Below are 134,494 nucleotides of genomic sequence, written 5' to 3'. Positions count from 1 at the left end.
CTCTATAGCTGGTGTGTGTGTGTCTTCCTTTAAATTTTAGTTGATGCTGCCGCCGTTTCATACTAAAGGCAGGTATCCCAGGGTACAACAAAGTAATTTTCTTCTGAACAGTGTCAGTGGTCGAGACGTCCCCAGGGTCATTTGGAAATCATTGCAGAGATGCCTCTTTAATCATCATCAATGACCTTCATCAGAAATCTTGCTGTCAGTTGAGGTGTGATGTGTGTGTGTGAGAATGGGTGGGAGGTGGGGGTGAAAATAGGAGCGTAAGGTTGTAGAAACCCCAGAGGGCACATGCACATATTTCTCTTATTTGTGCTTTATGTGCATCTGTGCCTTTTTTGGTGATTTATTACTGCTGATTATTGTACTTCATGCTATTTGCCACAATGCAAAATGTTTGGAGTTGGTGGTAAATTGATGTGATTTTGCTGATAGACTTAAAGTTGACCTTTGTAAAAAAAAAAAAAAAAAAAAGAGATACATTAGACTTTTGTTTAATTTAACTTTTATTTGACCATGTAAGCTATTAAGAACATGTTCGTATTAACAATATTGACCCTTACATTTTTGTTGAAATCCATATAAAAGATATATTATTTATAATCTCAGTTGTTCTTTTCTTATGTACAATAGTCGTTCTGGTGTATAAGTCGCCCTTTCTGAGGAAAAGTGTGATGTTTCTGAACAACTCCAGCGCAATGCTACATTCACACCAAATGCAATTCACGCATCAAATAATGCCATGATGCAAAGGAGAAAAATCTATCAGATTCTCCTCTGTGTTTGTTTTTGGACAGCACTTTTTTCTCGATTGTTGCCTGTAGCAAATACTGATACACACACCTACACACCCTCTAGGGGTTGTCAGTGAGAAACTACCACTAAACGGCACTCGGTTAACGGTTTTTTAAAATAACAAATATATGAGCCTATTTGTGATTTGAAAAATCACTTATAAGTCGCACTCCTGGCCAAAATTTGCACAAAAAAATGTGACTTATACACCAAAAAAGATGTTAATGTCTTTTTATCCATGTAGCAAAACTTATCATTTATGAGTTGTCACATTTGCTTGAAACCCACTAAGTAGTCAAAATGCGATTTATTTTTCTCTAACATCACTATTCATGCGCATGTATGGTCAAGGTGCATATGAACTGATAACGCTGTTCCCCTCTGTGTGGTAGCTCCTCTCCACACCCATGAAAGAGTTACAGCAGGTCTGACCTGCACCAATAACCAGCTGGTAAATAGCCATATCCATTCTGCCATAAGAGGACTGGGAGATGTCAAGTGGCTGGCAAAGACATGCATTTTTCACACGTGCAGACACACATACAGAACTAATGGTGGCAGCCTGGCAGGTCTTTGCGCAACACAAATGATAACTCCATACACACAAACACACACAAACTCTCCCTCTCCTTCACACAAAGGCAGCCGGGGGGACACATTTGTCATTTGGCCAGATGTTTTTTCAAGGTCCTTTATTCCAGGCAGTCAATCACATAAGCAGCAATGTTCCAAACGTGAAGTCCCTTTGTGTAATGTTGGTACCATACATGTGTTCCATCATGTGTGGGTGCATCCGTGCGTGTGTGCGAGGAAGGTCATTCAAGGAGGTATAGAATTACCATTACGCCCAAAACACAGGGAGGTAATACATTTACGAGTGTATCAGTACTTTACACACTGTATTCTCAGCCCCTGAATGCTAATCCAAAAGGGTCTGTCTCTTTGATGTGAACTGATCGGAGCTCTGTCAGGAATTGAAGAGAGGTTTGTAACTGCTCTGCACTACTGCTTCAGAAAACATGCATCAACATGTTATGGCTTGTGTTGTAGCATGATGCTGTCACATGGGAACAGTCTTTGAAACATATGAAGGATTAGGCGTTTGAGCTTCTCAGAAATGTGTTTTTAGTGTGAAGTTGCTGGTTCATTAGCTTTTCTCTGCTGTTGAAAAGTCAGGAAACAATTTGGACGATGCTCAGCTTCAGGAGTTAGCTAAAAAAAATCCTTTTAACACTGAAGCTTTAGCTCCAGTATTGACATTCTTTTGACTAGCGTAACTCTAAAACTGTTTATCCAATGAATGTAATTTTAGAGGAAGTGAAGAACAGCAGCCTTCCGCTGATATGCAAGTGTCGCTGATACGCAACACTTTACAGTTGTGAAGTGTTTATGCAATTGACATTAATTCAGTTGATTCTGTCCGAAGAAAAGCGTCTTTCTGCTACATAATTGTGCAAAGTCGCTTGTCTCAACATCCGAATCCACTGATGCACATTGATCGCATCAACAGTTATAGAGTTACAGTAGGTCAAAAAGTGTGACATAGATGGTTAATCAACTGGACTGCCTTATGTCCAATATTAGCTTAATTTGATATTAGGATGATGTTCCATTCCCTATTTAATCTAACGTTTAACAAACTGCACTGTTTCTTAAAGAAAAGATACTTTCTATTTGTTTTGGGGGGACCAATCTGTATTCAAGCACTGTTTTATTTAGGAAAAACCTAATTTAGAGAAATAAAAAAATAAAAAAATGTATTAAAAACAAATAGCACATGGGTGGGTCTAAATGTAACAAATACATTTTAAATCCTTATATTTTTGCTTTATTTTGCCTTTTAAAAATTGCATATTTTGTACATTTGCATGTTTTAAAATCTTGAAAGTGCTTATTGAAAGGAAACCTGTCTGTGTTGCCTGAATACCCATGATCCCAGGTTCTGTACATATTTAAAGTAATGCAGCTGAAAGCGTCTGCAACCAAATTTTTGCTTAAACTTTGCATCTTTTCAGGACTTAGTTCAGGACTTTTGAACTAATTTATTTCTATTAAAGCTCTGGGATTATGCTATAAGGAAAAAGTCCATTTGTTTGCTATTCTTAAATTTAGCTGCCCTTTTTCCCCATTTTCATAAGAAAATGCTATTTATGTATGTTTTATACTTAAAGGACAACAATAAAAAAGGGACCCACTTCTAAATATTTACCTTTCATGTGCATACATGAATCTGCAAACATGTATTAAAAAACCTTAAGAAAATTATCTTTTTTAAATTGCCAAGAGTAAATTAACTTTGGGGCCTAAACATTTCCATTCTGAGGCTTTAAACAAATATATGATGAAACAATTTTAAAAAGTAAAAGAACAAATAGAGACGTAAAAGTGAACAGGAATGAGCAGTTTTCATGACAAGCCTTGCATAGCACACATAGGAGTACATTTGGGAGTTGTTTGCCCCCTTTGCCTTTCCACAATGTAGAGGTGCTGCCTGCCCACTGAGCTGTCTCGTCTGATAATTATTTTTACATTTCTCGCTGTGAGCTGAAAGGAAATTATCCTTTACAGCAAGCATGCTGTACATTTCCATAACCAGGCTTCTCTTGCATGGATGGGTTTGTGAATGCACTGAGCTGAAGTAATACTGTATGTACATGTCATGATATAGACATGATTTGTAACACCACTACATTCCCTTTATTTCTTAACATAGTTAGTTCATGGATAGAAAACATCATATAATCTTACTGGTTTGATAATACGGTTTGATAAGTCTACATTGCTATTATTGTAAATATACTGTGAAAAGTAATCATAACTTTTACATGTGTAGATGATCATTATGGACAGTTAACAACATATGAAATACAATACAGAAAACATTGAATTGAAATATTTATATTTAAAGACCCACCGTAATGAAAATTGTGTTTTTGATATTTTTAGCATGTTTTTGTGGCATTTTTCTTACAATGGAGTGTATATTAAGAAAATTAAGCTCAAAATTGAATTTTTAAGTATTTCATTATTCAAATTATAGTAAAATTAGGAATAGACAAACAAAATGCATTTTAAAAAAGCCCCCTGCTCCATTCTACTTAAACGCATCCACATGTAGATGACTAGATCCCTCATTTTTCTTGTCTGAGAAAGTACTTTACCCCTTATTACTGTATGTTATATGTAGCCGCTGACTATATAGGAGAACTGGACTGAGTGAGTGTGCCGTCATCCATAGAAAATGGCTTACTTCTAGTTCCAGCACAATGAGGTCATTTCAGTCACCATATTTTCGCAATATGGACTCCCCCATGTTGGAACCAGACGTCATCAGTAAGCAGTGATCTGTCCGAAATCTGTCACTCCAATTTTTTGAGCTGGCATCTAGATCACACAACTGTAAGGATAGATAGCTCTAATATTGCATACGATTTTTGTTGCACCGGTAATTTTAGATTGGGGGTGAGAGAGGCTGTAAGCTAGCTGGAGACAGTGTTAAACAGTTAGCACTTAGTTATGGGTGAGGGGAAAGGGGGTCGGGGTTACTCCCAACGGTCCTGCCCGTTCAAAAAAACAACACAGGTTTCTTTACATTTTTTTTTTAATTTGGCTAATAACTGCATAATCATAATTAAAAGACCACAGAGAACAATTTAAAAAATAGATCAAAATATGATCACAGTTGGTTTTAAAAAAATAACTTCCTTAACCCTTGTGCTATCTTATGACCCCACCCTTGCATTGATGTGTTATTCCTACCATGACAAAGGTGGATAAATGGTAAATGGCGTATACTTATATAGCGCCTTTCTTCCTACAAGGACAAAGCACTTTACAGTCACAGACCCATTCACCCAGTCACACACACATTCACTCACACATTCACACACTGGTGGCGGCTCCGCTGCGAAACACAGGCACCCGCCCACCCCCAGAGGCAAGGTGGGGTTCAGCGTCTTGCCCAAGGACACTTCGACTCATGGGCGTGCAAGGCGGGAATCGAACCTGCAATATTACAATCATGGGTCGACCGCACTACCGCTGCACCACGGCCGCCCAAATATAAATTTTAAAGGTGGAAAGATTTCATGTAATCCATGCACACCAGTGAGGTTCACAAATCATTGAAGGAAGATGGTTCAGCGCACTGTCTAGTGGGTCTAGATGACCCAACTCCCAATGTTAAAGTTCCTAGGATAGCACAAGGGTTACATGTGTAAAAAAGTTCCACTCATAAAGGCAAAATTGTGAAACAAAGCAAAAAAAAATTGGTCTTTTAGAGCTCCAACCGCTAGATATTCCATTAATCACACTGTTGGTGTTCAAATAATGCACTATTTAAAGTTAAACCAGGTAATCCCTTTGAATGGTGGTCTGATATGAGAGCAAATATGATAAACGAATGACTTTCATTTCGGCTTTGATGACTTAAATTGCATTTCATTTGGCGGAACATGATCCGGTTTATGCCCTTTTTATGTTCATTTGAAGCATTTATCTGGGATTCAGTCAAATGGAAATCTAATCAGCAGATACCTATTGTTTCTAGTAAAATGTTTGAAAGTGATTCTGTTCTTGGTGGAGACCGTTAATCTAAGGCATCTAAGTAACACTACTCTTTACACATTAATAAAAATCAACAACTTAAGGAGCCTTCCCACATTTTTCACACATTCACACATTTTTTTACTCCCTGAAAGTGCCTGGTTTTAATCAGATATATAAGCCAGAGTTTATGGCTGTGAGAACAGCAGTACAACCCATCTGTCTTAATATTCCCCTGCTCAGCATAGACATGGTAATGACTGCAATGCATCACTCGAATATTGCATATCAATGAAAAGCACGCATGCATGGGTGTGTGTCTCGCATTTCAGTTAGTCTCAGCTTTTCTCCCTCAGTCAGCTGCCCTGTAAATCCCTGCAAATGTGTCAGTTTGATGTAAACCGTGTCTACTTTTTTACATGTGTCCAAAGAGCTTCACCTCCACAGTGCTTTGCTGTTGGTCATTGTGTGTGTGTGAGGTCTCTGAAAGCTTATTCAACTAAGTCCACCAACCTCATGAGTGTTTTTCCACATGCTACAAATTTTGCACCAGTTCAAGTACTGCATATTGCATTTTTGCAAACGTAGTACCAGTAGTTGCGTGCTGTTTAGAACACAATACACTCAGCGAACAATTCTCAGCACTCCAATTGGCCGAGGGCTGATTGTGCTCCTGGCCTTTAAAAAATGTAAATTTGTTTGTCAGCTAAAACAGAACTGAATTTCTTTATAACTTGAATGTTGAAGTCAACAAATTCATAGATGTTTGTTTATGTGTTTGTACCTGTGTGTGTAACACCATTTTGCACCATGAAGACCTTTTAAAAGGGGCACAAAATTCACTTCTTTGTTTTTTTTATAAATTTGTACGAAGTATTTTAGCAACAACATATACAAAATGTTATTTAAATGTACAGAAATATACATTTTACAGGCCCACATATTTATTTGTCGAGTATGAAAACATGTTTGCACGTTGACAAAATCTCTTCACTTTCAAAATCCCATTATCTCTCTGCATATTAGTGGGGACTAAATAAATTGATCTGAAAGTACTTTACCTCTCATTACTGTATGTTATATGTAGTCGCTGACTGTATATGAGAACTGGACTGAGTGAGTGTTACGTCCCCCATAGAAAATGGCTTACTTCTAGTTCCAGCACAATGAAGTAATTTCAGTCACCATTTTTTCACAATGGTAAACAATGATTGGTCCGAAATTTATCTCTCAAATTTTTTAAATGTTAAATCTGGGGGCCAGCAGGCACCACATAATTTTATAGAGGCATCTGTTTGGCCAGTTCATAACCTAAATTACTGGCACTACAGGAAAGAAATATCACAAAAATAGAATTAGCAAGAACATGTTAACAAAGATATCAGAGCAAGAAAGTTTATTCTGGCAAATAGAAGGACTGAGTAATAGTTTTTTTATTATCAATAGAAGTCCAGGGGATTTTAGTTTCTTGGAGCCAGCGCTATAATTTCAATAGCAAAATAAAACCAACAAAAGTAGTTGAATAATTTAATAAAACTATATTCTGGCTCATGATTTTTTTATTAACTAAACAAAGGAATAGCAGAGTTCTAATAAACAAGTCACAAATTACATTCAGAATCGTTTGATTCCTTTTTTTTTTCCTTGTCAAAACTTTGTCAAATATGGGTTTTTAATGAGGTCAAAGGTCCCTTCGACATTTGAGTTTCTATTTTTTCCATGTTGTTATGAGGACAACAAGTAAAGTGATCATCCTTTTTCATCAAGGCTAACAGAGTTTCTTCACAATAAGGGGGGTATTTAAGTTGGTAGGGGGGTAAACCTCATTCAAACCATTAAAACATTTGGATAATCCTCAAATAACATTTGGATAATCCTCTACAAGTTTCCAACTCCAGTGATCTATGAGCTACATTGAAACACAGACTGTTACTGAGGTAACACTTTTCACTATCACACATCTCACTATTTAGGGATAAATAGTGAGATGTGTGCTTTTTTTAATGGGTTCGAGAAAAGCTGACAATTTAAGGTACGGATCAATTAGGCTGTATGTGAGCATAAATCAGAGTAAATTCCTCAGAATGACCTTCAATCCTTCATTGCTCCCTAAAGTGTGTGATAACTCATTATTAGGTCATGTTATGAAAATAGCTATTGATTTTCTCCCACAAGAGACATAGCTGCAAACAGCCATGACAAGGTACAAAATATGAGTTATAATCAATGATTATAATGATTGTAATCCACGATTGAGGATAAAACACCAACTACTGTACTTTAAAACCATTGTGATTTAGTGCATGTTGGTCCCCAACCCCCAGACCACAGACCGGTCGGTGCCTACAATTTTTCACCATTTGATTTGTAATCGTATTCAGAGGGAAGTTCTATTTTGGAAAACTACTTGATTCTCCTCACTACATCTGACTAATTCTTGCAGCATTTTAAGTTGCTTGATCACAAGTTGAAAACCCATCCGTTAATATGTTTGACCACTATATTGTTATTAAAAACCCCAAGCCATCAAAGTTAAAACAATTATATTTGGAAAGTTTTATTTTAGCAGAAAGGCCTTGGACTTCAAGACTAAAATAAATCTGCATATAACAGACACAAATTAGGAGTCTTTACTCCAAATGTGATTTACTGTGACACTCGTTGCCACAGACCATAATAATAAAGCATAATATTCAGTAACCACCTGTCTAATGATATGAGAATGCTGCTAATAAAGTTTCACAAACTGTGAATTCATGTCTATGATTATACTGTATTTAGACAATTCTAGTTTTAGTGATGTTTTCTTTTTATCCTTAAAAGTCAGATGAGGCTGAACTTGGTTTCTAATTTTTTATCTTCCATTGAAATTTATGGGTTAATGGAAACTCTATACCACATTTTAATGGTTCCAATACAAAAGCAAGTGTATAAATAACGCTGCAGATATTTTACAGAGGACGTAGATAATTGATATCCTCAAAAGTTAAGGCAAACTGAAAGCTAAAACAAATTAAAAGCCCACTTCACATAAACCGAATAGGCCAGTTTGTGAGATATTGTCTGACATTGAACCAGCCCGTGGCATGAAAAAGGTTTGGGGATCTCAGAAATAAAATACCCCACTTGTAGTATTCATGACCTTTTCTGTATTGTGCCCTACTTAAAAAATAACAGTTTGATTTCTCTAAAAATGTCAAGATTTTCAGGGAATTTTCCAAAAACTTTTCAAAACTTACACTTTGAAGCTTTATTTCATTTTAATTTTTTACTTTTATGTAGCCTAAGGTATTTAAAAAAATTATTTCTCCATAGCTTGATTTCATTTAGAACCACAGCTGTTCTTGTCTAACAGTGTCTATTGCTTTTATGTTGCATTCTGGAATGCACATGCATCTTTGCATGAATCAGCATGTTTATGTTAACCCGTTAAGCTTCATTTTAGACCATCTGATAGCATGCTGTAATTCATTTAGGTCCCCCAAGGCCTGCAAATGAAACAAAGTCCATACGAGGACAGACAACTGTGCACATGCACACACACAGACGCAAATATACACAAATGGCGTATACTTATATAGCGCCTTTCTTCCTACAAGGACAAAGTGCTTTACAGTCACAGACCCATTCACCCAGTCACATACACACATTCACTCACACATTCACACACTGTATGTCTCTGATAGCTTCTATTATCTAGGTCTTCCTCCTGGCTCCACATCAAACATGGATGAGCTCCAACCATACAAAGCTCCATTTTCCTTTGATTTATACAAGGAATAAAAATCTTAAAGGTGAATAGTCCAAACTATGCATATTTTATTAACTCACTGACACCAAAGGCAAGACGGGACAAATTCTAACAAGAGGCACAACTTAAAATAGATCATGATAGGACCAAACGGAGGCGCTTCCTTGCCAAACTTCCTGATTGCACTTACCAAAAACACCCAGTAAATCAATTCTGCAAAGATATGGCACAGCACATGGCTGGATGAAAAACTCTTCCAACAATTTTACAAGAAATTCTTGACTTGATTATTTTTCGTTTACAATGGTTTTGCTTCTCTGCATGTTTAACCAGGAAAAAAAGAATTCCAGGTTTTCAATATGACCCCTTTTAAGTGTTTTTTGCCACATCAGAGATGGAGAGAGCAAAAACAGCTTTTAGATCAATAGTCCAGCCCTCTGGGGCCTGTTTGTATTATTTCTAGTGAAATGACAGCCGAGATTACATCAGCACTCTTCCTAACAAAGGCTTATCGAAGTGTCCCCATGGTCTTTTCAGCTGTGGGAGTGAGGACTGTGATCGGAGTGGAGGCTTATCTCTGGAAAATGTTTTGTGCATCATAAAGTTGTCTAAAAGACGCCGTTATAAAGAATTGGAAAATTTGAGTTTGAGGAAAACATTTAATTAAGGGTGAAAGAAGCAATACATAAAAATAATAATAAATAAATATATGACTGAGATCTCTAAAGATCCACTCCAAAGAAAACCGTGTTTTTGATGTTTTTAACTATGGTTCAGACCTCACCACAGCACTGAAACCGCACAAGTTAGAGTCTCTAATGACTCGCTGTTGGTCTTAGAAAAGGGACTACTCTCTATTCTGGTCCTGTTAGACATCAGTGTGGCCTTTGACACTATCGATCACAGCATTTTATTCCAAAGATTAGAGCATGACATACGGATCAGAGGATCTGCTCTCCAGTGGTTTGAATCCTATTTGTCCGATAGGCACCAGTTTGTTAATGTAAATGGACAGTCCTCTCATTGGACCCGAGTTAGCTGTGGAGTCCCACAAGACTCAGTTTTAGGACCCATCCTGTTTATGATTTACATGCTGCCCATAATCAGGAAACACAGCATTAATTTTCCCTGTTATGTGATGATAGGCAGTTGCATTTATCCATTATACCTGACCAGAATGACCATTTAGAGAAGCTTAATGCCTGCATCAGAGACATCAAGACCTGGATGACAATTAATTACCTCCTCCTTAACCCAGAAAAACTGAGGCATTATACTAGGTCCTAAATGCCTGAGAGATGCTCTGTCTGATCAGACAGCCTCCTTGGATAGCGTGAATATAGCGTCCAATTCCACAGTTCGAAACCTAGGGGTTTTACTTGACCAGGATTTATCATTTATGGCTCACATAACACAGGCGTGTAAAACTGCATTTTTTCACCTATGCAACATATCATATCAGAAATATATTATATAAAAGTCATAATAGTAGTCTTAGGGGCTGTCATCTGGATTTAGTTTTTAAAGTTAGAAGACGTTTCACCTCTTATCCAAAAGGCTTTGTCAATTCTGAATCAGCTGGTAAAAGAGCTGGTATATATATAGATAATGTGCTCATGGGGGAAGAGTCAGACCTGAAACTCGATGGTGTTGTTAACTTAGCCTACATGGTTTCGGGTCATTAAGAGTCCTTTGTCAACAGCTGGGGGTTGGGGAGCCATTGACTCCCCCCCAAACTGGTCATCTCTTTCAGCTGTTAACAACCCAGGTGGAACTGATTTGTTAACTAAGTCCAGATGACAGCCCCTAAAACTACTACTATGATGGAATCAACCTGGATGAATGAGAGTCTTTATTGACATTATCTAAAAGTAATGCTGAAAAACTCATCCATGCGTTTGTTACATCTAAGCTGGATTACTGTAACTCTTTGCTAGCAGCATGCTCTAAAAGTTCTTTAAAATGTCTTCAGCTTGTTTAGAATGCAGCAGCTAGCCTGTTAGCAAGAAGTAGCAGAAGAAACACATCACTCCTGTGTTAGTTTCACTTCACTGGCTCCCAGTTTAATCTAGAATCCAGTTCATAATCCTCATGCTAACCTATAGGGGTGTCAAACTCCAGGCCTCGAGGGCCGACCTCCTGCTGGTTTTTCAGAAATCCTGCCTCATTTGCTGCTGATTATCTGGATCAGGTGTTTAGCCAAAAAGGAGCTTCAATGGCAGGTTGGTTAGAAAACATGCAGGACACCGGCCCTTGAGGCCTGGAGCTCGACTTGAATAGTATGACCCCATTTTAAATTAAAAACCTCATGGTGCCTTACCAACCAAACAGAAAACTTCGCTCACAAAATGCAGGACTGCTTGTGGTTGCTAGAATTTGTAAAAGTACAGTTGGAGGTAGAGCCTTTAGCCACCAAGCCCCTGTTTTTATGGAGCCACCATGAATATAAACCACCAGATGGGTCAAATGCAGTGAACAAATTTCACACACTCAGATGTGTGACAGATAATAGAACTTAAACTTTATCATTGCCTGTCCATCCTGGGAGAGGATCTTTCCTTCATGTGGACATCCCTGGGGTTTCTTCTTTTTTTCCCTAAAATCTGTTTTTTGTTTTCTTTACCGAGAAGGAGGGTCTAAGGGAAGGGATGCCCAGTTTAGCTTACCTTAGTCTGTTTAGTTTAGCAATCAGTTATTGCATTTTATAACAGAGTTTATGTTTTGTACAATTAGTGAAGCCCATTGAAACAACTGTGTTGTATTTCTTCATTGAAATTCTTCTGAATCATGGGCAGACTAAAAAGCACATAAGCTCCCTGCTCAGCTTCAGTCTGATTCATCCACTTGTAGACGACTAGATCCATGTACGTCTTTGTTTTCCTTGTCTGAGCTGGCATCTGGCTCAAAACTGGATAGCTGAATAGCTCCAATTTTGCTTGCCATTTTTGTTGCACCAGTAAAGTTAGGTTGGGGTTGTAAGGGGCTGTAAACTAGTAGGAGAAAGTGTAAGCAAAGGGATAATAGGGAATGGGGTATGGCTTACTCTGTGGTGTGGAGTCAGCCACAGAGGTGAATTTCAAATGAACTACTGCCTTTCTGCCAAAATTATGTCTCAGAAAATGGCACAGGTTTTTTTTTTTTTTTTTTTGCTAGAAATGGCATAATCACAAGTAAAAGACCACTGGGAACACTTTTACAATAGTTTAAAAGATGATGCGGGTGGGACTTCAAGTGAAATTGTGTGCACAAGTTAGGATTTCACCTTCGAAATTGCATGTTTAAAATACTAAGAAATGTGTAAATTGACCCACTTCCTGAATGGATGTAATATTTCTTATATGCAGTTTTGTAACACCAATATCAAAAAAAGATTTTGAAATATATCCTGTAACAAGTACAGCTTAGTTGTACATGTCCACCTGTGCTGCCCCCCATTCACCATTTATTTTTGTTCATACATTGCTCAATACGTAACCTTACTCCTATTCCGTATTCAGTTCCTGCTCTCATACTTCCTTCCTGTCTCCTCTTGTTCCCATTCCCGTTTTTTATTCCTCCATCAGCCATCCTGTCTGAATAATGCAGAGGACACAGTGACACGTCTATTGTCCCCCCATCAATGTTAATGTTGTGTTTTTGTCAGAATTATTGGACCACAATCTCCTATCAGAGCTAATCACTGTCACACAGATAGGGACTAACTCGATTTATCACAGAGAACAAAGACCTGTCCATTTGGTGAACAAAGGAGCACATGGAGCAAAAAGCCGCGTTGTTCGTGGTGTTCATTTTAAGTCAAACAATGAACTTTGGGAAGGTTGTAAGGAAACCAATAACTGATCTATGCTTGATAAAGAAAATCCTTGCAGTTATATATATTTTTTTCTGGTTGAGTTCATTGGAATGAATAAATCTCAATAATGATCAAGTTTATGAAAGAAAAAAGTGAGGTCTCCAAAATATGATTCAGAAGTGCAGTTGCTAAAATATTTTTTTATAGTTTTAAAGTGGAAAAAACTACATAGAATAATCCCGAATAATCTATCTATCGATCTGTTCAGTTTAAAAATAGAATATTCAACACTTCGTGTCATACTGGTGACCTGTTTAGAGTTACAGTATATCCTGCCTTTGGCCAACAATAAGTGGAATAGGCCCAGCAACCCTGTGGCCACCGAAAGGGATTTAGCAGGTTCTGAAGATGGATGGATGGATGGATGGATGGAGCATTCTGTGACTCTCTTCTATTTATCGTTTCTATACATACTGTATGTTCCTATTGGTAAAAAAGAGAAAATAGCATAGTTATGGTTTATATAGAAGTTTTACTCAGTGACGTCTATGTTAATTATAAGGGAGTTAATTCAACAGAAAAAAACTAATGACCAAAAAGTAAAGGCCAGATGTTTTAACAGATTTATTTGTAAAATGTTATATTAATTTCACGAGATTCCTATTCTTCAGACCAGAGTTTCAGTTTTCAGAAGAAGTAGTACGCTGCTTGGTCTGTTTGGTGGGTAACCTTGTAGGCATTCATAACTTATTTTGTAACGCAGCAACCTGACATTTTAGAATTCTGTTTCTAAGGAAAAACGATTTTGCCATCCCGAATTTTATCAACTTTGATTTGTGATAAATAAATTACCAATGAATTTACGAGGACAAAACATTTAAAGCGTTAAAAATGACTGATATACATATATGTCCCTGATAATTAAACCTTTGGTACACGATAGCCATTTACCAGGGGTTAGTGCTAAAAATAAACTAAGCTAAACATCTTAATTATGATGTTTGACATGACATATTTTTTCAAAAAGTGCTTAAAAAAATACTTTGGAGAAATATTTATTTTCAGAGCATTCTACTCCTTCCACATTCTCATTTTGTTTCTTTTTCACCAACCTTTGTAGCTGCTTTGAACATGCAGATGAAAGAATGGAGGAGAAGTGCTTTTTCAATTTTTTTTGAAAAAATTATTAATTTGTCAATCTTCAAACAAATGATCCCTGAGGAATTTAGTATAGATGTTGAGAGCTGCTCGTTGTAGGGCTGTAAAAGATTTGGTGGAAAAAGCCAACTGATACTAAAAGTTTGTTGATGGCGGATGTGGGAGCTTCAGATGTCTGCTCTTAGAGAGCTGAGCCCTCGGAGCTTTGGCATTGCTGCGTGAGTGAGTGCTTGAGTGAATCAATAGTAGATGAGAGCAGACTGGTTTATGTTGCCTATTTAATTATCCTCCATTAAACAAACATGATTGCACCGTGAAATCTCTGAAACTGGAGTCTTTCTGGGAAACACTCATACAAGGAGGAGGTGATTTGCTGAATTGCAACCAAAAAATTAGATTTTTTTGTGTTCACAAAGAATATTTAGCACAGTTCTTTGACATTTAAACAAAAGACAGAATGTGTAAACATTCTGATGCCAGTCAAATATGAATTATTGGATTTCTTTAAAGTAAATCTACAGATATTTCCTGTTTTACTGTTGTGGAAATTAGAACCGGTGATGCTGCTGACCTCACTTGATCTCTTTGTTACAACCTCAGGGAGAATCAGACGATGTTTACAGCCTCCGTCTGACACTGCATAATTGATGAGGACTGTCTGCCTGGAATATAAATAGTTGACAAGAGGATTTCATCCACACCAAATCAAAATCTATAGAACATTTTGGGATGTGAGAACAGAAGCTTTGACAACTACCAGGCCTTGTGAGTGCTTGGGTATTCTGGTCATTATTACATGAAAGCATGCAGTGCTCAGAGAATGTAGCCTACTATTAAAAAAAAAAAAAAAAAAAGTAAGTACTACGAGAATACTTAAATCCAAGTGCAGGAAGATAAACATAATTAAAACTTTCAGACAGAACACAGAAAAGTAATAATGTGAGAGAGACACAAACCTTTTTTTAATCATCTCTACTAGAGCAGCTACTTTAACAGTTTCAGAAAATGTTTATATATATATATATATATATATATATATATATATATATATATATATATATATATATATATATATATATTAAAGCTCCCGGGCCTCTGGTAGAGGACCCGAGCTTGGAGGAGAAACCACCCGCGGAGGGTGAGAGGGGCGTTTTTTTAAATTTATTATTATTCTTTTATTATTACAGTCAAGTGTGTCTTGATCTTTGTTCTTTATTTAAGGTCCATTTACTTTTTTTAATCTGCTTTTCTTTACAAAGACTTGCACAAAAAATTGAGAATTTTTTTTTTTTGAGATTTCAATCAATCAATCAATCAAAACTTTATTTGTAAAGCACTTTAACATCCACTATAGATTCAAAGTGCTGCACGTAGGATAAAATACAATTACAAGTAGAGATGATAAAATATAACAGTAACAGTAAAATAAACATTAATAAAAACACTAATAGAGCTGGCCTAATTGTCATCTACTCTGGTGTTAAAAGCCAATAAAAAAAAAGAGTTTTTAGGACAGATTTAAAATCATATAAGGACCTGGCAGACCTCACAGACAAAGGGAGAGAATTCCAGAGTTTAGGGGCAGCCACCGAAATGATTCTGTCACCCTTAGTCAAAAGTCGAGTTGTGGGAACCACCAGGAGCATCTGATCTGCAGATCGCAAGGCTCTACGAGGGTGATGGTGCTCCAGGAGCTCAGTGAGATAAACAGGTGCTAAACCATATTAACACTTAAAAGTGTAAAAGTGTAGAGAGCCAAGTATTGGGGTGATGTGATCACGCCGTCTGGTCCCTGTTAGTACATGGGCAGCTGAATTTTGGACCAGCTGAAGATGGCGTCGGAGGGACTGCTCCATTCCGGAATAAAGGGAATTACAGTAGTCCAGTCTTTAAAAAATGAAGGCATGAACAACCCTTTCCTGGGTATCATGTGGAAGATATGGCTTCACTGTTCTGATTAATTGGAGATGAAAAAAACAAGACTGGACTACTGCACTAACTTGTCTATCAAATTTAAAACTACTGTGTAAAATAACACCAAGATATCTGCTAGATGACAGGTTAGAGTTCAATGATCTTCTGTCAGAAGATCAGTTTTCCCAAGTACTTCGGTTTTCTTTTCATTTAAGCAGAGGAAGTTAGAGTTCATCCAAGTTTTAACATCCTCTAAACCCTTCTGTAGGTTCTTTACACACTGGGCCCCACCAAATTTCAATGGTAGATAAATCTGGATATCATCTGCATAACAGTGATAGGCCACATTATACTGATCAAAATTGGCGCAGAGTGGAAGCAGATATAACGAAAATAAAATAGGGCCTAAAATTGAGCCTTGAGGCACCCCATGTCTGAGTGGGGCCTTTGTGGACGAGAACTGACCAAGTTGGACAGAAAAACCCCTTTCAGATAAGTAAGACTCAAACCATTTAAGTGTTGTGCCTCTCACGCCAACAGACTGCTCAAATTAAGAAAGTAAAACATCATGGTCCAATGTGTCAAACGCTGCAGTGAGATCAAGAAAGATTAAAACGGCAGAAGCTCCAGAATCAACATTTAAAAGCAAATCGTTACATACTCTTAGTAGAGCTGTTTCCGTACTGTGACATGATCTAAAACCAGAATAAATAATTCATTTTTTGGGTTACAGTTTAAAATCAGCATAACATAAAATTATGGGAATCAGTCTGGACATCTTTAGTGACCCTCAAACTCTTACTGTTACTAAATAGGTTAATTTTATAAGCATCCTATTAAAAAACCTTGATTGCATGTTTGGTGTAAAAATAATATATTTTAGGAATTCATTATGATTTTAATTCAAATCGCAATGAAGTGGGAGCCAAGAAGTAAAATACGGATACGTGGAAAACCTAAGGTGTTGGGCTTTGCTCATTTCTCTGTGTGTTGCCCTCAGACCAGACACAGCTGCAAGTTCAATTCTTACATTTTAAAGGGTTCCGGTTTGTTGACAAGTCCGACCCCCAAACGGTTAGCAATAGCAGCAGGGTCTTCTTTCCTGGTTCAATTTATGCCCAAGGGAACACATTTTGCCGCAATTACACACACAGTTAAACAATATGTGGTGTTGCAGCTGGTGTAAAAAGGCTGTTTGGAAGCTGTAGCCTGAAAAAAGAAAAAGAAAAAAAACACACACAAGCTGCTGTGTCTGACAGACAGCTGTGAGAAGTGCATGCTTGTGTCTGATTGGTGTCTCTTGTCCATTCTCTCTGTCTATTTTTTCCTCTGGCATGATTACATAACGAAGGATCTACTGTAAATGTGTTCAACTGGGAGTCTATGTGTCATCTGACACACTGCATATGTCTGACCCAGATATCATCGGTCTCTCATGGCTTCATTAGGGCATATCGAAAAGTTCAGAGACTTTAACCTTCCCATGATGACCCTTCTTCCTTCCGGCTACTGCCTTGTTTGTTAGTGGAAAGGTTGTTATCATTTTATCACCCTTTTTATTCCATTACTTTCTTTGCTTCATTTGCTTGTAACTTTTATCGCCCCTCAAAGACTTTTTATTCCTTGAATTACAGGAGTCTATTGATTTATTGTTGAAAAATCCCACTCGAATAACCCTGTTCAAATGTGTTTTTCCGTCGTGCAGCCTCTCTCTGCCAACACAAACATTTTATTCAGAATGAATATCATAGTAAAAACCTCATGTAAGTTTGATAAATTGCTAATATTGACAGGGAGCTACCCAAGTAATAATAAATGAAGACTGTACGCACAGTGGAGTTAAACAAGGAGATGTTCTTTCACCAACTCTTTTTGCTATGTCAACGATTTAGCACAGAAAATTGAGAAAACTAGCTTGGGTATTGATATTAATAATTGGAACTTGAGCATATTACTTTAAGCTGATGATATTGTTTTGATAGCTGATGAGGAAATAAAATTACAAGGAATGTTAAATACAATGAATGACTGGTGTAACAAATGGAGACTCACTATCAATGGTGATAAAACACAAATAGTTCATTTTAGAAAGCCTTTTGTACCTCAAAGTAATTTTCTGTTTTATTTTGGTAAAACTGCTCTTATGTATACTGATACTAATAAATATCTTGGTTTTGTTTTTCATAAAAATATGATGTTCTCAGGAGGAAAACAGCTGTTATCTGATTCTGCTGGGAGGGCACTTGGCGCAGTGATAAATAAGATGAAGGTCTGTCCTGAGTTGAGTTTTGACATGTTTGGTAAATTGTACGATGCCATGGTGGGGTCTGTCTTATTTTATTCTGCAGGAGTCTGGGGTTATGAAGACGCTCCTGAGTGTGATAAGGTTCAAAACAGGGCAATGAGTTACTTTCTGGGAGTACACAGGTTCACCACTAAAGCAGTCATAGAGGGGGACATGGGGTGGGAACCTTGTGTGATCAAACAAAGAGCAGAAGTTCTCAGATTATGTAACCGGTTGGTGACTTCACCTGCAGAGAGATTTGCACGTAAAATATTTGATTGGGATAGAGCTCATATTTATCCCTGGTGTAAAGACGTGTTGAACATTCTGTCCTCTGTGAACCTACAATCATTATTTTTTAATTGTTTGAAATGTAAGATAGATAATGTTAAGGAAACTTTAGTTGGTTATCATGAAAAAGAATGGAAAATGAAACTGCTTCAAAAACCAAAATTACGAACTTATTTGCAAATTAAGGACACATTTTCTGCTGAGATATATATTACGTATAACTTAAAAAGAGGACAAAGATCCTTATGTGCTCAACTTAGAGCAGGGGCGCTTCCCCTACAGGTGAAAGTAGGGCGCTTTAAAGGCATTCCTGAGGAGGAAAGACTGTGAGGTCTGTGAGCTGCAAGTGGTGGAGGATGAACTTCATTTTTTGTTTTATTGTCCTTTGTACGAAAAACAGAGACTTTGTATGTATGAGGTCATAGAAAAGAAATGTCCTCATTTGTTTTGGTTTTCTGAAGATAAAATCTTACGTTGGCTTTTTGAAAATGAAATTTTTTGTTTGGCAAATTTTGTGTCGAGGGCATGGACAATAAGAATGGACGCTTTGTATTCTGTTAGACTCTGATTAGGGGGGTTATTGGATTTTTGTGATGGGCATGTATCTTTATATATTATGTATTTTGTCTTTCAGTGTCATATAAGCTGGGCACATTAGTGCATCACACTTAAATAAATAAATAAATAAATAAAAGCCTAGGATAGCACAAGGGTTAAAATGTCCTTGTTTGAGCAAATTTTACAAATTTAGCTGTTTGCTTTTAGATATCATTTATGATATAAAAACACTTTCAAAGATTAACCCAATTATGTAAGGTAAAACTCGACACAAAGTTTCGAGAAAAAACTCGCCTTGTTGAGATAAAAGTCGAAATAAAGTTTCGAGATTAAAGTCGCAATGTTGCGCGCGAGAGAAAAAAACTCGTAAATTTACGAGATTATTGTGGAAGTGAGCGTCATGCAGAGCAGCAGGTGAACGCCGTGCAGCAGCAGAGCAGACCGACTAAACGTAGTTGAACAGGTGAGCTGAATGTTTATTGATAATGTTCCAAATGTCTGGAGGCTCATTTGATTGATTTACGATTCATTAAAGTTTTATTTATTGATGGTTGGTTTGCAGGATCTCTGCAGCCCGATGAAGGCATCGGGTGTCCCTGCAGCTGTCCACTTTAATCCTTTCTTCCTCCACCAAAGACAAGATCTCTACGTTTGTGTGATGCTTCCGTCTGAGGAGGAGCACTTTTCGCCCTTTTCGACGTTGTAATACTAATATAACAGACTATTTTCATTCATCTTTGTTTTTTAATGATCAGACGGGTCGCTTCATCTGCAGGAGGGGGCGTATGTAACAATGTTTACTTCCGCATTGGTGATCGGATGACAGATTCATGACGTAATGTGACAGATGAACTTCAGGTTATGTGAATGAAAGGAGAATAAAGGCTCCAGCGGTCCTCTGCACCCAAACGTGTCTCTGAGCTCCTTATTTTACATATGAAACTCCGCTTTACTGACACCGAACCCCGGAAAGACTGCTACACGGAAAATAATCTGATTTTGAGTCGCCAAAAGACTCAGAATCTCTGTTTTAAACCTATAATCCGGAAATAAAGCTTCACAAAAGGCTCCACATATTTCATCTTCAAGCTAGGCTCCGATAAACAGACAACTTCGGGGTTTTCTCCTTGTTAATCTATGACTTTTTCCCGTAAATTTGCGAGTTTTTATCTCCAAATAAAATTAATTTTTTTTTGGTGGCCATACAACTCTGTCGTAAACTCTTAAATACAAAGCCACTAGCTCACTAACATTAGCCATAACACTGAATACCCCTGAAAGACTCAGCTTCACTGCTCTCGCGCCACAATGCGACTTTAATCTCGAAACTTTATTTCGACTTTTATCTCGACACGACGAGTTTTTTCTCGAAACTTTGTGTCGAGTTTTTTCTCGTCATGACGAGATTAAAGTCGACATTACGACTTTAATCTCGTCATGTTGGCCAGAATTTTTTTTCCTCACCGTGGCCCTAAAACTCCGTCGTACCTCGTTAATTATTACACAAAAACATGAAAAACTACAAATGCTATCAAAGTCTGGGATATTTCTATTTAACTTTATACTTAAAATACTTTGGTTTTAGAGCATAATGTGGTATGCTATAGACATTTTTTACCCTCACTTCAATGTTGGCGTTTGTCAAAAAGTCTTTTTTGTTGTTGTTGAGAAAAGCAGCCTTAATAGGTAATGTTTATCCCGTCTGTTCTAATATAGTCCTGAGGGGGCCCACCACCTCTCCTCAGAATTTATGTTATGTTTAATATCTAAAATATTCTTCGAATTTTCTGTCTTTCCAAAAAAAAAAAACAACTTATTATTATCATCATAAAACATGTATTGCAAAACTCAAAGTTTTTTGCTGTTATGGATTGAGGCTAGGTTTCTTCAACATTTAACATCAAAAGAGCCATTTGATCCAGTTTCTTACTGACCAAAACTCAGCAAGAGCCCCAAAATGCCACTTAACCTTTAAGAAAAATACACTAAATTTAAGCTTGTGTGGCCATTAAACTATTCATTTCTAAAATGAAGTTTTTAAAAATTTACAATTGAAATAGTAGAGTGTTGTACTTTTCTATGAATAATACCTTTAGCTTCTTTACTTTTTACAGCAGCCAACGAGTTCCTTACAAAATAAGATCATCCTGCTGCAGTAGATTGACTTGAAACAAAATGCAGGGAAACCATGTCAAACATGACATTTTCTATTCTTCTTTCACTTTCGGCTTCTCCCAACAGGGGAAGCCACAGCGAAACAACCCTCCCACAAGGATGAGACGCACAGTTAACTTGGCAATGTTTTTTTACACCGGATGCCCTTCCTGACACAACCCTCTCAATCCAACCGGGCTTGGGACTGGCACAGCAGCAGAGAAGGGAATAGGGAGCAGTCCGGATTCGAACCCTGGTTTCACGGAAGGAAGCTGCCGCAAACCAGCACGAGCTAAACCGGCCCCCTCAGACATGATATTTTCTATCATTACGACTATAATAGACACTTCTTCACATCACATCAGCACCCCAGTGAAACCGTATAAAAAACTCAGGCAACTACTGGTTCACCCAAAAGATAAGATTGAACAAAATAAAAAATGCAATGTCATTTATGAAATCCCATGTCACACCTGCAATAAAACATACATCGGAGAAACAGGACGCTCCTTCATCACAAGAAAAACAGAACATCAAAAAGAATGCGAAAAGGAAACAAACAAAATACTAACAAGAGCCAGACGACAACAGGCAGTTCAAGAAAACATGAAATCAGCCATAACGGATCACTGCAAACAAGAAAACCATATCATGGACTGGGAAAAGGCCAAAGTCCTCCGCACCGAAGACAACAGACACCGCAGATGGATCATGGAGGCGGTGGAGATCAGAAAACGAGCCCACACTTCCATGAACCGGGATGAGGGGGCTTTCCTGCTCTCTCACACCTGGAGCAACATCCTCCAGAGAAAGACGGACATCAAGGGGCGGAGTCACTTGTCAAAGTTTGACAGGTGACTCCGCCTCAGTCACAAATCAGCTGTTTTTAAAGACGTCACACGCCACCATCTGATGACGACCCTGACGAAGGCGGAAGGCATTCCGCCGAAACATGTCGGTAGGTTTTACACAAAACAAACCCAGTGTCTGATAAAAAAAAAAAAAAATAATAATAATAATAATTTAACTGCTTAATAAAATAGACACTGTTATGCAGCATAGATTAGAATGTGTACTTACAGTAGCTAATTTATAATTTAGGAAAAACATATAACACTGACTTACGGTAACTTAAAAAACTGAAGATTTTTTTTTTGCATTCAGTCAATAAAAATAAATTGTTTAGCATAACTTATCCCTGTGGTGCCCTGCTATCAAACACCAAAAACAAATGGCATAAATTATAAAGCTTCAGTTTAAAAGACCAAATTAAAGTTTTTGACGTTTGCAATGAGGAAAACATGTTAAACTATTAACTATGACATAAGTGGCTCTTATTCTCAGTGGTAGCATTTTTTTCTTCAAAGCCAAAGAGCCACAATTGAAGGGTAAAAGCGTGAGGCTCCGGAGCCTCCGGTTAAAGACCCCTGAACCGAGCGGACAGATGTTCGGACCAACAGGTCAACAGTAAGCCCCTGTTTGTCTCTGACGCTATGAATGATTAGACTTCTAAATTGTGTGTAGGTCTTCATTGTGTGGGTACAAGCATGTGTGGTTATTCTGATTTTTGTTGCCGTTTAGAGTTATTTTAGTTGCAAGTTTTTGTTGTTTAAAACATAAAAATTAGGCCTAAAATGCTGTTAAAATGATAAAGTATTTTTTGGAGTCGTGGATGTTCTTACAGCCAGCACCTCCATTGCAGTGTTTCCCTTCTCTTTGACATGCACAACCCTTCATCGACATTTATTTTTTGGTCCTGCCTCATCACCTTTCTTTCTCCCTGCCTGCTCTCTCCTCCTTCATTTTCTCATCTTTCCACCCCCTGCTGCCCCCCACCTCCCCCTTTCCTCTCCTCCCCGCATGTCTGTCTGTTGGAAACTGGAACAACGTCTTAATCGAGGCTTTGAGACGTGACGAGAATTTTCAAGCAACCCCAGCTCTGCAGCAGAGACACGAAATACACACTCCCCCACTTAAAACACACTCACATGCAGTGCGCCGCAGCCAATTATCAACCTGCAACTCGCCGCCAGAGAGGAATAACTGCATGTTGATGAGCTGGCGGCTCCGCTTGTGAGCACGCGTGTGTTTGTGATGATGGTGGCAGTCAGAAGCGCTTACATGGATTGAAGGATATCTGCTTTTATGTCTTCAAAGGGAAGAGGGGGATTATGGTGCATTAAAAACATCTCCACGAGGGACAAGCTAAGACAAGACCGAGGAAGTGCCCGAAACTCTTCCCGTGCACGCACGTTTGATGCAGTTTCTGCACTTGCAAGGGTGCTTGTGCTTATTTCTGCACACAAGCAGCAGCATTAAGAGAACAATGCAGATGATTTACTTGGAGCTGAGCCTTGCTTTTCTCCTCCTCATCCTCCTCCTCATCCTTCCTCTATTTCTGTTACCTTTCATTCTTTTCCTCCTCCTCCTCACTTATCCTGCCTCCAGTTTGAGGAGTTCATCCAAAGGTGAATGCCTGACGAAAAAGTATATTTTCCCCCCTCAGAAAACTCATATTCTCTTTATGTGTCAAAAATATTGACATCAGCCTTGACACAATATCCCCGAGCAGCAAAGCGCTGTGTTTGCCAGGTTTCATCATCCCTGCGTATGTTCTTCAGAGATAGAAAATGTTGAAACTGAGGCAGGTTTTTTTTATCCCTGGGCTTCTTTCAGCACAGTCTTCCAAAAGACGCTACATTATGAGCTAAGAAAGTATAAATGTCATTTCCACTAAAGGACTATGGAGAAAAAAAAGTATTTGAGTGTTTGGTATTTGAAAAAATACCAAACATCCCAATAAATGTAAGAATTGTCTTTTTTTAATAGCTGAGCTGGTGTCTTTAGACAGAAAATATATTTTTGTTCAAGTTAAAAGGACGTGTTAGTGAAGTTATCATGTAACACAGCAAAACCCGATGAAAAAGCAGATCCAAAATGAAAAAGCAATGAAGGAAACACGACATTATAAATATAATTGTTATCTCCTAAAGGCAACAGACAGCTGGTGGAAAAATGTTGGAAAATTGAAATGCTGAGGGTACTTTGATCTTTAATGTGGAAGGCAACGCTGCCATCTAACGGCCATAGTTACTTATTACAGCAACAGTGATATAAAACAAATCCACCCACCATAAAGAAAGACTAAATGCCTTCTAAATACTTTTAACGTGGTTCCTAGATGCTTTCTTTTGCGTGTCCATCCTTTTTATTTAATTTAGGAAGATATTGGAGTGCCATACAAAGATATCTTATCTCAGTGTCTTTCCATCTGTTTTGATTTCCCAAAGTAAAAACCTAATAAATATGAAGACATTGTGAAAACAATGTATTAATCTACTGTGTTCTTATGATGAAAACTTAGATAACTGATACAAATGAATTTAAAAACACTTTTTTGAAATGAAAAATTGATCAGACGCAATGTGTTGTGGTCTTTATTCAGCAATCTAGTGAGCATCAATGCCCACTAGTTTTTGCAAAGACTTCTGGGAAATTTCTAAGGCCAAACTGGTTGCAGCTGATAGAATGGCACCAGTAAATCAAAATAACCACTTGTTACAACTGAGGTCTGCAGAAGAGCATATCTGAACGTCCAACCTTGAGGCAGATGGGCCACAGCAGGAGAAGACCACAGCACTTAGCTAAGAACAGGAAACTAAAACTAAAATTCTCAGATGCTCATCAAAACAGGACGATAGAAGGAAAAATGTTGTCCGGACTGATGCAACATTGGTAGGGTCAAAATTTGGAATCAACAACATAAAAGCATGGATCCATCCTGCATTGTATAAAGAGTTAAAGCTGCTGGTGGTGGTATAAAGGTGAGGGTAATATTTTCTTGGCAGACTTTAGGCCCATTAGTACCAAATGAGCATGGTTACAAAAACTTAAACTGAGTTTTTTTGCTGACCATGTCTATCTCTTTATGACCCTAGTGTACCCATCTTATGATGTTTCTATATTTGTTGTTCATTAGGAAATTTCCAGATGCTTACAATTTGATAAAAAAAATCAGTCAAATGAAACTCCACAGACAGCAGTCATTGATATTTGAACAATTTATTTTCTCAACTTTGATCATCCAAAAAAATATGAGTAAATATCTAAATCAACTGATTGGTTATGATTGCTCAATTACATATGTCTCTGACATTTTCATGAACATGTTTGTTACAAACAGTCAGAACTAAATAATACATTTAAAAATGAAGACATGTTTAACATCAAAATGAGCTAAATTAGCTTAAATACCATTAATAAGAAATGATCAGATATGCACATGTAGAGTTTAAGTCCAGGTTCTCCTGTTTGTTCTATGATGTATTGGGAGTCTGCACTTTGCTATCTTGTTTCTGTGAACTCTCTCTGCTGTGGTTCCTCCTCCGAGCTCCTCTTGATGGTCAGTTCTCTGTCAGCCTCCTCTTTGGCGGCCTGGATGTGGAGCTTTCCGTCTGGAGACAGGCAGCAGGTGACGGCTTCAGGGTTCAGGCCTTCAGGCAGATCCAACTCTTGTCTGAACTCCTGGAGTCTGTAAGAGTAGGAGCCTTTCCCGTCCTCCTGTTTCTTCTCTGTCTTCCCGCTGACTCTCAGCTTTCTGCCCACCTGCCTGACAGACAGCTCCTCTGGAGAAAAGCCTTGAGTGTCCAGGGTCAGGCCAAAGTTCTGTCCATCTTTGTCCAGCTGGAAGCTCACTGGTTGCAGGGTCACACTGCTCTGGAAAGGCTCCGTCTCCTCCAGGATCTTGTCTTGAAATTTGTCCATCAGCTCCAGACTGCTGCGCAGCTCCTGCAGGTTCCTCTGCAACAGATCCCGCTGGTAGAACAGAGGTCTGACCTCTGGCCACAGACTGCGTACAGGTGAGAAGAAGAACATGGATGGACTGAGATCAGAGTGAAGACCTCGAGAGCACAGCATTTTCAGAGTTTCAAGTCTTGAGTCTTTTTGTTGGCAGATGAAAGCTGGTTGAATTGTCTTTTCTCTTCTGTGTATCTTTCTGTCTCAGCAGTGACTCTGTCCCAGCTTTATACTCTGACAGGAGGAGAGGCGGAGAATTCAGGAAGTTTCTGGTCTGTTATCATATTTGTCCACTAGATGGTGGTACTTGACCAGGTTCCTTAGCATCCCTTCCTATCTACCTGCTAAAAAAAAAGACTGTGTAAATCTTAACCAATAATGAAGACATCATAGCATAAACAAAGCTTTGAAAGATCCAGAAAAATGTTTCTTCAACAAAAAACAAAATGTTTTATTGGAAAACTCTTGAGTTATTTACTCTAAGGAGGTGAAAATTGTTTTCATATTTTTCTGTTTCATTTAATGGACAACATGCTACTTTGGGTACGCCTATTATATATCTGTTCTTTGCAAATAAAAGATGTTTTGTGTTATAAAAATTTCTTCTGATCAAGAAAAGTTTGAAAGATATATTTTTAAAAGCGCACGTTGAAATGGCATTGTTTCAATTACAACTAAAGACTCGTCTTACATTTTTAAGTCTCTTCAATGCTTTTTACATTTGTCCACTGATAAATTCATGCAACATACTAGTTATTTGTGCCAGGTCATTTCTTTTGGACTTTACCTTTCTCATAAATGTCGAATTTATACTCAACGGACATCATTTACCATCATGGAAATTGTACAATATTCTCGTTGCAAAAGTGTTAATGCTTATTTTTCATAAATGTAGTAGATAGATTATTTATTTTCTTTTAAAATAATCAGGATAATATCTCAAAGAAATTAAACAATTATATAATGATGAAAAAATTATCCTACGAACTTGAAAACAATTCAAATTAATCAAAGAAAAAACTGTCAGTATCCATCAAGAAACAGTTCCAGTTGGATCTGGAAGATTCTCGTTGTTGCTACAAATGTCCACACGTTGGTGCTGTTTCAACATTGATGAATGTTAGCTGTTGTATGTCTAGCTTTATCTTTTTAGACTTGCAAAAAGAATTTTGCTCATCTCCAAAATGTACAGGAAAACATTACAAATAGTTTAATCCATTTTTTTAATGTTTTTTTTTTTTGGTATAATTTTAATACATTTATTTACATAGGTATGGCTGTGTTTGTCAAAATCCAGTCCTACATTCTTTATTGTCAAATCATTATCACAGCTGCTTCGTTAAACAAGTTTTTGTTTTTATTCACACTTTAATAATTAATAATGATTTTTTTAAAAGAACATAATTTAATCGCATATAAAAGATTTTCTTAATGTATTCATTGCCCCTTAACTTTATTAAAATTTATACTTTAACAAATTCAAAGATTCGTCTCAGTTGTTTGATTGAGTCAGTTGTCAACTTTTAATATAAATAAAGTTACTGGATAACACTTTAAATAAACAAAATGCAATGCCAAACTACATCTTTGTTTATCAGGTTTTGGCAAAACTTTTTTCTTTTCTTTTGTTTTTAGTCCTTTTATTTTAGAAATTTTGTAACTTTTGTGGAATCTTTTTTTTGTGCTTTTTCTTGTTTGTTTGATTGGTGATTTTCAAATAAATTTGTTTGGATTAATAAATAATGAAACATTCAAATAAAGACTCAACAAATGCAGTCATTTCAACATGAAACATTTATTTTGTTCCTCTTTCATCAAACAAAGATATAACAAAATAAAAAAGTCCCTTTACTACATTCATGTCATCTTGTTGCATTTAATCGTTTATTCACAGTCAGAACTAGCTAATACGTTTAAAAATGAAGACGTGTTTAAAATCAAAATGAGCTAAATTAGCTTAAATACCATTAATAAGAAATGATCAGATATGCACATGTAGAGTTTAAGTCCAGGTTCTCCTGTTTGTTCTATGATGTATTGGGAGTCTGCACTTTGCTATCTTGTTTCTGTGAACTCTCTCTCTGCTGTGGTTCCTCCTCCGAGCTCCTCTTGATGGTCAGTTCTCTGTCAGCCTCCTCTTTGGCGGCCTGGATGTGGAGCTTTCCGTCTGGAGACAGGCAGCAGGTGACGGCTTCAGGGTTCAGGCCTTCAGGCAGATCCAACTCTTGTCTGAACTCCTGGAGTCTGTAAGAGTAGGAGCCTTTCCCGTCCTCCTGTTTCTTCTCTGTCTTCCCGCTGACTCTCAGCTTTCTGCCCACCTGCCTGACAGACAGCTCCTCTGGAGAAAAGCCTCGAGTGTCCAGGGTCAGGCCAAAGTTCTGTCCATCTTTGTCCAGCTGGAAGCTCACTGGTTGCAGGGTCACACTGCTCTGGAAAGGCTCCGTCTCCTCCAAGATCTTGTCTTGAAATTTTTCCATCAGCTCCAGACTGCTGCGCAGCTCCTGCAGGTTCCTCTGCAACAGATCCCGCTGGTAGAACAGAGGTCTGACCTCTGGCCACAGACTGCGTACAGGTGAGAAGAAGAACATGGATGGACTGAGATCAGAGTGAAGACCTCGAGAGCACAGCATTTTCAGAGTTTCAAGTCTTGAGTCTTTTTGTTGGCAGATGAAAGCTGGTTGAATTGTCTTTTCTCTTCTGTGTATCTTTCTGTCTCAGCAGTGACTCTGTCCCAGCTTTATACTCTGACAGGAGGAGAGGCGGAGAATTCAGGAAGTTTCTGGTCTGTTATCACATTTGTCCACTAGATGGTGGTACTTGACCAGGTTCCTTAGCATCCCTTCCTATCTATCTGCTAAAAAAAAAGTCTGTGTGTAAATCTTAACCACTAATGAAGACATCATAGCATAAACAAAGCTTTGAAAGATCCAGAAAAATGTTTCTTCAACAAAAAACAAAATGTTTTATTGAGAACTCTTGAGTTATTTACTCTAAGGAGGTGAAAATTGTTTTCATATTTTTCTGTTTCATTTAATGGACAACATGCTACTTTGGGTTCACCTATTTTATATCTGTTCTTTGCAAATAAAAGATGTTTTGTGTTATAAAAATTTCTTCTGATCAAGAAAAGGTTGAAAGATATATTTTTAAAAGCGCACGTTGAAATGGCATTGTTTCAATTACAACTAAGGACTCGTCTTACATTTTTAAGTCTCTTCAATGTTTTTTACATTTGTCCACTGATAAATTCATGCAACATACTAGTTATTTGTGCCAGGTCATTTCTTTTGGACTTTACCTTTCTCATAAATGTCGAATTTATACTCAACGGACATCATTTACCATCATGGAAATTGTACAATATTCTCGTTGCAAAAGTGTTAATGCTTATTTTTCATAAATGTAGTAGATAGATTATTCATTTTCTTTTAAAATAATCAGGATAATATCTCAAAGAAATTAAACAATTATATAATGATGAAAAAATTATCCTACGAACTTGAAAACAATTCAAATTAATCAAAGAAAAAACTGTCAGTATCCATCAAGAAACAGTTCCAGTTGGATCTGGAAGATTCTCGTTGTTGCTACAAATGTCCACACGTTGGTGCTGTTTCAACATTGATGAATGTTAGCTGTTGTATGTCTAGCTTTATCTTTTTAGACTTGCAAAAAGAATTTTGCTCATCTCCAAAATGTACAGGAAAACATTACAAATAGTTTAATCCATTTTTTTAATGTTTTTTTTTTTTTGGTATAATTTTAATACATTTATTTACATAGGTATGGCTGTGTTTGTCAAAATCCAGTCCTACATTCTTTATTGTCAAATCATTATCACAGCTGCTTCGTTAAACAAGTTTTTGTTTTTATTCACACTTTAATAATTAATAATGATTTTTTTAAAAGAACATAATTTAATCGCATATAAAAGATTTTCTTAATGTATTCATTGCCCCTTAACTTTATTAAAATTTATACTTTAACAAATTCAAAGATTCGTCTCAGTTGTTTGATTGAGTCAGTTGTCAACTTTTAATATAAATAAAGTTACTGGATAACACTTTAAATAAACAAAATGCAATGCCAAACTACATCTTTGTTTATCAGGTTTTGGCAAAACTTTTTTCTTTTCTTTTGTTTTTAGTCCTTTTATTTTAGAAATTTTGTAACTTTTGTGGAATCTTTTTTTTGTGCTTTTTCTTGTTTGTTTGATTGGTGATTTTCAGATAAATTTGTTTGGATTAATAAATAATGAAACATTCAAATAAAGACTCAACAAATGCAGTCATTTCAACATGAAACATTTATTTATTCCTCTTTCATCAAACAAAGATATAACAAAATAAAAAAGTCCCTTTACTACATTCATGTCATCTTGTTGCATTTAATCGTTTATTCACAGTCAGAACTAGCTAATACGTTTAAAAATGAAGACGTGTTTAAAATCAAAATGAGCTAAATTAGCTTAAATACCATTAATAAGAAATGATCAGATATGCACATGTAGAGTTTAAGTCCAGGTTCTCCTGTTTGTTCTATGATGTATTGGGAGTCTGCACTTTGCTATCTTGTTTCTGTGAACTCTCTCTCTGCTGTGGTTCCTCCTCCGAGCTCCTCTTGATGGTCAGTTCTCTGTCAGCCTCCTCTTTGGCGGCCTGGATGTGGAGCTTTCCGTCTGGAGACAGGCAGCAGGTGACGGCTTCAGGGTTCAGGCCTTCAGGCAGATCCAACTCTTGTCTGAACTCCTGGAGTCTGTAAGAGTAGGAGCCTTTCCCGTCCTCCTGTTTCTTCTCTGTCTTCCCGCTGACTCTCAGCTTTCTGCCCACCTGCCTGACAGACAGCTCCTCTGGAGAAAAGCCTCGAGTGTCCAGGGTCAGGCCAAAGTTCTGTCCATCTTTGTCCAGCTGGAAGCTCACTGGTTGCAGGGTCACACTGCTCTGGAAAGGCTCCGTCTCCTCCAAGATCTTGTCTTGAAATTTTTCCATCAGCTCCAGACTGCTGCGCAGCTCCTGCAGGTTCCTCTGCAACAGATCCCGCTGGTAGAACAGAGGTCTGACCTCTGGCCACAGACTGCGTACAGGTGAGAAGAAGAACATGGATGGACTGAGATCAGAGTGAAGACCTCGAGAGCACAGCATTTTTCAGAGTTTCAAGTCTTGAGTCTTTTTGTTGGCAGATGAAAGCTGGTTGAATTGTCTTTTCTCTTCTGTGTATCTTTCTGTCTCAGCAGTGACTCTGTCCCAGCTTTATACTCTGACAGGAGGAGAGGCGGAGAATTCAGGAAGTTTCTGGTCTGTTATCACATTTGTCCACTAGATGGTGGTACTTGACCAGGTTCCTTAGCATCCCTTCCTATCTATCTGCTAAAAAAAAAGTCTGTGTGTAAATCTTAACCACTAATGAAGACATCATAGCATAAACAAAGCTTTGAAAGATCCAGAAAAATGTTTCTTCAACAAAAAACAAAATGTTTTATTGAGAACTCTTGAGTTATTTACTCTAAGGAGGTGAAAATTGTTTTCATATTTTTCTGTTTCATTTAATGGACAACATGCTACTTTGGGTTCACCTATTTTATATCTGTTCTTTGCAAATAAAAGATGTTTTGTGTTATAAAAATTTCTTCTGATCAAGAAAAGGTTGAAAGATATATTTTTAAAAGCGCACGTTGAAATGGCATTGTTTCAATTACAACTAAGGACTCGTCTTACATTTTTAAGTCTCTTCAATGTTTTTTACATTTGTCCACTGATAAATTCATGCAACATACTAGTTATTTGTGCCAGGTCATTTCTTTTGGACTTTACCTTTCTCATAAATGTCGAATTTATACTCAACGGACATCATTTACCATCATGGAAATTGTACAATATTCTCGTTGCAAAAGTGTTAATGCTTATTTTTCATAAATGTAGTAGATAGATTATTCATTTTCTTTTAAAATAATCAGGATAATATCTCAAAGAAATTAAACAATTATATAATGATGAAAAAATTATCCTACGAACTTGAAAACAATTCAAATTAATCAAAGAAAAAACTGTCAGTATCCATCAAGAAACAGTTCCAGTTGGATCTGGAAGATTCTCGTTGTTGCTACAAATGTCCACACGTTGGTGCTGTTTCAACATTGATGAATGTTAGCTGTTGTATGTCTAGCTTTATCTTTTTAGACTTGCAAAAAGAATTTTGCTCATCTCCAAAATGTACAGGAAAACATTACAAATAGTTTAATCCATTTTTTTAATGTTTTTTTTTTTTTTGGTATAATTTTAATACATTTATTTACATAGGTATGGCTGTGTTTGTCAAAATCCAGTCCTACATTCTTTATTGTCAAATCATTATCACAGCTGCTTCGTTAAACAAGTTTTTGTTTTTATTCACACTTTAATAATTAATAATGATTTTTTTAAAAGAACATAATTTAATCGCATATAAAAGATTTTCTTAATGTATTCATTGCCCCTTAACTTTATTAAAATTTATACTTTAACAAATTCAAAGATTCGTCTCAGTTGTTTGATTGAGTCAGTTGTCAACTTTTAATATAAATAAAGTTACTGGATAACACTTTAAATAAACAAAATGCAATGCCAAACTACATCTTTGTTTATCAGGTTTTGGCAAAACTTTTTTCTTTTCTTTTGTTTTTAGTCCTTTTATTTTAGAAATTTTGTAACTTTTGTGGAATCTTTTTTTTGTGCTTTTTCTTGTTTGTTTGATTGGTGATTTTCAGATAAATTTGTTTGGATTAATAAATAATGAAACATTCAAATAAAGACTCAACAAATGCAGTCATTTCAACATGAAACATTTATTTATTCCTCTTTCATCAAACAAAGATATAACAAAATAAAAAAGTCCCTTTACTACATTCATGTCATCTTGTTGCATTTAATCGTTTATTCACAGTCAGAACTAGCTAATACGTTTAAAAATGAAGACGTGTTTAAAATCAAAATGAGCTAAATTAGCTTAAATACCATTAATAAGAAATGATCAGATATGCACATGTAGAGTTTAAGTCCAGGTTCTCCTGTTTGTTCTATGATGTATTGGGAGTCTGCACTTTGCTATCTTGTTTCTGTGAACTCTCTCTCTGCTGTGGTTCCTCCTCCGAGCTCCTCTTGATGGTCAGTTCTCTGTCAGCCTCCTCTTTGGCGGCCTGGATGTGGAGCTTTCCGTCTGGAGACAGGCAGCAGGTGACGGCTTCAGGGTTCAGGCCTTCAGGCAGATCCAACTCTTGTCTGAACTCCTGGAGTCTGTAAGAGTAGGAGCCTTTCCCGTCCTCCTGTTTCTTCTCTGTCTTCCCGCTGACTCTCAGCTTTCTGCCCACCTGCCTGACAGACAGCTCCTCTGGAGAAAAGCCTCGAGTGTCCAGGGTCAGGCCAAAGTTCTGTCCATCTTTGTCCAGCTGGAAGCTCACTGGTTGCAGGGTCACACTGCTCTGGAAAGGCTCCGTCTCCTCCAAGATCTTGTCTTGAAATTTTTCCATCAGCTCCAGACTGCTGCGCAGCTCCTGCAGGTTCCTCTGCAACAGATCCCGCTGGTAGAACAGAGGTCTGACCTCTGGCCACAGACTGCGTACAGGTGAGAAGAAGAACATGGATGGACTGAGATCAGAGTGAAGACCTCGAGAGCACAGCATTTTTCAGAGTTTCAAGTCTTGAGTCTTTTTGTTGGCAGATGAAAGCTGGTTGAATTGTCTTTTCTCTTCTGTGTATCTTTCTGTCTCAGCAGTGACTCTGTCCCAGCTTTATACTCTGACAGGAGGAGAGGCGGAGAATTCAGGAAGTTTCTGGTCTGTTATCACATTTGTCCACTAGATGGTGGTACTTGACCAGGTTCCTTAGCATCCCTTCCTATCTATCTGCTAAAAAAAAAGTCTGTGTGTAAATCTTAACCACTAATGAAGACATCATAGCATAAACAAAGCTTTGAAAGATCCAGAAAAATGTTTCTTCAACAAAAAACAAAATGTTTTATTGAGAACTCTTGAGTTATTTACTCTAAGGAGGTGAAAATTGTTTTCATATTTTTCTGTTTCATTTAATGGACAACATGCTACTTTGGGTTCACCTATTTTATATCTGTTCTTTGCAAATAAAAGATGTTTTGTGTTATAAAAATTTCTTCTGATCAAGAAAAGGTTGAAAGATATATTTTTAAAAGCGCACGTTGAAATGGCATTGTTTCAATTACAACTAAGGACTCGTCTTACATTTTTAAGTCTCTTCAATGTTTTTTACATTTGTCCACTGATAAATTCATGCAACATACTAGTTTTTTGTGCCAGGTCATTTCTTTTGGACTTTACCTTTCTCATAAATGTCGAATTTATACTCAACGGACATCATTTACCATCATGGAAATTGTACAATATTCTCGTTGCAAAAGTGTTAATGCTTATTTTTCATAAATGTAGTAGATAGATTATTCATTTTCTTTTAAAATAATCAGGATAATATCTCAAAGAAATTAAACAATTATATAATGATGAAAAAATTATCCTACGAACTTGAAAACAATTCAAATTAATCAAAGAAAAAACTGTCAGTATCCATCAAGAAACAGTTCCAGTTGGATCTGGAAGATTCTCGTTGTTGCTACAAATGTCCACACGTTGGTGCTGTTTCAACATTGATGAATGTTAGCTGTTGTATGTCTAGCTTTATCTTTTTAGACTTGCAAAAAGAATTTTGCTCATCTCCAAAATGTACAGGAAAACATTACAAATAGTTTAATCCATTTTTTTAATGTTTTTTTTTTGGTATAATTTTAATACATTTATTTACATAGGTATGGCTGTGTTTGTCAAAATCCAGTCCTACATTCTTTATTGTCAAATCATTATCACAGCTGCTTCGTTAAACAAGTTTTTGTTTTTATTCACACTTTAATAATTAATAATGATTTTTTTAAAAGAACATAATTTAATCGCATATAAAAGATTTTCTTAATGTATTCATTGCCCCTTAACTTTATTAAAATTTATACTTTAACAAATTCAAAGATTCGTCTCAGTTGTTTGAGTCAGTTGTCAACTTTTAATATAAATAAAGTTACTGGATAACACTTTAAATAAACAAAATGCAATGCCAAACTACATCTTTGTTTATCAGGTTTTGGCAAAACTTTTTTCTTTTCTTTTGTTTTTAGTCCTTTTATTTTAGAAATTTTGTAACTTTTGTGGAATCTTTTTTTTGTGCTTTTTCTTGTTTGTTTGATTGGTGATTTTCAAATAAATTTGTTTGGATTAATAAATAATGAAACATTCAAATAAAGACTCAACAAATGCAGTCATTTCAACATGAAACATTTATTTTGTTCCTCTTTCATCAAACAAAGATATAACAAAATAAAAAAGTCCCTTTACTACATTCATGTCATCTTGTTGCATTTAATCGTTTATTCACAGTCAGAACTAGCTAATACGTTTAAAAATGAAGACGTGTTTAAAATCAAAATGAGCTAAATTAGCTTAAATACCATTAATAAGAAATGATCAGATATGCACATGTAGAGTTTAAGTCCAGGTTCTCCTGTTTGTTCTATGATGTATTGGGAGTCTGCACTTTGCTATCTTGTTTCTGTGAACTCTCTCTCTGCTGTGGTTCCTCCTCCGAGCTCCTCTTGATGGTCAGTTCTCTGTCAGCCTCCTCTTTGGCGGCCTGGATGTGGAGCTTTCCGTCTGGAGACAGGCAGCAGGTGACGGCTTCAGGGTTCAGGCCTTCAGGCAGATCCAACTCTTGTCTGAACTCCTGGAGTCTGTAAGAGTAGGAGCCTTTCCCGTCCTCCTGTTTCTTCTCTGTCTTCCCGCTGACTCTCAGCTTTCTGCCCACCTGCCTGACAGACAGCTCCTCTGGAGAAAAGCCTCGAGTGTCCAGGGTCAGGCCAAAGTTCTGTCCATCTTTGTCCAGCTGGAAGCTCACTGGTTGCAGGGTCACACTGCTCTGGAAAGGCTCCGTCTCCTCCAGGATCTTGTCTTGAAATTTGTCCATCAGCTCCAGACTGCTGCGCAGCTCCTGCAGGTTCCTCTGCAACAGATCCCGCTGGTAGAACAGAGGTCTGACCTCTGGCCACAGACTGCGTACAGGTGAGAAGAAGAACATGGATGGACTGAGATCAGAGTGAAGACCTCGAGAGCACAGCATTTTCAGAGTTTCAAGTCTTGAGTCTTTTTGTTGGCAGATGAAAGCTGGTTGAATTGTCTTTTCTCTTCTGTGTATCTTTCTGTCTCAGCAGTGACTCTGTCCCAGCTTTATACTCTGACAGGAGGAGAGGCGGAGAATTCAGGAAGTTTCTGGTCTGTTATCATATTTGTCCACTAGATGGTGGTACTTGACCAGGTTCCTTAGCATCCCTTCCTATCTACCTGCTAAAAAAAAAGACTGTGTAAATCTTAACCAATAATGAAGACATCATAGCATAAACAAAGCTTTGAAAGATCCAGAAAAATGTTTCTTCAACAAAAAACAAAATGTTTTATTGGAAAACTCTTGAGTCATTTACTCTAAGGAGGTGAAAATTGTTTTCATATTTTTCTGTTTCATTTAATGGACAACATGCTACTTTGGGTACGCCTATTATATATCTGTTCTTTGCAAATAAAAGATGTTTTGTGTTATAAAAATTTCTTCTGATCAAAAAAAAAGTTTGAAAGATATATTTTTAAAAGCGCACGTTGAAATGGCATTGTTTCAATTACAACTAAAGACTCGTCTTACATTTTTAAGTCTCTTCAATGCTTTTTACATTTGTCCACTGATAAATTCATGCAACATACTAGTTATTTGTGCCAGGTCATTTCTTTTGGACTTTACCTTTCTCATAAATGTCGAATTTATACTCAACGGACATCATTTACCATCATGGAAATTGTACAATATTCTCGTTGCAAAAGTGTTAATGCTTATTTTTCATAAATGTAGTAGATAGATTATTTATTTTCTTTTAAAATAATCAGGATAATATCTCAAAGAAATTAAACAATTATATAATGATGAAAAAATTATCCTACGAACTTGAAAACAATTCAAATTAATCAAAGAAAAAACTGTCAGTATCCATCAAGAAACAGTTCCAGTTGGATCTGGAAGATTCTCGTTGTTGCTACAAATGTCCACACGTTGGTGCTGTTTCAACATTGATGAATGTTAGCTGTTGTATGTCTAGCTTTATCTTTTTAGACTTGCAAAAAGAATTTTGCTCATCTCCAAAATGTACAGGAAAACATTACAAATAGTTTAATCCATTTTTTTAATGTTTTTTTTTTTTGGTATAATTTTAATACATTTATTTACATAGGTATGGCTGTGTTTGTCAAAATCCAGTCCTACATTCTTTATTGTCAAATCATTATCACAGCTGCTTCGTTAAACAAGTTTTTGTTTTTATTCACACTTTAATAATTAATAATGATTTTTTTAAAAGAACATAATTTAATCGCATATAAAAGATTTTCTTAATGTATTCATTGCCCCTTAACTTTATTAAAATTTATACTTTAACAAGTTCAAAGATTCGTCTCAGTTGTTTGAGTCAGTTGTCAACTTTTAATATAAATAAAGTTACTGGATAACACTTTAAATAAACAAAATGCAATGCCAAACTACATCTTTGTTTATCAGGTTTTGGCAAAACTTTTTTCTTTTCTTTTGTTTTTAGTCCTTTTATTTTAGAAATTTTGTAACTTTTGTGGAATCTTTTTTTTGTGCTTTTTCTTGTTTGTTTGATTGGTGATTTTCAGATAAATTTGTTTGGATTAATAAATAATGAAACATTCAAATAATGACTCAACAAATGCAGTCATTTCAACATGAAACATTTATTTATTCCTCTTTCATCAAACAAAGATATAACAAAATAAAAAAGTCCCTTTACTACATTCATGTCATCTTGTTGCATTTAATCGTTTATTCACAGTCAGAACTAGCTAATACGTTTAAAAATGAAGACGTGTTTAAAATCAAAATGAGCTAAATTAGCTTAAATACCATTAATAAGAAATGATCAGATATGCACATGTAGAGTTTAAGTCCAGGTTCTCCTGTTTGTTCTATGATGTATTGGGAGTCTGCACTTTGCTATCTTGTTTCTGTGAACTCTCTCTCTGCTGTGGTTCCTCCTCCGAGCTCCTCTTGATGGTCAGTTCTCTGTCAGCCTCCTCTTTGGCGGCCTGGATGTGGAGCTTTCCGTCTGGAGACAGGCAGCAGGTGACGGCTTCAGGGTTCAGGCCTTCAGGCAGATCCAACTCTTGTCTGAACTCCTGGAGTCTGTAAGAGTAGGAGCCTTTCCCGTCCTCCTGTTTCTTCTCTGTCTTCCCGCTGACTCTCAGCTTTCTGCCCACCTGCCTGACAGACAGCTCCTCTGGAGAAAAGCCTCGAGTGTCCAGGGTCAGGCCAAAGTTCTGTCCATCTTTGTCCAGCTGGAAGCTCACTGGTTGCAGGGTCACACTGCTCTGGAAAGGCTCCGTCTCCTCCAGGATCTTGTCTTGAAATTTGTCCATCAGCTCCAGACTGCTGCGCAGCTCCTGCAGGTTCCTCTGCAACAGATCCCGCTGGTAGAACAGAGGTCTGACCTCTGGCCACAGACTGCGTACAGGTGAGAAGAAGAACATGGATGGACTGAGATCAGAGTGAAGTCCTCGAGAGCACAGCATTTTCAGAGTTTCAAGTCTTGAGTCTTTTTGTTGGCAGATGAAAGCTGGTTGAATTGTCTTTTCTCTTCTGTGTATCTTTCTGTCTCAGCAGTGACTCTGTCCCAGCTTTATACTCTGACAGGAGGAGAGGCGGAGAATTCAGGAAGTTTCTGGTCTGTTATCACATTTGTCCACTAGATGGTGGTACTTGACCAGGTTCCTTAGCATCCCTTCCTATCTTCCTGCTAAAAAAAGACTGTATGTAAATCTTTACCAATAATGAACACATCATAGCATAAACAAAGCTATGAAAGATCCAGAAAAATGTTTCTTCAACAAAAAACAAAATGTTTTATTGAGAACTCTTGAGTTATTTACTCTAAGGAGGTGAAAATTGTTTTCATATTTTGTTTCATTTAATGGACAACATGCTACTTTGGGTTCACCTATTTTATATCTGTTCTTTGCAAATAAAAGATGTTTTGTGTTATAAAAGTTTCTTCTGATCAAGAAAAGTTTGAAAGATATATTTTTAAAAGCACACGTTGAAATAGCATTGTTTCAATTACAACTAAAGACTCGTCTTACATTTTTAAGTCTCTTCAATGCTTTTTACATTTGTCCACTGATAAATTCATGCAACATACTAGTTATTTGTGCCAGGTCATTTCTTTTGGACTTTACCTTTCTCATAAATGTCGAATTTATACTCAACGGACATCATTTACCATCATGGAAATTGTACAATATTCTCGTTGCAAAAGTGTTAATGCTTATTTTTCATAAATGTAGTAGATAGATTATTCATTTTCTTTTAAAATAATCAGGATAATATCTCAAAGAAATTAAACAATTATATAATGATGAAAAAATTATCCTACGAACTTGAAAACAATTCAAATTAATCAAAGAAAAAACTGTCAGTATCCATCAAGAAACAGTTCCAGTTGGATCTGGAAGATTCTCGTTGTTGCTACAAATGTCCACACGTTGGTGCTGTTTCAACATTGATGAATGTTAGCTGTTGTATGTCTAGCTTTATCTTTTTAGACTTGCAAAAAGAATTTTGCTCATCTCCAAAATGTACAGGAAAACATTACAAATAGTTTAATCCATTTTTTTAATGTTATTTTTTTTGGTATAATTTTAATACATTTATTTACATAGGTATGGCTGTGTTTGTCAAAATCCAGTCCTACATTCTTTATTGTCAAATCATTATCACAGCTGCTTCGTTAAACAAGTTTTTGTTTTTATTCACACTTTAATAATTAATAATGATTTTTTTAAAAGAACATAATTTAATCGCATATAAAAGATTTTCTTAATGTATTCATTGCCCCTTAACTTTATTAAAATTTATACTTTAACAAATTCAAAGATTCGTCTCAGTTGTTTGATTGAGTCAGTTGTCAACTTTTAATATAAATAAAGTTACTGGATAACACTTTAAATAAACAAAATGCAATGCCAAACTACATCTTTGTTTATCAGGTTTTGGCAAAACTTTTTTCTTTTCTTTTGTTTTTAGTCCTTTTATTTTAGAAATTTTGTAACTTTTGTGGAATCTTTTTTTTGTGCTTTTTCTTGTTTGTTTGATTGGTGATTTTCAGATAAATTTGTTTGGATTAATAAATAATGAAACATTCAAATAAAGACTCAACAAATGCAGTCATTTCAACATGAAACATTTATTTATTCCTCTTTCATCAAACAAAGATATAACAAAATAAAAAAGTCCCTTTACTACATTCATGTCATCTTGTTGCATTTAATCGTTTATTCACAGTCAGAACTAGCTAATACGTTTAAAAATGAAGACGTGTTTAAAATCAAAATGAGCTAAATTAGCTTAAATACCATTAATAAGAAATGATCAGATATGCACATGTAGAGTTTAAATCCAGGTTCTCCTGTTTGTTCTATGATGTATTGGGAGTCTGCACTTTGCTATCTTGTTTCTGTGAACTCTCTCTCTGCTGTGGTTCCTCCTCCGAGCTCCTCTTGATGGTCAGTTCTCTGTCAGCCTCCTCTTTGGCGGCCTGGATGTGGAGCTTTCCGTCTGGAGACAGGCAGCAGGTGACGGCTTCAGGGTTCAGGCCTTCAGGCAGATCCAACTCTTGTCTGAACTCCTGGAGTCTGTAAGAGTAGGAGCCTTTCCCGTCCTCCTGTTTCTTCTCTGTCTTCCCGCTGACTCTCAGCTTTCTGCCCACCTGCCTGACAGACAGCTCCTCTGGAGAAAAGCCTCGAGTGTCCAGGGTCAGGCCAAAGTTCTGTCCATCTTTGTCCAGCTGGAAGCTCACTGGTTGCAGGGTCACACTGCTCTGGAAAGGCTCCGTCTCCTCCAGGATCTTGTCTTGAAATTTGTCCATCAGCTCCAGACTGCTGCGCAGCTCCTGCAGGTTCCTCTGCAAAAGATCCCGCTGGTAGAACAGAGGTCTGACCTCTGGCCACAGACTGCGTACAGGTGAGAAGAAGAACATGGATGGACTGAGATCAGAGTGAAGACCTCGAGAGCACAGCATTTTCAGAGTTTCAAGTCTTGAGTCTTTTTGTTGGCAGATGAAAGCTGGTTGAATTGTCTTTTCTCTTCTGTGTATCTTTCTGTCTCAGCAGTGACTCTGTCCCAGCTTTATACTCTGACAGGAGGAGAGGCGGAGAATTCAGGAAGTTTCTGGTCTGTTATCACATTTGTCCACTAGATGGTGGTACTTGACCAGGTTCCTTAGCATCCCTTCCTATCTTCCTGCTAAAAAAAGACTGTATGTAAATCTTAACCACTAATGAAGACATCATAGCATAAACAAAGCTATGAAAGATCCAGAAAAATGTTTCTTCAACAAAAAACAAAATGTTTTATTGAGAACTCTTGAGTTATTTACTCTAAGGAGGTGAAAATTGTTTTCATATTTTTTTGTTTCATTTAATGGACAACATGCTACTTTGGGTTCACCTATTTTATATCTGTTCTTTGCAAATAAAAGATGTTTTGTGTTATAAAAGTTTCTTCTGATCAAGAAAAGTTTGAAAGATATATTTTTAAAAGCACACGTTGAAATAGCATTGTTTCAATTACAACTAAAGACTCGTCTTACATTTTTAAGTCTCTTCAATGCTTTTTACATTTGTCCACTGATAAATTCATGCAACATACTAGTTATTTGTGCCAGGTCATTTCTTTTGGACTTTACCTTTCTCATAAATGTCGAATTTATACTCAACGGACATCATTTACCATCATGGAAATTGTACAATATTCTCGTTGCAAAAGTGTTAATGCTTATTTTTCATAAATGTAGTAGATAGATTATTCATTTTCTTTTAAAATAATCAGGATAATATCTCAAAGAAATTAAACAATTATATAATGATGAAAAAATTATCCTACGAACTTGAAAACAATTCAAATTAATCAAAGAAAAAACTGTCAGTATCCATCAAGAAACAGTTCCAGTTGGATCTGGAAGATTCTCGTTGTTGCTACAAATGTCCACACGTTGGTGCTGTTTCAACATTGATGAATGTTAGCTGTTGTATGTCTAGCTTTATCTTTTTAGACTTGCAAAAAGAATTTTGCTCATCTCCAAAATGTACACGAAAACATTACAAATAGTTTAATCCATTTTTTTAATGTTATTTTTTTTGGTATAATTTTAATACATTTATTTACATAGGTATGGCTGTGTTTGTCAAAATCCAGTCCTACATTCTTTATTGTCAAATCATTATCACAGCTGCTTCGTTAAACAAGTTTTTGTTTTTATTCACACTTTAATAATTAATAATGATTTTTTTAAAAGAACATAATTTAATCGCATATAAAAGATTTTCTTAATGTATTCATTGCCCCTTAACTTTATTAAAATTTATACTTTAACAAATTCAAAGATTCGTCTCAGTTGTTTGATTGAGTCAGTTGTCAACTTTTAATATAAATAAAGTTACTGGATAACACTTTAAATAAACAAAATGCAATGCCAAACTACATCTTTGTTTATCAGGTTTTGGCAAAACTTTTTTCTTTTCTTTTGTTTTTAGTCCTTTTATTTTAGAAATTTTGTAACTTTTGTGGAATCTTTTTTTTGTGCTTTTTCTTGTTTGTTTGATTGGTGATTTTCAGATAAATTTGTTTGGATTAATAAATAATGAAACATTCAAATAAAGACTCAACAAATGCAGTCATTTCAACATGAAACATTTATTTATTCCTCTTTCATCAAACAAAGATATAACAAAATAAAAAAGTCCCTTTACTACATTCATGTCATCTTGTTGCATTTAATCGTTTATTCACAGTCAGAACTAGCTAATACGTTTAAAAATGAAGACGTGTTTAAAATCAAAATGAGCTAAATTAGCTTAAATACCATTAATAAGAAATGATCAGATATGCACATGTAGAGTTTAAGTCCAGGTTCTCCTGTTTGTTCTATGATGTATTGGGAGTCTGCACTTTGCTATCTTGTTTCTGTGAACTCTCTCTCTGCTGTGGTTCCTCCTCCGAGCTCCTCTTGATGGTCAGTTCTCTGTCAGCCTCCTCTTTGGCGGCCTGGATGTGGAGCTTTCCGTCTGGAGACAGGCAGCAGGTGACGGCTTCAGGGTTCAGGCCTTCAGGCAGATCCAACTCTTGTCTGAACTCCTGGAGTCTGTAAGAGTAGGAGCCTTTCCCGTCCTCCTGTTTCTTCTCTGTCTTCCCGCTGACTCTCAGCTTTCTGCCCACCTGCCTGACAGACAGCTCCTCTGGAGAAAAGCCTCGAGTGTCCAGGGTCAGGCCAAAGTTCTGTCCATCTTTGTCCAGCTGGAAGCTCACTGGTTGCAGGGTCACACTGCTCTGGAAAGGCTCCGTCTCCTCCAGGATCTTGTCTTGAAATTTGTCCATCAGCTCCAGACTGCTGCGCAGCTCCTGCAGGTTCCTCTGCAAAAGATCCCGCTGGTAGAACAGAGGTCTGACCTCTGGCCACAGACTGCGTACAGGTGAGAAGAAGAACATGGATGGACTGAGATCAGAGTGAAGACCTCGAGAGCACAGCATTTTCAGAGTTTCAAGTCTTGAGTCTTTTTGTTGGCAGATGAAAGCTGGTTGAATTGTCTTTTCTCTTCTGTGTATCTTTCTGTCTCAGCAGTGACTCTGTCCCAGCTTTATACTCTGACAGGAGGAGAGGCGGAGAATTCAGGAAGTTTCTGGTCTGTTATCACATTTGTCCACTAGATGGTGGTACTTGACCAGGTTCCTTAGCATCCCTTCCTATCTTCCTGCTAAAAAAAGACTGTATGTAAATCTTAACCACTAATGAAGACATCATAGCATAAACAAAGCTATGAAAGATCCAGAAAAATGTTTCTTCAACAAAAAACAAAATGTTTTATTGAGAACTCTTGAGTTATTTACTCTAAGGAGGTGAAAATTGTTTTCATATTTTTCTGTTTCATTTAATGGACAACATGCTACTTTGGGTTCACCTATTTTATATCTGTTCTTTGCAAATAAAAGATGTTTTGTGTTATAAAAGTTTCTTCTGATCAAGAAAAGTTTGAAAGATATATTTTTAAAAGCACACGTTGAAATAGCATTGTTTCAATTACAACTAAAGACTCGTCTTACATTTTTAAGTCTCTTCAATGCTTTTTACATTTGTCCACTGATAAATTCATGCAACATACTAGTTATTTGTGCCAGGTCATTTCTTTTGGACTTTACCTTTCTCATAAATGTCGAATTTATACTCAACGGACATCATTTACCATCATGGAAATTGTACAATATTCTCGTTGCAAAAGTGTTAATGCTTATTTTTCATAAATGTAGTAGATAGATTATTCATTTTCTTTTAAAATAATCAGGATAATATCTCAAAGAAATTAAACAATTATATAATGATGAAAAAATTATCCTACGAACTTGAAAACAATTCAAATTAATCAAAGAAAAAACTGTCAGTATCCATCAAGAAACAGTTCCAGTTGGATCTGGAAGATTCTCGTTGTTGCTACAAATGTCCACACGTTGGTGCTGTTTCAACATTGATGAATGTTAGCTGTTGTATGTCTAGCTTTATCTTTTTAGACTTGCAAAAAGAATTTTGCTCATCTCCAAAATGTACACGAAAACATTACAAATAGTTTAATCCATTTTTTTAATGTTATTTTTTTTGGTATAATTTTAATACATTTATTTACATAGGTATGGCTGTGTTTGTCAAAATCCAGTCCTACATTCTTTATTGTCAAATCATTATCACAGCTGCTTCGTTAAACAAGTTTTTGTTTTTATTCACACTTTAATAATTAATAATGATTTTTTTAAAAGAACATAATTTAATCGCATATAAAAGATTTTCTTAATGTATTCATTGCCCCTTAACTTTATTAAAATTTATATAAATTTGTTTTTAGTCCTTTTATTTTAGAAATTTATTCCTCTAATATACGCTTCTATTATGACTACTTTATTCTTCTTTCATCAAACAAAGAAATATAACAAAATTAAAGCGAATGAACGATCTCGTACTCTGAGGACCTCAGGGACCGGCCTCCTGTTGATTCCCAGCGTAAGAATTAAACAAGGGGAATCAGCGTTTCAATATTTTGCAGCTAAAATCTGGAACAGCCTCCCTGAAGTCGTAAGACAAGCCTCTTCTGTGTTCATGTTCAAATCTAGACTTAAAACATTTCTGTTCAGCCTTGCAAATGACTATAAGGTCCTATCTGCACTTTTCTTTCCTTTCCTTCCTTCATTTTTAAATCAATTTTCAAATTTTTTCTTTTCTTTTAAAGTAAATTTTACGTTGATTATTTCTATGATGTATTGTGATTTTAATGCATTTTTCTGTTTTGTGAAGCACCTTGAATTACTTTGTGTACGAATTGTGCTATACAAATAAACTTGCCTTGCCTTGCCAATGGTTTTCCATGTCATTCATGGGCATATTTAATTTTTGTTTATGTGCATGAAAACAATTTTGCTTTTAAAAAGTCTTATAAACAAAGAAGTTTTTAAACTAATATTAAAATTATAAAAATAAATCTTAATGCAAAACCGATTCATTTGCTCAAGGTATAAGAAAAATAACTAAATTTTGAAAAACCTATGAATGTTTTTTTGCACATATTAGAAAATGTCATTGAAACTTACATTATGATTGAGGAACGTATACACTTTAAACAAACACACTTCCCACACGCAAAATCTTTGTTCATTTTTTTTATTTTTTATTTTTTTAAACATTTCCTTTTATAAATCTATCCTTTATTTTTTGTTTTTTTCATTTTAAATTTCCAAATTTAATAAAATAGAAAAATAATACAGAGATATTCATCAAGGCTTCAAAGAAATAAATCATTTAAAATTGCAACATATAGTATCAAAATGTTTTAGTACAAACAAACATAAGAAAATACACATCTTTTTTTTCTTATTTACATTTTGTTGCATTCAACCTTTCTTTATTAGCTATAAGTATCGCTTTTTTCTCTCATTTTTTTCTCATTTTATAGTTAAGCTAAAATCTTTGTTAAGCCATAGTTGTATCTTTTTTTGTGCATATTTATTGATTACCAATAATTAAAAAAAATTAAGAAAAAAAATGGACAGAACCTTGTTGCATAATTAGTTGAACATTCCTGTGGTTTTCATTTCAGGAACTGCAATAAATTGGATAATTTATAATTTTCTTTTTTTTAATTCTTTTATTTATTTAAGCTAATTTTAGGGATAATTTCCTTCAGGGACACAAAGTATTGCTTATAAACACAACAATGTTTTTTTTTTAACAAGCTTAGTTTTTTTTTTTTTTCATCAGTTCAAAAAGATATTAACTGTTAAAACAAATCCAGGCCACATAAGGACATTGTTTGTCATTTCAACACAGAGCTGCATGGATGAACTGTTATGGATTTGATTCTGTTACATCTGTTGGTTACAGAACCTCTTAATTTTGAGAAATATAATCAGACAAAGAAGAGACGTAGTTTTTATATTGAATGGATTACATTACAATCCATGTTTCTCAGTCTAAGTAAATCGCTCTGTTGCTTTTTTAGACTTATTTATTTAATCGATACAGGGACAGCGCATTATAATAAACATTACTGTCAAAATGCCAGAGTTAGCAAAAGGGCTATTTTTGATCTGCATTCCCTAGGTAGATGTTAAAATCACCCTAAAAGATCAAAATAAAATTACACATTACATTACGTACATATACTAAACCATACATTCAGTAAAATTAGCAGTTAACCATAAGTAAATTGGCGATAAAAACAAGCCAAAATCAGACAAATGTATGAACAAATACACACATACAAGACAAGATGGTAGCGGGGATCAGTGAGTGGAGATTTACTCCGTGCTGACAGCTCTGATTGTCAGTGAGCCATTTCTTTAACTGTGCTACGATCAATAACAGACTAAAGAGCTCTTCTTGTGATCTGAGCGTTGAGATTGGCAGCATGAGAAAATTTCTTCCAGATTTCAAACCTTTATTTATAGGCTACTTTTTGAACAACAAATTGTAGCACAAAGTGTCCAACACGATTTGTGAAAATATGAAATAAGATGAAAGCAAACCACCTTTAAAAAAAAAGACAATGTATAGGGACCCCCCCCCCCCCAAAGAAAAGCATCCTAGTTCTTTACAGGTGGATAAACCCTTTAACAAGAACAGACAACCTTACTGTTGAACACAGCTTTGATCAAGGATAGGCAATGAGAGATAGAATACATTAAGTAAATAAAATATAGAAATACTAATGCACAAGAAAACAATTATTGCCAAATAAAAAAAATGATAAAAATAATATAAGAATAAAACAATAACTTATTGTAATTTAGAAGATGTAATAATAAAAGAAGAATATAAAAGGTTCAAAATTAGCCGGATAAATAGCTAAACACAAGTTAAAAGCTCATTTGAAAAGGCGAGCCATAAGCCTGTTTTTAAACTACTTCTTCCTCTTCTCGTCTGGTCTGGACGGTTTGGGACGAGCTCCACTGGATCCTCAGGCCAAACACTGGACGTTATATCTCTTTTTATGCTGTTTGGCCGTTTCATAGTCATTAGGTGTTGCACTGAAAAGATGTCTCCATGCTTTGAGTTGAGTCTCGGAACAACAGAAAGACTTGCTAGTGAACCTTAAGGTCCATGGTCTCCAAAAGAAATCCAGAATGAGCAAATCAACTTTTAAAAACACAGAAACAACATGAAATGTAAAGTAATCCTTAATTCTACCAAGTAATATTCTTTAAAAATATTTATTTACCTGTAACAACATTCGTATTTCTAAGGTAAAAATACAGCTTTTTCCTATAAATTTCAATACAGATGAAACGATAAAACACAGCAGGATTGTGTCAGGAAGGGCATCTGGCAGAAAACTCTGCCAAAACACCTATGCAAATCAGAGAAAAAGGATTTGCTTTGGCAATCCCTAGCCAAAAGGTGAACATTTTATTGCTTTCATAAAAAAAAATCCTTAATCTTTAATTGTCCTATTAGTATTACAGTATTTTATAAGGTTTTGAATGTGCTCATGGAGAGTGGTAGATAGGAGTGGGTGCGCCTTAAGGGGAACGTAGATATGTCTTGCAGTTCTCTTGAGGCCTGTCCGGCCACCTTAAGGGATGTCGTGAAAAAAACGGAATGTACCATTGTTGTGCGTTTGATAAGTGTATTGTGAAGTATTTATAGGGATAACGTAAGTTGCTCACATTTGTGCTGTATGGTGTTGCTTTTGTCCAGAAGTGTCAAACTCTAGGCCTTAAGGGCCAGCCTCCTGCTGGTTTTCCAGAACTCATGTGTTATCTGCTGCTGATTACCTGAATCAGGTGTGTTTAGCAAATTAGAAGCTTCAATGGCAGATTGTTTGGAAAACATGTAGGACGCCAGCTCTCAAGGCCTGGATCTTAACACTACTTCTTAGTCATTGGTAAGATGCAAGTACTGGGTCCTCACTGATCATGGGCAAATGCCGCACTGACAGGGAGTACAGGTGATACGTCAGTGTCTAAAGGATGCCCATATGTCCATACAAACTACACTCTGATTGTCTAATGTCCTCATTTGTAACAGTCAAGCTGCACCGAAAGGTGCCCACGCTCAAGTGATCTCTATGACCTGACAACCGAGGCATGGCTGTGGAAAAAAATGTGCATGAACATTTTCCCTCTACAACCTCACAAAGCAGTCTACAACCTTGATATTTTGTACAGGTTTGCCCATTTGTGCCCACAGCCTGTATCCACCTAAGGGCAGCTGTGACTAAGGCTTTAATGAAAAAAGAAACACAATAGAAAACACGTGCTCAACTGTGAGACACCTATGAACCATAGAAAATAAAGCATTCATGAACACATTATCTTACATATTTATACTTCAAACTGCTTTTTTAGTTTCAGTCAAAGAAGCTGTGGAGTCATAAAGCTGCAGTAAGCTTTGGTTGTTTTAGTGTTTTGACTCTTTGGAATATTCTAAATAAAACTGAAAACTATAAGTCCTTCCTAACTAAATAGATTGACAGCACAAAAAATTACCGGTAGATCCTTGTAAAATGCAGAAAAAAAATGTAAAAAGTTTTTGTACTGTAGTGTTTGACTGTGGCCCTTTAAATAGTCTTATCATTTAAGAATATTATTATCATTTTGTAAGTGTTACATCTGACAAAAAAGTGGTATAAAATGTATTATTTACAATGATTAAGCACATTTTGCAAGTTTTCTCTTCGTTCACTATGTTTGACAGTCATGTCTGTTGCTTATTTGAATTCAATGCAGGAAAAAAAGGCCTTGAACTACTTTAGTACATAAAAGACACTGTAATTTTTTTAAATGTAAGTATTGATTTGTTTATTGTTGCAATCCTGCTATTTTAAAATGAAAAGAATATGTGTTTTCCTTTTGAGATTAAAGAGTTAGGTACTATGTTTTAATTAACAATGTAAAAGTGTAACTTGTGCTGGTTGCTCAAAGCAATCGGAAAAGGAATTTTATAAAATGTCGGTGCCTCTTTTCTGTTTCATAATAAATGTACTATTGAGGTAGATTCTTGTCCTCAGAGAAAAAAGATCCTCCAGAGGGTAGGTGCCCTCATCAGTGCATTGTTTGCTTACCATAAGCAGATATATATAAATATTTTTTCAAATTAGTCTGGTGGTTGCATTAATCTGGTACTAAACTCACTGAATCCAATTTGTTTGGCAAATGAGCTTCAGCACTGACCAGCCAGATTTTGAAGCTGCTTCCATAGTGTCAACATCTCTTTTGGACTGCGTCTGTGAACTAGCAGAAGAGATCTGTATGCACAGGGATTGCCCCTGTCTGTTGCTGGGAGATCAAATGTTAAAAAACCTGGGTGATGGCTCGGCAAAAGCCCAAGTCTCTGAAGGCACATGCCAAGATAAACATCATCAATTGGGAAAAGGCGCACCCTTTTAGACACTTCTTTCAGGCGTAATGCAAGTGAGCTGGAATACACCACCCCTCCTCCACCAGCATAGGGCGGGTACACGCCCTTGTAGAAATTTTCTGGTATGTAGTATTTTGCAGACGGCTCACGAATTGGCATTGCATTATAGATGACATCTCCAAGGAACAAATCCATCTCAGTGTCATTGGTCCTCCACAGTCGGTGCTCTTCTTTCTTTTTGTGCAGGTAGTCCAGCAGGGCATCTGTTCGAACAAAGACATCATCATCCCCTTTAAAAATAAAAGTTGCTGTCGGGCAGTACTGCTGAATCCATTGCCAAAGCAGCAAGTCTTTTAGGGTCAAGTTATAGAAAGCGTCTCTGAAATCCCACTGCAGAATATCACCATACTTTTGGTTCTCGAGGTCTAGGAGGTTCTTCAGGTCAGGGTGAGGACCCATACTTGAATCCTGTCTTCCAAGCAAAAAAACTGTCTGAACTAGTTCCCCTTTCCTATTTGTTTCCCCAAAAACAAGACCACTGCGTCCCCATGTTTCACGGATTGCCTGTCTGTTTTCAAAGTTTCCAACTTGGGATTTGATGGCCATGAGAAGCATGGGAGAATCCACTCCGTAGATTTCAGCACCTCTCCTACAGATACCAGGCTGATTGATGAGCATGGGGTACTCCCTGCAGTGCATTGACCTGATAAATGCCCTCATTTGTTCTGGTAAGCTGTTTAAGTCATGTTTAAGAGGGACTGAACATGCATCTGACATACAGTCAGAGCATCCATCTTCAGTTTCCATTAAAAGCTGAGCATTTGGCTTCCACATTGACCCAGTTGTGTTTTTTCTCAAAATCGGATTGTGCTGACGATCCCAAACATGCTGCAACTGGTTCCATACTGCGCCATCCTCCAAACGTAGGTTCCAGAAAGGGCTCAGTGGATGGGAGGCCAAAGATGAGGAATTAGGAGAGAAGCCTGGGGCAATATAGTGAATTATAATTTTTGGAGGAGCGTAGGACATAGTGATGAATATAGACACCATAATGTAAATCAGAAGGTGACCGGTCATCATACAAGGCAGGAGACACAGGCACAGTAGTCTACTGTTACATTTGCAGCATCTTCCCATTGCTAGCAGTATTATGTTGGATATTTATCTGAAAAAAAAACAACAACAACAAACTTTTGTTATCTCTTTGCATAATCATCCCAGGAAATAATGATGTTCTTTTCTCTGTATACAATGATAGAAGCATATGTTTCATAAAGACCAGGCAACCCCTTGGTGTTTCTGTTTCCTTGGAGATGGTCCAGTGGGGGCCATTATCAGGTCCTTTCTACACACTCATATTATTGCCATGTACACCTGCATAGCTGTTGGTAATATCAGAGCCCCTGTAGACATACTATGGAACATTTAATACAAATTAAAGTGGATTACCTATGATAACTTATCTGTAAATAATCTTTTTGTTTGTTTGTTTGTTTGTTTTTAACATTTTTGTAATATTGCGAACAACTGACTGACAAATGATTTTAACTTTCCATAATCTTTTAACAGCAAAACTATATTTATAGATATTTTTTCTATATCAGAGTCACTCATTCATACTCATCAAGCTTTTAGCAGTATAAGGCTTAAAATATACTTACAAGGTACTTGTCTTTACTAAGGACGCCGACTGCAATGGAAGGGATGAAAGCGATTCTATCCTGTGGTGTTTACTCCTTACTTTTCTTTTCTTTTACTCCAGGTGTTTGCAGGTAAGGCAGAGACAGGTCTGCGGTGCATTATTCATGTCAACATCAGCCCACCTCCGTTTCTGCTCAGAAATGCTGTCATCACAGGTGAGGCAGCCTTGCTCGCACGGAGCATGCGCGTTTTGACTGCAAGAAAAATATACCTAGGAGTGGCGCTTACTCTACGCGCAAAATAATTTTCAACTACCTTATTCGGGGCAACTTTTTGGTATACATTCACGTGCTGTGGTAACATATTTGGATAGCATAACTTAATAGTAATATAAATATATTTATTTAATTCATTATCAACAACATTTTTTTTATTATTTCATACCACATAGCGTTTACGAATGATAGTTTGAGGTCTTATGAGTTCAAACCAAATACATAAACATTGCACAAATTCCTTCGTAGCTCCTACTCAATGGTAGCTCCCAAAGAGTGACAGACATTGCCATAGACCAATGAAATGAAAATACAACCAATAGCAAAAGAGAATAGGCGGGACCTAGTGGAGTCGCTCAAGGGTTATGTTTTGTATAAAGCAATACAAGGTTGGTTGAGCTATGAATGAGGAGCCATCATCCCGGCGGCTCGAATGTGGAAAATACTGTTAAAAGTCTAACTACAGACGTTTAAAATGAGCAACCAAAGGTTTTGGACAGGTACCTAGGTCTCCGTTCATCAGCTCCGTATCTTTTTGTTGGGTAAGTGTGTTTCTAACATTGAAATCTTTTATGTTTGAGCGACAGAAGAAGCAACAGACTACTGTTTATTTGTCTGTGGCACTAAGTAGCAAGCTTGCTAACAGATTTTGTTTTTTAGTGGATATTTGGGTCGCTAATGGTGGTAAAGTCATGGGGCGTTCGGTCGTTTAAGAGCAACATTAGTATAAATGCGGTAAAAATTATGTTTTTCCTCCGTGACTTTTGAGTCTCAATACGCTGTTTGTTTTGAATCCTTCTTTTTTTAGCGTTAGCCTATTCTTCAAAACGCGAATGTGCATGCTCGTTAAAAAACAAGTCACCCCCCAAAACAGTTGTTATACTATGGCAGTGCTAATGTTTAATGCTCTAAACTATTGTTGAGTTGAAATAGCAATTCTCCTTATTTTTATTTTATTTTTATTTTTTTACATTTTTCAGTCGTGTTTCCCCACTTGTTTTACTCCTTTCCAACGATGACCTATTGGTTTAATTTGAAATGTCCAACACTCGACAGCGACTTATCACTTCTGTTTTAAACAAGAAATTATTTAGTATTTCTTGTTGCTACTTAAGTATCAACGTGAAGAGCACAGTCGTTGTCTCCCCCAGAGGTCACCTACTTTAGATAGACATCTTAACACGGCATGATTAAATATTTAGACCATTTAGAAAAGGCATCATTATTTAACAATTAAAAAAAACTGCTGCTAACCATTTTCAGGAATGGTCGTTTTTAGAAATCCATTTAAACAAAAGTGTAGGCAAGAAGTCCAAGGGTTAAGCTCCTGAACTAAATTCCAAGAAGGAGCTTGGACTTTCAGAGTAACACATGGAAGAAAGAGATACTTTCTTCATGGCAGCAGAACTACAGAAATGTACTATCAGTTTTACTGTAGCTTTGTGCAGTTTCACATTAATGAATGCTATGATATTCGTTTTTTTTTAACTAAACTAAATTTGAATTTAGTGTGTTATAACTATGACTGTGCCATGACCATTGGTTTACCTTTTTCTTTTGTGGCTTTAAGCACTCTTGCTATTCTTATATAATTTTTAAAACTGGGATGGCATTTTTTTTTTAAAGTGGGACTGCTTTTGAGCCAAGAATCTTGCATGTTTAAGAGTTCTCCAAAAAACAAAACAAAACAACACATCTATAAGAGAAACTACATGATATTCAGATTCATTTACGTGTCTCATCACATGGAAGAAAAATCTGTTGAAGTTGTTTCGCATTACATTGGGGTGTAACAATTCATTTTAACAGCAATTCGATTAATTTCATAATTTAATAATTTATGTTACGACTCGTAGTCCATATTGCCTCATTTTAACGACCTGATTTGATCCGATTCACTGACCTGAAATCGATCCTGAACAACTTTAGCTAAAAAATCAATCAGTGTGACTCAGAGATAAATACCTGGGTTCTGAACAGTGCAGGTGAAGTTTTCCAGATTCTTTGTAAAAAACAAACAAATAAACAGGAATTAATGCCAAGTCCTTGCACATTTTAGTTTGATAAAGTTCAGCCTAGTGGGGCTGCATGGTGGCGCAGTCGTTAGCGCTCTTGCCTCACAGCAAGTCCCAGCTGTGGGACCTGAACCAGAACACCAAAGGGGGACCTTTCTGTGTGGAGTTTGCATGTTCTCCCCGTGCATGTGTGGGTTTTCTCCGGGACTCCGGCTTCCTCCCACCATCCAAAAACAGGCGTCATAGGTTAATTGGTCACTGGTGTGAATGTGAGAGTGCATGGCTGTGGGATTGTGGCCCTGTGACAGACTGGCGACCTGTCCAGGGTGTCCCCAGCCTTCACCCGCAAGTAGCCGGGATAGGCTCCGGCAGCCCAGTGACCCCGAAAGACAATAAACGGATTAGAAAATGAATTAATGAAATGTTCAGCCTAATGTTGTTTTTCCACATAAAAATAATACAACCAGAACATTAGAAGTGTTTTCCAAGCATTGGACTGGAATGATGGCTCAATTATTTTTTGCTGCCATCATGTGTGTTGTCCGCTGTGATGCACCTGCTCGTTTTAAAGTTAGAGTAAAATAAACCCACTGCGACTCAATCCAAATGTTATTTTGCAGAAATGCTATAATCAAATAATTTCATTTTAATGGTCGATTCAATTAAAAACTTGCCTCAGACGAATCGATCTGATTGGAACATAGAAATATAAACTGATTAATCAAATAAGATCAAGTATAGATTCTACTTTGACCATTGGTTTTACCCTTTTTTTGTGATTTTTAAGCACATATATTTCTAAATTGCAATGACATTTTTAAAAGGGTACTGCTTCTGAACTAAGAATCCTGGATCTTAAGGAGTTTAAAAAAAAAAGTCTTAAGTCTATAAGATAAACGAAATGATATTTAGATTAATGCACACGTCCCATCAAATGGAAATTAAACTGTAAAACTCTAAAGTTGTTTCACATTACATACTTCAGGAACTGCTTTTCTTGGAAAATACATCTGAAATATTCTTGGGGATTTTACTGCATACTTTCACATTTAATGGGAAGACTGTCACATTAGAAAATGAAAAAGTGAAATATCCATTTCTGGCTTTTGAATAATAACAAGATCAATGATAAATAATTATAGTACTAACTATTGATATTATCATTCTTTTATGATTGCATTAGTCAACCAAAAAGCTAAAAACATTTTATTGATTTTTGCTTATTTGATAAAATTGCAGACTAAATGAAATTACACAACAAGAATCATTTATATCACACACCGACCTGTACTTGACATTTGCCTACATTATGTTGTCTCAAATTTTTAGACTATGTACTGTTTAGAGGCAGGGCTTTTTTTGTACATTAGATTGCTGGCGTTTTTCATTTACTAAATCTTTATTATTGTTGAAATAAGTTGTGTTCTTTAACTGCCAGGATTTTCATGGTTTTGTTACGTCAGTACTCTGATAAAAGTGACACACAGTACACATGCACATGTGCTTGACTGGTGTTCATTTTTCAAAGAAACTTTTTTTTTTTCTGCTTCTACCCTTATTTGTCTAAGTATTGACCTTACCTTCTCATTTTTTTTCCAGATTTCGTCGGATTCTCTTCTTTGTGCTTTTATATTTCTAAGATTTCAAGAAGTATTTTGGATCTTTGTAATTGTGACAAAACTCACAGAGCGCACATACGGCTCAGGGTCATCAATTGCATCAGTCTTTCTACACTTCCCCCTCTTTTTGATTTTCGGCTACTTTTTAAGCAACAAGTAAAAAAAAAAAAAAAAAAAATCCTGTCTCCTAATACATAGCCAAGAAACCATGTCCTCCATCCTTCCTTTCACTCCCCCTGTTGTGAAACGCCTCCTGGGATGGAAGAAGACTCCAGTAAGCAGCGGAGGAGCCGGAGGAGGAATTGGAGGAGTTGGGGAGCAGAATGGAGGAGGACAGGAAGAGAAATGGTGTGAGAAAGCTGTGAAAAGCCTGGTGAAGAAGCTGAAGAAGACAGGCCAGCTGGATGAGCTGGAGAAAGCAATCAGCACACAGAACAGCAACACAAAGTGTATAACAATACCAAGGTGAGAGAAGGACACATGGAGGTGTGGGCACATAAACATTTGTTTGGAAGATTATAGAAAGCAGGTACATCCCTGTTTTTATTAGATTTTGGTGTAAAAACATTTTACAGATCTTATCATATCATGAAAACTTCTTGTTCTCTATGAAACCTATGAGCACCTAATTAAATTAGGATTATTTCAGTTTTAGTATCAGTGTTTGTTTCATGTCAAAATGAGTTGAGTGAGCCCAGTCTTATAATCTATGCATGGCAACATTTTAGTAAACACATAAAATCCTAATGTAATCAGATTAGAAAGTAGCACTGGATTAGTTACTTGCTTGTAAATTATGTCTTTTTAAAGAGTTTGTGGTTTTGCTGAGAAAACCTGGCCAGAAACGCATCTTTGTCTGTTTAGTTTACACCTGAATTTAGGTGTTAGCATAAAAAAGCTAAAAGCTAATTAATGCTGTCCTTTTTTCAAGGCTTTATGTCCAATTGCTTTAAAGCCCAGTGTTTTTTATGAAGAAAAAAATGATTTACTGTGAAGCATTTTTAAAAGTAATCAGTATTACATAGAATAAACATTACATAAAGTACATGTATCATTGCAATTATAGATTACAACTATAGATTGTATTTAGAATTAAGCCTATTTGTTACAATCAAGGTTCCAATACTTTTTGTTTAAAATTCCGTCTTTATATCCATTAAGTAAGTCTACACCCAGTGTGGTCACTCACTGTAACTTAATTTCACATGAGCAGGATGTGTGGGTTTCCATTTACCATTCAAGTGCAGGGAGGTGCTAATGCAACCAAAGTGTTTATTTAACACTAAATAATGTGAAAAGGCTGCAGCGTGTCCGTCAGCACGACAAAAGCAAAAGTATGTTTGTTTTCAGCACAAGATCTTTTTCATAGGAAAGTATCGGGGCTGCACTGCTCGACTACTCATAATGCCAAAGGTTTCAAAGGCTGGTTAGTATCCATGGGGTTACTGGACTTGATTTGTCAGCAAATGCTCCTGAGCTGAAACTTGACACTAAACCCATGGGCTGCTGTCAAGAGGAAGATGTAAAAAAGACAACAATGCAGATGACCTGAAAGCAGCTTTCAGAGCAAGCTGGGCTTTAGCGGATTGCCTCCATACCATTACGTACTGTTGCAGTAATTTATGCAAAAAGAGGCCACACTAAGTTTAAAATAAATAAAAAAGCAGTTTTCAGAAGGCTGACATTTGTGCTGGAAAATAACATTGTTTTTGATTAGTTTGATAAAATGCAATAACTTTCTGAGGCACCAGATTTTAGATTTTTTACTATGCATTTGCCCACAGAATACAAGAAAAATGGGGTGAAGTATTTTGATCTATGTAAGAATTCTATAGAATGCCTTTCTGTGTAGACAGACCACAACTTATGAACTTTTCTTGTTTTATATATGTCAATTATTTATTTGAAAAAATGTAATGGCTGCATTTTTTTGGCAAATCACAGTTGAATAAGGAATTTATCTTATCTACACATGAGCTAGGCTCTGTTGACAACCAAGGGAGAGAGATGTTTTATCAGTCATCGCATTACAGAAAACGACTAATCAGCGAACAAATCTGCTAGTTGATGTCATGTGTTTCATGTACAATTATGGTTCTTTTATTTAGGAATTAAATGTGGCATAGTTCTTAAATGTTACATTGTTCTTTTGGCAAAAAACTTGCATTTGTTCATGGAACAAAACACAAAAACTAACCAAAACACACGATTTATTATAAAATAGCTGTGTGCATTTAGTAACTAATCCAAGGTATTGTTGCTAAAAGAGATCTGCATCCTTCATTCTAAAACATGCTTGGAATATAGCATATTTATGAGCTGTTTTTGTAATTTTTCGTTTAGCTTTTGTAGATCTTTAAACAAATACAGCTTTTCTTTTTTTGTAAATTAGACAAAAAATGAGAAAGCTTGAGGTTGAATTTATTTAGTTGATCATTCTAACTCTTTCTTGTTTGTTAGTATGCCTTGACATTGCTAATTCTTATGAATATTAAGGTGTGGAAACGGGCATGAAAGGGAGGGATGGTTCAGGGTCACCAAACGCTCACAGGAAGAGATGTCTCCGTTGTGCAACAGCGGTCCACTTCCCCACTGTCTTCTGTCAAAGGTTAGCAAAGCAAGAGAAATGAAACCTGACTGGAGGAAATGGATAGTCCACACATGATGCCAGCTAAACCTGACCTGAGGTTTACCGTACTTCATTTTAATGTACAGAACCCAACCCAAAATCCTGAAATATTATAGATCAGAAAAGTACAAGAACAAAAACACCCTAGAGCAAATATTTACAAATTGTAAAATAGTACCATTGTTCAAGAAGTACTCTTGTTTTTTTTTACTCACCATTACACATAGTTTAGTATTTTTTTGATAAAGTTCTTTTACTAGATTGATGGCACTTAATTAAGTTTTGGCTCTTGTTTGTGCAAATGTATTTTCTGTCTATAAGTTTGTTAATATATTCTAGAAATATTTTTAAGCCTTTTCTAAAAACTATTGCAGCACATGTGTGTTTTTCATCTGGAGCTAAATGATATACCAGTTTAACTGTGGATTTAAAGTGAACATTAAGCTCAGTTTGTTTACTTAGTTCCTGGGTAGAAATGATGTGCTATTTACATGAATGCCTGAAGGGGGCACAGAATAGCACTGTGCAGTGATGCTTATTACTCTGTCACTGCTGCATGAGAAATGTGACATTTCTTTTTCACTCTAAGGAATTTGGATTGAAAAAGATTACTTTAAAATAGCTTCTATCCTGTTTCAGCAATTTTGAATGCACAATTATTTTTGGTTTTTGGTTTGACAGGAAGTAACTGCTCACACTCCTTCTTGCATACAAGTAAATGCTTTCTTATCTTAATTCTGCTGCATAGAATATATAATGCAGCTTGTTCAGCCAGTTCATTGGTTTCCTAGATCTGTTCACAGACATATTTGTATTACAAATAAAATAAGTTGCATGCCTTTGGGCATTTATTTATTGATATTGGCATTTTTTCTTTGAAACAGGCTAATAATAGCTGCTGGAGTTATTAGGCAGTCATACTTTCAAGAGGCAGAAATCTAGTTTTTGGATGCATATCTTTCTTGCCTTTGAACACATGGAAATGAAGCTGATAAGTAAGATAAAGTACCGGTACTGCAGTTTGTGTCTAGTAGTTGTCGTCTTTGTTATGTGAAAAATGTCAAAAGGGTATCTGGAGGACTACACTGATAGCAGGTGGAGAGCTTTGTAGATAGAGGCAGGAAATGTTCCAGGAAAGACGATGCAAATGTGCAGAGATGAGTTCAGTTCAGCTTAACGTGATCTGATGCGAATCCTGTAGGGTTTAAAAAAGACAAAGTTTTGGCATTCTTTAAATGCACTTCAGGCTTACACTTTGTTGAAATTGTATTCAACCTTTGAGGTGAAAAACAGGGGGTTAAGGCTGAATGCTATCTGTCTCTGGTGATGCTGTACTCGGCAGTTGTAGCAGAACTTTAAGGATGTTGATTAGCATCAAGATAGAGCCTGTACTGACGAGCACAACAGTTTCTTTGATCCGATCCGACAACAAGTACTGAAAAAACGCAGCTGAAGTAGGAAGTGTGCTGTGTTGTGACCCACTTTTTATGGTCATGTTTTTTCTATTGTCAAACATTTTGTTTTGTCTTTTTGATTTGTCATCAACACATCATTGCTGTGTGTTTCTTTTGCCATATTCCTCCCATCCTAAAACTTAATCCAGCTGTGCATTTTACTTGCTGCTTGTTTGACATAGAGGTTGATTTAATCTCAATCTCTTAGATGTCTGGTAATTTTTTTTTATTTTTATTTTTTTTCATTAGTAAAAATTGGCTGCTCTTTGAATTTTTTTTTTTTTTTTAGCAGTTTTCAATTTACATCCTTTATTTAGACATTACTTTCAAAGAATATTGTTATTTCTAAACGTCTAAACAATTTTAAACGTGTGTCAATATTCAGATTTCAGCTCCTCATTGTTCGGTGTCACGACTTCACCACAAACTAGTCATATTTTTGCCATCCTAATTTTGAAAGCAATTTTATGTAGTCGTCATGTCCAGAAGAGACCATCTCCATACATTTGTGATTTCATCTTGCTGAGTTAAAACACCCCATGTTTGCCATCTGTTTGCTTTTATTTTGATCCTTTTTGCACTTGTCTTGTGTGTCTGTGTTGTGTCTTTAGCAATTGTTCAGAATTTTGGGGTCTAGGCTCAGGCCACTCGATAGAGCAGTGGGACTCTACAGGCTTGTATGGATACCAAGACCACAGCAGGTGAATACACTCCTGTTGACACAAATACACAATGAGGTATACAGTGTGTTACTTAAGCAGCAGAACAATTGTCTCTGGATTGAGTGGAATCAAACTGCAGCTTTTTAATTTGACTTAGAGTCTGAATGATCTATTGATTTACAAGTGTGTTAATGCTGTTACTATAATATTTAATTGTCTAATAAAGCCTATTAGGAAATGTAGTGCTGTAGCTCAGTGTATTCAGCAGGAAAGGAACATGGCCATGTGATTTGGATTACCAAACAGAGGAATGCAGCATTTATAATTCCTACCCTGTGTAGTAATTTAGTTTAATTAGATAATGTATAACAATGGCATTTTATGACAACAAAAATAGTAAAATGCTTTGAGGGATTTAAAGTCCCACTCCGATCATCTTTTGATCTCTTTTAATAGTGTTTTGAGTGGTGTTTTAATTAGGATTATGCCATTATTGTGCAATTATTGGTTTCTCCTTCATGATTGATTATCAAAACGCTTGGCAGTTCCGTCCTTTGAAAAGGAGGCTATCCATACACCACTACCTGATTGGTCAAAGTTCAGGTGGTTTAACTTTTGACGCTTGTTCAATCGCAGTGGGTTTTGTATGTAGAACCCAAAGACTGACTTAAAAACTTGTGTGGTGATTTCCGTTACATAATTTGTTGCCATCATGAAAAAAATTCCACAACATGTTAAACACCAAAAACACAATTTTAATTGGAGTGGGTCTTTAAAAAGTAACAAAACAATTTGCATAGACAAGTCTAATTTAAAACTATGTAGGATGAGCTTTATAGTAGAAGTAATATCTAGAGAGTAGTACTCCTTATTTTTATAAAATTTGATTCATGATGATGTTCTTGCAAAATTGCCCAGAATTCTTTAGTTATTTTACAGCTTGCTCTTAAATCAAAATCGTTTTTTTCTTAACTGAGCTTTACGTTGTCCTGCTTCCCATCTCAGGTCATTGGACGGGCGTCTGCAAGTCTCTCACCGCAAAGGCCTGCCTCATGTCATCTACTGCCGCCTATGGAGATGGCCTGACCTTCATAGCCACCATGAGCTGAGGGCCATTGACACATGCCAGTATGCATTCAACCTCAAAAAAGACGAAGTGTGCGTCAATCCCTATCACTATCAGAGAGTGGAGACGCCTGGTAATGACCCTTAAGACTTCTGTCTTTATTTGAAGTGGCAGTCCCTGATTGTGATTTACTGTGGTCCTTAAGATGCGCTCTGACGAGTCCAGTTTAAGCCGAGGGAAAAATTATATAATGCCATAATTTTCACAAGTGTTATTAATAAGACAGGATGATGCATGCTTGTGTGTGTGTGTGTGTGCTTCTGTTGTTGTTCTACTGTTTTGATTATCATAACAAATCAAGTTTAGTTAAATGGGATATTTTCCTCTGTAGTTCTCCCTCCAGTGTTGGTGCCACGCCACACAGAGATTCTGACAGAGCTCCCACCTCTAGATGATTTTACCAACTCCATTCCTGAAAACACCAACTTCCCTGCAGGCATTGAACCTCCTAACAACTATATACCTGGTCAGTATACAAAGCAAACATTTTTTTTTCAGAACTCTGGCTCTAAAGAATCTGCTCAGATAAGGAGCCAAACCTTTAAAGTCCAGTTTCCCTGAAAAACAGAATCATTTACTAACATGACCTGAATGACCGAGGGTCCATTTGGCCCTTTTTTTCAGTGGGAATGATTTTTTTTTTTAATGTTTATTAAAATAAGTAGTTCATAGAGATAATCTAAATAGCCATAAACCACCAACTTTGGTCAGTGAAGTTAAAAATATGAAGTTCCCTTTTGGGAAGTGACCACATTTAAATTCACATTACCGGTATATTTTTTTATGTTGATACTTGCTATTGTTACTAAATGCCAAGTATACAAAATGCTTAGTAGTGCAGATTTATTTTTCAAACGCTTTCTTCTCCAATGTTGAGAACAAAACCAAATCAGACTTTCTTTATAAAGCACTTTTCATGCACATGTGCCACAAAATACTTCAGTAAAACATTTTTCAATGTAAAAAGCAAAAGCAAAGACGTTCCCACACACAAAAATAGTAAAACACACACAATACCCATGACTTTTGCGACACCCATGCACACAACACAGTGATGCATGAAATTTGACATTGAAGTGGGGGAAATGATAGTTTGGGGATCTAGTCACATCAATGACCCCCAACCCCCCCACCCCCCCCCCCCACACACACACACACTTATGATCACAGAGGATGTTACCACAGGACCCCCACCCCTACCCCACCGATCGAAGCAAGGAGCCAAACCCAGGTGATCCCACTGCAGTGACCCTGCTGGCAGAGGGGGGCTTCAACACTGATGTGGAGGGTTCCTCTGAGGAAAACACTGAAAACGGAGATTAATAACCAGATAGACTGTGATGGATGACATAAAACACTAAAAATAAAAAAATAAAAAATTAAATAATTATAAGCATCAATGCATGAAATAATGGAAATATCAAATCATTTTATTCCTAAATTTCAGCTAAAAGCCAGATTATAAAGGTAGGTGTTTAGCTTTCCTTCAAAAACATGAAAGGGTGTTACACAGGCGTGGTCCTTAATACCCGAATAAAGCCTCATCATAAGTTTGGGCTGTAATAAATAGTAATTCCTTTATTGTGTTTATTTAGGGATTTATTGATTCTGCTCTGTGTATTGCAGACACTCCTCCGCCTGGCTACATGAGTGAAGATGGGGAGACCAGTGATCAGCAAATGAATCAAAGTATGGAATCAGGTAGATTCTTTTCTCTGCTGTAGTTTGATCTTGATCGTTCTGTAAGGACCCCCCACCCCATCCCACAACTCTATCTAGCAATGGATGGAACGAAAATAAAATCCACGGATTGAATATATAATAAAGATTGCTTTGGAAAGTTTGAATGCTTGTTTTCCTACTAGGTTCACCAGCAGAAATGTCACCAAGTACACTTTCACCTGTCACCGGCATGGGTAAGCTTCCCTTAGTTGTTGTCTTCTGGCTTTTTTTGTGTACATATTAAATACAGATTGTATTTGCATAATGGAAAAGGAAAGAAAATGTTCTTGAGGGTATTGATTCAGTTTTTCTTCTTTTTAGAAGTTGTCAGTAATGATCAAAACTTAATTTCTAAAATAAGTTTCCCATAATAAATCTTGGAAACAGTATCATTCATAAATGTAGACTCTTAAAATGTGATGCCTTGTGTTTTTTTAGATCTCCAGCCAGTCACCTACAGTGAACCTGCGTTCTGGTGCTCCATAGCTTACTATGAGCTGAACCAGCGGGTCGGGGAGAATTTCCACGCCTCCCAACCATCCTTGACCGTCGATGGCTTCACTGACCCCTCCAACTCTGAGCGCTTCTGTTTAGGACTTCTGAGCAACGTTAATAGAAATGCAACAGTTGAAATGACAAGGAGACACATAGGTAAATATGCAAAAAAACATCATAGTTCAGAGGTCAGGATGTCATCAAAAATATTAAGATTTGCTAGTTAGGGGGTTGAGTAATTGCAGTCTAAAGGCCCGTACACACCTGGACGAATATTCGCCAGCCGTTATTCGCCAGCGTTTTTCAACACGTTTTTTGTGTTCACACCCAGGCGATTTTCGCTGACGATGAGCCGAGCGAACATGCAATTTAATTCCCTGACATTAGATGGCGCTTAATGTAAACCAGAAATACCCCCTGTACACAAGGTGGCGCTGCGCAACTTTACGCTTCTTAAAGTCGCTTTTCACTCAGAAGAAGAGAGCAAGTATTTACGCGCTTGTCAGAGTCAAACAAAGAAAACATGAATATTTCAAGCACCAGTTGCTCCAACTCTGGTTCCAGCGATGAAGAAATTATTGTTCTGTTGAATGATGAAAGACGCCGGAAAAGACGTCGATTTTGGCTACATCCCATAGTTACGAGAAGAAAGAACATGGGGAGTTTTATCGACTGGTACAAGAGCTGAAAATGCATCATGAGCGTTTTCGGGGATATTTTAGAATGTCCCTCAGTGAGTGCATCTTCTTCGTCTTATTTCTTCGCGGCAGTGTAGACGCTACTTGGCGTATATCTTCTTCACCGTGACGTATGTGTGCTCAGCAAGACAGTTTTGTGTTTGAGCGCCCCCAAGTTGTGTTTTACCGTAACTTCAGAAACTCCAGACACGTGTGCAAAAGCGCCATTCTCATTGGTCGTATAGTTTTTGACCCGGCGCGTCAAACCAAAAAAAATGAACCCGAGGCGTTTTTTAAAAAATGATGCTTTTACGCGTGGCGTTTTTCACATCGGAATGCACACTCACATTGGTGCCCTTTGTTTAGTCACGAGGCGTTAAACGTCAGCGAATATCACGCGCGAAATTCGTCCCGGTGTGTACGGGCCTTAAACATGGAAGTTTCTCAGAGTAAAACGTCAATGAATGTGTCTTAAAAAGACACATTATGATGTCCAATAAGAGGTTAAAAGAAAATTAAGTACCGGTAGCTAAAAAGAATCAAGATGCTGACTGTGAAACAGATTTCCAAAGGCGGAGGGGCAGATAGAACTGTTCAGTTAGTAATTTGCTGTTTGTGCTCCTCTGTATTTTACTCTGCAGGTCGTGGCGTCCGGTTGTATTACATTGGTGGAGAGGTATTTGCAGAGTGCCTCAGTGACAGTGCCATTTTTGTACAGAGTCCCAACTGCAATCAACGATACGGCTGGCATCCTGCCACAGTCTGCAAAATACCTCCAGGTTTATATGCAAGCTCCTTTTTTTAAATATACTTGGATCAGGGCTCCAGACCTAAATTGTCACCTGATATTAAAAAAAAAAGCATAAATATTTATTTGTGATTGGTTGTGTGCTGTGTAGCAGGTAAACAGTTTAGCACAAGAAATGTCTGCATAGTTAGAAACCAGCTTTTTCGTGGGCCTTTAGAGCTATTTTGAAGGTTGTTTTTGTGGAATTCCTTTCTAAATATCTAAATTGCATAGAATGGGGAATTCAAAGGGAACTTGCGTTTTCTAAAGGAACATCCTTCGGAAGTTGGAGTCGTAATTAAAGAGGGTGCTGTAAAGTTTGGGCAGTGTTTTTTAAATATTGCTCTGAGTGGCCATTATAAGTAGGTTACCAGACCTGAAAACATTTAAATATAACACATGTATGTGACCAGTACATGAAACATTGCTGGCAAAAGTGATATCTCTACAGATCGACATGCATTCCTCTGTCCATCAGAACATTGACCTGTCTGCAAAGAAAGTGGTAGTGAGAGTGAAATCCAGTACATCTGACTGCACTAAGTGGGGAGAAGAAATTCACAGCATGTTCTTGTTATTTGTCAGCTTATGCAAATGAAACAAGACTTCACAATGACATGGTATTTCACCCACTCACTGACTCATCAGTTCCCTTTGAACGTTTCATGCCTGGTCAAAGGCTTCTGTTTGAGTTTATTTTAAGTGCATTCATGGAAATGGAAAAATAGACTAAAAAGTGTTGACAGTGCAGAAGTGATGGATAAGAAACCAGGCATGGGCTTTGATTTGCCAGCTTGTAGAATCAGCTCAAGCAGCAAAAGCATGACAAATGACAACACTTCTGCAGTTCATTGAGATCTGCTGGCTTCAGTTAAGGTGCAGCCAAGTCTTGGCTTTGAAAGCACCATTTCATCCAATTTCCATTGATTCTTTTTTCCGGTCCAGTGGATTTTAGAGAATGGCAGGTGTGAATGCTCTCTGCCTCTGAATGATAATTCCTGCTGTTGACTGAAGGACAGCAAATCGCTTATCAATAAGCACCTCTAGGCTTTCATTTACAGAAAACATGTTTCAAACTACTCATTTATCAAATTTATATTTTGTAGACATTCTGGCTTATGATCAGTTTTTTATTAGAGGGTTTTGGTTGCTGCTTGTTTTGGCAGGATGTATTAGAGACTACTATTTGATGGATTTTACTTAATGGCTGTTTTATTTGATCTATTAAAAGAAAAATGATATAATGTACCTCACACTTGGTTTATTTTTCCTCTCAAGGCTGTAACCTGAAGATTTTTAACAACCAGGAGTTTGCAGCGCTGCTGGCCCAGTCAGTCAACCAGGGCTTTGAGGCGGTGTATCAGCTAACCAGAATGTGCACAATCAGAATGAGTTTCGTCAAGGGCTGGGGAGCTGAGTACAGGTGTGTCCAACTCTCAAGTACATCCACACCTTTGACAAACCGTGATTTGTATTATGGCTGCACGATATGAGGAAAACGTGCGATATGGGACATTTTGATCAATTTTGCGATGACGATGTAAGTTTCGATACATGAACAAAAAGCAAAACAACCAAAAACATCATTTCCATTTCACTGCAACAGTTAAATAAGTCAACATAACTTAAATTATACTCGAAATGACCCTCGTCTACATAAGAGGCCAGCATCTAACATAACAGGGCTCCATCCGATTGGTCATCAACGTAAAGGGGTCCATCCGATTGGTCAAATACATCGAGGGATTTATTTGATGCGTTAAATACTTCAAGCTACCATAAGATTTTTTGGGCACATTTAAAGTAACCGTTTATTGTCATTTTCGCCGACTTTTGCGATATGAACGTTGCACTGATTGATATCGCGATAACGATAAATTTGCGATTTGTTGTGAAAGGCCTAATTTGTATTACTTGGTTTGTGCAGAAGACTACACAAAAACACCTCCTTTTACACCAAACACAACTTGGCGGAAGTCCGAAATGTCTGAAGTCGTTTTTTTAGGGGGAAAATGCTGGTCAAATTATTACGTTAATCGCGATTAATTAATTATAGACAAATTAGCGCAATTTTATTTTTTATCACGAGTTTCATTTTTAACCTATAACTATTGTCATGTCCTTAATTATGAAAAAACAAAGGTCCCACTGTTTGTTTTATTTGACTGAAAACGGCTCTTACATGGCTCTCAGTGCAGGTCTTGGTGTCTGTGTACCCCTGTGTACGTGGCACGCGCCGCGTTGCTGCTGTGACGTCATCAATGTCTTTTTAAAGCCAGTTTTTGTAATTTGATCTTTTACTTTGCTACTATGTCATAAATTTAAATGAAAATAATGATAAATTAATCACACAAAAAAATGAATCGCATGACGGCACAATAAAATGTAACTTTGTTGTTCTTTATGTGCATTTTTTTTTAAATCCTCAATAACCAGTTTTACCAACGTGACAGATAAGTCAAACTTTATTAATCCATTTACAATAATACATTTTTCTTGTTTTTAAGCTAAAGCACAGTATGTATCACTCTGTGAACAGTCATGCTCCAAAACATCACGCGGTGCGGCTCTGTAGCTTACCTAAGTTGTACTAAAGTGTTTTTACAGATTTGTAAGTGCAGCGTACCACAGAAAATCAATTTCAGGTCAGTGAGGCCAGAATTGAACATAAGACGAGCCAGATTATAGGGAGGACTATTTAAACATGTACCGATAGTTGTAGAGTTAGATTAGTTAATTCTCTGTAAGAGTTCTGGTACATCGCCTGTCCGTCCCGGGGGAGGATCTCTCCTTCATGTGGACAACCCTGAGGTTTCTACTTTTTTTTTTTGTTTTTTTGTTTGTTTTCCGGTGTAGGTACAATAACCATTCGGCCTGGAACTTCTGTTCGGGGTCCTTCGGGGTCCTGGGCCTAGGCGGAACAGTTATGGCACCTACACCGGAATCCAGTATTTTTCTTTTTTAGGAGTTTTTCCTTACAGAGAAGGACGGTCTAAGGGCAGGGATGCCCAGTTTAGTTTAGTCTGTTTAGTTTAGTTTAGCAATTACCTACTAAATTCTGTGACTTCATGTTCTTTATGATTTCATGTTCTTATACAATTACCAGTATGAAGCCCATTTAGACAACTATTGTTGTAATATTGGGCTGTATACATAATATAGAATTGAATTTAGCCAGGGATTTTGGGAGGGGATCGAGCAGACATGTTAATAGTTCTGACTTATAAATGAGGCGGGATATTTCTGTGTTCGGGTAGCTGAAAGGAGGAAAAGGTATGAGAAACAGTCGGAAGGGATGGGAGCAGAAGTGGAGATTCTGCTGGATATCTTGAATTTTCTGGTTGAAGAAGGACAGAAGACAATTTTAGGTGTCATTTGAATAGAAATGAGGACAACGATTGTCACTGGGTTGTAAGATATTATTCATTAAAGAAAAAATAATTTTGGAATTTTCCTGATTTGCATTGATCATTTCAGTAAAATAAGTCTTTTTAGTATAAAAGTTGCCATTGAAGTTACCAACAAGTGCCTCTGTTAACCACTAAGATTTTTGTTTATTATCAAATTCAGTAAATGTTAAAACTTCAATTTACTTATGTGATGCCAGAAGTTGACACTTTTTTTTTTACACTAACTTTAACACAATAATGTTGTGATATTAGTTATTCTTGGTTATTTATTGAATGCATTTAAAACCATAAGTCGTTGTCTTCAACCTTTTCCCTTTTTGCTTCTCTACAGGCGTCAGACAGTAACCAGCACCCCTTGTTGGATTGAGTTGCATCTCAACGGCCCCCTCCAGTGGTTGGATAAGGTGTTGACCCAAATGGGTTCCCCCTCAGTACGCTGCTCCAGTATGTCCTAAACAGGGTTCCCAAAACAAAGTTAGACATTTCTCAACTTCGGAGCAGTTTATTCTAAAAGTGATCACCAATCAGTCTTAAATTATGTTTTTCAAACTTCTTGTAAACACACTTGGAGCGATAACAAATGTCATACGATGGACCTGGGGAATAAAAGTGGCATCCCAAGCTGACTGTACTGGAATGGTGACAGTAATGTGGTCACTGGACCTGAATTCCTTCTCTAGCTTTGTTGGATTAGCATCCGGCTGATGTTCCACTTAATTTCAGCCCAATACCTGAAATCCAACTGCAATATTTAAACCCTAATTGATGTCATAGTGGCCCGGCCAGCGTCTGGGCTCTGGTTGAAGTAAAAAAAAAAATACAAAGTAATTTTAGAAAACCTAGTAGAAGGATAGATCCCCCTTCTGTGACACAGCATTGGTTTGGGGGATCAGGCATGCAACCTAGTACCATTAAAATGCAGTCTTAAACAAGTTCACCATGATTTATCACAACCAAATGACAGCGTCACAACTCTGACACACTACTGCCACTTTAGTCTTATGTTTAACCGCAATAAATTCCCCCCCACTGGGCATGCCTTTTTTTTAATACCCCAAATGAATAACTAAATGTCCATTCCTCGTTATTAGATATGTCCCTCCTCCTCTCCAACTCAGTACTGTTTCTTTTGTGATTATAAACTGATGAGGCTGCACTGCATGGTTTTCAACTATCAAACATGATACACGCTAAGTTTAACGCACTCCATTTTTGTCATTTGAACACAAAAACACACACGTACTCTCAGTACGCTCAGTGGAAACATTCAGCCATGGCTGAGAGAAAATTCAAATTAGTTTATTTTTTGCAGAAACTACCTAATAATAAAAATGTCAGTCATAAAATTGAGATTTTTCTCAGCAAAAAGTATAGTGTTATTGAAAAACACAAAAGTGATCAATCCTTTTTGTTCACTCCATACTGTCTTTAGAAGAAAAGCATTGTGGTGGACCTGAAGATACCCTAGACTAAAGCTAAACTCAAAGATATTCTATTATGACTACTTCTGTGTGACAGATTAGAAAAAGAAATATTCAAGATTATTCACATATATTAAAAATGCATGTTTCTTAAACGGATGCAGTTTTTTTTACAATTTATTGACATAAAAAGTCTTACCACGTGGGACTTTAATTTACAAAGTAGCTTCTATGCTCTTCTTGCACTGCCCCCAATGATGCACCCTCAAGAACGTTGCCTTTCATGGAAAAATACAAGTTATCCCCTGAGTTGAAAATCCCCTTTAAAATTCAGGATATTTTTTTCTCTTTTGCATTACAATACATTTTTGTTTCCCAAATTGTTTTTCTTGACTTGTTAATGAGTGTTTGATGAAATATTTGATTTGAATGAGATTTCTGATCGAAAAACCAGCTTGTACATTGGTATTTTAAACTATTTGAGCTTTAAGTGTTTAAAAAAGCTAGTTATACACATCTATTATTTTCTTTACACAATCTTTTAGCTACATTTTTGTATTTTTATGTATTTTTTATATATATGTATATGCTAAATGTATTTAAAATCTTAAAAGCTTTCCTTTTTTTCCTTAGACCCTGATTACAGCTTGATGTTGGCATGTAAGATGTATGTTGAATAGAATAGACCATTTTTATAATATCTACCACTCATGGGAGGTATTACTGCAAAGCTGTCCCACTTGTTGTTTTCCTTTTGTTTAAACCTTGACTTAAATTACCAAGGATATTTTTTAAAGTTACTGCCTTTTATGAAATCACATAGCTAGATAACATTTCTTTTCTGATTATTACCTATTTCTTTTGATTTTAAGATTTGTTTTGAAGTTGCATATTAAATATGTTGTAGAAAGTCAAAATGATGGGTCACTGAAGGTTTAGTTTCCAATTTAATGACTGAATTTTTGATTGTTGTTAAATGTGCACACTGTTAGCATCCTGCCATTACTGGAATTTAAGGCTTGCCTTTGAGGCTCATAAATGCTGGTTCTGCAGGGTAACTATTGTAAAGTTGTTGAACTCTGGTTCATCATAAATAATTCATCACAAAAACAGTTCTCGTCATTTAGCTAAAAACCTTCTCATAGCCTAAAATCTGTTAAGTGCTGCGTTGTACGTGTCTCTGTACAAAATCTCTCATCTGTCTTGTAGTTTCGCTGGTCTGTACATTGTTTTTTTCATTTGTTTGGAGAAATGTTTCAACTCATCTGAGTCCAGCCAATGTTTTACCAGTGCAAACAAAAATGTATTTTCTTTCAGGTTATTCTATTCCAAAACTGCAAGTTTGTTCTATGCATTGATATCTGTTTGTTTGGTCTGTACTTTAAAAAAAAAAAGAAAACCTCCTATCAGGATATATTTAGTGTCTTTGCTGATTGCTAGACTTGCAATGTGTGCATATTGCCAGAATCCAGCAGAGGCGTTTACCTCTGCCTTTGTTTTATCTTCATTTTTTTTTTAAATAAGTGCCACCTCGGATTGTACCATAAGTCCAGTCAGCTCTGCTCAGTTTTAGAAGGAAGTGGAAGAAAATGAGTTTTCATGAAGGACTGAGTCAAGGTCAGCATTCCTACTAACAGATCATACTGTACTTTTACCTTTTTTTTAATTTTTTTTTTCCCTTATTGTGATGACAATTGTGTATTCCAAAGTAAGCCTCTTTCTAGCAAACCTGTAACAAAGTGGCTTCATGGGGAGAGTGAGATTCCTACATGTCATTAGTAATGTTTTATAGTTGTACTTTTTTTTTTTTTTTACATGCTATTTGTGCTTGCTGTCAATGAAGCATATTCACTAGGGATCAATTTCTTAGAATTCCTCTGTTCTTTAAACACAGATGATCTTCATAGGCTTTTCAACTATCCAACATTTATGAATTTTTAAGGTGTACACTAATAAAGCTGTTTTAGCTCAGCTGAAAATGGTCTCTTTGGCTTTGAATTTTAATGTGATATTCAGAATATAAATTTGCTGCTGGGTTTTTTGTTCTTTCCATTTTTTTAGGGACAACTTCAGTAGTGAACTGGCGTATTTCCATAAAAAAAGCTAAATTAAAACGATGACTAACAAAACTGAATTTGACATTTTCTTTTTTTCACACCGCAAAGAGAACAAAATGTATAGGTGCAGTAAAGCAAAAATGTTTTTACTTCTAATACAACTTTAAAGCAAAAATGTTATGAAAAAGAAATTATTATGGAGTCATTCTATGGAAATGGCTCAATTTCAATCCTCCCTTCTCAATTTGCTTTGAATATAATTGATCATCAAACTTTATATTTTAACAACTTTATAAATACACCCAGGGCTCTAGTGTCCAACTTAGTTCAGTTTTTAATTATTTAGCCCAATATTACCCAGTTATTTGGCCCATATGCCCATATATTAGCACACGATTGTCTCAACGGGCTTCACATCCATAATTGCAAAAAAAATATAATAAAAATTAGTCATAAAATACAATAGCTGATTGCTAAACTAAGCAGACTAAGCTAAACTGGGTATCCCTGCCCTTAGACCCTCTTCGTGGTGTGAAATAATGTACATTCTCAAAAACAATGTGACTGATCTAGTCGCACAAACATCTGGATTTTTCAATGGTTTTCTAAATTTAAAAGCTCATGCCACAAAAAAAGTCATGACTTACATTTAGATGTAAACTTTTGTGCATCAGAGCACACCCACGTGAAGAAAAGCGTTTCTCCTCTGGTTAGTCCTTAAAAAACTACCCTACCCCTTCAAATGCTCCCACAATAGGAGTGGTCTTGATGCCGACACTGACAGCTATTCAAAAGAAAAGGGACCTTGTAACACTGCTGAGTTAAATGCAATGTGGTCAAGAAGGTGGGTGCACCAAACCTTCGTGCTGATGCACTAAAGAAAAGAATTTAGGCGCACCAGTGCAAGCATTTAGTCGAGAGCCTTGACACCGAAATGCACCCCAATACTTTTTTGAAAAAATAACGAAATGATATTTTCTAGTGAGGATAACCCCAGTTCATTCATCACTGTAATTTGAAAAGATAGAAAAGTACTACTTGCCGAAAAGTTTTTAGATATTTAAATAAATATTTTAACTCTGAATTTCATTAGGCATAGTGTGTGCTCTCCTATTCAGTACATGAAGTAATGGCCACTTTTTTTTTAACTAAAATCTGTTTTAGTAAACAGGGTTGTAGGAGCTAAAGGCCCAGAAACTATTTAACTAAGTTCTAGCTCCTACAAGGGTTGTGGAACTAAGATATGATTGACATTTTAATGTTTGGATGTTAGATTATACTAATATTTTAAGAATGATCATTTCATTAAACCGTAATTGTCATGCTAATAACATTCAACCCCGCAGCACTAACATTGTCAGATATTATTTTTTTAATTTTAACTTTTTATAATATTGAGAACTATACAGTCTATGTATTTAATTACAATTCTTCAATTAAAATGTATTTTTTCCTGAAAATTACTAGTGTGCTTTCACTTAGTACATTTTGTAATATCAATTTTCTGTTTGTAGTGATTTAGTTAGAACAGAGGACATCTGAATAATGAGGAAATTAATCAGAGACTTCTAAAGTGTATGTCTTGTAACGGTGTTGAGAAAATTAATGTAACCACATGCATGGGACCTTTTTTTTTCTTCCATAACAATATGCACAAGAACTTGTAAAAATAAATCATGAATGTAAAAAAAGCGACAAAATGTTCAAGTCCAATTAGTCATTATCATGTAATGACTAAGTTAGAAAAGGGAGAAAAACATTTAAATCATTCGAGTTAATTAGTGCAGAGCAGATGTTCCATTAGCAGTGTTTAAAACGTATTTGTTGCATATTTTCTGGACCACAATTAAAAAAAAACATTATTTCTACGGGCGGCTATAAAGAATTACACACTTCTAAATTCACAGATCTTAAAAAGTCTGCGGTTGAAGTCTGCACAAGGTAAGCCTTTAGCAAAACTTTGACCTGTTTCTTTCATTACCAAGGTTAGCTAGTGTAGTTTAGCTCTGTTTTTCCTTTTTCTTTTTCTCTTTTGGCAGTACAAATGGTTGAATTAATGTTTATAAGATGAAATTAATTGAAGTTTGTCTATAAGAGAGCAAATTACAATAACCAGGCTTGTGCTATCTTAGATGACCCCCCCCCCCCCTTACATTGACGTGTTTGTCCCTACCATGACAAAGGTGGAAAGATTTCATGTAATCCATGGACACCAGTGAGGTTCACAAGTCATTGAAGAACAAAGGTTCAGAGCACTGTCTAGTGGGTCTAGATGACCCAACTCTCAATGTTAAAGTGCCTAGGATAGCACAAGGGCTAATACAAGCAGTTTACCCATTTTTGTGAATTACACAGGTTGTTTACAATGACGTTGGAATTACAGCTACCTGCCATTATTATAGTTACAATTCAAAATTTAACGTTGAAGTCTTCTAAATAAGTATTACCTTTAGGATTTTTGGTTTAAAACAAGCAAAGCAAGAGTCATGACAGATCATTTTGATACCCCATGAAATAAAACTTTGGAACACTGTGAATATATAAAGTTTATTGAAGTTTTGTTTTTCTAAAAAAAAACCTTTTTTCACATTGTTTTGACCAGTCTTTGCCTCGTTTTTGGATTCTTACTTTTTTATTTTATCCTTAGAATGAAGGTTTTTGTACAGTTTCAGGTTCATTGTAGAAGTATTGTGTAATATAATGAAAAATATCTGTAACAAAGGAAACTGGGCTTGCAGTAAAAATAGGCATTGGCATAGATACAAAAGACTGCTTTCAATTTAAATTATTTGAGCAAATTATAATTTAAAAAGGCTCTGAACAACTAAGAGAGATTTAAGTGTCAGTCTGTCATTTGCCCTTACAAACAGAGGAGGGCAGCAACGCCTCACCAATGTAAGTTGCTTCAACTTGTTGGTTTATACAAATTAATTGAGCTGCAACTTCTGTAGTATTTATGCAACCAAATCAGTATGAATTTTCAATCTTTTTATATCTTTTATTCAGACTTACTTTTTTGTAATAGTTTTGTTGTGTACAGTAAGAAATTTCACAAAGACAAATGCCAAACATGCTAATTGCAGGTATATTTGACTGATTTCAGTCGGTTACACATTCATCATATAAATAGCTTTAAAGTAAAAAGGGTTGGGGGCAAAATATGCCAATGCCAACAAATGTAAATCCATTATGATGTAAATGTCCACATTTATCCAATCCTCTCCTTTTCTTTTATTCATTAGTCAGTTATCTACATTATCTCCGTGAACACTCACCGCCCTGCTTCTTTTTCACTGCCACAGTGAGTACTTTTTTTGGCTGACCCACTCCATTACCAGATCATCATTAGGATGTTGTTTACGTTCAACCTCCCTTCTTATGGTTTGGCCTTGGATTTCATGCGGTCCCAGAAGCACTATTACCATACAGAGCAGTAAGCATTTCCCACACAATTTAATACCAAATCCTGGATCTTAAACTTTTTGGAAGAGTAGGCTAATGTAGACTTGGACTGGTGACTGTCATTTATGTCTGGTGTGGTTGCAAAGCAGATTTAAGTTTGTTTCTTTCTAACTGCACATTTGCTTTATGGACTCAGTATTTATGGGATGTGTTGTAACTGTCTTTTTATATAGAGGTTGCGAACAAAAGGCATGTGTACCCACGTTAGACTGCTCATCTTCTAGTACAGTGTTTTTCCATCCTTTTTTGAGCCAAAGCTCACTTAATCCTTGACAAAAATCCCACGGCACACCAGCATCCAAAAATTGATAAAAGGAGAAACTCGTAGTCAGTATTGATGTACAGTCCCTCTGTACATCAATACTGTACAATACCTCTGTAATCTAACATGCATTTTTATGATAATTGTGGCAGAAAAAGCTGGAAGTTCCAGCTATTTTTTCTAAAAGATGTAATAAAAGTTAAGTTAGTTTTCCTTAATAATTTTCAACTAAATTATTTTAAATTTTACCCTGGTAGTTATTTCTTCCTTCCAGTTTATTAATATGCAATTTTATGTAACCTCACAAAAAAACAAATATATTCTTTCTAAATAATGATATATTTTTTTAAATGTTAGTGCAAAGGCAACTGTAATTTTTGAACAAGTATATGATCACACTATGTTTGATAAAATTTTCTAAAAAATCCAACATTACATTTATTTTTTCTGTAGCTACACAAAAACGAACGTGTTGAAGTTTAATTAGTTTTTCTCTGGTCTTCAAGATGAAGTCTGGAACAAAAAGGTTTTATTTCTTTTTAGATTTTTAAATTGTTTCAATTTAGTTTAAGTGTGTCTGTTGGCCACTTCACCTTAATCCTCTTTCTTAAATGTTGTTACTACTTCTTCTCAAATTTCACGTATGAAATAATCCAGACGTTATTAGAAAAGGGTTTCAGTTAAAAAGATGACTTGGACCAAACTCTGGGATGTTTGACTGTTAATAAACACAAACCTTGAAGGAGAACTAAACGGTTTACCTCTGATTTCATCAAGAAGATTTAAAAACTGTTGTCGTTGTGGTTTCAAGACGTTTAACAGGGAGGACTCATTGTACGCTGAGACGTTGTCACTTTATCCAATGCATCATGGGAGATGTATTGCGAAAACTGCGGACGATGACAGACAGACTCGCTTCTCTGAGCTTCGTTGTTTTTTTCACTTGTTCCACGGTCTGATACCGGATCCCGCGGAAAGCTACACCGCTAAATATGAGCTTTAGCTGGTATTTTTGTTAGAACGGAGCGACTTTATGAGCAGAATCGGAACACGGAAGTGAAGACTTTAACCACTTCTGATTGGTCAGACTGATGACGTGTGATTAAGCTTTCAAAAATGATTGGTCGAGACGGTTAAATGGGCGGGACTTTTCAGAAAACAGAGCTGAAGCTGCGGCTAAATCGCAGTACCGCCATTCTTATCAAAATGCTTTTAATAGAATCAAATAAACACAAAGAAAAAAGTATTTTATGATCTTTCATATTCCTTACTACTCAGTGTTTTATTAGGGCCTGTGTGGATGAACACAGAGCTGATCTCCTGGAGATGGTAAATGTGTTTAGATTAGTGAAAATGGGTAATTTCCCATGACACACCTGACCATCTCCCACGGCACGCTAGTGTGCCGCGGCACACCGGTTGAAAAACACTGCTCTAGTAGTCTATAGTTTAGCATTATAAATTTTAAACCTTTTTAAGTTAATTCTTCTATCAAGACATCTTTTATTTCTCATCTGGTAGACATGTAAGTTTTGACCTACGGCCTGAGCACCGACCCCCAGACTGTCATCTATCATTGACATTTATATCGAATGTGTATTTGCCAATTGATGACTCAGGATAAGGTTTCTCTGAAGCTACGCTCACACTGCCTTCAGTAGCTAATGTTCATGCAGTCACTTTCAATGAAAAATCGATGTAGACGAGTGTTTCGGGCTTCCACATTTAAATCTCGCGTTTAGCTTTTCACGTTTCTACAACAGTTTTTGGGATCTACGTACAAAACGCGTGGCCATTAAACACGCGTTGATAGTTAAACCAGGGTGAACTTTGACCAATCAGGGACTCAGATTTGGTAGCGACGTATGGATGGTGTCCCTTTTAATTCACAGAAGTGCGAACCATGTGAAAATAGATCATGAAGGAGAAATTAATCATTTCAGTTTGCACCTGGCCGGAATTATGACACCAAATCTTTCATATATCAGACTGTAGCTGAGAAAGAAAAAGCCTGGACCAAGGTTTGGGAGTTTTGCACCGATTAGAAAATTTGCACATGCGTTAGCATCCAGCATCACAGTCCAGTTAGAACTGCATGAGCTAAATGTGTGTTTAAGAACCCGCATCACGTGACCGGTGTAAACGTAAGGTAAGGCTTTCGAACATTCTAACTATCTGATCTATTGGTACTGCCCAACATGCATCCTGCTTAATGTATGCAAATGTGCTTTATCCATTCTTTGGTGTCTTTGTTTTGTCAGGGTCATTGGTTAGAGATATGGGCTTAGACAAACCGCACTCCTTGGCCTTACGTCTTAGAAGGCTGCTTTGTGTCCATGTGTTTGAAGGCAACAGGAACTAAAAAAAAGGTAATCATGTATAAGTTATGTTAACTAATTAAGACTGGGTCATAAACTATGGCTGACCTCAAGAATATAACAATGAACCATCTAAAAGCTTTTGTACATGGGCCTCTTGGTCACAGTAGAGTGTTGGATATCCTGTTTATGTGTGTGGGTGTGCATGTGATTTGGTTGACTGGTTGTGTGGGGTTACCTTGATCCAGTAACTGGAGCGCAAAGAGAAGGGAAACAAGAGAGCAAAGAGGACAGGACAGTAAGGGAGCAAAGGTGAATAGAGAGGGTAAAAGAAAGTGGTTCTTCAATGAAAGAAAGTAAGAGAGAAGCAGAAACCTTGCCTGTGTAATTAGGCTTAAATGAGTTTTCCATTTACTTAGTGGGTCATGACAGCGCTAGGACAAAGACAGACTCAAGGTCAGGCAGTCATCCAGTTGGACAGCCCATGACGTGGTCATAAGAAGAGAAGAGCACGGAAACTGTAGATTCACACGTACGCTTTTGACGTAATGTAAATCATCGCCGGTCAGAATTGTGAGTCAGCTCCATCGCTAGTAGTTCCTGCTCCAGACATTTAAGGAAATTTAGCTGTTCAATGAAAAAAAAGGGGTGGTTATCCAGTGTGGATGAAAATCCGTTATTTTTTCATGGATGCAGATTTTTAATAGCAAAACATGTTCAAACTGAAAGTGTTCTGTATATAACATTTAGGGACTGTCCATGAGAGATATGTAGTGGGGTTTTAAAGGTATATGTCACATTTCTGTCGTCATAAGATAGGCTACTTTTTAATGTTAGTGCATGAGGCTGGAACTAAGATGAATAATTGTATCAAACTTGTGTGACATCAAAGACCTGGCTCCCTATGTGACTATAATTTAAATTTCCAATACAGAGGAGAGAAAAAAGCAGCTTTGCTTAATACAATTATTTTCTGACTTGTTTACGTTAATATGACATATTGTCTTTCCTTCACTCTAGATAGCCTTAACTTTTATGTTTCTGTTTATTTGTGTGTGCATACATAAAAACCTTAAAGCCTGCACCTCTCTTTACTTCTGTTTATCCATCCATCTCTCCTTTATCCATTTTCCTTTAATGATACATCAGTGTCACACATTCACTGGAAGTATTCTTTTGAGGAGGGCTATGGTCTCTAACCCTGGTTCTTGAAAGCTTCTGTCCTGCTCATTCTCCAGCCAGCTCAGCCTTGCTTGCTCCTAATTATCTGAATCATTTGACTTTGGATTTTGATTATCTGAATACACCTCATTCAGGTAACCAGCAGCAGCAATTAAAGCAGGGTAAGCTGTTAGACCAGCAGGGCCCTCAAAGACCAGTGATGGGTTTTCACAGGACAAACCAATTACGTTGTTTGTTTAGAGGATCTGGCTTAACCTAAACATGCTCGAAAAGGCTGTCCTATACTGTCATGGAAAAGTGGAAATGCTCTGCATGAAATGTTTCTTAATAATTATACTTGTACAATGAAATGTCAAAAAGTCTGCGGTGAAAAAGGTCCATAACTCTAATAAACAGTCATACTGCAGTGTTCGATACAGCCTCTGGTAAGCACCAGACATTAGATCAATGAGGAAATCCATAATAGATCTGACGGCGTATTTCCACCCAATAATGCAAATCCCAAATCAAGATTCCTTCACTTTAAACATATGTAATGAAGTTTTTTCAAGATGAATCAAAAGTGACATTTTACTGTAGACAGTGGGTCATATTTAATCCAAAGCTGGTGTTTTTGTTTGAAAGGATTCAAATCCACATTTTATGGTGGCATAGATTACAATTTGTTTATTTCTAAAAAGATTAAATGGGTGGCACCAACAACAAAACCTAAAATGTAGGAAATATGATTTCATTCACGTGAAACACAAATATGTTAGTCAAAAAAGGTTTTTGAGGTTTAGTGATTCCCAATTTTGTGCACCAAACCCCCTAATTTATTCAACTGTATACAGTTTGAAAATTGGGGAATTTTTTTTGCAAACATGGCAAAATATATATATTTTTGCACCGGTTATGTATTTGTCACTCTGTCTTTAAGACTTTGACTAAAATCCATTAGACCTGCTGTAATGAGACAGCTAACTGATCTATTGGGTTTCGTAAAGCAGCATTGCATCACTTGTGTTTGTCTGCTGGCCCAGTCAGCTGTAATACCTGGAAAAAAGAGAACATTTAGTCTTTTTTTCTTTCTTCAGTTCACCAAAGAAAGCAGAACGTTTTATAAAATAATGAAAGATGGATTAAAAGATTTTCCCAAGAGAATTGTGACATTTTGATAAAAACGTTCCAGATTTCTTTTATTAGGAAAACGGAACATAGAGAACAAGGAGAGCTGCCGGAAGGTGCCTGATAATCTCAGGTTATTTAGTTGTTAAGAAAATTGCAACCCTTTTTGTATATAGAAGAAAAAAACCAAGATGAATCATTATGTTGACTTTTCTAGTAATTAATTTAAAGTATCAAACTCTCTAAATGATTAGAAAGTGATTACACGATGGCTGACTGCAAAGTCTCTTTTTTTTGTGCCTACTCCTAACAATGAAATTAAATTTACCCCCATGGCACTAAGTGATTTGTTTCCATTTCTAACTTTTGCATTGTTGGTATTGTATCTCTGTAATCCTTAAGCTCTGTGCTGTAATCTCCTTTTCTGTACTTCACTTATCCCTTAACCTACGATACAAAGGGCCAAAAGATATTGCAAATTGATTTAATATTTCTGCAGACTTTATTCTGAGCGGTCTGAAAGTTTGTTTTATGCATTTTGCCACCGTGTCTCATGTCCTTGTATGTTATTCAAAGACACTTTTTCTTCAATTTGCTACGGAAATAGATTTACTGTCAGAAACACACAAGCAGAGGTATAAAAAGTCCTTTCAATTTTTTTTATCCTCACTCACGTTCCTTTGCCCTCTCAGTATCCCCCTTTTCCTCTACCTACATGTGCTACATGGCAGGGTGTGTGTGGGGTTATAAAAACAGTTAGGCTTAATAATTGATGTTCTGCATTTCAATCAATTTTAACACTGTGTTAGGCTAATTAAGGTTAGCGCCATTCTCCCAGGGGCTGTGCATGTGTGAGAGAGTGAGTGAATGAAGGAGTGTGCGATGTGGCCTCTACATGTGTGTTGTCCTGCTCCTGGGGCTCCACGTTCCATTTTATATCTTAAAATACATGGGAATTCTCTATTTCAGGAGCAAGAGATGAGATCGTTCTTCATTTGCTTGTGCGCTTGCTCTCTTCCCCTTTTTACTTTGCTCTTTTGCTCTTTTCTTCCCATCATTCTCCCCAGGCAGGATCCTAAATGCAATTAACACAGCTGCTTTACTGCCTGCTAATTATTAGCATGCACACACCACAACTTCTCTGTCTAGCTCGCACACACGCATGTACACACAAAGACATGCATGCATAGAAATTATAATGTTATGCTGCACTAATTTAAAGTTCATTGCCAATTGTTTTAATCAATTAAATACCAAAAGTACATACTTTAAGAGGTGCTGAGCGGACACTGCAGGCATTTGGATTGGAGGTAATAATTATCCTTAGTGTGTGAAAGCTAATGAACATCATTTTTTAAAATCTGGGTCTGTACTTAATTGACCTAGAAACCTTAAGGTGTGTGTGAGACTTTTTTCTGTTAATAAAACCTTAAAACACACATGTCAGTATTTAATATTATCAGGAATAACTAAAAAGTCTAATTGAAACCCTGACAAAGCTTTATGCACAACAGATTTATCCCTCTAAGACGATAACGAGAGGTTTGTAGGATTCAGATGAGCCTTGTAAGTGATGCATACACACATTTACATGAAATTCTTTAAAATGTACTGCTTGTATAGCTACAAAAAGCTGCAATTTCTATTGCAAATTCAGTATATGTGAATGTAACACAGTTTTACTTAGACAAAATACAGTTTCTACATGTAAATGATCCTTAAAGGACCACTCGTTGGAAAATTGAGTTTTTTGCGCTTTTAACACATTCTTGTGGCCTTTTTCCTCATAATTAAGGACATATATAAGGGAAAAAAAGTTCAAAATCACATTTCTGAGTATTTCTTCAGTCAAGTCATTGTGAATCAGGAGGAAACGAAAAAAAATGCTGTTTGAAAAAGTTTGTAGTTGTTTTGGAGCAGAGCTAAAACAGGCAGGAAGGTGCAGAAGACTTTGGAAGGTTGGCAAATGAGAACAGCAGAGTGGAAGGCCATTACAAATATATATATAGATTTTTTAATCTTTGCTAATAATTTTAATAATACTCATATTGACTCAAAAAATTGGGAGGGCAAGAGGGCAAGCCTTGAATCTTTTTTGCCCCCCAATAGCTCTACCCTTGGTAGAAACTACAATCGACAGGCCACAAGCTCCCTGCTCCATTCTGATGCATCCACTTGCAGACTACTTGTTGCATGTACGTCTTTGTTTTCTTCGTCTGAACTGGCATCTGGCTCAAAACTGGATGATGCCAATATTGCTCGCCATTTTTGTGTGAGGGGTTGTGGTAGTGGGAGAGAGTGTAAACAGATGGATGATGGGAAGGGGGTAGGCTTACTCTGTGCCAACAGAAATTCTAATGAACTACTGCCTCTCTGCAAAAACTATGTCCTAAAAAAATAACCTTTTTTTTCCATTCTTTTTATTTTTGGCTAAAAACAACACAATCATAATTAAAACACCACTAGGAATGCTTTTAGAATAAATGCAAAGATAATTAGAGTGGGACTTCAATACAGTTTCTTCTTTTTTTATTCTTTTGATTCCTTTAAAACCCAGCTGACCCATTCTTCCAAATGTGATTTATTTTTATATAGTTTCCTTTGGTTATCGTTTTGGCTTTAGCGTTAATAACTACAGCGCAAAGGAAGTGGATTTCAACCAACAAAGAGAGTTGGAAAGATTGGCTGCATCTTTAGAATTGATCAAGTACTGCTCTTCTGCTTGAAGAGTGAACAGAATCCCTGTGTAGTTTCGAGTTAGCAGACAGCAGGTGTGTTTGTTTAATAATGTCAAATGAATCCCAAAAATGAGAACTAAGCTGAAGAGATTCAAAGACTGTGAGACAGCTAAAGATGAAAGAGAAAGCAAATGAATAGAGATGGACCTTGTGTGAACATGTGGGTACTTGCATGTGGTGGACTCAGGTGTTAAAGAACTCTCCTATTACACTTAGGACTTACCAAGAAATGAGCCGGAAAACACAACACTAGCATACCAAATTGCAACCTTTTTTTGTATTGTTCTGTTATAGTGAATTATTTTATTGTGTGTTTATTCCTGGTTTTAGCATTTACTTTGCAATATTTTGCAGTCTGACTTAAATTCCTAATAAAGAAAATTGATCTAAAACCTTTATATCCAACTGCTACAATCCGAGATTTAAGGAGAAGCAGATTTATTCTTTGACAATTTCATTTGTTTGGAAATAAAAAATAATAATTAGGGCTCAAACAGGTTTTGACATTTAGTAAATATCCTCTGTGTATGAAATTAGTATTATTTATTTATTGTTTTTACTACACATTTCTAAATGTTGTCTTACTTTTTAATTTTAATTCAGACTAAATTTTACCCCTCCTTGTTCCATTTGCAAATATTTTCTGTTGCCCTCGCTTTTTCTTATTGATAATTATTTTTGATAAACATTTTGTTCTGCCATTTTATATGTATATATTTTTACCTTAGCTATTGGTAAATACAGTGGAGCTGCAGGAGGACAGAAGGGGACATGGGGTGCATGGTGGGGGGTAAGACCTTAGGCCTCAGGGTACAAAGCTTCATTGTATTTGTCTGAGTGTTCGATGTATTTCTCTGTTACTCACCACCAGCCTTACCATCTTGCGTGTGTCTGTGCATGTTCAAATACATGCATGAGCATTTGATAGGGGAGTATTTGTGCACATGCTTTTGTGAACTGGTTTGAATGTGTGTGTGCGCGCGCACTCGCATGTGTGTGTGTGTGCGTGTGTGTGTGTGGAGGCCCCTGGCCAGGCCAGTCGTTATTGATGCTCCTGCCTCAGGGTACGTCGGGGAAAATGAATGTGTGTGTGCACGTGTGTGTGTGTAGACATGGAAAGGGGGGTCATGTGGTGTCATCAAGCAGCGGCTGGTGAAAGATGGCCAGCACTGATATGATCAGTCATCTGTTGATCAAGATGTACTGCTGCCGCCTCGTTGCACCTCCTCTCTTTGAATTCCATGTTTTAACACTTCTCCCTTTGTTTTTCTCCTTGTTTCTTCATCGCTGTCTCACTGTCTGCCTATTTCCTCTCTGAAGTTAAGTGTTGCTGTGTTGGTAGCTTCTATTTTAACATTTAGACATTTCTGTTTTTTCTCTTAAAGCCCTGAGATTTTAAGTTGCACATTGGCTGTCATGAACATTGGGCATCATGTGAACAAATGCTGCCCTTATTTGCTGCATGTCACCTATGCTGGCACATTCTACTTCCTGTTTAGTTTTCAGATGATTCAGCATATTATTACAGTGCAAGATGCCACTTTGTGAGCAAAATCTAAAAAAATACTTTTACCCTGGATGCATAATTTCTTTTCCACATGGTATTAAGTGTAACTAACATTGGCCTTGAAGACTCCCTCTGATCATCTTTTGAGCCATTTTAAAAGCTTTTTTAATTAGGTTCATGTTTACTAAAGCCAAAATAAAAAATCTGTCATTTTCTAGGACATAGTTTCTGCAAAGCAGCAGAAGCTCATTAAAAATATGCCTCTAAGTTGTGGGCGGTATCATTGGTCTGGAGTAAGCCCACCACCTCCCATCTTGCATCTGTTTACACTCTCTCCCTCTAGCTTACAGCCCTTCACAAACCTATCTAATATAAGCGGTGCAGCAAAATTGGTGATTATATTCGAGCAATCCAGCCGTACAGTTTTGAGCTAGATTCCAGCTCAGACAAGGAAATCAAAGACTATTTGGCTGCAAGTAGATGGATCAGAAAGGAGAGAAGCAGGGAGATTCAGGGTATTTTCTAAATTACAAATACAATCTTTTTCAAACTGGATAATTTTTGGTCCGCTTCTGATTTACAATGACTTTGCTTTAAGAAATACTCAGAAATGTAATTTTGAGCTAAATGTTCTATTTAGAGGTCCTCCATCATTGGAAAACTGCCACAAGAACATTTTAAAAACACCTAAAACAGGATTTCCCGCAGAGTAGTTCTTTTAACTCGCATGCAAAGATCATCAAAACATATACTTAAATAGTTATTATATATTTATGTAAGTTTTTATCTTTTTTTAAAATGACTTTCTATATTAGTGAATGCCACAGATGTTTTTGTGACTCATATGGTTTCGCTGTATTGTTATTTCCTAAGTTTACCCTCCTGCACATCAGTCACTTTTAGCCTCATCACTTTCCCTTTCATTAAAGTGCAATTTTCTAATGAGAAGACACATACACACATGCTCACACTAAGCCCTGAAACTATAAGACACAATTACACAAACATGCTCAGTTATTCATACATCCACTAAAGAACATATTGAGTTATAGGCTTACACAAACACACCCCCATCTGCGGTAAGTAGGTAAAGTGCTTTAGTAGCTGTGGTTAACATTAAAGCACCAGTCTAAAGTGCTCTGCCCTGTGGTAGATTCCTAACGGGCATCAGAGAGTTTGGTTTTTGACCTCATGACACTGATGTTTTTTTCTGGTTACAAGATAATGGGGCTTTATTATGTGGTTAAGAGCTTTTTGCATGTATTTTTGTGTTTATGCATACATAGGCGTCATCTTTACATGCTGGGAAAACTGTAGGTACTCATGACATTATTACTCATTAATGAAACAGTGAAGTGCAGTTAATGGTAAAGTGCTATACTGCCTTAGGTGTTAAGTTGAGGGTATGACTGTAAAGCCTTTAGTATTACCCATGGAACTTGGGTTAACAAATATTCTAATAAGTGTAGAGCTGGCCATCTCTCTCTGAAAATCACTTATGTTGCAGGTCCTATGTATTTTTTGAAAAACACACAAGCAATGCAAGAATTTGGGCAAATTTGGCAAGAGCTGTATTGTAAAGTCTTGACAATTAGGTCACACCGTCTTTAAAACTACTGTGTCTGCAGTCATCAGTTATCAAAAGTTGTCCAAAGGCTGAAGAAGGGGTAACCAGTGTCAGATTTGTGGGCAGCAAAATCTCATGAATGAACATAAAGCTTTGCAGAATAATTTTGCCCAATGCAGTCTGATCCAACTGAAAATATTTTTTAACTTGTATTTCAGAATTTTATGCTATTTTTGATTAATAGTTCCTAGAAAGCAGTTTGCAATTTTTTTTGTGTGTTTGGAGGCAAATGGAAGTTGCTGGACAATACGTTATCCATGCCTGCCACATTTGATCCGAGGTTAATTTGGCAATAAGGAGTAACACAAAACTAAGCATTAGTTAATTGATGATGTAGCATCTATCAATACCATGGCTCAGGGTTGATCAAACCATTTGAATAATGGCTGGTCACACATTTTTTAAAAATCTTCAGGGTCATTTTAACGCATGTAGTTTATTTTAACGCAAATTTCTATTTACTTGCATAGATCTTTCTGTATCTCCATATATTAACCTTAAGATTGTCAATGTAATAATAATAGCTCTTGTTTTCTTCTCTGTGGTAAATGGATAATGTTTTTTACAATGTGTGGTTAGAGTCAAAACCAGCACAGTTCAATGTGCTCTGACCTCAACTGATACATAATGTAAAAGCACTGACCACAGCGTGGTATCGCTGAACTAAATGACTGTATTAATGGTACTCCTTGAATGGAGGAAGGGACTAAGAGGCCGGAAAAGTGCTTCAAGTGAAGGTGTGGAACAGTGATTGACCATGATGGTTTTGTGTGTGCCTGCGCATGTGTGCGAGACTGTGTGTATTATGCCCAGAAATGTAAGGAAAATTAGTCACATATGAGGGCACTTTTCTTAGATTTTCAACTGTTTTAAAAGAAGGCCAATCAATAAAACAGAGGGTATTGGTTTGTGGCGATGAAGTGAGTCTAGCTCTTGTAGAGATGTAGCTGCTTTAAATATACAAAGCTTAATGTCTCTCAAAGTTTTTAATGTCTATTTTTGGCTTTACTACATCACTCCATCTCATGTGAATGTGTTGCCTTTACTCCTTTTATACCAGAGCTTTAGCTATACGCAACACTTTACAGTAGTGAATTTCTTATGCAATCAATGTAAATTTGCTGGTTCAGTTGCAGAAAATAGTGGCTTTGCACGATAATGCAATACTACTCTGTTAGTAATGTGTTGCATATCGGTGCAAATTTATTATGAAATGCAGCTTTTTCTCTGCGGCAGAATCACCTGATATACGTTGATTCCATAAACGGTGAAAGAGTTTTGACATTTCAAAGAGCATGTGTTATTCAGTTGTAGCTGGCGACATGTCCGTTGTTATAGGGTTAATTACATTTCTATAAAAAATGTAAGGTGGTCTTTTTACAAATAGATAGAAAGTCCTCACAGCCAGATTACAAGTGGTTCATTGGTAAACTGTGATATCATGACAAAAGGGCCATGAGTTTCTGTTTAAGGCCCCCAAACATTCACTCTCCTGTTTGCCTTTATCAAAATCTCCCTTTCTCATTAAGATAAAAACATTGGATAGGGTTGTAGAGTGTGTCTATAAGTTCTTTGCCAAGGTATAGTAGTTAAAAAAAAAAAAGCAGACATCCGTTGACTTTCCTGACATGTATTCCTTGTAATTTATGCCATTACAGCCTAATATTTTTGCTTCTCACTCTAGTAATATTATCCTAACATTTCTTTCTTTTATTGTCTTCCACCATCCATCAGTTCCCTCTCATTTTTTCTGAGTTCCTGCCTTCCTTCTTAGTGTTTCAGTGTGTAACTTATATTGTAAACAACTGTCATGTCTGGCCCTCTTAAATAGCCTTCAAAATTGTGCCAGCATGTACATAGACACAAATACACATGCTGCAAAGCATATCTCATTAATGTTTCAGATACAGGGCTGCATATCAGCTACCTATACCCTATGACTCGTCCTCACTTATTTACATCCGGCTGGCCCTACACCACTGAAACCTCAACACCAACATCAATGATTCATCGGCCAATGTTTTAGGAAAATGCATACCCCCTTCTGTCAATACGGAGCAGGAGAGGAGGGGAAGAGGAAACACATGGAATGCTACAGGCCAAGAAGACGGCAGGAGTCAAAGGGAAAAGATAAGGCTGGAATGATGGACAAAAGGGACGGAGAAAGAAAAATATTACAGAAAAATCAGCCCAGTGATTTAAAGAAGATAAAAAACTGGAAGATTTTGAAAAAGAGAAAGATGAACAAAACAAAAGTAGAATTGTAAAGAAAAGCAGAGGAATGAAGACATGCAGATATACTAAACGAAAAACAGAGTTAGGAAACTAAAGATGCTTATATTGAAGTGAAGGACAGCACCTCATGGAACCCAAAATGTACTTTCCAGCCGTGCACTTGTTCCCTCTAATATTTATTTTCAAGTCAGCATGCAACACTCGATCCCTCTATTACGGATGAAATGCTGTATTTTTAATTTCATTCCTGTCAAAAATCAATGACTTTCTGCAGACATTCTGTAATACGTCTTTTACTCTTTAGATTTCAGGAGAACATGACACCACTTTTCCCTCAGGCCTTATCGGAGTTCATAGACACTAAAACATTGATTTAAAAATGTACTATACCTGTGTTTGAGGTTGTTGTGGCTTTTTGGTGTAGAGTAGCATCAAAGAAAGGTGGAATGAAGCAAAATGGACAGGAATACATTTGGCAGTGAACAGCACATAAAAAACATGGTGGCCACATACATTTGATCATATATTCACCCACTTTCTAAGATTTTCTGACCCCAATTCTAAATTAAGCAAGATGCATAAATCTTACAAATAACAACTTTTTGCTGTCCAATTTTTTCTTATACTAATGTTTACTCATGCAATCAAAGACGTCATGTTTCATTTGTTGTTTTAAGAAAAACATTATAGTGATATTGTCTGGATTGTTGAACAGTTTTGTGGCTTTGGTGTGTTATTTAAGTTCCTTGGCATGCTTTATTTAACAAAAAAGACTGGAATGATCTTGAGTCAAGAAATTAGAAAAACAACTTAATAATCGAGCAATTGGAATTTTTATGTTCTGTTTGCAGAATATTATAGCTATATCCAACCACAGTATCCAAGCGAAATCTATGCAAGCAGATATTGACAAGAGAAGAAAGCAGGAGTGCTCGGCCTTGACTTTGACAAAGAGTTGTTTCAGGTTAACAAGGACAAGACACTTTTGCTGTAACGCCGTCTCTCCCTGTCTCCCTCTCTCCTTTTCTGTCATTTGGCGCCCAGGGTGAAATTATGATAATAAGAGAAAGGAAAAGCTATTACTGTTGCTGCTCTCTCATTATGTAAATGATATTAAACAGGCCCACTGTGTGCGGATGTGTGCAGTATTAGTGTGTATTCAGACCGGATCAGCTGAGTAGGTTTGCGTCTACACACACATTGATATCTGGGTACACTGATGTGTGCGCGTTTCTTTAAATGGTTATTTTCGTATGTGTGGGTAAATTGTTACAAACTCTCTGTTGCTGCGTTTGTTTGCTTACTGTTGTCCTTGATTCACTGATGCTAATTTCCATGTTATCAACTTCTCTCACATTGATTATGATAAATTAATTACATACTATAGTTTCACCTACTTAGATTGCTGGCTCACAATAAAATGTATAGTGTCACCACATTTTACTTTGATAAGATGACTCAGTTCCTGCTAGAAATTCTAAAAAAATGGATTTCATTAGCACAGCAATATTGCTCCCCTACCCCCCACAAAGAAGGTTGCAGTGGTGTAATCTATTTATTATTAATGAATACCCTAAACAAAAACAATTGATAGTAAAGACAATAAGAGGAAATGTTTTCAACTTGAAATATAGGAGCATGAGCACATGTGTTTACTAAATAAAGTACTTTACTAAACTCTGACATAAGGGCTTACGTAAGAGAAATTAATGTTTCTTGATTCTTGCATAAACATTTTTTTCTTATTTTTGTTATTCTTATGTTTGCTGTACATTCTTACGGCCTTCTGAATTGTTAAACTGTTGAATAAAAACGTATTGCAATTCACTTAAACACCAAGTAAAGTTATAATCAGCCAAAAAAACACAGCGTACATATGATAATCAATGGAAGTGTAAATTTTCATTAGCAGAACACAGCATTTATAATGATATTTATAATGATATATAGTGATATTTCTATCTGTTTAAGTCCCACTCCAATCATCTTTTGATCTATTGCAAATTTATATTCCCAACGGTCTTTTAATTATTATTCGGATTGTTTTTTTGTAGCCAAAAACAAAGAAGCTGTGTTGTTTTCTAGGACAGTGTTTTTTTACCAGTGTGCCTCAGCACACTAGTGTTTCGTGAGAGTTGGTCAGGTGTGCCACGGGAAATGACTAGATTTCATTGATCTAAAATCATTTATCATCTCCAGAATATCGGCTCTTCCTCATCAAAGAGGGCTCAGGTTTCATACTGAGTAATCTGCCGACAGCTTTGTGGAGCTCTTCCAATTAAAGGCACCGGATTTCTTGCATCTTCTATTTGTTTCACAGGTAGGGTGAGAAACACTTTTGAATGTAGCTCCTCCCACACGCGGTGGGAGCGTCAGGTTTATAAACACACTTTCGTACAAGCGTCAAGCAGCAACTTTGACGTGGGTTAAAACAAAAGCAGAGGAGGAGATTTGAATCATGTTCAATGTAAACAAACAATTGATTTAAATGAAGCGTGTGAAGGGAGAAAACTTGACTCTGTCCGTCATCAGCGCCACTGCATTTCACTACAACTTCCATGATGCATTGCGTTAATGTGACTGCGTCTCTTACTGCCCTTCTGTTAACTGTCATAAAGCCCAACAAATGCAAACATCTGTTCTATAACAGTTAATAACAGTTTGCAAATGATGAAAACAGGGAGACAGTTTATTTGTCCTTTAAGGTTTGTGTTGGAGAACAAATGAATTACAGTGAAAGATTCCAGCATCTGGTCCAAGTCATCTTTATAAAAGAAACAGCTGCTTTCTAATAATGTTTGGATGGAAGGATACATTCTATTTCAGACTTAAATCACTTTTGAAAAACTTGGAGTTTATTTTAAAAACAAGTATCAACAAAATAAAAGACATAGCATTAGGTTGAAATTGCCAACTAAAAAGAAACAATTTCTTTACCCAAAAAACAAATAAAACATTTTTGTTAAAGTTACATTTTTAATTTAGAGAAAAGAAAAATGAATAAAACTTTACTGAGTTCACTGTTTTGAGTAGTTACAATTGAACTTTTTTGTCTAAAATTGATCAAATATGCTGTGATTTTATATTTGTCCAAAAGGCACAGTTGATCCCATTTATAAAAAATGTCATTTTGTTTGTTTTTTTGCGTGGTTTACATGACGCTGCACTTTAATAAACTGGAGGGAAAAGCAACTACCTGGGCAAGTTTTCAATTAGTTTAGTTGAAATGTATTATTGAAAACTATCGCAACTTTTAGGCAAAACAGCTGCAACTTATAGTTTTTTGTGTCTCAATTATTACAAAAAATGCACATAAGATCATGGAGGAATTGTACATAAATAATTAAATTTCCCTCTTTTTGTAACCCTTGTGCTGTCCTAGGAACTTTAACTTTGGGAGTTGGGTCATCTAGACCCACTAGACAGTGCGCTAAACCTTTTTTCTTCAATGATTTGTGATCTTCACTGGTGTCCATGGATTACATGAAATCTTTCCACCTTTATCCACCTTTGTCATGGTAGGGAGAACACGTCAATGTAAGGGTGGGGTCATCTAAGATAGCACAAGGGTTAAATATTTTTGTTTCCTGGTGTGCTGCAGGACCTTTGCAGAGAAAAAAGTGTACCATGGCTTAAAAATGGTTTAAAACACTGCTGTAGGACATAGTTTCTGCAGAGCGGCGGTTTATCTTCAGAAATTTGCCCCAATGTTATGGGTGGGACTGTTGGTGTGGCATAAGCCTTTACCAACTTCCCGTCATCCATCTATTCATACGTGCTCCCACTAGTTTACAGCCCCTTTACAACCCCAACCTAACAACCTAGCAACAAAAATGCAGGGAGCTTGTGGCCTGCTTTTCATAGCTTCTACACTACAACTACAGGCTTTTTCCAAGGGTATATTTTTGTCTGCTCCTGATTCAGAACTATTTGAATAAAGAAAGATTCAGAAATGTGATTTTTAAGATTAATTTTCTTTGTATATGTCCTTAATCATGAGAAGAATTAGAGAATATTACAAACACCAAAAACACCATTTTCATCGGAGTGGGTCTTTATTGTTGTCAATAGTCAAGCAAACACATGGAGAAAATAAGTATTGTATCCAAAAAAGTTTAAAGTCCACCTTCTGTTTTGTTTTGAGTTGGCGATTTGGATCAAGGTTCAGGTTTGCCTAATTTCACAGAGCCTTTGAGTAAATCATACAGACTATCATTCCTGAAAGCTAATTACAATAATCTTTATGTAATTATGAACTTTTCTAAAAAGTATTGACAATCTGCCAGACTCCTACCCTTTCCATGTCTCCTAGTGCCCTCACTATTTCTGTGATTGCATGTGCACTTTAATATAGTGCTGTTATTGTGGGTTTGTTTGGTGTCTTTCCTGCTCTCTTCCATTGCTTGTTTATATGCCTCATACCACAGGTCCTCAGGGATTCATAAATATTGATCGTTACAAAGGATGGATAGCTGCTTGATAGCCTGTTCAGGCCTTGGGAATACATGTGTGTGGATGCGCGCACAAACACACACACACGCTGCTGAGAAGCCTCAGACAAATACAATCTACTTTGATTCAGAAATCAAAAGCAGTGTCTTGTTTGAAAGGAAAATGTGTGCAATACTTCTAGGTTTTATTCTTGTTTCAGATACTACTGCTGTCCTAGCTAAGCTTTACAGACATGTGGTATTACAAAAAATTACAAGAATTTAACGCATTGTACTAACAAATGTGCATGCAGCACAAGATGGTATGAAGAATTTAAACACATTGGTGAATGTGAGATGGAAAAAAAAAAGATTTTCTAATGTGTAAATGTTAAAAAATGTATTTTTCTGTTCTTTTAAAGACCTTTAATTTTGACTATTTTCAAGATGAAAGTCCCAGAACAGAACGGTTTTATGTTATCATGCAATCTCTGCTGTTTTACATAAAATATGAATTCTTTAGTGTCAATGGTGCTGCCACTTAGTTTTTCAGCTATCTTTATTATTCTATTGCAGATTTTCAATTTCGCCATGACAGATGGGTTCAGCTCATATAAAAGCTATTCCAGTAGATGTAATTTTATCTTCTCTGTCAGTGGTGGTTTGTGTGCATGGTGCTGCTTGTTCAAAGCTTGAAAGAGTGGCAGAAGGGCCCCTCAGAGCACACAATTGATATTATTTGATTGAGGCTTGGCTAAAAGTGCTGTAAGGCCACTTGAAGAGGCAGAGTGACTGAACTGGAATAATGGGAGACCAAGATCAGACAGTTACCAAGATCCCATCTGTAATACCATACTCTTGAACACTTTATCAGCCATCGTTCTTACAAAATAAAAGGCTCCCATGTGGGGATGAAACAGTAAAAGATATAGAGGCAGAACTTGAATAATGAGATGGAAGGATGTGAAGACAAGCTATATTTTCTGGTGCCCAACTGAGCTACTAGACACTTGTAAACACTCAACACGTTTCCCTTCACATATGTTAAATGAGCTCTGTGGTGCATTTGACTATGAGCTCTGCACTTAGGAGAACATCATTTTTTTATGTTGTTTGCATCATGTTGGCAGTTCTCTACAACAAATATACACACTGTAAATTAAGTCGGGATGTGAGAGTTTATAGAAAAAAAGAAATCCAATAACTTGGGATTTTTTTCTTGTTTTTTTAATACTTTTAAAATCAGCAGATCGGCTCATTTGTGGTAGTGTGTATTGCTTCTGTAAGGAATAAAATTTTCTGTGGTGCATTCTTTCATGTAATCCATGGACACCAGTGAAGATCACAAATTGTTGAAGAAAAAAGGTTCAGAGCACTGTCTAGTGGGCCTAGATGACCCAACTCCCAATGTTGAAGTGCCTATGATAGCACAAGCGTTATAAGTTACAGGAAAAAAGACTATGGATTTAGCTTTAGTGAAAAAAAAAGAACCAACAATGTTGCTACAGTTTTAACCCTACTTTTACTAAAATAAAACGACAAATGTCTGTTTCCACACAATACTTGAAATTTGTGAAATACGTCATGTAGCGGATAATATTTGGCATTGTCTTTTTATGCAACAGCTGCTTGGCATGTTTACACACTTTCACATGTATTTTCATTAAGCACTGCTGTTCACATTTTTCATTGGCTTTTTTACTTATTCAAACAAGCCGTCGCCAGCAACACCTAAATAACACACTATTTGACATAACTCATTGACTGTTCACACAATCAACCTGAATCCGCCGATTCGTTCGCAGAAAAAAGCAACTTTAAGCGGTTTTAAGCTACTTTTCTCTGATATACGTTGATTGTGAATCAGCTGATACGTTGATTGTGGAAAACACCTCACTACTGTAAAGTTTTGGATATCAGCGCAAAGCCGGTTTCCTCTGCTTCCGAATCTGCAGGGATTATGTTAAGTACATAAACGTTGCATGAAGACTTTTGTTAGTTGAAAGAAAGTAAACACTGGATGCAATATTAAAAGATTAATGAAAATATTTTAAGCATTTTGTGTATATTTTTTTCCACATTATAGGGGAATGGAATCAGATCAATTGAAGTAAAAACTCCAAGATCCAGTTTTTTAAGCATCTTGAATGCACTTTGGAGTAGACCAGAGCAACATTCATGAGCCAGATTTCAACTAACCATTTCATTAGGTAAAAACCCTGATTTTATATGCAGCATTTCCAACTTTATATAAAATCTCTATGTGGATGAATGTTGGGCAAAGACAGTAAAACTGTGTGTGTATCCAGGCCGGCTCATATCTTCTGGTGTGTGTTAGTGTCTAATTCCTAGTGACAGATAACTGGTTGGACCAACACAGTGTCAGCTCTGCTTACTTTGGACAAGCCTCCTGGAAATTAGACTTAACTCATAACCACAAGCTCCAATTGTCCTCTTTTGTAAAAACACCCACACTCTCAAACCCACACAGACTCTATATAGAGAAAATTCTCCAGGTTCATATGTGGTGCACTCAAACAAATACAGGCATGCACAGGTTATACACACACACACTCTCATATCCTGGCATTATTAAACAGAAACACGCATAGGGACACACACGTTCTGTAAGATTCTTAGATGGAGCCATGCGCATGCACACTGTACCAGAAAACAACTTATTCAGTACCTGTCACCTTTGCTTAATAAATAAGAATTTGGTTTGTCTCTGTTTGTTTTGGAGTACGAGGGATGGGGGGGGGGGGGGTTAGGTTTATTTGAGTGTATTCATTTGTGTACTTGTGTGAAAACAAATAGACATGGGGGGGGAGGTCAGTGAAGAGGCAGAGCTGTCTAAATTAACCATTTAGCTGGTGTGGTCAGGCTCCTTAATGAAACCCAATAGAGATTCACCCTAGTTTAATGAACAACACATACACCTCACAGCCTCAATTTGCACCTGTAATAAGGCCCTGTCACTCAGCCTCTATCTTTGAGTTTGCAACTGTAAGATGTTTAAGCAGCCAAGGAGACACCGTTTTTAGTTTTTCATTTTCTGTTTTCTTTTGCCTTTTCTTATCTCATCTTGTTGATTTTGTGCATATTAAAAAGGGAAAAAAATCCCTCTATTTTGTCTTTTGCAACATTGCAAAGGAACTTAGTGGAGTCAATCTGGCAGGTGACATCCCTGATCTCACATCTGCAACCAGTAAACAACCCTGGCAATCAAAGGCTACCAAATTAATTACTGGGTGTGTGTTTGTATTTGAGCTTAAAAGGGTTACACACACTTTCTTGCAAACTTAGCAGTGTCACAAATACTGTCTTTGCTTGTGGAGCCACATTGCGGACGACAGCATGATTGGTTGCCTGCTTTAAAGCTGATTCTCTGAAAGGTGTTGACAGAAAACATTACTTTACTAGACTTTAAACTTCTCAATGGGAACCAAGTGTAAAGCAGATGATAGATTTTGAGAAACGTATGATATTTAAACATGAAAGCTAAACTGAACTTCAATTAAACATTACTTAAATTTTTTACAGTATTGGGAGTTTCTAAGTTCACTTTTTACTGATAAACATCAAAGCCAATCAAATTACATTTAAGTCAGTTCTGGTATTTTTTATTAAGCTTGATGTAAAGTTGTTGATCAAAATGTAGCTTTTTTTGTACACAACAGCAAAGCCTTTTTCATTCAGTATACTAAAGTCCCATTTCGATCACCTTTGATCCAATGAAAAAGCGTTCCCAGTGGTCTTTTGAATTATGATTCTGCTGTTTTTAGCCAAAATCAAAATACAGTTTCATTTTCTAGAACATAGTTTCTGCAGAGCGGCAGGAACCTATTAGAAATATGTCTGAGTTATGGGCAGTACTGTTGACACAGAGTTGAACCTGCCCCCATCATTTTCCATCATCCCTTTGTTTACAGTCTCTCCTGCTAGCTTACTGCCCCTCACAACCCCAATCTAACAGTAGTGGTGCAACAAAATGGCGAGCAATGTTGGAGCTATCCAGCCGTACAGTTTTGAGCCAGATGCCAACTCAGAATAGGAAAATGAAGTCCTATATGGATCTAGTCGTCTTCAAGTGGATGCATCGGAATGGAACGGAGCAGGGAGCTTGTGGCTTACCATTGTAAGTCATACAGTAAATCTAAAAGCTTTTCATTAGTATTTTTCATCTCCTCCTGATTCCTTACGATTTAAATAAAGAAATACTCAGAAATGCAGTTTGAAGCTCAATTTTCCTTATATATCTCCTCTATCAGAAAAATGCTACAAGAACATGTTAAAAACACTGAAAAAAGGATTTTTAGTGGGGTGGGTATTTAATATCTTGAAGCCCAATGCATTGAGTTCTGTCGTCTCTGAAATATTCACATACAGTGAGTCTCAGTTAATAGAAAGTAGTTCTTTTACTCCATAACATGTTGCATAGACATTAGAAATATCTTCTAAAGGATATATAAATTGTTGCTTTTGTTGTTTTTTCTCAAAAATGTATAATTACATATTAACTTCTGTTCACACTCTAGGTATAAGTGACCGATTTCATTCTAACTTCTACTCCAAAAACACATTTTAATTTTGGAGTGTTGTTCCAGAAATATACACTATCATTAATAAAACCTAAAAGTACCGTACTCTACAGGTTAAGCTCACCTTCACAATAATACTATCCAACTCATCATACCATCATGTTAACAATCACAGAAAAAGCCAATTTTTCAATTGTAAATTAATTTACCTGACTGAAATGAATTATTTTAATAATCTTGACTCAAGCAAATAAAGCCTCCATTGTTTACTGTCATCATAAATTCATGTTAGTTTTTAAATAATTAAATTGATGCTGCAAGGCAGTAATATATTTACTACAACTTAGCAGTGGTGCTGTTTACATTTTAGGATTTTTAGTAGAGATTGGAGAAAAAAAATAACGTCAAAAAGTCAGAGCAGAGTATGGACTTTGCTGGTCAGCTGCTGTAAAATACCAGTAACTTATCACAGTGGCTAACAGATCAGTGTGTCATCTGAACAGGTATTTGACCTGTCTGACCTGACGGTGTAACGACTAGACTGGCAATGTGATCTCTGATAACTAATTCAAGAGCCAGACACTCAGCACTAGATGTTGATCCTCCACAGGCTTGTGTGTGGATGGAAGGAGACAACACTGTACTCTCCCCCCCCCCCCCCCCCCCCCACTCAGTATCACTTTCTCACACAAATTCTATCACTGCTAGTTGTGTCACTGTGACGGATGTATCCTTACTGCTTTTTGAAAAGTATTTATTTATGTAACACCTCTTTGGTCTTGATGAACACTCAGTAATTTGTTCCACATGTCAGATCTACTTGCTTACAAAGAATCAATATTATTGAAAGTGTTTTTGCTAGTTTTACCCACAGTTATAACTGCACTCTGAGAACAGGCTTTTGAATTAAACACCTTGACTTGTCATTTGTGGACATTTGCATTTGTGTCTGTGCAATTATCAACCTAATTATTGTGATATTGCTAAGAAATTTGCTTAAAGTTATTGGTTAATTTCCATTCACTTACATAAAGGTGAAACTTAATGGACAAAACTGTAACAATTTGCAGAATACAGTTGAATGAAGAGGTTGTATTTTAGCTGTGCAAACTCTAAATATAAAGAATCTTGGCATAATTTTGTGTTCTGCCAAACTTATTTTTTTAAATTCAATGTTTTGTTTTTAGGCAAATATTTAATCTCACTAGTACTTTTTGTAAAAGGTATGAATTATCTATTCTTATTTACTTTCTTTGTTTTAAAGATAACAACAGAGATAATTTAATGCTTGTTCCCTCATTACTTACAAATGTAGAGACACACATGCAGATTGACTTTCACTTGCCTCTCAGGTACATGGTCAGACAGGCGAAACTCACACCAGTTTCACATCACCTGAGCCACCTCTGGTACACAATACTACCTTCCACTCTGTTACCTTACCTTTATACAGTGTAACCTTTCTTAATAATTACCTCAGATCACAGTCACACAGAGAGCTCAGTTGGCAGTCGCTAGACCTGTGGAATGCATACAACTTAACATGAAAAATTCAGTTTTATGAGACTTTGAAATGTTTATTAATGCATCATTTTGGGCAAACAAAATTGTAATTTTTTGAATTGAATTACAAAAATTCAATTGAAAAAAAAAGTAATTTATTAGTGTCACAGATCTATTTTTACTAGACTGGCATTCATTATTTCTGTGTTTGTGTTTTTGTTTTAACATAAAGACTAAGGAATTTTGTCCCAAGACGGCAGCCTGCAGAGAAAACAGTGGACACAAATACAAGATGGCAAGGTGTTCCTTTTTAACAACTCTGCCACATTCGTTGTGACATGCCCACCAGGAAAACCAACTGATGTCATTAAGGTCTAATTATGAGCCAGCTCTGACTGTGCTCTAGGCATCATCCATCACACTCAGTCCTGATACTGTCTCTGCACATAGAAATGCACGCTTATAATCACGCTCTGTCTCAGGTGCTATTTGTCATCCTCTTGCTGGTTGAGTATGTGCTAATCACTGCCATAACAACCATATTAGTTCACCTAAGCAGCCCCTAATGGCCTCACTCTGGGATGTATGTTTATAAGGCTCTTTGTTTCCATTTACTGACTGAGCTGAACTGAACATTGCCTGTTAAAGTAAACACAAAGGGGTGGGTACCTGTCCCATATGATCTGTTACTTTATGTATCTACATATGTGTAAAAGAGAAGATGTTTTTTAAAAATCTTAAATTCAAACAAATAAATCCCATAGATGTGTAGTCATTGGTTTTTTTGGGGCTTTCTTAGTGTGGGCATCTGGCCTGCTCCAAGTAAAACTCAATAGATTTTGTCCAAGTTGCCATTTTTCTGATAATATTTATAGCTAATTGAAAACCATATCAGATAACTGCTTGTATTTAGTGACTCTTTGTGATGTTTAGATGGGCGGCCATGGTGCAGCGGTAGGGCGGTCGACCCATATTGCAGGTTCGATTCCCGCCTTGCACACCCATGTGTTGAAGTGTCCTTGGGCAAGACACTGAACCCCACCTTGCCTCTGGTGGGAGGTTGGCGCCAGTGTTTGCCAGCGGAGCTGTCATCAGTGTGTGAATGTGTGTGTGACTGGGTGAATGGGTCTGTGACTGTAAAGCGTGTGCCAATGGTACATTCTCATGTATATGGAAATAGCTTGTTCTGAAAGACTTAAGAAAACCAGGATATAGGTCAGGCCCTTTAACATGTTCTTGTGGCATTTTTCTCATGATGGAGGACATATATATTAAGAAAACTAAGATGAAAATTGTTTTTTTGAGTATTTCTTTATTCAAATCCCTGTGAATCCTAAGCAGATAAAATAAAGTTGTAAAAAGCTTGAGGCTGTGATGTTGAAGCTGCAATCGGCAGGTCATGCGCTCTCTGCTCTGCTCCATTCTGATGCATCCACTTGCAGACAAATAGATCCATGAACAACTTCTTTTCCTCATCAAAGCTGACATCTGGCTTGAAACTGAATGACTGGATAGCTCCAATATTGCTCGTCATTTTTGTTGCACCAGTTATGCTAGGCTGGGGGTGTGAGTAACTATAAGCTAGCGGGAGAGCGTGTGAATAAAGGGATAATGGGAAGTGAAGGGAGGCTCACTCAGTCCTGCCCATGACACAGAAGAGTATTTCTGAAAGGAAATACTGCCGCTCTGCACAAACTATGTCCTAGAAAGCATCACAGGTTTTTTGGATTTTGGCCATACGATATTTATTCAGGGGTTTGAAAACAGACTTCAAGTCTCCAAACCTCACGTCTCCCTTTCGTATACTTATGTTCGTAAATAAAACTCACAAACAGCAACAACGATGCCAGATGTAAATGTATTAGCTAGGGTACCCAAAAGGTACATTATAGTCTGTGTGAATTTAGATCTTTAGACATTTATTGAATTTATTTTTTGCATCTCTTTTGTATTTCCTCAACCTTTCCGAGACCACATTGTATTCCTCCCCCATTCAACATATTCTTTTCTATCATAGCTCCCGGATGCCTCAGGCTGGTCCTTTGGTCTGATGGCTCCCAGTAGGTGGGTTGACTTGTGTTGTTGACACACAGGGCGCATACCAAATGCCAAAATAAAAGTGATGAAAACATAATAACAAAGGCTCTGCTAAATGTTATTGACATTTAAGTCTGAGATTTCATTTATCTACATAAATACATACATACATACATACATACATACATACATACATACATACATACATACATACATACATACATACATACATACATACATACATACATACATACATACATACATACATACATACATACATACATACATACATACATACATACATACATACATACATACATACATACATACATACATACATACATACATACATACATGCACTGACCAAAAATAGAAACGCAACACTTTTGTTATCTCCCATTTTTTATGGTATGAACTCAAAGATGTGAAACATTTTACACATACACAAAATAACCAGTTCTCTGAAATATTGTTCACAAATCTGTCTAAATCTGTGATAGTGAGCACTTCTCCTTTGCCAAGACAATCCATCCCACTTTACAGGTGTGCCATATCAAGATGCTGATTAGACAGCATGATTATGGCACAGGTGTGCCTTAGACTGGCCACAAGAAAAGGCCACTCTGAAATCTTCAGTTTTGTGGAAAATGTTTCACATCTTTGAGTTCATACCATAAAAAATGGGAGCAATAACAAAAGTGTTGTGTTTATATTTTTGGTTAGTGTACATACATACATACATACATACATACATACATACATACATACATACATACATACATACATACATACATACATACATACATACATACAGCATATCTATTTTAATGACATATTTGAAATCATATTAAATAAGTAATGCAACTGCAGGTACTTCAACTACATGACAGTGAAGCAAATTTTAAAAAAGGGTACCGGTAGTTATTTCTACTTTTTGTTGTGTTGTGTAAACTATAACTGAAAAACCTCTACATCTTTTTATCTACTGACACTAAAAATGTTGTAAATTGATGTACATCAAAATCATCTTTTTTGTGAAATAACAAAAAGTAGTCATTCCATGGCTGATGTCAACCTGTCAGAAAGTAGTTTGAAAGAAAGTTTTGACTTTATCATACTTGGACTTTTTTTCATAACATTTTTCCAGCATGTCATTTGGTAAAATAAGTCAAAACTAAGGTTTTTACATTGCCTAAGATTGGTGGTAAAGCTTTAGGACACTGGAAATTGTCAAATCCCAACAAAAAGGTTGTCCTTGTGTACAGTCCATTATTGACATTTTGCTATATTTCTGATTTCTAAGAATATATTTTTTTCTTTTTTTAAATTTTTAAAAATTCTCTTAGTTCCAGCTTCAGACAGGACTACCTACTGGTAAATCCAAATTACTCTTACTCTTACTATTAAATGATTAAAGCACAAAATGACTGCTTGTTTGCATGAAGAACTCTTCATCTTGTCTTATCAATCTTCAGAGTTAACTGCCACTCTGTTTTTCTTTTTTTTTTTTTTTGGTTCTAACGGGGGACTGGGAATCATGGGGAACGCTCTGATGAGAAAATTTACTCTAGATAGATTGGCCATTCATTAGCAGCACCTCACTTTCTCCTGAACACAAACAGTTCAATGGTAAGGATGACAGAGGGCGGGCAGATTCAATCTGGGCTTGTACTTACAGACAGAGATAATCAAGTGAAACCTTATACTAACAGCACTCTTCTGTTAGTGTGGGTCTCTCATCATAGTTACAAATCTAACTATTTTAAAAGCACAGTCAAATTTTGTTCATTTTGTAAATGCGATTTTTCTCCAAGGTAATCTAAAGTTGTTTTTGTATTTTACTTTAAAGAAAAGTTGGATAGAAAAAGATTAATAATAATAATAATGGATTGGATTTGTCTGCGCTTCTCCAGATGCTCAAAGCGCTTACAATGTGTCCATCATTCATTCACTCCTCATTCATGCCTGGTGATGACAAAGGCGTGGCTGCCAGTTCGCGCCTACTGATCATCACTGGGACATTCCTGCACCAGTGGAGCCACACTGGAGGGAGGGAGGGTGAAGTGTCTTGCCCAAGGACACAACAACAATTGACTGGGGGGGAGCGGGAATCGCACCGCCACCGACCTGCTCAAACGCCTGAGCCACTGCCACCCATTAGCACAAAAATACATATAGGAGGGTCACCAGTGTTACAGAGACAGAAGCAGAAGTTGAGGATATTTAAAAATTATAATTTTTTTTTTCTTTTGTTTTTTCTCCTTGGAGCCTTTTCAAATGATTATTTTTGAAGAACTTTTGCTGGTTACCCCACGACCCTCTAGGAACTGCTAAAACACAATAGAAAAGAGGCAGCAGAGGGGACTCCAGATCCATATAGGACCACCAGGATCACTGTAAGACAGCCCTCCCCAATGTGTGTATGTCAAATTTAATATTAATCGTCCAGACCTTTTTTAGTTTTGTCATTACTGTTACTTTTAATCAAAACATTTTCAGTGACAGTTTTTTTCCCCTCGTTTCTTTAGAAAATCTAAGTTTGTTTATATTGAGTGTGGTTCCATGTTAACTGGTTTAGTGATGTCATCCGTTTGTGTTCTGATAGTCTTAAACTAGTAAATCAGCTCTATGGTTATGGGGATTGTTTTTTACTAAAATGAGCAAATAGGTGGGACAAAAAAGTCTGACTTTTATAGATGATTCCTTGTTGGATGGCTTAAAGGTTGTCAAAAGATCATTCCTTCTCCTGTTCTCAAGTACAAAATAAAACCATGTGGTTCAGAATGTTTTACCCACAGTATGGTTGAATTTAAAAAAATAAGTTAATCAAAGGAGTTAAGGATCAGATATTTTTATTTCTGTAGTAAAAATAAACTATTTTCCATGAGTGAACAGTGACTTAGGCCAACAATGCAGTCTAACTCCACTGTGTCATATTTAGCAGTTGTGATAGAAACGGCAATAACAGCAAGAAATTTGAAAAACAAGATAGGAACTATGATGCAAAAAATATATAGTTAGTATTAAAAAAAATCTATTTGTGGTCCATTTTATTCCATTTTGACTGCACAACAGCTCAAATAGAGTAATTTAGTTAAACTTTCTGTTAAAATAAAATCTTGTTTGCAATTTTTAGTTCTACATAATTTTTTCAAGAGATTATAATAAAGATTTAAAGTGAGCCATAACATTAGCATATACATTATGTAAATGCATCCAAAATCTCATTTGCAGTTTGTGAACGGATCATTTTCCAGTCTGCACTGAATGTTTATCGATTCACCTTGTCTCTGCATCACTCTTTTTTTGTGTCCTTTCTCTCTTTTTGAACTGTTGACCATTTTTTCAAAATGTCAAAGGTCAAGGCTGAGGGTCAGATTGATGTCACTGACAAGTCACGAGAACTGCGCGACTGTTTTTCTCCGTTTAAGCAGGTGGAAAGAATTTGATTGTGGTGTTGGATTGATTGGTTGTGTAAGTTGGTGTGTGTGTGTGTGCAAGTTGTCAGAGCAACAACAATGCATTTCAATAGGTCTAATGTGAAAGCTGTCAATATTTGTGATCCAAACCACAATGCTTCATGGGAGGTTATTGCCCCTTGGCAAGTAATACACCGTGTGTTTTTGTGTGTGCTCATAGAGCATGTACATGCAACCCTGGATATGTGGACGTTTCAGTGCAAGTGTGTGTGTGGGTTCCTCTTTTATGATAATTTAAAATTCATAAACACCTTTTCTGTGCTCTCCAAATTAAAGGTATTCTTTCTCACACGTGCATGCAATTAAGAAAGTGCCGCATTTTGTCCGTTTTTTCCCCTTAAAAATATGTTTATTGTCAACAAATCAGGAGGGAAAATTGTGCATCCGAGATGAGTAATAACACTTGTAACTTCTCTCCAAAGGGTTCTGGAATCAGAGCTAAACTTCAGTAAATTTAGATGAAATGTAATTTCTTCACAATCATGTTCTATCACCAACAGTTTATTTGTTTACTGTGAAGTTAGGCTTGATATGATTTTTCTTTAGCTATTTATTTAATGTTTGTGTCATTACTTTGACTCAGTAGTGGTTTTCATTTAATAAATTGTTTCCATTTTTGCCCAGTAATGGAAAATTTTATATGCATAGGTTTATTTAAGATATTTACTATGTAGATTTTCCAGGTTATTTGACAGATTTTCGATGGAAGCAGTTCTCCATAAAGGCACATGTTAATGTTGTGTTGTCATGCATGTGTGTAATTTCTGCTTCAATATCAGGTGTGATTCCCCTGGAGTATCCCCTTTTACCTTCTCTGTAACACCAGAGATCAGGCAAAGACACTCGCACACAATCCCTCTGGTGATTATCAGATCCCCGTTAGATCCCTTCAAAGCCGCAGTCTGAAGTGGAAATCCCTATGCTCCTTATTTACTTGCTTTAAAAGGCCTGGCTGAAGTGACATAGCGACCTTACAAAAATGTAACCCCTCCCACCAAACACACATACACAGACACGCCTATGCACACAATGATTTAATCAAATAAACATTAATGAAAAAGCATGAAAAACCATATCTTTTTTTTTCCCTGCATGATTTTTTCAAAAGCTTGGCACTTCAGTGAATTTCACGCCATCCATACGTCACCACCAGTGACGTGGAGGCAGGTGAGGCTGTGCTTAAAAAAATACATAATAAAATCAAATATTAATTTTTAGACATGGCTTTTCTATGATTACTTTTATTTGTGTGGGGTTTCATTTCTTTGGAAAAAGGTAGCAAATTTAAGAATTTCCAGTTCAAATACACGAGAAAGCGGCAGGAGAGGCACTGCCACTCTGCTTTACAGTTTCGGTCTTTCTTTTGTCACAAAAGATGCTTTATTTTTAGTTACTTCATTTGCTTATTTCCCGCCAACTATCTGATTACATCCGTATTTTTTAATGTGTATTTTTACATCCGTATTTTTTTTGTGTGTATTTTTAGTGGACGTACACATTGGAAATACACAAGGTGAGGCACTCGCACTGCGTGCCTTACCAAGGTACCAAGGTGACAAATTGATCATGGAGAATACATTATTTTGTGCCCAGTCAAAATTATATGAAATCAAGTATTTATTTAATTGGAATAGAGCTGTAAAAAAAAAGCCTGGATCAATATTCGCAAGGCAGAGGACGCTGGAGTTCCAAGAGCATGTGGCACCACGGCTAACATTGTTTAGCTCTAATAATGTTCCTCTTTAGGCCCGCGTCTCGTCATGGTGAGTGGGCTCATAAACCAAGACAATCCAACATTCACATCTTAAGGAAAATATCTTAAATGGAAAATAATTGGTCTTGTTTATGCTCAAGATACAAATGTAAATATATTTTAAAAAATATCTTAAAAAAATGTGTTTGTCTTTGAAAAAACAGTACATTATTTACTTTTCTTTGGATTATCAGCAGAAGAGTCAGCCATATTTAACCTCTTTAGGCAGCATTAACATGCGTGAACATCACATGGCTCTATTATCACAGTAGTTCATTCTGCTTAACCAGGGCCTTGTGACTGAGTGTAGCAGGTTAACTCAAATATTGCCAGAGCCTTAAGAAGTTAATGAAAATATGTTTAACTCAACTGAAGGTTAAAAAAGAAAAAATCCTCACTTTGTAAACACAACATCATATATGATTATATTCCAACCGTTTTATTTAATATGAGAGAAAAAAATTACTTTATTTTACGTTTATCTACTGTTATGATGTATTGTTTAAAAATATGTATATAAAGGCTATGATAAGATATTATATAATGATATGACATATTAGGAACACAGAAACAACATATTCTAACTTGTTGTAAGTTAGTTCATACTAAAATGCATCTATCTATATACCCAGGCTGTGTCCCACCAAGGTGGGGCAGCCTAGACAGGGCACACATTCTTACCTCCCTCCTTCTCTTCCCCAAACCCTCCTCCTTCAGTGTATGTGTGTGTGTGTGCGTGCGTGTGACCTAGGGCCTGGTCTAAGCCACACCACACTGCACCAGGGTCAGCTGCACAGCCCAATCTGGGTACCTCCACATCAGGGCCTCAGCCAAGGCTGGTTTCCCCTTGCCGCTTCATACCAAGACCAGACATCTACCACACCCATCCATTCATTCATACACAAACTCTCACCACCCATCCCTGTCTTGAGCAGCCTCTCTCCCCTGCACCCAGTCATACTAAAATACAAGAAAATAAGTACTTATTGTTTTCTAAAAGTCAATTGCACCAAACACCAATTACTTAACGATAAAGACTTGTGATGTAAATATTATTTCAGCACTGCATTGCCTTGCTAGATATTTTTACTAAAGCGGTTAGCCGTTAGCATGGAGGGACAGGCCGCTGGAGCAGCATAAACCGTGGGCGTGGGAAAAAACAACAGAAGAAAAAACAGCTTAATCCTGTCCTGGCTCTATTCCCCATATTTGGAATGTCCAAGTTTGCCAGGGTTAACTCCAGCCAATATGGCGGTGTGAGGGATCGAGCGGCCAAGAAGGACAACAGAAAATGTATCAAAAAATGAAAGTTTAATTTTTCTCAAAAACATGTAAATGATTTACAAACTGGGCCCATAAAAGAGTTTAACAGAACATAATTAACTCAGGCAACAAACGTAACTCTGGAACTTATCCAACTGAACAGACCAAGTAACAGAAACAAACTGACCTACCCAAAGACACAATGGGGGAACATATATAGAGGCTGATCAGACCGTCTGAGAAACATGGGGGGAGCTGACAACATATAACAAAGACTACTGACAAGACTAAACACAATTTGGTCTCTTAGTGGAAAAGAAAAAAACGACAAACGTAGTACAAAAATGAATTACCAACAGAAGCAAAGCAAATACACATTAAACAAGTCCATGGTTGATCCCCGTGGAGGCTTCTGTGGATGCCGCCTGCCCAATTGCCTGACTGGAGCATTTAAAGGCTGTGATGACTTGACTTCCTATTTTGGTCAGGCCTCAACGCCCAGCTCCAGGAGCAGGACCTCAGCCACACCCGTAGCGACCAGTAGCACCCTCGGCACTGGCAACTCAGAAACAGGTGACATTAATTAAACAATCCAAAATTACTAAACTAAGCTAATGTATGTTCATGTATGTTTACATACATTTACATAAGTTTACATAGACTATTCATTGGAAATGGTTGAACATGTCTTGCAGAGTGTGTTGTGAATGTAACTTAAGGGTCATTTTGCACAGTGCATGTAAATTTAAATTTTTACCTGTGTTTATTTATTATCCCTTCAGTCTCTAAATGCACCTCTGAATGATCATTTTTGTCTTTTGAACGTAAACCAAGCCTGGGCTGTTCCCCACAGACAGGCAGGTATGGAGATATTATGGGCTGTGCAGGCACCTTTCTCTGAGAGTGTGTTCAGGGATATCATGGAGATCAGAGGTAGGCTGGGAGTCACTGAAGCTATTAGCTCATCTGTATTGTATTGAGACGAGGGTATGTACACATCTGCTGATGACATCGGAGAATTGAGTGGTGTTTCTGTGTGTGCGCTCCAGCTCAGGCACAAATTAGTTCTCTGTGTGCATGTATAGAAGCTCTCAAACTTGCTTTCAATGTAAAAATCCAATATTATCATAATTTGACAGATATTTTCTTGGTAGGCAAATTGTTCAGCTGTGGTAAAACAATAGATAAAAATATATAAACATAATAGCGACATATTTTTTCACAATTTTCCTCTTTTAGGAGCTCACTTTAAACTGTCATGGGATTTACTGCTATCAAAATGTAAAACATTTCAATTTGCGAATCACGAATTGAATGGCAAACAACTGAGAAGGATATATTGCTCAAATCACTCCATCTGTGTCCAAGTTTGATACTGCTCGTTTTGCATACAGGTACTCTTTTGTAATTTATTATATCAAAACATTCTTGCACCCTGGAGAATTAGTAAAAACATCTTCTGACATTTCATTACATTTTTCCAATTTGATATGAAATAGGCACAGTTCAAGTCTTTGGTAGGCTAAACCATGTTTCATATTTGAAATGTATCTTCAGAAGCCTTTTTCACAAACCAGCTGCCTTTTGATCAGGCTTTTTTTATTGAATTAGCATTACCTGCATTGGTTCTCAGAGGCTGCCTTACTCTGTTTCTAAGTCTCACTCCCTCTCTTTTTTTTTTTTTACCGGTTGAGTCCACATCGGTTGATAAATGCAGATGTCACCTAATGTCCTATTAACTTGACAAAAAAGTTACACCAACGTGAGGGAAGGACATAGAATAAAAAGGGCAGAAAACTAAACTGCTTCTCCATTTTGTGCCAACGTCAGCAGCTCTTATTTCAGTTTGATTGATATGGCGTCAGAGGTTACTCGATTAAACAGTGTTTCACACTGCATAGATTCCTACTTAAAAGTCTCAAGACCTTTAAATTATTTATTGATGTCTGTTCCAATCTGCATCCGGCTAAGGAGGACTCTGATCCATGTGTGGGTGGAAGAGAACAGTTCTCTGGGGTGGGGGGAGGTTGATGGTTCAGTAGCGCCTAGAGGAACTTGTTTTCCATGTGCTCTTGTTCACCTGCCCATCTTCTCTAATGGGGCTCACCAGGGAGGGATGAATAGGCCTGAAAGTGCCAACGTTAAAGTGAAATTGCATTGTGGCGGCGCAGTGTGCATGGACCTGGCCTCTCTTTGGTAAAATCCCACTGCTGTCTTTTCTTTTTCAACTTCTGCTTCCAACAGTAGAACCTGTAAAATGCAGAAGGTACATGCAAATACACATGCGGTAAATGAAAATACTATCAAGGTGAAAAGAGAGAAAACACATACAATAGCACAGATAATGAAGTAAAAACCTAAAATAAGTAAGTCAAAAAATATTCTTGATGAGGAACACAAGAATCTTTTTAAAAATTTGCTTAAAGAAATTCTCCTAAAAGTGCGACTTATACTCCAGCGTGACTTATATATGACTTTTTTTTATTTATTATGCATTTTCTTGGCAGCTGCGACTTATACTCCAGAACGACTTACAGTCTAAAAAATACTGTAAATTTAAAATTCTGAAAGCTGAAAGATTTAAAAGCAAAGATTCTTTGGAGATGAGGAAGGGTAATTAAAACTCTGGTAATTTGCAATATTTGTCAAAACTAATAACACAGCTAACATAATCTTTTATTTTGGTATGTTTACTTCCTGTGGGGTTTTTTCTAAATAATTTTGGTAGGATCTTTAAAACTGGAAGTTGTATTTTCTATTTATTTCTTGCATAAGAACTGGTCTTAAAATTTAGGCAGCAGCAATTTTAAAACGATTTGCATAAAAATGTGCCAGGTTTTTACTCTTTTTTTTCTTCCATAGAATACAAATTTTTAAAATCTGAAACAACGTATTTTATATTAAAGGCAGTAGAAAGATGGATTGCATCATAACTGAAGGCCTGCTCTGATAAGTATTTGTGGCTATATCAAACAGTAGCCGCGTTTACATGGGCAAAAGTAATCAGAATGAACGCCTGATCGGAAAGAAAATGCGTCATGTAAACGCGCCGTTCGGAATACTCTGCCCCGATCAGACTCGTTCGGATCAGAATTTCTTTCTGATAGAGATAGGTGGGTTATACCGATCCTTTATCCGATCGTTGTTCATGTAAAGGGTTAATTCCGATCGTGTGTCACTACTGCTCTGGTTCACGTCATGCATAGACGGTGTTTCGCTGAGAGAAAGCTTTGGAGCGCATACGGGACCCACCAGCTGCTCTGCGGACGCCCCGTGAAAAGCGCTGCTCCGCTTTCGCCCCGCTTTCGCCCCGCTTTCGCCCCGCTGGCTCTCCCTTCTCTTACACCCCCCACGAGGGAGATGCGGGGCAGGAGCGCTTCGTGCCCCCCAACGCTCACTCGGTCCACTGGCACTCTGGCACCTGAGTGCCAGTAGACCGATTACCGTAAATTCCGGACTACAAAGCGCACCCGATTAAAAGCCGCACCCACTGATTTTCACGTGTTTAACTATTTTTATACATACAAAAGCCGCGTCGGAGTACAAGCCGCATGAATTAGGCAACATTGTTATCCTGACGGATCACGTCCTGGCTCACAGAGCAAGTGTGATTTATTAGCACACAGTGGGTGGAGTCAGTTATGTCTCAGGCCCTTGTATTTGAGTATATCTGCATCTGCCAAACAGTATGCACCTCTATTCTATTCACAAGTTCCTCAGTTATGGTTTTTTATTTATTTATTTTTTTTTACTTATTGACAATCTAGGTATCATACATAAAATTACAAACAGTAACCATATAATCAACATTACATCCCTCAGTTATGATGAGGAAATTTACATCCGCGATCCCCCATTTCCCATGAGTCTTAGGGGCTAAAGGCGGGGCCAACGCCCGGCTCGCCATTCTGTTGTACGTGTTTAAGAATGAGCAAGTAGCAGCAGTAGATGGAGGGGCGAACGGGAAAAGCTCTCCTTACGCTTGTGTCGCGGCAGCGTTATGGGAGTAACAGGGCTGGTTAAAAACACGCTAGTAAAATAAAGCAGCGGCGACTGAAAAGCGCGCGCCTCAGCGCGATACGCGCGCCTCCTCGCGGCGCGTGGGTCAGAAGTTTCCTTCCACAACAAACATTGTTGTTCCGCGGACGCCTCCAGTAAGCCCTGGCTGCAGCCTGCAGAATGGCTCGACGCCTCTGCGCTCCGCGGACGCCTCTGCGCTCCGCGCTCCCGCGCGCTCCTTGTCTCCCTTTCCTATCTACTCCGACAGCTCTGGCCATGGCGGCTTCAAGGAGGAGCGCTTCGTCCCCATTGCGCCGGTGGACGGAGCAAATCGTGTCTGTGCAGAGCAATCGGACTTAATACTGTACGTTTTGTGTATGAGGGGCGGATGCGTTGTTACGTGTGGGAGCCTTCAGACTGCCATCGGCCCAGCAGCTCACACGACACGCAGTCTCCAGCTCACACGGAGGCTGTGAGCGTTTCAATGCAAAACTCCGCTCAGTCCTTAATAACCGTTAAAACGATCACGTCAATTTGTGTTTCCAGTCGTGTCCCGACAAAATAAAGGCTGATGTTATTCTCACATATTTACGTGCAGCCAGCCGAGTCACTACGACTCAGAGGTAAATGCACTCCTGAGCATGCGCTGTTCTCTCCGTCACGCAGCTGACCGGCTTTTCCAAACCCGTTGGTGATGGTGGATTTTTTCACGCTGCTTTTAACGATTGCTTTTAACTTGAAAGCTTCATCATATTGTAGCGGCGATCACGTGCACGCTGGGTCTAATGGCACCAAAGGATTCTGGGATGCGGCCGGGCATGCGTGCTTCGTTTTGTTGAACCATGACTGAAGTGTCTAAGACCTGAAGTGAGGTCCATGCTGTTTGGCTGCTTAGAGGTGTGTTGAAAAATAAATGACTTGTGTTTGGTGTTAGAGAATTCAACCCATTTACCGTGTCCGAAAATACGTACACGGCGGCCGCCAATAAAATCCATAAATTAGCCGCGTCACTGAATAAGCCGCACGGCTGTAAGCGCAGGAAAAAAGTAGCGGCTTATAGTCCGGAAATTACGGTAATAATTTTGTGTCTGAGGGGGGGAGGATGCTTTTTTACGTGTGCGTTTTGTTGTTTTGTTATGTATGGGAAAATTCAGACTGCGAGCCGTCCCGCCGTTCTGGGTTAGCGGCTGCAGGACTCAGGAGGAACCGTGTTCGAACAGAGCTCGGGCCGCTAGCTCACAGAGTGGCTTTGGGGCGGTCTGTGTGAACTTTTCAGAGCAGAAATAAATGTCGTTCAGTCCTTAAAAATTGTTCAAACAATCACGTGGATTTGTGTTTCCAGTTGTGTCCTGACAAAATAAAGGCTGATGTTATTCCCACACATTTACGTGCAGCCAAGATGCAGATTGCTGCGTTTCTCGCACGGCCCTGGATTTTGTGTCCATCAAGGCTGATGATGTTAGCCCGTGTTAGCCTGCCCTAACCCTTCTTCCAGCTTAATTCTTCCACAAAAAAGCACTGACCACACGGATTAAATATAACGATGAGCGAACAGGTACTTCATAATATTCATAACATTAATAAAAGCACGTTTGGAAGATCGTCTCGTCTTACGGAGCTGTTGCACACGCTGTCTGTCTGTGGCAGCGGTTTGTTTACAACGGGACCTATTACCTCATCCGGGGGATTTTACACTACTGCGCATGCCCAAATTATTCATTTCGACCGAAAGTGTGAGCCATGGGAACGTTTTTTCTAATCGGAAAAAGGTTTGTGCCCATGTGCACGGGTGAATTTTAACCCGACCATTGATCCGATCAAGATATTCTGCCCATGTAACCGCGGCTAGAGAAGGCCTGTGGCAAATCTTTCTGGCTAAAGATTTGTAAAGAACATGAGCATTTATAAATTCATTCATCTGCACTCATGTAACCCTTGTGCTATCCTAGGCACTTCAACATTGGGAGCTGGGTCATCTAGACCCACTAGACAGTGCTCTGAACCTTTTTTCTTCAATGATTTGTGATCTTCACTGGTGTCCATAGATTACATGAAATCTTTCCACCTTTATCCACCTTTGTCATGGTAGGGAGAACACGCCAATGTAAGGGTGGGGTCATCTAAGATAGCACAAGGGTTATATCAAAACCTACAACAGCAGTCAGAAAATATACCAGTATACAGTTGTTTGAATGAATAATGGCTAAGATTGAGGCAGAACTGCAACCTTGAGGGCTAAAACGCTGGATAAAGGTGTCTGCTGTTGGTTGGATAAAGTTGGAAAAGTAGTGAGTTCATTTACTTTGTGTTGGTTGGAGAACGGAAAGTGTGTGTGGGGGGTAGCTTTAGCTCTATAGGCTGGCCCATGTTTCTCTCTGCTGTTTATTGAGGGCCTGTCTCAGGAGTACGGTATTGATTTTTGCCAGGATAAGATGGGATAACCCTGGAAGACTCTGATGGATGGATGACTGAAAAGAAAAGAATAAGTGGAGGGGTGTGGATGTTGTCCCACTACACGGGTTTCATGTCTAGAAATGTAAACTTTCCCTCGACCCTCACTTATTGAATTCTTTGAGAAAAAATGTATTGTGCGTTCAAATTTTGTTTTAATATCCCGCTGTCAGATTCACTGATAACCATAAAACAGTAAAGACCGGCCATGCAGTACAGTACTTTTCTTTCATTGGAACAAAGTCTTATTTGGTAATTGTTCGTTGAATTGCAATGTAAAGAAACGGCTTTCAGCTCTTTTAAAGTCCCAATACACTCATCTTTGCTCTATTTTAAAAGCGTTCACAGACACCTTTTATTTGTGATTATGCCGTTTTTAGCCAAAATAAAAAACCTGTCTGGGACATACTTTCTGCGAAAGCGACAGTAATTCATTTGAAATCTGCCCCTGAGTTGTGGACAATCTTTTTCAAACAGCTTTTTTTTTTCCATCTGCTCCAGATTCAAAACAAAACAAAACAATTTAAATAAAGCAATACTCAGAAATGCAATTTGATGCTTAATTTTCTTTATATTTGTCCACTATTATCAGAAAAATGCCACAATAATGCAATTTTCATCAAAGTTTCTGTTGGTTTCTGCTTTTGACAGATTTCTGGTTTGTCATATTTTCTTTTTAATGAGGACTTCATAAAAATACAACTCATACTTAAGTAATTTGGCACACAAAAAAAAGTTTAGTAATGAAAATAGTTTTTGCACACGTGTTTTTACACGACAGCTTGAATGCCTACGTGTTTAAGACAAAGCAGAGTTTAGGAAGGCAAAGTGAAAAGCGCTTTGGGCTGTGTTGGGGGAAAGTGCCCAAGATTCATTTTTTCTCATCTAGTACAGACAGAGCAGCGGGAAGGCCTGTGTGTTATTTTTCTTGGCTTTAGCCCTCACAGCTCTAAGTGGGTATTGATCAGGTCCCTTAATGCAAACCTGTCAAATTAATTTTGCAGGGAGAGAAGGCTGTGACTGCTGCAAGATTGCTTCCCCATTGAAGAGTTGAGATGGGTGGTAGTGGTGATGGTGGTGGGGGGGGGGGGGATTGGTGGAAGAAAAAGAGGTATTGGAGGTTGGAGGCCTATGAATTTTAGTAATCTAAGTGGGAGAGTGCTAATCTTCCCTTTTTTCCTTCTTCATAAATGCTTTTACATTTACAGTTGAAACCAGAAGTCTAAACATAAAAACACACACATGCTTTTTTTTCTCACCAGAGGAATGGACCAACATTCTTACCAAAGCTTGTGAGAAGCTTGTGGAAGGATATCTAAGACCCCTTGACCCAAGTACTGCAGTTTAAAGGCAATAGTAACAAATGACATGTATGTAAACTTTTGACTTTGATAAAAGTACAAAAAGCTTTTCTTAAAAAAACCCAGTCTCATTATTCTGTCATTTAGCAAATAAAAATAATGTTGTTAATTGTAATTGACCTATACCCTGCGACAGACTGGCGACCAGTCCAGGGCATCCCTTGCCTACGCCCAAGTGGCCGGGATAGGCTCCGGCAACCCCGTGACCCCGAAAGGGAAAAACGGTCAAGAAGATGGATGGATGGATGTAATTGACCTAAAACAAGAAAAGTTTACTTATGTTACTTATGTACAAGTTATGTAAATGTGTCAAAAGAGCCAAAGGAAATTTGAAGAATAACTGGGAAAACCTCCACCATCTGACTTTTGGCTTTTGTTTTTGCTCCCATTTGTCTTGAGATGAACTCAAAGATATGAAACATTTTCTACATACACAAAATAACAATTTCTCTCAAATATTGATCACAAGTCTATTTAAATCTGTGACAGTGAGCACTTCTCCTTTGCTGAGATAATCCATCCTACCTTACAGGTGTGCCACAATAAGGTGCTGATTTGACAGCATGATTATTGCACAGGTGTGCCTTAGACTGACCACAATAAAAGGCAATTCTGAAATATGCTGTTTTGCTTTATTGTAGGATCTGGGGACTTAGAAAACCGGTCAGTATCCGGTGTGACCACCATTTGCATCATGCAGTGCATGTTATGCCAACATGTGGTGTTTTTTGATTAAAAAACAAACAACCCCATTTTTAGTAAAATAAAACATGACAGAGCCATCTTACAAATTATTTTGACTTGATAACCAAATAGTAAACATGTTACGATCTCTTAACATCACTGAAAAGATAATACTCTGTTTCTATATTTGACTTAAGTTCATAACAATTATGTTATTAATGAATCATCACAAAAGAGCTAAAGGCTTAGTTTGTTTTGGATTTACATTTTTTTAATAGCTTTTATATTTGCATCTGCTTTGCAATAATTTACTGAACTAGAGTTTTTACTTTAATCATTTCTACTTTGTGACAAGGCAGAACACAGGACTGGACTCAGATGCAGAGCTTAAGGATTTAATTTCTTGAATCAAGAGAAGAGCTAGCTTTGGCAGGTGAAAGCACATGACAAACAGGCACAGGACAAAGGGAAACACAGGCTATAAATACATGAGGAGGGGAGGCACAGGTGGGAATGATCAGGGATGATGAGGCAGACACAGGTGTGGGGAGCAGACACAGCAGGAAGGGGAAGGTCTGGAACGAGAGGTAGGTTAGACTTTCAAAACAAAACAGGAAACCCCACACGAGACAACAGGAAACTTGACGAGACATGACAGAACCCCCCCCTTAAGGACCGACTCCTGACGGTCCAGGAGCCCCAGACCTAAAGAAATCCGTCAGGAGCGACTTGTCCACAATAAAGCGTTCCGGAATCCACTGTCGCTCCTCCGGACCGTATCCCTTCCAGTCCACCAGGAACTGGCGACCCCGGCCCCGCTTCCGGACAGCCAGAATCTTCTCCACCGTGTACACCGGACCACCCCCCACCATTCTGGGCGGAGGGGGTGGCTCCGAGGGAGGCATCAGGGAACTGTCCACCACCGGCTTCACCTTGCTGACATGGAATGTGGGATGGACCCGGAGGGACCGGGGCAGCCGAAGGCGGACCGCTGCTGGGTTGATGACCTTGGAGACAGGAAACGGACCCACGAACCTTGGAGCCAATTTCCGACTTGGAACGTGCAGGTTGAGGTCCTTGGTCGAGAGCCAGACCTTCTGACCGGGACGGTAGGTGGGAGCGGGACGCCTTCGGCGGTCAGCGGCTGCCTTGACCCTGTCCTGTTGCCGAACCAGGACCTGCCGGGCAGCCTCCCAGATGCGACGGCAGCGGCGGACCAGGGCGTGGACCGACGGAACTGCAACATCGGGTTCCAAGGCTGCAAACAGGGGTGGCTCGTAACCGAAGACACACTTGAAGGGCGAGATGCCGGTAGCTGAGGTGGGCAGGGTGTTGTGCGCATACTCAACCCAGATCAAGTGCCTGCTCCATGTTGAGGGGTTCTGAGAGACCAAGCACCGGAGGCCGGTTTCCAGCTGTTGATTGAGACGTTCAGTCTGGCCATTGGATTCGGGATGGTAACCCGAGGTCAAGCTGACCGTGGCACCGATGAGCCGGCAGAACTCCTTCCAGAACCGGGACACGAATTGAGGTCCCCGGTCTGACACAATGTCCTTCGGGAAACCGTGGTACCTCACAATTTGGTTCATGATGATCTCTGCCGTGCCTTTAGCTGAAGGCAGTCTAGGCAGGGCGATGAACCTGACCATCTTTGAGAACCTGTCCACGACCGTAAGAACAGTGGTGTGACCACGTGAGACAGGAAGGCCGGTGACGAAGTCCATGGAGATGTCCGCCCACGGTCTGGAAGGTACAGGAAGGGGTTGTAGGAGCCCCATGCGACGACTGGTGGAAGACTTGTTCCTGGCACAGACTGAACAGGCAGAAACGTACTCCCGGACCTCCGGCTCCATGCGAGGCCACCAGAACCTCCGAGAGATGGCGTGCATGGTCCGCCTAACTCCCGGATGACAGGAAAGCAGTGAGGTGTGGGCCCAGTGGATCACCCTAGAGCGCAGTGTCGGGGGTACAAATAGGCGATTCCTTGGGCAACCACTGGGCGTTTGCACCCCACTGTTAGCCTGCATTACCTCAGATTCTATCTGCCAAGACACCGCTCCAACCACACAAGTCAGTGGAAGAATAGGTTCAGGTTCTTTGGCAACAGGCGCGGGGTCGAACTGACGAGACAGGGCATCCGGCTTCACGTTCTTGGACCCCGGCCTGTAAGAAAGGGAAAAAGAAAAACGATCAAAAAAGAGTCTCCATCGGGCCTGGCGAGCATTAAGTCTCTTGGCAGTCCTGATATACTCAAGGTTTCTATGATCGGTCCAGACAATGAAAGGGTGCTCCGCACCCTCCAGCCAGTGCCGCCACTCCTCCAGAGCCACCTTGACCGCCAACAGCTCCCGGTTGCCGATGTCGTAGTTGCGTTCAGCCTGCGAGAGGCGCCGGGACAGGAACGCACAGGGATGGACCTTCCCATCCAGCTCCGACCGCTGTGATAGGACGGCCCCTAACCCTTCATTGGAGGCGTCAACCTCCACGATGAACTGACGGTGTGGATCAGGCATAATGAGCAGTGGAGCTGATGTGAAGCGGCGTTTCAACGCCCGGAAAGCGGTCTCGGCCGCAGGCGTCCACCGGTACTGCACCCGTGGGGACGTGAGGGCATGGAGGGGTGCTGCAATTGAGCTAAAACCCCGGATAAAGCGTCTATAAAAGTTCGCAAAGCCTAGGAACTGCTGCAGCTTCTTTCGGCTGTCAGGTGTCGGCCAGTCCCTGACTGCGCTGACCTTGGCTGGATCCATCTTTACCGCCCCTGCTGACACAACAAAACCTAGGAAGGTGACGGTGGAAACGTGGAACTCACTCTTTTCGGCTTTGACGTAAAGGTGGTTGTCTAGAAGTCGCTGGAGGACTGCGGAGACATGGGAGACATGAGAGTCCAGGTCCGGGGAGTAAATCAAGATGTCATCCAAATAAACATACACAAAATGATCCAAGAAGTCCCTGAGGACATCATTGATCATGGCCTGGAAAACGGCGGGGGCGTTAGTGAGTCCAAAGGGCATGACCCGGTATTCATAGTGGCCTCTTGGGGTGTTGAACCCTGTTTTCCACTCGTCCCCCTCTCTGATCCTGACCAAATGATAGGCGTTACGGAGATCGAGCTTAGTAAACACCCTGGCCTGCTGGAGCTGGTCGAAAACAGAGGACATGAGCGGCAACGGATATCTGTTTTTGACGGTTATGTTGTTGAGCGCGCTGTAATCTATGCAGGGTCGAAGGGTCCCATCCTTCTTTCCGACAAAGAAGAACCCGGCACCAGCTGCGGATGAGGATGGACGAATGAGACCCGCTGCCAGAGATTCGTCAATGTATTTATTAAGCGCCTGGCGTTCCGAAGCTGAGATTGAATACAGGTGTCCTTTAGGAATGATGGATCCCGGAACCAGGTCGATGGCGCAGTCGTAGGGGCGATGGGGTGGAAGGCTCAGAGCCCGGGATTTATTGAAGACCTCAGACAGATGATGGTAACATGAGGGTATTGTGCTCAGGTCAGGGGCCTCTGGACCTGGAGCAGAACGAACAGGAACAGGGTTATTGTCTATGATGGTTCGTTTACCTGCAGCATGGGGACTTTTGTGTCCGTCACATCCTGGCCCCCATTCTAGTATTTTCCCGGTCGCCCAGTCCACCAGGGGATTGTGCTCGCGCAGCCAAGGAAATCCCAGAACCAGCTTCCTAGAGGAGCCCTCAAACAGGTGGAAAGACATGATTTCTGAATGGTTTCCTATGGACAGTTTGAGGGGTTCTGAGACATGAGTGATATTAAAAAGACCCCTCCCATGGAGGCCCCGGGCCTGGATGGGTCTGTCCAGAGGCTGTGGCTTAAGACCTAAGCTGACTGCCAGCTTCCAGTCCATTAGGCTGACATCAGCCCCGGAGTCAATGAGAGCTACGAGAGCTGTGGAGGAGCCGTGGTGGGTCACCACTAATGACGTGAGGCTCCGTGTGCGTCCGTCCATAGCGGAGATCTGACTCACCGTTGCTGTTTTTTTCACGGGGCAGGAGAAAACGGGATGACCAATCTCCCCACAGTAGAAGCACCGGCCCTCCTGCAGGCGTCGCTGTCGTTCCTCCGCCGAAAGTCGTGTCCTTCCCACCTGCATGGGCTCTTCACAGCTGTCCGCCGTGACGGAGGGATGCGGGTCGGCTGAGAATCGGCGGTGGTTTCGTCTTTCCGCGGATTCAGCCCCGCGAGAAGACCCGCCTCCTGATGATCCGCTGCCACGTCGGGAGACGAGTTCATGGAGTCGGTTATCCGTGCGGATGGCGAGAGCGATCAGAGAGTCGAGACCCTGAGGTAAATCCAACGGAATGAGCTGCTCCTGAATGCGCGGAGCCAGCCCTTTCATGAAGACATCATACAGCGCCACCGAGTTCCACCCGCTCTCGGCTGCTAGGGTGCGGAATCGGATGGCGTAATCGCAGACAGAGTCCCCCCCTTGGCGTATGATGGTGAGCTCACGGGCTTTATCCCGGCTGGTTGACACCGGGTCGAAAGTGTTCTGAAGCGCCTCCTGGAAGGCGATGAGAGATGAGCAGAGCGGGGAGTCACGAGCCCACTCAGCCATGGCCCATGCACGAGCCCTCCCCGCTAGATGGGAGATCATGAAGGCGATTCTGGCTCTGTCAGAAACGAAGGCATGGGGTGAATGTTCATAATGAATAGAACAATCAGTGAGGAAGGGCTTACACAGTCCAGGTTCTCCAGAGTAACGATCGGGAGGGGCGAGCTTGATTTCCTGGCTCCTGACAGGCATGGAGGTAGGAGGAACTGGGATGGAAGCAGAGGGTCCTGGAGGAGGGATTGTCCAGGGGGAACTTGAACGGAGGTCTTGAACTTGGGTAGAGACCTGAACCATATGAGACGCCAGGGCCTTCTGGAAGTCCTCCTGTTGAGAAAGGCGGGCTTCCAGGCGTTGCAGGATGGATGTTAAACTACTGCTCTCTGCTGAGTCCATTCTGGCCTGTTTGTACTGACAAGGCAGAACACAGGACTGGACTCAGATGCAGAGCTTAAGGATTTAATTTCTTGAATCAAGAGAAGAGCTAGCTTTGGCAGGTGAAAGCACATGACAAACAGGCACAGGACAAAGGGAAACACAGGCTATAAATACATGAGGAGGGGAGGCACAGGTGGGAATGATCAGGGATGATGAGGCAGACACAGGTGTGGGGAGCAGACACAGCAGGAAGGGGAAGGTCTGGAACGAGAGGTAGGTTAGACTTTCAAAACAAAACAGGAAACCCCACACGAGACAACAGGAAACTTGACGAGACATGACACTTTGAAAGCTAATACGTAAATGTAGCATTCAGCCTTATAAAGCATACTGGCAGTAAAAGTCATCACATCAATATTTTTTTGAAGCAAGACTCATAAGAAATGCAGCAAAGGTTTAAAATATGATTTAGTGTAAGACAACAGTGTGTTTCAGGCACCTGATGAGACTTTGACCATTTTTAATCCATATGGTTTGAGCATTTGTGGTAGCTTAGAGAAACATTTCCCATCTCTATCCCAAGTTCCTCATCATCCATCTGACTTACAGTCCGAGGCTTAAATGCTGTTTGTGATTATATTAGCACGGGAACCATTCGGTGATGACAAAGTAGGAAGGTGCTTTGGGTCAGCAGATGCATTAATTATTTGCATCCATGTGTATTATGTGCAGAACATACATTATTTAGTTTTCAAAGACGGGAAAACTCAGGTATATGGCAAACATAAAATGAAGAAAACTAACAGCTGCTATAAAACATTAAAATATAACAAATGAATATCACTAATATAAATTATTGTATCTAACTGTAAAATGTAAAAAAAAAAATAACACAAATGCCGCTTTTTCATGAGAATCTCATGTCGTAAAATCATCCTATTAAATAGATGGAAAACCAGAATCGTCCTTCAAACATCACCAAAATGTTTTTTTTCTTCTTTTTTTTGGCTTTTTTTGTGTGAAATAAAAATAGAAGTAGCTAAAACTGTTAAAACAGATGATCAACTATTCCAAAAATCTTTAATGTAAATTAGAGCATTATGATCTGTGAGGGGGGAATAAATAACAGTCTTCAAAAGCACATTATGGGATTCTTTTTTAGTTGACACAATAAACAAAAGAACTTCCCCTTTTTCTACTTGCACTTTAAATTACTAATATTTTTAAGCTTTACTATACAACATCTAATCTAATTGTGTTCATTGATATTGTTACAATAATCTGTTTTGTTTGAAAAGTTGACATTTTCTGCAAATCAATGCTTTTTGCTTTTTACCATCTACTCCAAAAACCTCCCATCTCCAACCAGTGTTACTGAAATGTCAGTTATATTTGAATAACGTCTAAAACTACCAGAACTAAATTTCTATTTTAGTGTTGGCTTCTTCTTCTTATGATCAGCTACCTGTTTGAAGGTTGTGCATGTCGTTTGAGATGTTTGAAAACAGCAAATTACTGAAAGTTATAATTAAGTCTTGAATCTCAAATTAAAGACCCACTCCAATGAACATCAGGTTTTTGGTGTTTTTAACATGTTTTGTAGCATTTTTTTCATGATGGAGTATACGTGTACATAAAGAAAATTTTGTCTGAAATTGCGTTTCCTAGTATTTCTTTATTCAAACCATAGTGTATAAGAAGCAGATGAAATGCCGTTGGAAAAAGCTTGTTGCAGTGAAGTAGCCACACACTCCCTGCTCTGCTTCATTCCAAACCATCCATTTGCAGACAAATAGATCCATGTACATCTTCATTTTCCTTTTTTGAGATTGCATCTGGCTTATATGACTTAAAATCTCCTAATTTAACAGTTATCACTTTTTTTCTAGTAAATTTATGACTTTATTTTTTACTTTTTCTTCATACTAAACCACATCTGAGACCCCCCCCCCCCTCCAAAAAGCAAAACAACAAACTAACAAAAAAAAAACACAGTTTGTGATAAGGAATGAATAAGTAAATAACATTTCAGTTTGATTTAATTTTTGGCAATAGTACCTGAAAGTCGTGGCTGCAATTCTCTGCTATTTGGAGTGAAACGTGAAAAAAGTTGTGTGTATGATAAAGTCCTGCTTTTATAGACAATGTAATGAAAATGACATAAAATGGCAAATAAAGATAATTAGCAGTAAATTTAACAACTGAAAACCTGTTTTTAAATTACTCTTTGTTAAGTCAGGAAAATTAGTCATTACTGATAGAATTAATCATATTAAAATAAATAAAAAGGCCGGAAAAAGAACAAAGTAAATCAAAAAGGTTTTAATTGCACAATATTCTCATAGGCTGAATATCAGGTTCTGGAAAATCCCTGATTTCACCTTGTATTTTCCATTTAATTTGGAAGTTATTGCCCAAAGCAATTACTGACCTTTGCCTGATGGTTAAGTGTTCTTCTGAACATCAGTGTCACTACTAGTAATAGTAGTAATTACTGTGGGAATTACAGACCAGAAAGTTAAGGTTAACACACAGCAATGTCACTCACTATGCTTTTAAATATAGTCATTATTTGTTTGGTTCAACAAACGTTGGACCACACAAACAGCAAATAAGAAATATGTTCTTTCTTTGAAGACCCACTTCACTGAAACAAACGTTTTTGGTGTTTTCAACATGTCCTTGTAACATTTTTCTCATGTTCGAGGACACATATTAAAGAATTAAAGATTAAAACTACACATATGACTTTTTCTTTATTCATATCATGATGGATCAGTAGCAGATCGATCGTTGTGGGTCCTGCTTATGTCATGACGTCAACCTAGAGCCGGCCTCGTCTGCATAACATCCGAACTTTTGCAAAGATGAATGTGCATCTTTGGGGGCGGGGATTTTACGTACATCCATGACAACAGCCCTGCCCACAACTGATGAACTTCAGCCGCTCTGCAGAAACTGTCCTAGAAATCGCAGGTTTTTTGATTTTGGCTAAAAACGGCATAATCATAATTAAAAGACCACTGGGAACACACTAGTAGGACTTTAAAGTGCTACATGAGCTGAAATTTGAACTAAAAAAATAAACTTTTTTGTGTAGTCTTGTGATTAGTATAGATCATATCTAGAATTACTTCATAAGTACATCCTGAATTAATATATTCTTAGCAGCAGGTATGTTTGGGTCAGCGGTAACAGTCATGTTTTTAGTTTAAGGCGCTTAATGCCAAATAACTGTTAAAATGGTGGACAAACGTCCTCATTCAAACCAGCAATATCCCATAATACCTACCTTCTCCAGTTTTTTCTTTGCTTCGTTCTTTAACATTTCAATTTTATTTTTAGAAATCACTTTTGTCGTCGAAGAAGTTTCCTTTATATTTATTTATTTATTTTTGGAATTGGTTTTGTTTGTGGAATTTTGTTTCGATTTTATGAAAATTAATGTTGTCTTGTTTTGTTTTTTAAATAGTCGCTGGGATCTTTATGATGTTTTTGCGTTTAATTATTTGTTAATGTGATTTGAACTTCAAGGGCCACCGTAGTTAACTCTTTAATTCCAATAATGCCACAGTGACGACGAAATAACACAGGCTTTTTGACATAGCGTAAACGATCACCGTGAATCAGCGGGTTCAGACGCAGAGAGAAGCATCTTTTCTTTATGCCTTTGCACCGCTATGCAACACATTACTAACATAGAGCTGCGGCTCAAACTGCTTTTCTCCATTGGCAGTATCCGCTGATAAATGTTGATTACACAAACATCTGAACAGTACTGCATATCAGCTCAAGGCTGTTTTTCTCTGCTTCAAAATCACTACGTTAATTGTGTTAACGGTTGAAAAGTTACAGTAGTCGAAAGAATGTAAACACTGGAGCTAAAGCTCCAATGTTAAAGAGTTTTAACAGACTTTTTTTTACCCACTCCAATTGTTGCCAGTACTGGGTGCGTGTGCACAGGGTTCGAGCGCATTGACCCAAACTAAACAGCTCAGATGTAAATTCTTGTAAACAAAAACATTCATTCATTCATTCATTTTCTATTCCGTTTTTCCCTTTCGGGGTCACGGGGCTGCCGGAGCCTATCCCGGCCACTTGTGGGCAAAGGCAGGGGACATCCTGGACAGGTCACCAGTCTCTCGCAGGGTAGAGTGTCCATAATCACACATCGATTCACTCTCACACTCACACCTATGGACAATTTAGAGTTGCCAATTAACCCATCTAGCGTGTTTTTGGACGCTGGGAGGAAGCCGGAGATCCCGGAGTGAACCCACGCATACACGGGGACAACATGCAAACTCCACACAGAAAGGTACCTACCCCAGCCAGGACTTGAACCGGGGCCTTCTTGCTGTGAGGCAAGAGCGCTAACTGAGCAGCGGCTGAGTAGCTCGGTTGGTAAGGTGAGCGGCTACCATGCAGGAATCCAGGGTTCGATTCCCGGGGGGAAGAAACAATGGTACTGGGGGCAATTACCATATCAATGACGAGCAGTTAACATCACTCAGTGAACGCTACTGCCTCCCGAGCGCAGTTCAGTTGCAGCTCACTCCTCCCCCAGGGGATGGGTCAAATGTGGTCAAAAATTTCCCCATTGAAGGATAAATAAAGTCTACGAAAAAAATAACCACTGCACCACCGTGCAAAAATATTTGAGGTGTGTTAAAAATGCACAGAGACTTTCAGAGTCTGTGTGCATTTTTAACTAATTATAACTTTCAGAGTCGCTGAAAGTTATAATTAGCTCTTAAACTCTTGAATGATTGTGGTATATCACTTTTTAATGCACACCCAGCAGCCAATCAGAATCGAGTATTCTCTTGGCCCATGGTATAATTTCTGATAATGCACACTTCATCTGCCATGATCCCTTAATTACACCATGGTCCGGCTAAATACTCGATTCTGAATTCATGATAAAGGGATTTACATGAAAAAACGTTTAAGACTTGTGTTTGTTTTTTTGACATTGCACATGTTCGTTTTCCCTTTTGGCATCTATCAGTTATTTGATAAAATAGTTATGGTAAATCATTTACACCCATATAGTCCTAATGTAGCTTTGTCTGCAAGCACAAAAAATATTCACTTCACGTCAGTCGACCAAAGTGATTCTTGATTTAACATCCCCAAAATTGAAAGCTCATTTCAGAATAGATTTCCCAGGCAGAGCCATGTTTGCATGTTTGTAAAAAAATCCTTTTCTGCTTTCTCCTCTGTCTCTGGGGCACACACAAACTTCATTTGAATGGTAACTGGAATCGTCTCACTTGCTAGCAAACTGCTGTGGCACTTGAAATGCAAATGTGTCAGGATCAGTGTGCGAATGTGTATGTGTGTGTAAGTGTGCCTCTGATTGAGTGAAGTGTACTTTTGCTAGCAGCAGATTGGCTGGCTGGTCTCAACAGAGGTTCCATTACCACTCAGTGGCTTTCATCTGCTCATCGAGTGAGAAGTCCTCACATCTGAAGTGAATGAGAAACAATTTAACACACACACTCACAGTCACAACACCCAATGCAAAAATATGGAAAGACATGCACACAGATGGTTCATGACAAGAATTCAGATAGATTTAATCAAAACCTCTCTGGATATTTCTTGAGTTCCAAGACTTTTACCCTAAGACCACAGCCTCTCACTGTGCATTTCCAGTGACATGTCAAACATTAGTCAATTAAGGTGTCAGTAAAATTGATTGTATGAAATAAAAAAAGTAAAATAAACATTTTATAAACCAGATTTGAGTTTTGATTTTCACAAACGGAAAAATGGTAGTGTGCAATGTCTTGTGGTATGTGGACACCACCACCGCCACCCATCTTTATCTTTATATGACAACTTACACAGCTCATTAAAATATGTGAGGCTAAGCATTGAATCCTATGTTGCAAAAAAACCCATCAAAAGTTTAATGAAATTAAAAGTTTTTTTTAATGAACTAAGCCCTTGGACTGTTCCTAACCATCAAAACAGGAAAATTGAATGCTCACACAAATAGAGTGCTAGTACGAGTTAATAAGACAATGGGGGTAATTTTTTGATGTGACTGTGTAAAGAAATTATTAAAAATGCATTTTTTCGTTTAAGATTTGTTATGATCTATAGTTTATTGAGTATTCCACCAAAAACCTTTGCAACCTTTAGTAATTTCAAAGAAATGATTTAAGGAACATAAAATGATAAATATGATCAAGAGGCAGGCAACTTGACAACGGGGGAAAACAAAACTGCAAGTTTAAAACTATCATTATTTAGAGGAGACATCTTCTCCATTTACTTCTCTGGCAACACAGCAGTACTTTCACTGGTTAGGCTGTTGTAACTGATTTCATCCATCAACATTTGTAACAAAACGTGTTACCTGGGTTATCCAGCGGCTTAACTATTTGGTTGAAGGGTGGGTAAAATGTTGGGAAGGTCGTACTATGTATGTATAATTGTACCCTTCTCTCTATTTTATATTTATCTTCTTTTGACATTTAGTTGTTCCTCTTCTTATTATTTTAAGAGTTAAACATTGGTTTCTTAATAGATAACGATCCACCATTTTCTGACTTTTTTTTTTAAATCAAATGTTTTCTAAAACCAGCAGTGCTGGATCATCATATATGGCCTTTAAAGGACAACTGACACAATTTAAAAAAGAAAGAAATATAGTTTTTGTAGGACTTTAATAAATATGTAAAAAAATAATTCAACATACTCCTTCATTTATGATTTAAACTAAATCCCATTTGACATCTTCATTTTCTCTTCTTTGTGTTTTGTCTAGTTATTTGTTTTTTGTTTTTGTTTTACTAAGAAACTAATTATTCGCATTTGTGGTATTTTCATGCATGCAGGTCACAGTCATAAAGCACTTAAGTAGGTTCTGGATAATTGCAATGTAAAGCAACTGAGTGTAGCAGCTTCTCCAACAACAGAATAGTGCCTTCAACATTTTCCTTTATAAAGTTAAAAAAAACATAAGTGAAGTTCTGAAACCAATTGTTTTTTGTCCTCATAGTATTCTTGTAGAAATGTGAAGATGTGTGCAGGAGGCAGACTGATGACATGCATCATGCGGGCAGATGCAGACTGTCACAGAACAGGAAATTCAGACAAGTGATAGCACTGAGTAACAACTGCAATCCACACAGAAATAATCACTAATGCAAGCCTGGATGCTTTGCATATTTTTCTTAAACCAATCCTTCACAAATTGTTTTTGTAAAGTGGATTTGTGCCGGATATTTGAGAACCACCAACTGTTTGTAGTAACACAGCTTTTGTCTTCCAGAAGGGTAAGCTGAAACTTTTTTTAACTTGGTTTTTAAGAGAGAGAAAAAACATTTTTTTCTGCTTTGTTGTTTAGTAAAATAAAAAATGTATGTTTCAGAGACTTTTTTTCTAACTAATAAGTGGTTACAAAAACGTTTTGGTCTTTGTCCGAAGCTGAAAAAAATAAATTTACTCCAAGCACCCATATATCGGTTGGTACAGTCTCAAGGCTGGTAATATTCTATTGCAGCTTTAAATCTTGTTAATGGTTAAAATGAAATTTCAAGGGGTGAATATTATATTTCTGCACTATTAAGGCGCATCTAAAAACCCAAATTTGTTTCCAAAAAATGGTGTGCTTTTTAATCTAGGGCGTCTCATTATATGGATTAACTCTGATCGTGTTTACTGACGTTGAAGTAATTTTAAGAAGTACACAGTGCTCTTTCTGTTTTTTAAGTCTTACTATGACAAATTTTATTTTTAACCCTTGTGTTATCTTAGATGACCCCACCCTTAGATTGACGTGTTTTTCCAACCATGACAAAGGTGGATAAAGGTGGAAAGATTTCATGTAATCCATGGACACTAGTGATGTTCTCAAATAATTGAAGAAAAAAGGTTCAACACACTGTCTAGTGGGTCTAGATGAACACACTGTCTAGTGGGTCTAGATGACCCAACTCCCAATGTTAAAGTGCCTTGGATAGCACAAGGGTTACATAATAACGTTTCCAGTGTTGTGAAGTTTTTTAACCAAAATCCCACAACCTAAATGTCTTAAAAAGCTATATTTCATGTTTTCATCTGAAGTCTCTGTTTCCAAAGTCTCCTTTAAATGGGCGTGGCCGTTGGTGCTGAGCTGAGTAGCCCCACCCTTGATCCCCCCCTTTCTGCAAGCTGTGTCTTGCAAGAGTGAAGAGCTTGACATAGGGGGGCTAAACTAAATCGGCCAACAGTGCCAGTCACGGCTACTGTCAAACAAGGTTGGGAGTTACATGTATTGTGAATACGCTAACACAGCTAACAATTCTAAAGTGGCTACTATGTAGCGTGTTACAAACAAGCAGCGGCGTGTCTAGTATTTATTTTAGGGGGGGGCAGATATGGGCTCAGGTTGGGAAACGTTTGAATGACTCAAAACTCATTCAATTAATAAACTTTGGTGGTTCCAACACCCAAAGGAAAATCAAAACAAGCCACGTCAAACCCTCTTCATACCCATAGATTTATACGAAGTAGATATATTAAAAAAATGCATTCACCCCCACTATGCTGAGATTTCAACCTTGACAGGGCAAAGTTTTAAAATTCTCCATTGGCATTGAAGGAACAAAAAAGTTCAGTTCAATCACAGCTTATGATTCACATTCATCAGTGTCTATTTAACTTTTAACAATATTTACATTATGTGACAAACTACAAACTATTTACAGTTACACTGGCTAAAAAGCAACTCTATTTTTAAAAAAAGCAAACAATGTTAAATGCAAATATTGTCAAATATGTAATTATAGTTACAAAATTGAAAAGCATATTTACTTAATATTGGTATCACCATGTCAGTGTATTCAGATAGAACTTCATGATGTCCATTAAGAACATCACTTCCACACACTTCTTCCATTCTCACATCCATCCTTCCATCCTCCATTCTTCTTCCATTGATTTGGAGAACTCACTGTGGATCCTGATGGCTCCTGCTCAGTCCTTCCTTCCCTGTTTTCTCCTTCTATCATGTTCTTTGTAATGAAGAAATCTGCACTCTTTTGTGATCTTTCATTTTTCCTCTTATTTCTCTCCCTGTTTCTTTTTTATTATCCTGATGTAATGAAGCCAACTTGTCTGTCACAAAATAACATTTTTGGTTAACAGTACAACTTTGGCAATGTAAGGACATTTGTATTTTAGTCCCCAGAGGCTCCCGCCTTTGAGCTTTTTGATGTTTCATGCTTCAACTGATCAGTTTCTGAATAAGTTTAAAGTTATTCTTCCATACAGCTGTATGAACCCAATAAATCAGGTGTGATGAAATAGGTAAACAAATTAAATCTAAAAGGATAGGAGACTTGACAACCAGGACAACCAGGTCCTTGACAACCAGGATAGTCATCTATGCCCACAAATATACTTTAATTTAAGGAGATATATTAATGTGGCTACATTATTTAAGTTGTATTAATTTCTCCGGCAAGACCAAGATCCGGGGATCTCATGACATCTGAGCCTGGGGGTGTCTGTGTCCCTGTGGTGTGGGTTCTGGTCCTTGCCCTTGAGTGTCGGCATTCTCCAAAATTCCAAATGTGGGGAAGTTTACAACACTCCTTGGGGACCCTCACTTCTCTTGGGCGTTCTCCTCCTCGGCAGGAGTTGGCAGCCCATGCCTTGCTCTCTCCTGGACCAACCATGGGGCGGGTCTCCCTTGGGGGATCCTGGCTCCCCCAAGTTGGGGTTGGGGTGGGGGGATGCTCAGAACTCCTGGGTGGTGATGGGCTGCTCGTCTGGGGCTGGGGGTACTCTCCTGGGGCAGGGTCCCATGTTGGGCCCTCCGAGCGCAGCAGGGGGACTACTGTTCTGGTCGGGCTGGAGCTTGCACTCTCTGTTCCCCTGTGCCTCCCTGCTCTCTGGCATTGGGGGCCCCTGTTGCTGTCTTGCTGGCCCTGGCCTGGGTGGTGGATGTGATTGCCCGGTGGTTGTTTTTCCTCTATCTGCTACAATGTGGGTGTTGGGGGTCCTGGCTGCCACTTCTGTTTCAGCGGGGGCCTTGGTGTGGGGATGACTGGGCACTCTCCCTCTTTCTTTATTACATTCCATCATCCACCTTAGAAGAACATAAACACTCACTCTGTGCTGTTTTCACCTTTGCACAAATGTGTTAGTCTGACTGCATAGGTATGCATGTGTGAACATTAGTTGTTTTATGTCCATGTTGACTTGTTTGTATAAGATAAGACAAGACAAGACAAGATATTCTTTATTGATCCCACGTTGGGGAAATTCAATTGCTACAGCAGATCGGTGCAAAAAAAACAAATGTGAACTTTATTGGAGCCAACAGGTATATTTGTAACCCCACCCCTTCTAAAGTTTTTATACATCTAAACCTCACAGTAACAATTATAAACTTCCAGCAACTTGTTGCTTTATAAGGCCTTATGATTTTACCCCCTCCTCTTCTATAATCACCCACCTATCCTCCCCTCTCTAACATCCCTCTCTCTCCTTCCTTCCTCTTCTTTTCCGTCCAGTCCAACAAAAAATGATTACAAATATAATTAATATAAATAAAATTCAGTCTACATTACAAAAGGGGTTTATTCAAATATACACCTTGTGTGTCAGTAGATTCATAACTCCCTGTTGTAACAGGAAAATACTGTATGTCCAACACAAGAGGGCTTCAGCTCTCATCTGTTTGCATAGTTGTTCGACAGGACAGGTTAAAAATAAGACACAGTTTAACCCTTGTGTTATCTTAGATGACCCCACCCTTGCATTGTCGTGTTATTCCTACCATGACAAAGGTGGATAAAGGTGGAAAGATTTCATGTAATCCATGGACACCAGTGAGGTTCACAAATCATTGAAGAAAAAAGGTTCAGCGCACTGTCTAGTGGGTCTAGATGACCCAACTCCCATTTTTAAAGTGCCTAGGATAGCACAAGGGTTAACATGTAGTAAGAAATCAAGATTCAGTGTCTCAGGATGGGGAAACCCGGGAAGGCATGTTTGAAAAGTGGTGGAGTGGGGCAAGCCCCTCACTGGACACACCCCTGTGAACAAGTACTAGAGTTACTGTGATCACAGTTAAGAAAGTTTGACTGACATGTGGATTTATCACTGACTCTTTTGTCTTGTTTAAGGCACCCTGTAGTTTAATCTGCCTTATTTTGGACAAGTTCAAAATTCGCTGTGCCAATAGTACAGAAAATATGATAATGATTTTCAGAGGAAATGAAGGCTTTATGACTTTTGATTAGTGAACAAACTATAAAAGATATCCAGAACCTAGTCTATAAAGAAATAATTACATTTTTTTAAAACTGTACATGTAAAAAAATATTGATTAAATGATCATTACTGTCATTGACAAAAAATGAAAAGACTGTTACACACTTGGACAAAAGACAAAAATGAAAGCTATGGATTTTGGTGATAAAGAGAATGAAAATGAATAAAGTGTTTTAGTGTGGATGTGTGAGTGTTTTAAAGAGGGTTGAAAAGGGGGGGTGTTCCTGTCAGTCTTCATATGCATCAAAATCTGGAGCCTATTCACAACAACATGACAGAGACGTAAAGCAATCTGCCAGACCAAAAGCATTTAATTTTGAAATGTCTGCCCTATGAATCCCTGTTCACAGAGTAACGCGCACAAATGATTTTGCAAGCACACCCTCAAGTGTGTATGTATGTGTACATATATGCGTATGGGATTTTGGCTTCCTATCTATTACTTCAACCCCCACAGATTTGGGGTGAGGGGAATGTCTTTTTTAAATCATTAAAGCCGCTGAATGAGCTTTACTGCTTCGCCTTTACATTAACAACATTTGAGTGTGTACCGCCATACAGCCAGGCACAAAATACACTTTACAATATATATATATATATATATATATATATATATATATATATATATATATATATATATATATATATATATATACTGTATTCTCCTGCTAATGAGTTGCTCTCTAATCTTTTGCTGAGAATAAAATGCTGTCACTTCAAGAGGTATTGACCGTGCAGGTCAGATGCCCACTGACTTGCTTTTGAGCTTCAAGCACAAACTTTTCTTAAAATATTGTTATCAATGCTTTTTTATGTGGCAATCGGGCCTTTACTTTTATAATTTACTCTTATGTCATCTTAAATTGCAGTCTTAAAAATTCAAAGAAAAAAAGACACACTCTTTTAAATCATGATGCAACCAGAGTAAATAGTTATTTATTATTTATTCCTACTACATTTGAACAAAATCAATGTTTGTTAAAGTACAGGATCTATAGGAAACTTTGCCTTTAGTTGAAAATTGAAAGCAGTTGTTTGCTAAATTCAATGCTTTTAGTTATTTGCTTTCTATTATGAATGTCTTTGCATTACAATAGAGGAATGCATGTTTGGTCAACTTTAGGCCAATTGGACATCCACACATCCCTATAGCAATGTCTGCAAGGATTTGTTTTCTAGTAATTTTTTCTTTTGAAATACGGTCAAATGTTTTGTAGGGACTGCGGGCAACATAAAAAGAAAAAAATAATACAATTCTTTTATCTCATTGTTATTTTTGGATGTGTGTGGCTTTAAGTGTAAATGTACTTTGAGAAATTGACATGACATAATTCAGTTTTGGGTCTGGGGTAAGCTTTAAGCCAATAAACTCTGTAATCCAAATAGTATGAGTTTCTTAACAAGACATTGCAAGTCTAGTTTAACAAACAATTGTTACGCAGAAAAAGTCATATTTTAAAACTGTACCATAGGTTTACAAAACTTTTTTTTTTTTTTTTACAGTTTCATTCCTATGGAAGCCAAAACAACCTCTTGCTCTGACCCTTTGGGTTTTGCCAGAATATGACAAAACAAATTTTTTTTTTTATTGGGTTATATAAACTTGAGATAATTTAGGGCAGGGGTAAGCAAAGCTTAAGACATAAAGTGCCAATTTGAAGTGTTCTTAACTGACCCATCACCAACTATAATGTGAACCCTAATACAAAGAAATATAAAAAGATTTCCAAAATATATTAAATATTATTCAATTCACAAACAGGTCAAATAGTCTTTTAAAAAAACATTCATAACACAAAAACGTGCGTTCATAACAATATTGCAGAAGGAAAATATGTTAAAGTTTGAAATAGCTTTGCCGATATGTTTGTTTGAAACAAAAAGCAATGCGTTTGCGGTATGTCTACAGCAATAGGATTGGGTACGTCAATACAAAATACCATTGATATTTATAAAGCATATTCCTTTGGCCTATTAACCTTTTGTTACTTTATGAGACACAGCCTGAATAACGTAATGTAAGTGAATTCTGTGATGGTGCTCTTATTACTTGTAAAATGAGATGTTTTTACTTCTTCGTTAGTCAGTTACTCACTTTAAAACCTGTGTAAATTTCATATTGTCATTTGAAAGAACAGAAAGAAAGTCCAAGTTTAATCTGACCTTGTTTTTTTGGTCATTTTTTTGGCGGCGCAAACAAAAACAAAAACATGACCAAAAATGTGACGTTACAGACACAAGCTCA

The 134,494-nt window shown here is 37.6% G+C and overlaps 10 protein-coding genes across 13 annotated transcripts; 1 reads left to right on the top strand and 9 right to left on the bottom strand.

Annotated features, from left to right (window-relative positions):
* Positions 1-25,383: 25,383 nt before the first annotated feature.
* On the bottom strand, positions 25,384-26,276 carry LOC101162542 (heat shock protein 30-like). Its single transcript, XM_023960851.2, has one exon. The coding sequence runs from the start codon at positions 26,161-26,163 to the stop codon at positions 25,591-25,593; it is 573 nt and encodes a 190-aa protein (XP_023816619.1). The 5' UTR covers positions 26,164-26,276; the 3' UTR covers positions 25,384-25,590.
* A 1,623-nt stretch (positions 26,277-27,899) lies between these two features.
* On the bottom strand, positions 27,900-28,774 carry LOC111948361 (heat shock protein 30-like). Its single transcript, XM_078956121.1, has one exon. The coding sequence runs from the start codon at positions 28,671-28,673 to the stop codon at positions 28,071-28,073; it is 603 nt and encodes a 200-aa protein (XP_078812247.1). The 5' UTR covers positions 28,674-28,774; the 3' UTR covers positions 27,900-28,070.
* Positions 28,775-30,334: 1,560 nt separating this feature from the next.
* LOC111948320 (heat shock protein 30-like) lies at positions 30,335-31,184 on the bottom strand. The gene has a single exon (XM_023960807.2). The coding sequence runs from the start codon at positions 31,182-31,184 to the stop codon at positions 30,582-30,584; it is 603 nt and encodes a 200-aa protein (XP_023816575.1). The 3' UTR covers positions 30,335-30,581.
* Positions 31,185-32,847: 1,663 nt separating this feature from the next.
* LOC111948328 (heat shock protein 30-like) lies at positions 32,848-33,697 on the bottom strand. The gene has a single exon (XM_023960814.2). It carries the CDS (start codon positions 33,695-33,697, stop codon positions 33,095-33,097), a length of 603 nt encoding a protein of 200 aa, XP_023816582.1. The 3' UTR covers positions 32,848-33,094.
* A 1,732-nt stretch (positions 33,698-35,429) lies between these two features.
* On the bottom strand, positions 35,430-36,307 carry LOC111948319 (heat shock protein 30-like). The gene has a single exon (XM_023960806.2). The coding sequence runs from the start codon at positions 36,201-36,203 to the stop codon at positions 35,601-35,603; it is 603 nt and encodes a 200-aa protein (XP_023816574.1). The 5' UTR covers positions 36,204-36,307; the 3' UTR covers positions 35,430-35,600.
* Positions 36,308-37,860: 1,553 nt separating this feature from the next.
* LOC111948326 (heat shock protein 30-like) lies at positions 37,861-38,725 on the bottom strand. The gene has a single exon (XM_023960813.2). The coding sequence runs from the start codon at positions 38,708-38,710 to the stop codon at positions 38,108-38,110; it is 603 nt and encodes a 200-aa protein (XP_023816581.1). The 5' UTR covers positions 38,711-38,725; the 3' UTR covers positions 37,861-38,107.
* Positions 38,726-40,364: 1,639 nt separating this feature from the next.
* On the bottom strand, positions 40,365-41,340 carry LOC111948331 (heat shock protein 30-like). Its single transcript, XM_023960824.2, has one exon. The coding sequence runs from the start codon at positions 41,212-41,214 to the stop codon at positions 40,612-40,614; it is 603 nt and encodes a 200-aa protein (XP_023816592.1). The 5' UTR covers positions 41,215-41,340; the 3' UTR covers positions 40,365-40,611.
* A 1,531-nt stretch (positions 41,341-42,871) lies between these two features.
* LOC111948322 (heat shock protein 30-like) lies at positions 42,872-43,921 on the bottom strand. Its single transcript, XM_023960809.2, has one exon. It carries the CDS (start codon positions 43,719-43,721, stop codon positions 43,119-43,121), a length of 603 nt encoding a protein of 200 aa, XP_023816577.1. The 5' UTR covers positions 43,722-43,921; the 3' UTR covers positions 42,872-43,118.
* A 5,835-nt stretch (positions 43,922-49,756) lies between these two features.
* On the bottom strand, positions 49,757-51,924 carry LOC101162771 (N-acetyllactosaminide beta-1,3-N-acetylglucosaminyltransferase 2). Its single transcript, XM_078956139.1, has 2 exons — positions 51,750-51,924; positions 49,757-51,253 (listed from the first exon to the last, which is right to left on the bottom strand). The coding sequence occupies exon 2, from the start codon at positions 51,223-51,225 to the stop codon at positions 49,891-49,893; it is 1,335 nt and encodes a 444-aa protein (XP_078812265.1). The 5' UTR covers positions 51,226-51,253; positions 51,750-51,924; the 3' UTR covers positions 49,757-49,890.
* A 451-nt stretch (positions 51,925-52,375) lies between these two features.
* Positions 52,376-72,000, top strand: smad2 (SMAD family member 2). Of its 4 annotated transcripts, none has more exons than XM_020707805.3 (11): positions 52,376-52,546; positions 55,619-56,103; positions 60,333-60,422; positions 61,389-61,582; positions 61,841-61,975; positions 63,136-63,198; positions 63,375-63,425; positions 63,670-63,882; positions 65,045-65,182; positions 66,469-66,613; positions 68,932-72,000. In XM_020707805.3, exons 2-11 carry the CDS (start codon positions 55,847-55,849, stop codon positions 69,053-69,055), a joined length of 1,410 nt encoding a protein of 469 aa, XP_020563464.1. In that variant the 5' UTR covers positions 52,376-52,546; positions 55,619-55,846; the 3' UTR covers positions 69,056-72,000. The 4 variants fall into 4 exon arrangements, with proteins under 4 accessions (XP_020563464.1, XP_020563463.1, XP_078812264.1 ...); XM_020707804.3 differs by having other exon boundaries at positions 63,136-63,210; XM_078956138.1 differs by lacking the exon at positions 60,333-60,422 and having other exon boundaries at positions 52,386-52,546.
* Positions 72,001-134,494: the final 62,494 nt, after the last annotated feature.

This window comes from Oryzias latipes, chromosome 12 (genome assembly GCF_053564925.1).
Source record: "Oryzias latipes strain Hd-rR chromosome 12, Olatipes_Hd-rR_3.1".
Lineage (NCBI taxonomy): Eukaryota > Metazoa > Chordata > Actinopteri > Beloniformes > Adrianichthyidae > Oryzias > Oryzias latipes.
This window is presented reverse-complemented; position numbering and strand designations above follow the sequence as displayed.

Coding starts and splice junctions, on each gene's coding strand:
- LOC101162771 (XM_078956139.1), bottom strand. CDS start 51,225: ATGGGAAGATGCTGCAAATGTAACAGTAGACTACTGTGCCTGTGTCTC.
- smad2 (XM_020707804.3), top strand. CDS start 55,847: ATGTCCTCCATCCTTCCTTTCACTCCCCCTGTTGTGAAACGCCTCCTG. Junction 63,426..63,669: donor TTCACCTGTCACCGGCATGG/GTAAGCTTCCCT, acceptor GTGTTTTTTTAG/ATCTCCAGCCAGTCACCTAC. Junction 63,883..65,044: donor AATGACAAGGAGACACATAG/GTAAATATGCAA, acceptor TTTACTCTGCAG/GTCGTGGCGTCCGGTTGTAT.
- LOC111948326 (XM_023960813.2), bottom strand. CDS start 38,710: ATGCTGTGCTCTCGAGGACTTCACTCTGATCTCAGTCCATCCATGTTC.
- LOC111948331 (XM_023960824.2), bottom strand. CDS start 41,214: ATGCTGTGCTCTCGAGGTCTTCACTCTGATCTCAGTCCATCCATGTTC.
- LOC101162542 (XM_023960851.2), bottom strand. CDS start 26,163: ATGCTGTGCTCTCGAGGTCTTCACTCTGATCTCAGTCCATCCATGTTC.
- LOC111948320 (XM_023960807.2), bottom strand. CDS start 31,184: ATGCTGTGCTCTCGAGGTCTTCACTCTGATCTCAGTCCATCCATGTTC.
- LOC111948361 (XM_078956121.1), bottom strand. CDS start 28,673: ATGCTGTGCTCTCGAGGTCTTCACTCTGATCTCAGTCCATCCATGTTC.
- LOC111948328 (XM_023960814.2), bottom strand. CDS start 33,697: ATGCTGTGCTCTCGAGGTCTTCACTCTGATCTCAGTCCATCCATGTTC.
- LOC111948322 (XM_023960809.2), bottom strand. CDS start 43,721: ATGCTGTGCTCTCGAGGTCTTCACTCTGATCTCAGTCCATCCATGTTC.
- LOC111948319 (XM_023960806.2), bottom strand. CDS start 36,203: ATGCTGTGCTCTCGAGGTCTTCACTCTGATCTCAGTCCATCCATGTTC.